Source organism: Balaenoptera acutorostrata, chromosome 17 (assembly GCF_949987535.1).
Source record: "Balaenoptera acutorostrata chromosome 17, mBalAcu1.1, whole genome shotgun sequence".
Taxonomy (NCBI): domain Eukaryota; kingdom Metazoa; phylum Chordata; class Mammalia; order Artiodactyla; family Balaenopteridae; genus Balaenoptera; species Balaenoptera acutorostrata.
The window spans coordinates 22,100,410-22,244,588 of record NC_080080.1 but is presented as its reverse complement, the minus strand read 5'-3'; the positions used below and the strand labels follow the sequence as shown (position 1 = coordinate 22,244,588).

At 39.1% G+C, this 144,179-nt stretch overlaps 2 protein-coding genes across 2 annotated transcripts in view; one reads left to right on the top strand and one right to left on the bottom strand.

Moving 5' to 3' along the window:
- Positions 1–41,053: 41,053 nt before the first annotated feature.
- EIF3H (eukaryotic translation initiation factor 3 subunit H) lies at positions 41,054–127,380 on the bottom strand. Its single transcript, XM_007188799.2, has 8 exons — positions 127,220–127,380; positions 107,361–107,517; positions 55,527–55,694; positions 53,899–53,998; positions 52,516–52,665; positions 45,166–45,286; positions 43,026–43,158; positions 41,054–41,277 (listed from the first exon to the last, which is right to left on the bottom strand). The coding sequence occupies exons 1-8, from the start codon at positions 127,349–127,351 to the stop codon at positions 41,180–41,182; spliced, it is 1,059 nt and encodes a 352-aa protein (XP_007188861.1). The 5' UTR covers positions 127,352–127,380; the 3' UTR covers positions 41,054–41,179.
- Positions 127,381–141,130: 13,750 nt separating this feature from the next.
- Positions 141,131–144,179, top strand: part of UTP23 (UTP23 small subunit processome component) — a 7,805-nt gene continuing 4,756 nt past the window's right edge. Inside the window, exon 1 of the mRNA XM_007188800.3 lies at positions 141,131–141,423. Within this exon, the coding sequence (XP_007188862.1) occupies positions 141,236–141,423 (188 nt within the window). The 5' untranslated portion in view covers positions 141,131–141,235. The remainder of the gene's footprint in view (positions 141,424–144,179) is intronic.

Genomic DNA, 144,179 nt, shown 5'->3' with positions numbered 1-144,179 from the left:
AACCCAGGCCTTCCACTTAACTAGCTATATGATCTTGACCGGGGTAATTTAACTTCTAGGATTCAGTTTCCCCAGCTACAAAATAAGAATGATGTTACCTAGCTTACTGAGTTGTAAAGATTCTGTAAGTTAACGACTAGAAAGTCCTCAACCCCATGCCTGACGGATGCTAAGTGTTCTGCAAATGACTAAATGTCTCTAAGACTTTCTCTCAGTACCGGAACCCTTTTATTTCTGAGTTTCTGTGATCTGTCCAATCCAGTTCCATATTCACCAATCGACTGTTAAGTGATTATTGAGTTCTAAGTGCCTCATACCACCCATACAAGGAATAAAAGAATAAGACCCTCGAGAAACTTCCAGCCTCATTATGGAGGCCAAATGGGTACCTATGAAACAATTCATGAACGATACAAGGCAGGGAAAATCAAGTACGCCAGACTATAAATGTCCCCTGGAACTTGAGCTGGGGGTTGTTTGGGTGAAGCGGGAAGGAAAGTGGTTTCAAACCGTCAAGGTGGGAATGAGTCCCCAGGTCGGCACTGCTAACGAGCTGTGGCCAGCCGCTCCATTGACTACAATACTCCATCCTCACCGACCACAAAGCAGGACTCGTTTCTCACAAAGAGAATCCAGGGCACCGAGGGGCAGTGTGGACTCAGGCCAGTTAGGTCCCCTTGAGTTTTCTTTTCCATGTGACCTGGGAGAGGGAGGGTGGACATTTCCTTTCCTCTGAAACGCTTCCTAGATGCCTTTCCCGTGGCATCACCATGTGCTGTCATTCCTTCTCCTTATGCACAGGTTCCCTGACCAGGGGCAAGGCTCACAGAGGCCGGGCAGGGGCTCCCTCTTCTTTGACTCCCCCCATTCGGGAGTCCTGGGCTCCCAGTAATTGTCACATCCATAAGCAGACACCTAAGTAAATACATGAATGAATGGAGTTCCTATGTTCCCATGTGTCTTATGTCAGAGTGGAACAGGTAGAAACAGGATAAAATGGGAAGTAAGGAGATACAGTTCCAAACCCTGCTTGTGGGAAAACTTGGACACCACTAACCAGTAGTCTATTCCAATGAGACTTGGTCACATCCTATGTTCTTTGTTTCCTCCATGGCTTGAGTTCCTGGCAATAAGGTTGCAGAAGCCAAAGAACATTCAGTTTGAAACATGGAGTTTTGTTTTCAGAGGAAGCGGCAGGAGGCGGGGAGAGTATTTTTGTTGTCATGGCAGCAAAATAAGCCCCCCCCCAAAACTTTAGTGGTTTAAAATGACCATGTCTTCTCTCACACAGTCCTGAGGCCGGCTTGACCGGCTGCAGCCAGGCAGGTGTGCCTTGGGGACTCTCGTGCGGGTACAGCCAGAGGACAGCTGGGGCTGGAGTCATCTGAAGGCTCTACTGGGCTGCCATTCTAAGACAGTTTCTCCACACAGGGGTCTGCACCTGCCTCCTGTGCCCCTTGGCCTCTCCCCAAACCCCACTCTCACATGACATCTCCTCCTCCAGGGTCCCCGCACACACACACATGGCTTGGGTTTCTCTCAACTTGGTGATCACACAGGAGTCTCACTCTCTCCACTGCAGCCGTCCTCCAAGAGGCTGAAAGTGGAGGCTGCCAGGCCAGGTAAGGGCTATCCTGGGAGTGTCAGTGTCACGTCCACCATATGCTATTGGTCAGAGCACTAGTAGGACCCCAGGGATAGAGCAATCGACTCCATCTTCTGATGAGGGAGTGGCCAGTGCACATTGAGAAGTGCACGCAGGATGAAGATGCTTCTGTAGCCAACTTTGGGAAATGCAAACTGCCACTGTTTGCTGTTGTCATTGTCACTGTTGATGCTGTAATCGTTCTTAAGGATCCCTGCTTAGTCAAACTAATGCAAGAGAAGGCAGAAAACACCTCAAGCCCAAATCCCACTGCCATCATGTTTGACGGCTGAATGACAGTGAGACAAAGATGCTCCTTGAAACAAAGATTCTCCCATTGGCCCCCAGTGCTCCTAACCAATGCCCTCCTCCAGCCGATGAAGCTGCTCTGTGTACATCTGACAAAGGTACCCCTTCCTCTAAGTCGAGGCACGGCTCGGGAGGGCAGTGCCTGCTGGGAGGCACACCTGAACATGCCGCAGCCCTCCTCCTAGCATGAGGCTCCCGATGCAGCAGAAATGGACAGTTGATAATTGAGTGCATGAAGGAGCAAGAAATAGCCACACTTTCCTTCCAACGCGGTGGCCCATGTAGTAGGAAGGGAAGAGCGACCAGGGAGCTGGATCAGAAGAGAGTATCCCCAAGCCCCTCAGCTCCCATGCGGGCACCTGAGAAGCACACCCCACAGCGTCCCCTTGAGGTGACACTAACGACAGTGCATTTACAGCGGAACAGAATGCAGTTCCATTACAGCCAGGAAACTGGAACTAGTGGCAACCGGCTAATCCAGGAAAATAAAAGTAAGAAGGACTGTGTTATTTATAACCTTAGTGAGGTGACAGGGCCAAAACAATACCAGTATTGGTACTGGTACTTTACCAGTAAAGTATTACCAAAGAACATAATTTTTCAGATGCATAGTTCCTTTTTCAGAAACACATAATTCACTAGGGTGATTTTAAAACACTGCCCTTTGCAGCTGTAATTACCATTTGTAGGTGTTTGACTTATCTGTCGGCTTATTAAATCAGACCGTCGTTTTCCCCTTCCCAAGCTACAGCTATCAGTGTATAACTAAACTTTGGCAGGGTGTTTGCTCTGTCTTCATCATGGCTCAGAAAACTAACCAGCTGCAAGTCGAAATTTCTAGAAGTTGCATGCCTTTAAAATTCCTTTTCATATAAACAGAAAAATTAATCTTTTATTTATATATAGGTATATCTACATATAAATTCTCCCCCTACTCCTGTTATCAAAAACTTGAGGGACTATTCACTCAAAGTGCCACAGCAGCCTCTATTCAAGCTCTCCCAGAGCCAATGGTGTCTCCTGCACACTCCCACCCCCAACTAAAAATAACCTAAGCAGTAAAATGTGCTTTCCATGCAATCTATGTAGTATCAGTTTGCATCAGGTAAAGCAAAACCAGAATCCCCAAAGCCTCGTGGATTTGGAAATCAACCAAATCACTTCACTCTACCCACCCAGTACTTCTAGGTATGTAAAAATGTAAATATTTTATTTTATAGTTTATATGGGGTGTTTTATAGAGCAGAGAAGTCAGAACACCCTTAACATGACACCATAAACCCACCAGGCTCTTATATTGCTCGGCTGTATTCCTCTCTTTCTTCCCCTTATCAGGGATTAAGGGCAGCTCCTACACGCATGAAAGCTTTTGACATTCCTCACAGAAGTTCCTGGAGAAAACTGGGTCATTAGAGTGAGTGTGTGGAAGGGAAAAGCAAGTCTGGAGCCCTCCCTCTCCTAAACTTGTAAACTTCACCTTAGGAAGCTCACCTAGAATTAAATGCAGCATCTCATATGCTAAGTTGAGCCAGTGTTTTACGGGTAAGAGCAGACGCTGAAATTCACCACACGCCAGCAACCTCTCTGTCTCCTTCATTCTCACACGGCCTACGAGGTGGGCACTAACGGTAATAACATCAACAGTAATAGCAAATATCCCTGCAGTGCTCATGCTGTGTCAGGCACCGTTCTAAGTGCTGCTTGTGTATCAACTTGTGTCATCCTTACAACAAGCCGATGATGTCGGTAGACCATTATGATCTTCCTTTGATGAGGAAACAGGTGCAGCAAAGTGAAAGAACTTACTCAAACTCACAGAGATAGTAAGTGACAGAGTCTGACTCTGAAGTCAGTGCTCTTCACTGTTATTCTACCCATTTCACAGATGAGGAAATCAAGGTACAGAGAGGCAATGAGACCTATGTTCACGAACCTGGTATGGGATCAGATGGGGTTCCACACCAAGTATGCCTGGTTCCAGAGCCCGAGTCTTGTTGTGACTGACAAATGGACACACAGATCAACCCAACCTCCTCTTAGTTTGAGAGTGACTCCCTGGGTTTTGCTTCCTGGCACAGCTGCTGCTGTGGGCCTCAGCTCTGCCTACCCCGGCAGTACCAAGCACAATATCACGAAGGAACAGCTATAAGCATGGGTGAAAGTGAGAGTTGCCTACGTTATATGAGTTCAAGAACATCTAAAAATATGTTCCTTCCTACACTTAAGGAGTCGTTCCCTCGACTTTCAGCTTTGCCTCTTGCAGATGTAAAACATTACGCTGCATCAGTAATCTGTACCTCAAATACCTTTACCAGACTTTTCCTCAGAGAGGGAAGAAAAAATAAAGGCTTTTGGGGTGCGGGGGAGGAAACAGAAAACAGCCTCGGACCTATTAGGCATCCCAGACAGAGCCTAAGCGGTCTCCACCTCTGGGATTCAGATACATCTAAACAGATTTAATGAGCTAGTGGGGTCGGGTGCCAGTAGGACATTTGCATAAGGGAGTGAGAGGCCTTCTGGGAAACCTCTCACCTTAACTGGGAAGAGGGTCAGCAGACAAGCTTGGCCCAGTGACAAAGCCATAGTCACAGGGAAACAGATTCAGTTTTGAGCACCGGGTTCTATCACTCACCAGCCTGTATCTGAGAGAGAGGTGCCTCGGGGAGGGGGCGGAATTAGGAAGTGCTCCATTTAAGTGGTGGCCAGACAATCCGAGGTGAAAGAGTGCTGATTCACTACCCGCGGAACAGAGCTTGACATAAGGTGGGGAGGGGTGTGCTCCCCAGGTGGCAGCTTGGATCCTTGAAGACCCCAGTTCATCAGTCCTGTGATTGGGTGAAAGAGACAGCCCAGATGGGCAGCTAGGTATTGAGAGGAAGTGGCAAGAGGGGTGTTACCCCGTGATGTGGTAACCGTGTCCTGTGGAAGCAAGCACCCAGCCCAGGGAACTGGGGTGCAGACGAGTAACGAGAACCAGCAGAACTCATCTGGGGGGTGATTGCCCAGCCTGTTAGAATAGGTCCATGTGCCACGGTCTGTTGACAAAACTGGGATGGGGGTAAGAAGACAAAGAAAAGTACCACAGGAAATTCTCTCTTACCCTGTCATAGTCCAACTCTTAGCTGAGGACCAGAACTGATGTCAACCTTCCAATTATGCATTCACTGTATCTATGACATGCGTGGCATAGACAAGAGGATACAGCAACTCACAAGACAGCTGTTTTCTCCAAACACACCTGTTCTCCCCACCCTTTAGCCATATTAGCTTTCCTTCAGCTCCTTCTTTCGCTCAGGTGCCACACCCCCTACTCCTGCTGCTTATAACACGTTATCCAACCTTCACCTTTGTCTTTGGTCTCAAAGTAGAAGTCACCTCCTTGCAGAGGCCTTCCTGGCCCACCTATTAATAGGGTCCCCTGTTATTCCCTTTCATATCACATATCACAGATTGTACATAGGAACATATTTGTGAGTTTCCCTGATCAAAGCTCCACTCCATCCTCAGCACCAGCTTCGTGCCCAGCATGAAGTAGGAACTCTATAAATATCTGTCAAATAAATGTTATTCACTGAACTCCATTTTATAGAGGGTCGCACAATAATAAACGATTGAACTCAGGATTCAAATGCAGACCTGATGGCATGTTATAACCAGATTCCACCTTATCTGGTTATAGCATCCCCTCAAGGCCCTCATAGTTTAGTTGTGAAAGAGACACATAAACAGTACGTAGAATCATGTGACTCGTGCTATCATAAAGCTCTGTCCAAAGTGCTGTGAAAACATGGAAGACAGTCTGATGAATTTGGCCAGGGAATGATGAAAAGTTTCTAGACAGCTGACACCTGGATGGAGCCTTGAAGGATGAGGTGGTGTGGAGGTGTAAAGGCATGGTGACATTCTCACTCTTATCCCCATCAGTAAGGGTTGCTTATTCTGGACAGCTGCACAAAGATTCTTCACTTATTCATCCAGTAAGAGTTGAATGGCACTTATCAAAACACACATAGTCCCTGCCCTCTGAGGGAAAAGGGACAAATAAAAATGGTTGACCCATAGGGTCCATGGACAAAGTATTGAGAAGGTAATTGGAGGCCGGATCATGGAGGAGCACACTGAGGAAAATCAAGGTGACCCTGTTTGCAGCCTGTCAACCCCCAGACAAGTGAGTGATGCTGTTCAAGATCAACCAGCCTCCAGTCTGCCTGCCTGCTATCCACAGACACTCAGAAGAGCCCAGCAAAGGCCATCTGCCCTTCAGCTCCTTGCCCAAACCAGAGGAGCCTCCCAGACAGTCCACAGAACCATGAGCTAAATTAAACATTTATTGTTTTTAGCCACTGAGTTTTGAGGATTATTTGTTGCTAATCAAAAGCAAAAGTATCAGTGTATGGTAGCACCATGCTAGATACTATTGGGGTGGCACACATACACAAATAGAGCCCTGCCTTTGCTCACTTTGCTCCATCCTACCTCATATTTACTTATGTACAGCTCTGTTTCATTATCAGCTCAAGAAGGGAACACAGTTGTACATAAATGAATATGAGATAGGATAGACCAAAATGAGTTCTCCAGAGAAGGACCAACATCTGCTAAAGGAGCATGGAGGATGAGATTAGCCCTGCCTGGGGGTGGGGGAGCACTTGTGAAGGAGACCATGTGATGGGGGTGCAGAAACACAGGTGTAAGATCATCAGGCAGAGGCTGAGGAAACAGGAGCCTCCAGGTGGTGAGAACATCCTGCTTAAAAACACAGGATGTGAGTAATCTGGGATGCTCAGTTGGAACATTTCTCATTTTCTGCCCCCATCTCTCCCCACACCAATCTACCCTTCCTAATATACTCCCTCAGGAGGTGTGAGCTTAGATTTCACTTCTTCCAGGAGGCCCCTGCTATGCACAGAATTGTGCACCTCCCCAAATTCATACTGAAGCCCTAAGCCCCAATGTGGTGATATTTGGAAATGGGGCCTTTGAGAGGTAATTAGGTTTAGATGAGGTCATGAGAGTGGGGCCATCACATGTGATTAGTGCCCTTATAAGAAGAGATTCCAGAGAGCTCTCTCTCTCTCTCATTCTCTCTCTCTCTTTGCACTGTGTGAGGACACAGTGAGAAGGCAGCCATCTACAAGCCAAGTACAAGGTTCTCACCAGGAACTTAATTGGCCAGCGCCTTGATCTGCAATTTCTAGCTTCCAGAACTGTGAGAAAATATATCTCTGTTGTTTAAGCCACCCAGCTCTGGTATTTTGGTATGGTAGCCCTTGCCAACTAAGAACCTTCCTTGATGTGGTCCCCTCCACATCTGAATTAGGCTCTCTCCTCTGTATTTCTTCTCTGGAAGTTCTTCCCACACTGCATTGTGACTCTTCCCTTGTCTGTATCTCCCACCAGACTGTTATCTCTATGAGGACAGGGACCTCATCTAGCTTCTTATGTTTGCTTTCTTATCTCTAGTGCCTAGCACAGAGGCACATAGTAAGGGGTCAATAAATGTGTGTTGAATATGTGCTCCAAATTTGTCTTTCTGTGTGTTATCCCAAAGAATTCATGAAAATAAAACATTGGTTAACTCTAGATATAGCTGCAGAAATAACTCACACTCCTGCCCTTTTGCAAAGTTTGCTACTTCTCTATTATTTCAATTAAGAGAATTGGTTTTGGGGCATCTAATTGGCTGTTTATAAAGACAATAAATAGTTCACAACCTAAGCCATCTCATGGATGGAATATTTTGTCTGATGACCCAGAACAGCATGATCTCTAAATGCTCCTGCTGGTTTTCTATATTCTTTATAAATACTCCCTATCGGGACTTCCCTGGTGGCACAGTGGTTAAGAATCTGCCTGCCAATGCAGGGGACACGGGTTCGAGCTCTGGTCTGGGAAGATCCCACAGATGCCACGGAGCAACTAAGCCCATGCGCCACAATTACTGAGCCCGTGTGCCACAACTACTGAAGCCCATGCACCTAGAGCCCGTGCTCCACAACAAGAGAAGCCACCACAATGAGAAGCCTGCGCACCACAACAAAGAGTAGCCCCTGCTGCCCTGCCGCAACTAGAGAAAGCCCTCATGCAGCAACGAAGACCCAATGCAGCCAAAAATTAATTAATTAATTAATTAATTAATTTTTAAAAATACTCCGTATCTATACAAATTTTACAGAACACTCACAAGGTTTCTGCTTCTGGAATACTGGTTAACCTTTACATCAAGCCTCATCAATCCCCCACTTTTTTTTTTTACTAGTTAAGAAATTTAAACTCAATAAGGCTAAATGACTTATCCAGGATCATCAGTAAGCAACAGAGAAAAGGGTAGAGCCCAGGTCTTCTACTTATGAGTCCAGAATTTATTGGAAGAAAGAAAAATGGAAACTATACAGAATTCAGAGAACCCCTGATCTAAAATATAGACCACATATATCTTCCTGTTAAAATGGTTAAAGGTATACAAATATAAATGTATAAGAAAAGAAGGGGTAGACAGGGGAACTCCAGTATTTATTACCAGCATTTAGGTATGTTCTTACAAGAGACAGAAACTGAGTGTCAATGTCCATTCTCTGACCTCTTACTGATGTCAGCACATGACAATTCTGGCTGTATCCAAAGGATGTCACCTGTATTTCACTTGCTGGAGTAATCACTGTGTAGGTCTCCTTATATGACACATTGTCAACTTCACTTCTAATCTGCACCCCCTTAGATTTCAAGATGATTTGCTCCATGATTTCTGATCTATGCAATTAGCTTGAGGGTGAAGTTATATATTTATATCCATAGGCGCCATCTTGATTTGGAAGTAGAAAGTGGAGGTAAGATAAGGAGAGCCAAAAATAAAAAAAACACAACCCTTCTTTTTGATCTGTCACACTCTAGTGTAGTGACCCATTCTCTCTGTACTGGTGTAAGGTCAGTGACTAAATTAGACAAAAATTTAGAACAAGGCAGCATGCCCCTAATATTTCCAGCAGCAGTAATGCTCCTGGGTTTCCTTTCTTCATGGGTTCATTGCCAAGCATTTCTATCAGATGAGGTGAGGAGGCTTCCCTTTAGTCAAATGCTTCCCTCTCTCCCCCAGCTGCCTGTCTGGTTTCTTTCTTCTCACAGTAAGTTCTAGGAAGCAACCCTCTTATTGTCAAAACTCAGTCATAAAAGGGTCATCCTTTATTTGATTTAGCCAACAGTTTAGAAATGCTTGAGCAGTGCGGATTAGATTACCCAGTTATGGTCAGATCTGAGAAGCAAAGCAGAGAGATGACTGTTGGTCTACTACGGAACACATGGAGACTAAGTGGCTGAATAAAATGATGTCTGCCAAGCACCAGCACATTGCCTGGCGTGTTCTCAACATGCCTCTCTGAACTCCAAATGTCAGCGCACCCAACTCTGTTACAGCCTTGCCTCTTGGTCTACACTATCTCTTCACTGGTGATTTCATGCAGGCCTGGGGCTCTAAATGGCCCCAATGTCTTCATGACCCCTGAATTTACCATGTAGTCCTGACCTCTGCTCTGAGCTAGAGTTATATATGCAATTGCCTATCTGACACTTCAGCTTGTATCTCTAGCAGGCCACATTCAGCATTTCCCAAAGAAAGCTCATGATTTCCTGCTCTGCTTCCAAAACCTGCCCCTCCTCCATCTCAGTAAAAGGGACCAGCATGTATCCAAAAACCTAGGAGTCATCGTCAATCACTCCCTTTCTTTCATCACCCCCTGCCCTTTCCATACACACATCCAATCTGTCATCTAGATCCATAGGCATGTCCTCCAAAATGTCATGAGCTGGATAACTTATATCCACCTCTCTGGTTACTCTCCTAATCCAGACCACCATTCTCTTTTCCCGTGACTATTATAAACTAGCAAAATGGGTCTCCCTGCTCCCATTCGTGCCTTCCCATGATCCATTCTCCACAGAGCAGCCAGTGCAAAATTCTAAAACAAAACTCAGACCATCTTACTCCCTTGTGTGACAAATGCCCACAGCTTCTCCTTGCACTTAAAATAAAATCTAAACTCCTTGTTCTGCCGCTGAGTCATGGAAGGCCCTGCACTGATTAGCCACCTACTTCTCTCTCTCAATCACCCTTCTGCTTTCTCACTAGTTCCAGCCACGTTCCCATCCTTAACTGGTGAACTTCTGTTTTTCCTTTAAGACTCAGATACTGCTTCTTCCAGAAAGACTCTCCTGAGACTTGCAGCCTGAGTTGGATGCTCTTCCTCTGATGTCTAGTAACACGTCTCTCTCTCTCTCTCTCATTCCACTCACACTGCCCACATCAAACTGGATTTACTTCTCTGTTTAGGAACCATCAACCCACCATATTGTGAGCTACCTGAGGATGAAAATCATGTTCTATTCATCTCCGTGGCCCCGCATAAGTGGTGTGCTATCAATGTTTATTGAATGTGAAGTAAATTCACCCCTCCTTCTGGCAATATGAGCACCAGCATGCAGGAGCAGAAAATAGGGAGTTAGGTAGGCAGTACCTGCTGTTGCAGACTTTGCTTCTATCCACGTGGCCAAGTCCCGATCGGAGACCCTTACCTCATCCACAGGGCACACGTGCTCCACCCACAGGAGTTCTGGGTCTGGAGAACGCTGCGTAGTCATTGAGCCGAGGAAATGTGGGCAGCCCCTATGCAGCTTGAGTTTCTGAGTTCCACCAGGTGCTCTGTCGTGCTCTGCAGATCACACGTGAGGCTCAGAATCCACAGTACACAACACGTGTTTCTGTCCCCCATCTGCCTTGCAGCAACCCTGACTTAAAGGAGCAAGCAGAGAAACATATGGAAATCCAACGATGAAGAAGTAGCCACGTGCCTGTATTTGGAATTTGCATTAAGTTCTCACTTAATACAACTTTCTAGAAAATGTCAGTGAGCTTAGCCAGCAATCCTGTTGACTTGCCCCCAAACAAATGTGGAAAAAACAGGTAATGCCATTGCTTTGATTCCATGGTTTACCTTTAGGGCCATGACTCTCAGGTTCAATGACTAGACCTCTCCCCATCAAAGGGTACCTCGATTGCTTTAGCTGCATGGCTCAAAATCCACTGCAAAATCATAAGAAATGGAAGATTCAGCCATGTCAGTCCCCATACAAAGAATGTACCTATCTCCCTACTTTCTATAACAACACAAACTGGATGCACACAAGTATAAATGATATTTAGGATAAAAAAGAGTTGGCAAAGGATCAATGCCAGGTGTGGCGGCCATGAGAATATATCTCATAGACCTCTAACTATTACAAGGAGCATAATTCACCAAGGGATGCAGCTCTGAAATCCACTGCTGCATTTGTGCTGAGGCCACAATTCCTGGGAGCTGCTGGCGCATTAGGGATACCAAGGCCAACCTATTTCTGGGAAACACGGGTCTCCTGTGATGGCTAACTGTGGTTCAGAGACTTACCAGCAGCCTTGCCGGGGCTTCCTTAGGCTAGACAGTAGGCTAGGACATTTCCGCCCAAACTTCCCTCCCTCTTTTCTTCACTTGGAGTCAGACTTGAATCACAGTCTGTCAACTCTCCCGAGCTTTTCCAGCTCCCTCCCCATTTTCTCTAATACAGGCATTTCTCCTAAGAAAATTCTTGCACATTTAATCCTGTCATGGCATCTACGTCTTGGGGAATCTGGACTAAAATACCAGGCAACATCAAATACCATGTTCGAGAAAAACACCAAACTAGAAAGTTGGAAACATGTCATTATCCCAGCTCTGTCCCTTTCTAGTGTGTCAGTCCACTTCTGAAAACCTCATTACCCCATCTGCCAAATAAATCAGCTAGAGTAGATGTCTCTAAGTTCTCTTTTGGCTTCCATATCTTGGATTCTATAGCTCCACATCCTGCCATTTATGACCACAGGATTACCAGCATCATAGGAGACAGTATCTCTCAGCATGAGGATGTCTCAGGTGAGGAGGTACATTTCCACACACTGCCTTTGTCAAGAGAAAGCTAAGAGTTAGCCAAGCCCTCAGCAGCTAATGTAAGGGTGTCCTTGGGCTGGGCCCCACTTGAGAACTGAGTGAATGGAACCTACATTTTGTAGCCCAAGTTGCTGTGTGAGAGCCTCAAAGCAACGAGCTCACCTTGAAACCAGAACACTGGTATGCTACTCAGCTCAAAGAGATTCTACCCACCTCCAGAAGAAATGAAATGTGCCCCCTTTTGACCCCCTACAACACTGTGTCAGACCCATCTCTATGCACTTAGCACTTGGACCTCACAAAGACCTTGGAGTCTGACAGATCCAGGCACACCTTGGAGATATTGCAGGTTCAGTTCCAGACCACCACAATAAAGCCAACATCACAATGAAAACAAGTCACAAGAATTTTTTGGTTTCCCAGGGCATAGAAAAGTATGTTTACACTACACTGTAGTTTATTAAGTTTGCAACAGCATTATGTCTAAAAAACAATGTCATAGGAGTAACGTCAAAGATCCCTGATCACAGATCACCATAGCAAATATATTACAATGAAAAGTTTGAAATATTGCAAGAATTACCAAAACGTGACACAGAGACACAAAGTGAGCAAATGCTGTTGGAAAAATGGCGTCTATAGACTTGCTTGATGCTGGGTTGCCACAAACCTTAGATTTGTAAAAAATGCACTGCCTGTGAAGCACAATAGTGAGGCACAATAAAACAAGGTTATGCCTGTATAAGTTAAAATCATTGGTGAGCCAGTGAGAGGTTACATCAGTTAGAATTAGGTATGGCCACCTGTGAGAGAAAATCCAAATTCACAGTAGCTTAAACATTCAAGATTTTACTCTCTCACAGAAAAAGAAGTCCAGAGGTAGACAGTCCAGGGCTGATAGAGTGATTCTCCAACTTCAGGACCTAGATTCCACTGGCCTTCTACTCTACTATCTGTTGATCCAAGGTGGCTGCTAGAGGTCCAGCCATCACATCTGAGTTTCAGACTACAGGGTAGAAAACAGAAGAAGGGACCACTTTCTCTCTTTAAGCACATTTTCTACAATTTTCACCATCACTTCCACTTGCATCTATCTTACTGGCCAAAACACAGTCATATAGCTACAAGGGAAGCTGGAGAATATAGTCTTTTAGCTGGTAGCAATGTGTTCAGCTGAAAATCAGGGTTCTTGTTACCAAGGGCAAAGAACTGGATATTAGGAGGTACCTAAGAGTTTCTATCACAAAGACTGATGGGAAAAACATACCTGGAGGAGTGGGAAGAAAAAGGGTTCACAGAGAAGGGGAATGAATCTAACATGGAAAAGAGGTATCACTCACCATTTGTGGGGGCCATAGATTGTGCCTGTCTTGAGTTTTTATCATAACCAAAAAAGAATTGGCAATATTTACTCTAAAAACAAATATGAACATGCCTTATATTGTACAATACATGGAGCTAATTCAAGTCCCATATTATTTTATGTTGTTATGATTCAGACATATTTTTATAGTGCTTTCTCTCAGAGTCAAGATGTAAAGTCACAACACAGGTGGGGCAGATCTGTGGTATTAGAAGTGGACAAGAGCTTCTCGGCACACACCCTACCACCCCCACCTCTCCCGCCAGTAAGTGAGATGCTCTTATGACTTAGATTCCCCAGTCCTCATGTTCTTCACCTGCAAAATGAAGATAGTAATGCCAGGATGGGCTAGCATGAGGATTAAAAGTCATGACTGTGGACTTCCCTGGGGGCGCAGTGGTTGAGAGTCTGCCTGCCAATGCAGGGGGCACGGGTTCGAGCCCTGGTCTGGGAAGATCCCACATGCCGCGGAGCAACTAGGCCTGTGAGCCACAATTACTGAGCCTGCACGTCTGGAGCTTGTGCTCCGCAAGAAGAGAGGCCACGACAGTGAGAGGCCCGCGCATCGCGATGAAGAGTGGCCCCCACTTGCCGTAACTAGAGAAAGCCCTCGCACAGAAACGAAGACCCAACATAGCCAAAAATAGATAAATAAATAAATGGATCATCACGTTTTTTAAAAAAAAAAGTCATGACTGAAGAGCAGCCACTGCAGGTCTGGCTCGTGGCTAAGTGCTCAGTAAAGGCTTTTGTTAGTTCTATATTGTTATTTCTGGTCTCCACTTCTAGGTGGAGGTTCTCAGAGAGGAAGAATCTGTCTTCTTTGTATCTCCTCCTTTTTCTGTTTTTTGAATCATAATATTGCAAAACAAAATTCTATTAAAAAGAACTTGTTGTGTCCCATTTAACATTTTTAAAGCTACATGCACGAAGAAACTATTTTCAACAAAACACAAACAGGCTTGGAAGGGAACTGTTGGGATAGTTACTCATTTGTTCATTTACTCAACATTTATTTGAGAACCAAGCATTGTGGACACAAAAATGAAAATGGCACAGCTGTGTATTCACAATGATTAACCTAAGAGAAGGCACAGGCAGAACCAATCATGAGATGCAATAATAACTACAAAGAAATGTAAATGGTGCTGTGGGAGCACAGAGGAGGGGCCAGTGATGCCCAGCAGACTCAGAGCTTCCCCCAAAAAGGTGAAATTTGCACTGGTGTTTTGAAGGATAAATAGGAGTTTACTAGATGGAAGAGGAGGGATTAGGAACTAACCTTAAGTATTAGATCTAGAAATCATGAATAATCAAGAGGGAAAATGTGGTTAATGCACTGAATCAGCAGATAAGGAGAAAGAAATCTCTTCTAGTTAGAACAGTATGGAAATGAAAATTGTGCTTATCAACATCATCAACATCATCATCGTCATTACCATCATCTCTCTCTCTTACCTCATGTTTTGGAAGCCAAGCTGGTAGTATGCAAGGCAGTTAGCCCCTCACTAGGAAACAGCACAGGGGCTGAGTTATTACATGTGTGGTCTGAGTGCTTGCTGGCAGACTGAGAAGAAAAGACTCTTGAAAAGAACTTTCAAGACCATGCCAGGAAAAGACTCACAGTTAAATCATCTTCCCACTGCAGGTTTCAGAGATCCATATAAAAGCTCCATCCCACCAACCACCTGGTAGCAAGAAAGAAGAGCACGGCAGTGATAGATGGCCTCCTCCATAGTGTGATCACTGGGTTCAGAAATGCGTTCCCACTTCCATAATCCCCACAATTCAGAACACTGCATTGGAGTAAGGAGTAAGGAAACAATCGGAGGAGACCAGTGTGAAAACTCCTACATCCTCTTTGAGAAGAAAGGCAGTCCAACCAATTAACACACATTCAGTGATTTGTCATATCAAACCATTGCAGCAACTTGTGAAAGTAGAGGAGCTTCTCAGGAACGAGGAGCCAAGACAGTGCCACCTTACAGAATCTAGAACTCCGTAGTGCAGAAACACCTTTCCAGGAGCGCCCCTATGCGGTGGGCATGGCACAGTTGGGCCAGCAACCCCTCTCACTCTAGCACAGGGTTTATCAACTCGAGACTACAATCCCTTAGGAAATCTAAAAGTCACTTATCACAACAAGCTTTTTTGAAATCATGAAATAGAATGGAATGGGGCGGAATGAAACATGATGAATGGCATGAAATAGAAGAACATAGAATTGGAGAGAGTAGAGTTGCATCGGGTTGGGTAGGGTGGAGCAGAGTTGAGCAGGATAGACTAGAAGAGAATAGAAAGTATAAAAGTGCATTGCATATAAAGTTAATACTGTTTTGTAAAATGTGAACCCATGGGTGCACATGCACACACACACACACACACATACACAATCTGAGTGCTGATGAAAACGTATTTTTAACTTTGGTTTCCAGGCAAAAAAGTTCTATACCCACTATCTTAGCATGTCTTCTAAAACTGCAAAGACTGAAAAAAACTAAAAACGGTATTTCCCATAATCCATTAGAGCTAAAATTTGAACATGATTCAGGTTGGCCAACCATATATAACTGCATGACATTTGTTCCATGTAATGAAGGTAAAGGTCTCATTTCAGATCCTTCTGACGTTGCTGCTGATCAACTTCATGGCGGCACTGGGTTTCCTGCAGTAGCAATGCCACAAGTCCCAATATCCAGTTGCTGACTTCACGGAAGTAAGAGAAGGAGTTTTAGGGTTCATGTTTTGCAGAGGTGGATCTGGAAGCTGTGGCATAGTTCTGAAGGCAGTTGTTGCTGTTGTAATCTATGCTTGGATTACAACCCAGAGAGTGTATTCCTGGACCCATCATTTGCTGCGTCAGCTTCCTGATTTTCTAGCTTCATGACTGCGGCTGAGGTGGTAGCTACCCAAGCAGGATGATTCTGGACATCACTCCTGAAGTCTCAGCCCACTCTCCCAACCATTCAAGGATTTTATGAGCACCTAATTACCTTTCTGATTAAAAATAGCTAGCTTGGTTTATGTTAGCTACAATTAAATCCTGTCTGATAATGGAAAACATTCAGAGGCATTAAATAATTCACCCAAAGTTTCATCTCCGAGTTGAATTCATGGCAAGGCTGGTACTAGAACCCAGTTCTTTCAACACTAAGTCCTCTGTGCTTGGTATCCACTCAACTACATTTTGTAGGGATGGAAAGGGGGAATGAAATTAAGCCTAAGGAAAGGGCTTAGGTTTGGGATCAGGTTTGGTACACAAATCTTACTCCCAACTGCCCCTCTCCTCTGGAGTTGTTGGCTAAGAAAGCATTCACACAGCAACAACTATCAAATAAAAACAAAACATTATTCTTTTAAAAACAGAACAAGCCTCTGACACTCCAATAAAGTGTCTTCTAAGGTCAATGGAGGAGGTGCATGAAGTTTAGGCTTCTTCCCATTCCAACAGAGATGGTGGGATCTGTGAGCAGACCCCAAGCTTCTGACCTGAGCAGCCAAATGAATGAGGATGGCCAACCTGTAACAGGGGTCCTTGGGTGTGGTTACTACCTGGGGGCAGGACCCATAGGAGAACTTATCATACACATGGGAATCAGACAGAGAGAGAATGAACAATGAGTTCCATCGATATCTCAGGACCTGACCACCCGGAGTCATAGCTCTTTCTCTTGTATTGCAGTGAGAAAAAGGCAGCTAGAAAATGGGTGGAGAGAACAATGGGAGGACAGGCAGAATTCTGCACCTTTATTGGGAAGAGGTGAGAATATGGGCAGAAGATCCTGAGCATCCTTCTCTCTCTACAGAAAGCAGACCTGATGGGGAAATCCAGGTCCTGGAGTCTAGGCTATCTTGACAACCAGGGGAAGCATGAGAGTACCATATTCTGGAAGAATTGGAGGAAAATTTGAGGAGAGAAAGGTTAACAGAAAGATACAGGGCATTGCAAAGATCCCTTGCCCTGTTTCACCATCATGCTCAAGAATCTTTCAGAATTTAGAATTCTTACATCACATGGCTGTAAGAACACATAAATGTGGAGATGATCATCTCCTCCAGATTGGTGTTGAGGAATACAAACCTCTTACATCTCTTGCTGGGCCAGCTTAGCTCCATCCCCTTCTAAGTGACATTTGTTAATAGGCTGGCATTCATCTCACTCAGGCGAGTTTATTTTATCACAGACGCACTGAGGGGAAAAAAAAATTTGCAACTTACCACAAGAAAGTAAATATCACAAGATAAATGACATTGTTGGAATGGAAACCACTTAGGGACTCAGAATGGTCAGATGCAAACAGTTTTTAGACTATTAGCTGCTAAAGGTTATGCCTTACGTCACCCAGAAGGGTTTTCCCCTAGATTTATAGCATAATCTCCTAGAAGATTTATTGCCTTCTTAATTTTTTCCCCCATTTTAACTGTATGAACCATCAGCCTGGAATTCCTCCTAAGTCATTTAGGAATGAGGAGTTGCTGGTTTTTAAGAAATGCTTGTGGTACATTTTCTGCAATGTTAATATTCTTACCATGAATCAGATCATGGTGCCCTTGAGTGAGAACCAAATCATCTTCCATTTGCTTCCCCAGATTTACTCTCTAATGTTTTCCACCCTGCTGTCTGTCCCAGGAAACTGACCAACAAAGATACAGAATAAACGTTCTTGCCTTTGGTCTCTAGTTGGGTACAGACACAGGAAGAACTGGCCAGAGATTGGAGGGAGGGAGGCATTTATTCCCCCATTTCCCTGTTCTGTGCTCCATGGCTGACTGTTCCCTCGATGCAGTCACCGCTCCTGTCAGGCAGCCGTCTCCTCATAGCTCTCTCTCTCTGTCTCCAGGTTCCAGTAATCACTCCCTCCCCGTGATCGACAGTATCATTTGTTCACAAATTTTCATTTTCACTCTCACGAGTATAACCCTCACCCTGCTGATTTTATTGGACTTGGCCACTTGCCTTGCTTTGGTCAATGGAACATAAGCAGGTATGACGTTCATCTCATCAGAGCAGAAGCATTATATGTGTTCTTGCATGGTTTGGCTCTGCCCTTCTTATTCTGCCTTCCATCATGAGAATAGTCTCAGTGAAAGACTACTGTCAGCCTGGGTTCTCAAATGAGAAGCTATATGGAGGTCACCCAAGCCTAGCTAAGCCCCGCTGAGCCCCAGTGAACCCAGCCGAGGCCAGCAGAGTCAAGCAGAATCCAACAGCCTACACCCTTCAGGTAACATGCACAAGGAATGAATGTTTGTTGCCATAAGCTACTGAGATACTGAGGTTGTCTATTACCACAGCAAAAATCAACTGATACACTCTCTTTGCCCCTCCAGACCTAGGGGTTTGACCAGTACCTACTGCTACTCGGTTCAGAGATTTGCAACACTCCTTGTGGTTGCCCTACATCCTTCCCAAGCCTTTATAAACAGTTTCTTTATTAAAGACTCCTCAATCTACACGATATGATTATGTGATCTGTTTCTTACTGAGACCCTGACTGGTACCTGTCATGTTTAGAGCTGAGAATATTAGAAGAAACCACAAAGAAGCTTGATATGGAGTAATGTTTACCAAACTCTAAAAATAAACAATAGTAAGGAGAAAAAGAAAAATGGGAGGAAAGAAGAAGAGGAAGAAGAACACAAGGAGAAGTAGGAGGAGAAGAAAAAGATGAAGGAGAAGGAGGAGGAAGGGGAGGAGGAGAGGGAGAAGAAGAAGGAGAAGAGGAGAAAGGCAGTGGCAGGGGAGGGGAAGGAGAAATAATAATAATGAAGGAGAAAGAAGAGGTGGAGGGAGGGAGGGAGGGGGAGAGGAAGTAGGGGGAGAGGGAGAAGAAAGCAGTTACTGAGGTTTTACTCTGTGCCAGACACTGCACTGAGAACTTAAAGATAACCTCATTCTGTTCCTACAACAATCCTAGGTACTACCAATTATGCCCACTTTATAATAAAAAAAATAAGATAAAAAGAGAGTAAGCAGCTTTTTCAAGGTCACCCCCAGAAAAGTCCAGACAAATTGCTCCACAGCCTCAAAAATAAAGGAGAACACATCTAGTAATGGGTGGTAGGAAGGCCTCCTGATGACAGCATCTTGAAGGATGGTGGAGTGAGGCTGGTTATCCAAAACTCTTGACCAATGGATGCCAGAAAATCTTGCCAGCCAAGGGAAAATACATCAACAACTTTGCAAAATAGCAACAGATAAGTAAGCCAGTTCTTGCCTTTATAAAATATGAGTCTCTGAGTAGCTTGATTCATTTGGGTTCTAAGAATTTTGTGAAAGAAGCTCCATGAAACTGCCAAATATATGCACAAGTGAGCCCCTTGTAATGCTGGGATCATCCACGGCGTTGCAAAAAATAGTGAATCCCAGGGCTCTCCTCTGAGTGAGGGGTTAACAAACAAGTTCCCATTGTCTCTTAGCATTTTATTTCTGCTTCAAGATTGTCCTCAAAGAGGTGACTGTTTGAAAGAAGGCTCCACCTTGCACGGATCTTCCAGTCATGTGCTGTCCATTCACCAGCCTTTCATGGAAGTCTGCCTCTAGAAATTCAGGCAGATGAGCCACTATTCAATTCTAACAAGCCTTTCGGAGGAAGCCACGCACAACCAGCTCTGCTGCATCAGCAATGACCGCTTACAATCAACACTTTATCCACTGGCTACCGATTCCACTGTTGGATCCTCTAATTTTTCATTCCTTTCAGTTTCATCTCCTTGCTTGTAAGGACTTTCAATCACCTGTGTATCTGCCAAACTCCTTCACCTTCAAAATGTGACCTCTTCCCTTGTTTAGTCCTTGCTGAGCCGGGATGAATGGCTGGTTGAGAAACATAATATTTATTGACCACTTGATACATGCAGCCCTGTATCTACAATCTCCCTTGATCCTCAACAACCCTGAGAGCACGATATTATTACCCCCACTTTACCAATGAAGAAACAGGATCAAGGGGTTAGGTAACGCCATGGTAACACAGCTCCTGGTCTTCAGACAGTCTTTCTGCCTCTCTTCCCATCTACCGTGCCTGTCCTGGTGTAGACCACCTGCAACCAGCCATGCACCAGCCACACCCAAGGCCAGATGGTCTCAGGGAATGGTGAAGTCCCACAGAAAACTCTTCGTTGCCTGTGTTCAGATATATTGATATTCAAAAGCATTTAATGCCCTCCCTGGGGGAAGCCTTTCATCCCTGTCCCATTGGCAGCAGCCTTGGCAGTGCCACTTGATTTTGCCAGAGAAACATGAGCAAAGGAGATGTGTTCCACTTCCAAGCAGAGACTTTAAGAGCCAGCTGAGGGTTTGCCATATTCTGTTTTTCTTTCACTACAAGCAACACGACTTTCAAGGTAGAGGTTGTTCCATCAGTCTGAGTCACGGACTGAAGCCACCCACAATGGACACGAAGCATGAGTGCAAGATAAACCATTGGCTTGTAGGTCACTAAGATGGTATCATTTGTCATTGCAGCATGAATTAGCCTATTCAGGGCTCTGAAACTCCAAGGGGCAGATCCACTGCCCAACGTTTGTTAGCTTTTTTTTTTTTTAATTGATTTATTTATTTATGGCTGTGTTGGGTCTTCGTTTCTGTGCGAGGGCGTTCTCTAGTTGTGGCAAGCGGGGGCCACTCTTCATCGCGGTGCGCGGTCCTCTCACCATCGCGGCCTCTCTTGTTAAGGAGCACAGGCTCCAGACGAGCAGGCTCAGTAATTGTGGCTCACGGGCCCAGTTGCTCCGCGGCATGTGCGATCTTCCCAGACCAGGTCTCGAACCCGTGTCCCCTGCATTGGCAGGCAGATTCTCAACCACTGCGCCACCAGGGAAGCCCCGTTTGTTAGCTTTTTAAATGTATGATAAATAGTCGAGTGGGCCACGGGTCTACACTCAGAAAGAGTTGGGTTTGAATCCTCACTTGCCGTTTACAACCTAGCCATGTGCCCTCTTGGTCAGTTGCTTAACCTTTCTGAGCCTTCATTTCCTCATCTGTAAAACTGAGAATAATGGGGACTTCCCTGGCGGTCCAGTGGTTAAGACTCCATGCTTCCACTGCAGAGGGCACAGGTTCGATCCCTGGTTGGGGAACTAAGATCCCACATGCCATGCGGCGCAGCCAAAAAAAAAATGAGAATAATGCCTGCCACATACACATTTGGAGTGAAATCTAAGAGATTACAAATGTAGAGGCCCTCACTCTGCTTCTGGTGCTCTATAAACATCCCCCCAGCCTTCCTCCATCTCTAAGTGCTGCCGCAACACACAAACCGATGTGTACACATATGCCCAGCACACCTTTGCCAAGTCCTCATTGCATTTCCCCACTCCCTGTGAGCCCTTTCTTCCTGCCCTGTCCCCATGACCAGTGTTCACACCATCCCCTGCCCTCCCCTACACTTCTGGACTTTCTCTCCTGTTCCCCTTCCCTCTTCCCAGCACCCTGCCGCCCCCTGCACCCACACCCAGACACTCATCTTCCTTCTGACGCCTTCCCTTCCTCTCCCTCCTCCAATAACAACTGTCTTACTTGAGAGCCTCACCTCCTTCCCTGCATCTGTAGTCATCACTGAAATGCTGAGCACAGCTTGATTTTCAAAGCCAATGGTTAACTGCAGGGAGCTAAGGGTGACCCTATGGCAGTTTCAAGTATTTAGAGTGTGAAGTAAGGAAGATGCTGGTGAACAGACAGCCTGAAGATCAGCATACAGTCCCCCTGAAGAGTTTCCAAGGGTTCTGATGAAAGTGCCTCTCCCCATCTGGTGAGGCTTGTGCTTGAGCTGGGAGGCAGACAAGAGCCAAAGACCACCCCAGGGAGATGCTCGGCGGGGAGGGTGCATCCTCAGACCTACAGGAGGATTTTGATAACTTCCCCAGTTACCATAGCAGCTGGGCTCAGAAAGGATTACACAGGAACTAAGCAGCAAAATCTTTAATGAGGTGATGACCTTCAGGGCCTAAGTCTCCCCTCACCAGACATAGTGGTCCCCTCCACCCCATCACCATTAATGAGTGACCCCATTAACACCCCTCACACAAAGAACAGGCCTACCCTCCCCCATGGATGAAGAGGGAACTGGATCAAATATGTCATATCCCAGCTGAGAGTTCTGAAAACCTTGAGAACAGTCAGTCTGTGACCCTATCATAACTTTCTTTGCCTAATCCACAAATATTCAGACCACAATGGGTAGATGATACCCAAGGAGTATTACCGTATTATTCTATGGGCCATCATATGGTCGTATGGGTTTATCTGAATGGAGGGAAGTTTCCTGAAGAGGCTTCAACTTTTAAAATGCAGCAGTTTTTTAAGTATTTACTCTATGTCAGCCCTGAGGACAAAGCAATGAAAAACTTAAGGCCCCTGCACTCAAGGAGTTTATCACCCAAGGAGGAGAAACAGAAACAAGCAATTTTAACAGTGAGGTAGGCCCAGGAAGTGTGGGGAGTGGGGAATGAAGAAAAGTGCTTACCTTCTGACAAGTGTTTGATAAAGGATTTAATGTAAGTGAAATTTTTTAACTGTGGAAATAATTAATAACTGGAACAACACACCAGGTACCTTCCTACGACAGGGCATTTTCACCTTCTGTTCCTCTGTTGGCAATACTCTTCCCCCAGTGACTACTGTATGAGTTTCCTGTTGCTGCTGTAACAAACTTCTATAGACTTAGGAGCTTAACACAACATAAATGCATTCTCTTACTGTTCTGGTGGCTGGAGATCTAAAATCAAGGAATCAGCAGGGCTTCATTCCTTCTGGAAGCTTCAGAAGAGAATCTGTCTCCTTATCTCTACCAGCTCCTGAAGGCCACCTGCATTCCTTCACTCCTGGTCCTTCCTCACATCACTCCAACTTCTTACTTTGGTTGTCATATCTCCTATGACTGATTGTGACCTTTTTGCTTCCCTTTTATAAAAATCCTTGTGATGACCTTGGGTCCACCAAAAAAACTCAAGATAATCTCCCCATCTCAAATCTTTAATGACATCTGCAAAGTCCCTTCCACCAGGTAAGGCAGCATAGTCCCAGGTTCTGGGGATTAGGGTGTGAATATAATTGGGGGGCCATTATTCAGCTTTCTGAAACCCTCATGACTCCTGTTCTTAACTTCTCTGCTTAGACACTACTTATTTCTGAGGTTTTCTTGGCCAATCTAGCATCAAATAAACATACTACCTGTACCTATGGCACTGCCTGTCTTCCTTACCCTGATTGATTTTTCCCGTTTATTCCCATCTGAAATACTATGTCTTTACTCATTTATTATGTATTGCTCCCCCCTGCCAATAGAATGTAAGCTGCATGAAGGCAGGAACCTTGTTGACTCTGATGTCACCAGAGCCTAGAACACTGCCTAGTACTTAATAAATATTTGTCAAATAAATGAAAACCTATAAGCTATAGAGGAGATGGCACTGAGGATGAGAACTTGGCCAGGCAAAGGGCTAGTAAAGAGAAAAGGGGGGTAGGGAAAGTTCCAGGCAAAAAGAAATCATGAACAAGGCAAGAAACATCATTAGTTCCAGAAGCATAAAGAGATTAAATATTACTCTGAGGTAGACACTGTTGGTTGCCCAACTGTAATCCATTCTCCCATTTCTCTTCAAATGGAACCCCAGTTCTGAGCATAAACCCACTACTCATGTACAACACCACACATACACTGATCTGATGCTTTGTCCTATATCACACAGCCCCTGGCCCCAATGGGCTGCATTTCCCAGGTTCCCACATCAGCCATTGACTTGGCCCATGGAGGTGCTGGTAGGAGATAGGAAATGTAATGGACTGTATTATGTCCCCTCAAAATTCATATGTTCAACCCTCACTCCCAATGTGACTGTACTTATAGGTGGGGCCTTTAAGGAGGTAATTATGGTGAAGTGAGATCAAAAGGGTAGGACCCTAATCTGATAGGACTGGAGTCCTTATAAGAAGGGGAAGGGACACCAGAGTGTGCTCTCTCTCTCTGCACACACAGAGGAAAGACCATGTGAACACACTGCAGGAAGGCAGCAGTTTGCAAGCCAGAAAGAGAGGCCTCATCAGGAACCAACCCTGACAGCACCTTGCTCTTGGACTTTTAGCCTCCAGGACTGTGAAAATAAATGTCTGTTGTTTCAGCCACCCAGGCTGTGGTATTTCCATTACGGCAGCCTGAGCAGACTAAGATAGGAAGGAAAGAGAAGGAAAAAGCCAGGATATTTCTCCCCCTTCTTCCCTGACGCAGACAGCTCTGTCTCATCAGTGGCTCCTGCTGGACAGGCCCATGTGGTCCCTGCTTCTGCCAGGTGACTGAGGCCCCATCTGTGGCCTTTGTCCCTACACCTATGACTCTCTGCTGGCTAATCTCTGGCTGGCCACATCATCCCTTGATGGCTTCTCAGCCCTTTTTTGCCTGTCTGATCAATTCCCTGCATTCAGTCCCCTCTGTTTTAAGAATTCACAAGGGTTTCTGTTTTCCTGGTGGGACCTTGCTTGACATCTCTTATGGCACATAAGGTGTGTGTGAAGGAAGCTGCACCAGAGGATGCTAGAGGGTATTGCGGGGGCTAGTTCACCAAACTCCTTGCCCATCAAATTGCCGGCGGCAATGTCAGAGCTCAAGGTGGGGTGTATCCAGGGAGCAATAAAGGCCAACACAGAAGCATTTGTAGCAGGGGGAGGACCATTTTCAGGGCTCCATTTTAGAAAGATCATGTCACAAAAGTCATCTACCTGTAGCACCTGTAGGATTATTATTCTCTGGGGCTTACATTTCCCACATGGGTTCTCAAACGCTGTATAGACACTACCTAAGATTTCTCTCCCAAAAGGAATGATAGTGGGAAGGAGAGGAGAGACAACACAATGATTAGAAGGCGAGAGCTGACCCTCCCACTGTCTCTGGACCTAGGCATTCTGACTTGTAAATTGTGTCTAACTCCTAAATCTTGACTAAACCACAGCTGACATGGTTGGGCATGCAATGGAAACAATGGTGTCCCCATATCCACACTTCCTCCCTTTACAAACCCTGAATTCTTGTGCTTAAAAGCCAAGAACAGTAGAGGCTGAAAAATGCAAGCAAGAAACTCCCCGATCGGCACTTTGAATACAGGATTTATCGGTTCCAAGTAAGGGTGTCATATGGGTGATACAGCAAATACCAGCTGGTAGCTGTAACTCAAAGGGCCAACATTTTGATCTGTACAATCAATCATATGAAGCAAGCAGAGGCCTATTTGTTCTTTGTCATCCTTCAGCAAAAGTTCTCCAGTTGATACACTTTTCTCCCTCTCTTTCCTCAGCTCTTTCTTTCTCATTCTCTTCGTTTGTTTGTTTGTTTTTTTTATATTCTTGGAAACGCTTTTCTGCCAATCACTGTCAGCAACTACTCAGGCCTTGGTAAAGCAACAGCAGATGCACATGAGACATACAGACTTGGAAATGAGCTACGGAGGGTGCGTGGGAGGGAGTCTTCCCCACAGAAAAGAGCAGATAAAACACTAGATGCTAATACAGCCTAAGACAAATTCTAATCTAATAAGAAACATTCTTCAGGTGCACAGACGGGCAGAAAACGGAATTGAACGCTTCACCAGGCAGAACTGATTTCTTTTAATACTAGAAATGTTATTTTCCTCCAGAGGAAAGCTGCTGAGATTTATAGGTATTGCTAATATATTTAAGGCAGAAGAGGACAAGACAACAGCCTTCAACAGGATCACGGGAACTAAATGGAAACAAACAACATCAGAGCTCAAGGTGGGTCCTCCTGTCCCGAGAGGCCAGGAATCATCTGAGATGCTCTAATGTCAGGTGCCCTTGATTATCAGGGTCAGAGGGTCCAGCTGGGGTGAATAGATGAAAGGAAACAGGTTTTAAGGACATTAGCCTATTTTAGAAATCAGCTAAGGTTTGAAGAGTTTAAGAAAAGCCATGGATTTCAGGAAAAGGCTCAAAAGAAATCTGGACGATCTCCTGGTCCCTCTCACTCAACACCGCTCTGCACGAACCTGTTGGTCAGTGTACACGAGCCATCCTCTGCCATCTACACAGAGTCACCCACACGCCGAGGACTCAACAGGGCCTGTGGCTAGGAGGTAGCCGGGTTGGGTGGATAAGATGCCATCGGCCTCACGCTTGGACTCTTGCTGTCAGTCTCCAAACATTAGCGTGTCATAGTGTGTCCTTGAGATACACTCGCAAGACTAATTTTACAACCTGTTTTGGCATTTCATCATTTTTTAATACAGTAGAGATGATTGGGGCTTCTCCTAACACCGAGAGGCCCTTGGTATCAAGGATTTCATAAAGTCTCATCAATAAGACCTGCATGTCTCAATGCCCCCTGAGAAGCAGATAAACCCAGACTTCTTTGATACTTTATGTACGAGGTCTGAGTTCGGTCTCCTTATAATGTATGCTTGGGGTGGGAGTGGGGGTCTTTTTCGTGGAAAAAAAATGGAACCATTGAATCCCAAAGGAGAGGACATGAGGAAGGAATAGGAATAATTCTTTTTTAAACCCCCAGAATTTCTATGACAATTTGTCAGACATCATCTCTGCTATCTCTACCCTTCTCTCTTTTCTATTCTCTCCCTCTCTCTCTCCCGCCCCCCCTGCCGAAGGTGCATAGCCCCAGCCTCTCACTCTCTCTGGAATACTCTTCTAGCCCCTCTTTACCTGGCCAACTACTGTTTGTCTTTCCACCCTCAGCCCCAGAAAATCCCTTCCTCCAGGAAGCCATCCCGACTTTCATAACAGCGGGCTCTCTGTGATACCACCCTGTGGTCTCCTATACTTCTCCTCCGTGGCTCTAATCACAATTGCAATTCACTGATTGCTTACGTGACTATTTGTTTAATGCCTGTCTCCCCCTCCAGACTGTCCATGCCAGGAAGGCAGTGCGGTAGCCCCTCAGGTCTCCTGCTGCAGGGAGGGTGAGTGACCGCTGGCCCCAGCTGCTGTGCTCATCTGCATCCACCATGATGTTGCACCAAGGCCTCACTTCCCATAGGCTGTTCCCAGCCACTGATCAAGGTCAGCACGAAATGCAGGTCGTTCCTGCCAGATGTGGGACTCCTCTGACAGACGACTTCACTTCAAGGGCTCCCTGTTCACCTGGCCAGAACTTTCTCAGAACCGGGCTGCAGTCTGAGACCCTTGCTACCCTGTGCTCCTCCCTGCCCTCTCTCCTTCACAAGCCCATTGGAAGTTTCTCCCCACCCCTCCAGCTCCCTCCTCTTTCTCTCTCGAAGGGCATCTGCTTCCTAAGGACCTGGAGGACTCGTACTGACACAGGCAGTAATTCCTGCTTATTCCCCACTGTTTCCCCAGGGCCTGGAACAAGGCCTGGTATATATATAACAGGTGCTCAAATATATGTGTAAAATGAATATATGCTCGCAGACATGGTGAAGATCAGTTGAGAGAGTGTAGATGAATCAGAGCATATCTACTCCATCCTCTGGGAAAACAACAACAGGAATGTGCCCTATAGAATTGATACCAGTACCGCATTCCTCAGAGCCTTTGTATTGTGAGAGTGACCATACCCATGGCTGCAGAAAAAAGCTGTTATCAACATCAGCACCAACACTACATTTTACTGAGCACCTTGTATGTGTTAGGCACCGACCACACAATTTCTAAGCATTAATTTATTGCCTTCTCACAATAGCAGTACAGGGTTGATCTTACTCCCATTTTACAGATGAGAACACTGAGGCTAATCAGGATAAAGTTTTGCTGTGGTGATAAAAACCCTCAAATCTTGATGGCTTAAAAGTATTGTATTCAATACAGAAATACAAGTTCTGTTCCTGACATCTTGTTCCTCCTTCTAGCCTTTCAAAGAAGGAGCTGATAAACCTTTTGAACCATGCCAGGGGCTGTCTGACCTCTGCATCCTGAGTTGTTGGGGTCCTGCTTAGCTTGGACCTCGCATCACCAGGGAATATCTGTGACTTACTTGCTGGAGTCGGGCTTCTGGGACCTGAGGTCATAGTGATAGACATGCTCTTGCACTGACACTCCCGGCTCTCACCAGTTCTGGCAAAACCAAATCAGTTGCCTTTCCACCCACAGTGCAAAGCCCACTTGCTAACCTTTCTTGTCCGTGATGAAAACTGGCATCAGCCCTTCCAAAGACGAGGCATTTTATTATTTTTAGTCTTCACATTATCGCTGTGACTGTGTCCAGAATCCCCTTACTCTGAGCTTGTTGTTTTAGCCAGGCAACTAGGAAAGAGTCTACTTTTATTTCAGCCTTCCTTTGATAAACATTAAAATCTCCGTTATCTCCCAACAATTTTTAGACTGACTAGTTATCCCAAGTGACCAAGAAAATTTGATTGAGCTTCCCTTTTGGCAAGTGCCAAGATGGGCAAGTTACAGAACCAACAGATTCCCTTTTTATTTTAATTTCCCCAAATACAAAATTAAACCATAACATTAAAAAGTGTATTCAAACTAAACCTAACACTCCCACTCCTCCAGCCCTGCTGGGGACACTTCTGGAGGTTCTGCTGTGCCCCCAGTTGGTTACTACTGTTCAGTAAGACTGCAAGAGACAAATGATATCACAACCATCTAGATGGGAATCTATTTGGTTCCAGGATACTTCTCCAGAGAGACAACCTCAATACAGGCCACTCAAGGGACGGAAGAAACCAGCTCATGAAAGAAAGAAAAGAGACCCTGTTTCCACATTGCGCCGCTTGTCTTTGACTGACTGCAGCCTTCCGACTCACAGCTCTGATGCTGCCAAACTTCTTTCGCCCTGAAGCAGCATCTGGTTTCCTGATTCAAGTCTCTCCTTTGTGAAAACGGGTTCTCTCCCAGCAGGGTCTCAGGTCCCTCTAATGCTTCTTAAGCCTAATTGGAGTCGGGGGTCTGAGAAGTCTCAGCCGCTTTGGAGAGTCAGGTAGTCCCCGGGAGAGAGACCTTGGTCCCATTCCTAGGACCCGCCAGTTGTGTTGGCCAGAGTCCTACGTCCGTGATCTGAGCCAATCCCATAACCAGTTTCAGTACCTCAGTTTCCCCACTCATAAAACTTAGCTCTGGGACTTGGGAGTCTTAATGAGCATTGGCCTTTCCTGGAGAAATTAACCAGGTGCCGGAAACATCTGTGGCTGGAAGTGGAGTCAGCTGTATAAACAGAATATAGTATTCTTATACACAGGACTGTAGCTAAAGCTCGAATACCAACGAAGCCTGACTTCATCCTAAGTCCTATTTAGTATGTCTCTTGGGAAAAGGCAATCTCTTCTCCTCTGGACTAGGTTATATTTGAAGAACTCACCTTCTCATTTAGCTCAATCTCTTCAACTCAGGACAAAGGGTCTTCTATAAAAAGTAGAGGAATCAATAATTTTTACATCACCACTTTCCATTTAAATCATGTAACAACACTCAAGAAATAAATACCCCCAAGGGAATGTGTTCCATATGGACATAGACAACATCTATCTTACTTACCACGATATCTCCAAAGTGCTGATTCACAGAGGATACTAAAAAAGGTTTTGAATAAATGCACAGATAATCCCCCTAGAAAACTAATACTATATGTTTGCATAGGTTTTAGACTGCCTTTATGGCTCTCCTTCCATGCTGTCCTCAGTTTATGAGCTTATTAGGGCAGAAAATACTTGATAAAGGCTCAACGAAGGCTCAGAGAAGTCAACTTGACACAGCCAGTAGCAGATCAGGTCTCCAAATACCCAATTCTGTCTTCTTGCTTTTACAACCCACTGCTTTTGTCTAAAGTAAGGGTCAGAAAACTACAGCCCTGGAGCAAAATCCAAGCCATCGCCTGATTTTTGTAAATAAAGTTTTATTGGGATACATCCACACCTATTCCTTTCCATATTGTCTGAGGCTGTTTTCCCACTACAACAGCCCCAGAGTTGAGTAGTTGCTGTAGAGACCACATGGTCCACAAAGCCTAAAATATCTACTATCTAGCCCTTTACAGACAAAAGCTTGCTGACCTCTGCTCTCTAGCAAACTTCGCCTGGAATCCCGTCAGTCCTGGAGCTCTGTGGCCACACTGATTCAGTCACATAGCCCATACAACCAACTGGCCCTTCAGGAATGCTTGCTCCTAGGAGTGCAGAGAGCTGCACCCATGCTAACCTAAAACAAAGAGACCGCCAGTTATTTGTCCAGCAAAAATGGGTTTATTTGGGATCAACAGAGAATTGCAATTCTGCAACCATAGTAAGCTGTGTGCAAGTCTCCACATAGGAGGGAGAGGAGAACACTTTTTAAAAAGGGAAAAGGAAGTTGGGAGGGCAGTAGTGAACAGAGTCCGTTGGGGCAATTGAGAGTTCAGAGTATAGCGGCTTTTCACTGGCTGAGCTGTAACAGTCTCTTATTGGCTGAGCTCTTGCCAGGCAAGAAGCCTTTCTTCCTTCTGTTGGGCTCTGCTATCTTAGGGCTTGGCTAAGAGCATAGGATGTGAGAGCGCCCTCTTCTGGCCTCCTGACTCTATTTTAAGTGAGGTTTCTACTAATTTTTATACCCACATTATCTTATTTAATTCTCCCAACAATCCTATGAGGTATGCATTACTGTACAAAGACATATTGTGCTAATAGCACTGGACTAAGCAATAAGAAATTGCTATTTTTTTGTAGGTCAAATACTGGCAATTTCAGGTAGGTCAAGCTAATACTATTATCTGCATTTTGAAAATGAGAACACAGGGGCAACTGGCCCATCCGCACTCAGTTAAGTGAAAGTGCTCAGATACTAACCAGCTCTCTGCCTAGGGCAGCCACTAGCTACACTGCCTCTTCTTAAAACTTTACACTTAGGGGAGGTGGAAGGGTAAGCTGTGGCAAAGTGAGAGAGAGGCATAGACATATATACACTACCAAACGTAAAATAGCTAGTGGGAAGCAGCCGCATAGCACAGGGAGATCAGCTCGGTGCTTTGTGACCACCTAGAGGGGTGAGATAGGGAGGGTGGGAGGGAGGGAGACGCAAGAGGGAAGAGATATGGGAACATATGTATATGTATAACTGATTCACTTTGTTATAAAGCAGAAACTAACACACCATTGTAAAGCAATTATACTCCAATAAAGATGTTAAAAAAAAAACTTTACACTTCACTTTGTGTATTAAAGGTTGTGCTAATATTGAAGTAAAAAACTAGTCTAAGGCTGTTTAAGCAAGCCTTTTTCAAATTTATTTGACCAGAAAAGTTCTGGGGTTCCCTGCCTCCCCCAAGTAGCACCTACGAATATCCCACAAAACTAGTCTTCCTTGGCAAAACACATTTTGGGAAACATCTCCACTCCCTCCATCCCCATCAAAGAGCCTGAGACACTTCACAGGCATTGTCATCCTCAGTCCCCTGGCTGCAGCCACCTCCTGCCTCCCCAGAATGCCCACACAACTGTTCTGGGCATGCGCAATTTGAGACACACTGCCCCTTGCTCTACTGGCAAATGGAACTCCAATTTCACTAAGATAACCTGAATAGTTCTTGCTGTTGCTGCTGGCTAATTCCATTTACAGGAATAATGAAACTCCATGCTTGTGTGGCGTTGGATGTTCATTTAATACACTTTAACATCCCATTCCTCCCATTTGTAATGCAAATAAACTGCATCTTCTATCAAAACTGCTTGCTCTCCCTCTAAATCCAAATTCTTCATAGAATTTATGTGCCGAATCAGTTGCAAGCTTTTTTCCAATGGCAGTACCCAAAATCTGAGATTGCCTTTTAGTCCAGGTCAATTAAACAACGTGGTATATACACGCTTAGTGGGTTTATTTTTTTCCCTCCTTTTTAAAACAAAATAATGGAGGGTATATATAAAGTTTACAGTCAGGGCCTCATTTATTACAAATTTTCTTTAGGAATAATGTAAGTCCATAATTGTCATATGCATCTTCCCCTGCCCCCTCCTAAAATATTAATTTGGTGGGGAGGTTAGAAATCTATCATAACCAATGACAGACATCAGGGCACAAAAATAGCAAGCCTCGAGTTTAATATTTTATTGCCATATTTTGAAACAACTGGTTAGGCAGATGCTACTGTTATCTTTCAATTACTTCTCATTTTTCCAGAGTTTTAAATGCAAGCTGTGACAAATTAAATCTAAATTTCTATATGCTTTTCTTTGAAAAAAAAAAGAGGCAATTTCAGAAAACACTGCAAAAAAAGAATTGAAACAGAGGGGAAGAAAGGGATACTGACAGCAAGCAAGATGAGAACTCTATTCTCAATGCCTCCAATGATTTGTTTCGATGGCCTCAGGTATGCAGATATGCCTTCCCCACGCAGGCCACGCAGTCTCCATCCCAAAAAGATTCTTTGCACCCGAGAATATGCGGTTGCTAAAAATGCACTCTCCCTGCCAATTTTATGAAGGTGCTGAAGAAGAAATCCCATCACCGAATGCTGAATCTCTCTCATACTCTCGTGTAACACTCTACCAATGGTGCCCAAATATACAAGAAAGCTCTCAAAAGATGTAATGGGTCATATTTGGGAGCTATCAGCTCAAACAGAATTGCGCATGATTTAGATTGACCACGGAGACAGCATACAGTGTGATTATCTTTTTTCTAACATCCACGTGCTTTTCACCATTAACTACGGGGATGGTGTTCAGCAATTACATTTCTGCTAGAAAAATAATATATGTTTGAATCGTCTCTGTTTTTTAAAACTCTGACTCCTTGACCCTGATTAGGGGGAGTTAAGGGTGAAGGTAGAAGGCAAAATGTCACAACTCCCTCTCCTTCCTGCTGCCGGGATTCAAAGAGATTTCAAAACAGAACTCACGTCACTCTGCCTTGGCTCGGTTCAAGGATGTTAAGTGGCACACGCCGGTTTCCTTTCTCTGCAGTGTTAACACCGCTGCCTCTAGGTGGCCGCTGCCATCAGCAGTCAGGTAAACAAAGCCCCGCTATAGCTATTGTCTGGGGCTCCCTGCGCACCTGCTTTGAAATGCTGGTGACTCTCAAGAGAAGCCTCCCTGGTGCCTGCATACAAGGCTCTCTGGATGCGTGGATCCCTCCACCCTTCGCCTTCTCCGTCCCTCTTCCTCTTCCTCCTCCCACTGCCTCCTTCCCCTTCTCTCCCACCTCTTCCTCTGTGCTGGTGTTGGCCAGGCATGCCTGCAGCCCTGGCTTTATGCTCTGTCTGGAATCCTTCTCCAGGACTTGACATGACTATTACTCTTAACCTCTAATAGAGGTGACTACTTTACAATAATTTATTGCATTCTGTCCTCTCAAAATCAGCTTAAGAAAAGAAAAAGATTCCCAGGCCTATTTCAGACCTGACTTTAAACTCCCCAGGCAATAATGACACACAGCCAGATTCAGGTGCCACTGTTCCAGAGCAATCTTTCACAAGCCTCTGAAACACCTGGGCACTTGTTAAAGCACCGGTTAGGCTCCACCCTCAAAGCTCCTGATTCTGTAAATCTGGGCGGAGGCCCAAGAATTTGCGTTTCTGACAAGCTCACAGGTGATGCTCCTCCAGGGGCCACACTTAAGAGAACCACTGCCCATGGGTAAGTCCCTTAGGGTCAGGACTGCCTGCAATTCCAGTCCCAGGGTTCAGCACCACGTGTGACACATCTGCCTGCTGAACGACCACCAGAAAGGGCTCCAACATTAATACGTATAGTACGGATGAAAACACACAACAGTTACCATTTAGAAAGTAAGTTTGTGATTCTACTTTCATCCCACAGCGATGCTCCATTTGCAAAGCTAAAACCCACTTGCCAAGTTAGACGTAAAGAGACTCAGAAGCACTGAACTGACAGAGTAAGCGACACTCAATTCTTTTTAAGGAAAAATGCTGCTCTTAATTGGTTGGTTGGTTGACTTTTCTTCCTAGAAGTAGTGAGAGACAAGCATCTACTACATAAGAGCATCAGGAGAAAAATCATCTTGTGGCCCAAGGGTGCTTAAACTGGGAGCAATGATTTACCGCTCACACTACATCTATTCAGAATCCAGGGAGGATTTACATGGCCAGCCTCTAATCACTTTCAGCAGAGCACCCCCCAGTCGCTACCGTCCATCCACACCAGACGGGAGATTGTCATCTGAGATTTGCCACATCAGGGCTTTGTCAAAACGCAAAATCAACACCTCCCCTTTCTCCTTCTCCTACCCCAGATGATTTCTGAATTTCTGTACATTTGTGAATTCACAGACGCATGAGCAGAATGACATGAACATCACAAATGCAAATGTCTTTGTTCCTTACAAACTGCTCCAGGTCCCCCCTCCCCTAAGTTTGGGAAGGACAGGGGACGCACTCCACAGGTCATTTCATCCTAAGTTTCGAAGGCAGAGGCGAAGGTGAGTCACAACATGCCAACATGTTTTGTCAGGAGGATCTTTTAAACACACACATACACACACACCCCATCAAGTATCCTTTTTTCCAATGCTGATTTGTACTTTGATAAAACTGACATCTGCATCTCTAAAGAAGTATTTCACTGTCAAAAGAATCTAACTTAATTTTGTTTGCTTGAAATGTTTTCATCTCAGACCGAATTTAGAATACCCGGCCACCTGTTTACACCACCAATCTCCAGCAAAGTAGCAAAAGCTCACCTCTTCCATCCTCTTCCTAGCTGGAACAGTCAGGGTGACGAGGAGATAAATTACAAAAGGTTTTTAATTAGCCCCTAACATCTTGTTCTTACTCGAGAGTGTGACCTTTGTGCTCCAAATGCTTCTGAGAACACACCTCAACTCCAGGGGGCATCGGAGAGCATCTCAAAAACAGAAAGGTTCAGCATGAAGGGGTAACACTCAAGCTCTTGAAGAAATGCTGAGACACAGAATAACACAAAAGAAGAGTGAATGATCTAGGCTATTTTGGAAACAGTATTTATAGCTCTTGAAGGCTGTTTCCTCATCGGTAAATAAGAGTGTGTATCGTGCCACTGCTATATTTAAATGGATAACCAACAAGGACCTACTGTATAGCACAGGGAACTTTGCTCAATATTCTGTAACAACCTAATTGGGCAAAGAATTTGAAAAAGAATAGATACATGTATATGTATAACTGAATCACTTTGTTGTACACCTGAAACTAACACAACATTGTTAATCAACTGTACTCCAATATAAAATAAAAAGTAAAAAAAATAAATTAAAAAAAAAAAGTGTGTATGGTGGCCAATAACTCAGGCTGGGTTCCCTCCTGCTCTAGAATGTCATTAATGTATTTGCAAAACAACTTTGATTCTTCTATTGCCTTGTAAGGCTGTACCTTCTCTAACCCATTCAGGCCTAATAGCAAATAAGCCTTAGTATATACATGAGTTGGATTAGGCATTTTTGAGGTTAAAAGCAACAGAAACCAACTCAAATTTGAAGGGGAAAAAAGGCAGTGTTATTAAGAAGATTCAAAAGTGTTTTTCTAAGACCCAAGGGCAGGAACACAAACAGGCCTCAGAAAGGGACTGGAAACAGAAAATCCAAGTGTTAAAGGAACTTGGAAGCATTCTTCCACCTTTGTACCTCTCTTGCTTCTTCCCCTAAGCTCTTCTCTGCTACTCAGCCCTATATTACAAAATGGTTAACAAGGTTAGATATTCTCTTGGCAAGAAATGAGCCCAAATGGACACTGGAATCCCTTAATCTCAATTCTTATTCATCAGAAAAGGGTCACTAATTGGGTGAGGTGTCCACCCTCCCTAATTATAAACATGGAGGTTGGGGGCTCACCACTGGGATCCTATGAATTTAGGGGGTGGGCTGAATTAGGGCGCCAACACAGTTCGCCAAAATTGGTGGGAGGAGGGGAAAGAGTGGCTCACCACAGAAGTGAAGCTTTCATACAAATGGGAAGCCGTGCTGAACTGAGAACTATTTTCCTAGAGTCGTGTTAAGGAGGGAGATTGTGCCAAGTACTCTTAAGAGAAATAAAGGCCTGAGCTCCAGTCTTGGTCCTGCCACCTAGCAGTGTGGGAGCTTTAGTTAATCACACCTTTTTGAAGTTTGGTTTCATCATCCCTGAGCAGGAATTACCAAGTACCAAACACACTGGCTTCAATAACACATCCATACTCCTTTCCAATCTCAAATGAGAAAATACACGAGCAAGTACTTGGTGAACTGTAGAACAACGTGTTAATGTAGGAAATCGTTCTTCAAAGAGCTGTTTCAAATGCAATGCAATTAGTCTATTCACTTTCTTTTCCAAGTATCTGGGTCTTTCGCCTCCGTAACAGGAGTCCCCTTCCGCAGGTATGGAATATCAGAGGGACTACAAGCCAAAATAATACCACCCATCAAGACCAGACTAGATATTGTATGTAGGCAGCACATGCATTTTATATTTCTTTGGCCCATTGCCTCCTGAGAGTGCATTTCTGTAATAGTACAGTGGGCTAGAAGTCATCAGCTGTAATTCCTCTCTGTATCTCATTAGAGGTCTAGTTTCCCACCTTTCATTAGTAGTAATGGTGGCTGCATGCATCAAAGAGAAAAATAATAGACCCTCACCATTTTGATCAGGAGATGAGGTTACTGGGACACTTGCCTGCTTGACTGGACAATTATGACATTCAGAGATTCGTGATTCCATCAGGGAAAAAATTAAAATCTTTGCAACTGTTTAAGAAGAATGAAATGCAATTTAAAAGCCTCAAAATGGAGAAGGGTAAGAATCAAAACTAAAGAATCATAAGCAGACTGAATCTAAGAATGAGTTAAGCAAGTGAAAGCCAAATGACAAGATAAACAAAGGCGGGGAAAGATTACCCAGGGGATCTGACAAAACAAGAACTGTTTCCAATACATACAAAGTAAAACATTGGCAAGAAGAGACTCCAGTCCAAGAAGAAAAGGCAAGGACCATTTACCGTCAGAAGCAGTAAACACTGCTGAAAGTTAAACAAATCCTTTGCCTCCAGGTCCACAAAGGAAGATGGAAGATGCCAGAAATGTCTGTGCCCTGGAGAAGGGTCAATGAAAAAAAATATGACTGAAGGAAATAGAAATGACACCTGGGTTTATGTCTTGAGGTTGACACAAATGCTAGAAGCAATATTTTCCTACTGCAATCAACTTGACTGTAAATAAGGACACTTGGAAATTGGCCACCCTGCATTAAGGGTCTTACGAAGTGCTAGAGTCCTTCACTTTTGTCCAAATGTAAAAACAGTAATTTTTGGATTAAAAGAAGAGAAAAATCATTTTTACATTTCTTTACAGTACAGCATCCGTCAATTACAATTCTCCTATACTTCTTTTTGGAGTAGGGAAGAATGCACATGGAAACTAAATGTGTATCTGCAACCTACTGAAAAGGACTTCCAACAAGTCCTAGGAGTGAGCATGGATTCAGCACCCCACCTACTATCCACTCAACACTTGAAGGTTCCACGGAATACTTTGTTAGTGAGACTCTGAGACTGCATCCAATCTTTGGTAGTCTGCTAGCCATTGATTCAATGAAAGGATTGAAAATGGGTTGCCTAACTTATAGTTTTAAGAAAATGCAATTGACCTCAAAATCAATCCCACCAAATCAAATTGTGATTCTAATAAACTGATCATATGACAATTCATATGAGAACTTAGCCTCTGAGAACAAGGAGGATATAGGTATTTAAAGAAATATCTAGGACAGACCAAGCCCCTACAGAATGACCCAAACTCCCCAAGCTGGGGGTGGTGGCTCTTGGAAACCATTCCGCATCCGGGAACTGTATTCCTAAAAATCACTACTGAGGCTTCAGTACAGCCATTCTGGGTTATGCTGCAGAGCCAAGCAGGCTTAAGGTGCATTATAGGGAGTGTGTATCTATGTAAAAAGGAAGCTGAAGGCAACGGGTATTAGGCCACAGCTGTTTGCTCCAGCAAACGGTAATTTCCCAATAGCCCTGGCTCCCCATTCCTCCTTCCCTATCTCAAGTAACTTGGAGTCAGATCAACCCCTGTTCCAATCCATTCAAAGAGGTTCAGACTCCAATTTGGGAGTCACTGCCCAACAAGCAGGTTTGAACTCCTCCACTGCACATTCTTAGGCTGTGGGATGCAGAAACCACCTACTGTTTTTCTCTCATCTTTGTCAACATTAACAGACTCAGATCTTCATCCTTCCCTTCATTACTTATCTACTAACCACTGTCCCCCCCACTTCCATACATGCCAAATAAAGAAGGAATCCTCTGTTGCCAATGACGACTTGATCGTGCTTTCTATAGATGGGCACATGAGTCATTTGCTAAAATAAGCCCTTACAGGCATTTGGTTTGACCCAATTTGAGTATTATCAGCCCATCTCTATGACAGAACTATCAAAGAAAAAGATGCCTAATGAAAAGAGAAAACTGATAAATGGTATATTATATATTTAATTTGAATGAGAAATGTTTACTATAAGATGGAATTTACAACTTAAATAAAAAATTCTTTCATAACATTCTGATATCCACACCAGAGCTCAATGCCAGCATTGTTTGAAAGTAAAGCTGACATAGGTTTTCCAAAGAATGTTGTAAAAACATACTGTGAACAGTGTAGTAACATTTTAGAAGACACTAAAACTTAAATATTTAGATGCTGTAAATGAGAAATTACACTGAGCTCCATTAATGACGTTAACATTAGATAACCACATCTCCATTTCCAAGCTTCAAAAAATGGAGAAAAAAGTTCCTTTAGTTTACCTCCATATTAAAAGAATAAGGTATTTTGGGGAGGCTAAGGATTCATTCTCTCAGGTATTTTCAATTAAAAATAATGTTACATTATCTAGAAACTTATAAAGTATTATCCATGATTATGGGGTTAAGTATCAATTAGGTTTTACTTTTCTTACTTTGTAACATTTAATTTTCCATTAGGTTAACATGCTAGTTTTTTCTGTTCTTTTTGTTCTTGGGTAAGTGAATGACTTATCAGACTTGGTACTCAGTTTATGAGCTTTTCTCATTTCAACTTGAAGAAACTGCAAATATTTATAGAAGATGAACCACAGGTATTTGTTCCTGAAGACTGTCAGAATATAGCACTCAAATCAAATGCCGAACAGAAGCTATTCCCTAACACTACATACTGTGGAGATTTAATTTCCATTGACATGTTTTCCTAAACAGTTTTTCCCACTACAGTAATTCCTAACTCAAAAACTACTGAAATCTTCTGTTAAGTGTGTACTCACATATTACTGAGTTATGAGGACCTAAACAGTCACACAGAATTCAGAAAGAGCCACATCTTTTAAAATACAATTGAATCCTGTTAAATTAAACATATACCATGAGGAAAACAATATATAAGATTATGTTTGAACTGACTTTCCTTCCTTCCTTTTAGTTTGCTCTTTCATACTTCAAGGGCGCTTTGTTTATCCACAACAATCCAAATCTAGGCAACTAGAATGCAGGGAAATGAACCAAGACTATACCATCCACAAAGGCAGGGACCATGACCAGCTTTGTTTATGAATATAGCCCCTCTGCCTAACACAATCACACTCAAATGTGTTCACTCTAATAAGGAATCACCATGGGTGGGAGTGCAAATCAGTATCACCTTTCTTGAAGGCAATATAGCAATTAAAAGCCTTAGAATTATATATACCCTTTGACCAGTAAGTCCGCTTCTAGGAATTTATCCTAGGAAAATTAATTACATGTGAGCAAAGACTTGAATTCTAGGATGTTCGAGGGCCAGATCTTTTTAAAAGCAAAAACCTGCTAACAACCCAATATCCTGAACGGAGGGCCCAGGGCGCACCCTTCGTCACAGCTCACTCTGAGGCTGCTCGACACCAACCACTGCTCCCCGTGGACCCTGTTAGCGCCCACAGCACCCTACACTGGTCTCCTTCTCTCACCTCCTCTGCACGAGGACAGGGAGGCACAACGTGTCTCGGGGCCCACTAAAGGGAAAAGAGCCGGGGTGCGATCCAGCTGACTGATCCCAGAGCCCCAGTCTTGCCTCGAAAACAATGTTACTGCAAAAAAAAGGATTTCTCAACTCTTCTTACCCCACCACCCATTCCTTTGATCATCTTCTTAGGAGCCGTGTCTTCAAAGGGAAAACCATCCATAAGAGTCTCATAGGCACACCTCCGCTGGCTGGTAAATCTCACTGATTTTGGTGTTACACAAATGGCAGGATTTTTTTTTCTTCCAAATACAAAATTATTAAAATAGTCTTTTCCCCCCAGTGTAGCACTTGTCTCCCAATTCTTCTTTCCCCACTCCTAAAACTTGTTATTAGCATAATTATATTTTATGGTATAAAAGAAATAAACGTGAAGTCCTCAATTAAAAAGAAAACACACACACACAGAATCAATTTCATTTTCATACAAAAACATGGTCCTTTGGCGAAATGATTTTTTTTTTTTTTTTTAATTCTTGTGCCCGATGAATGGCCTATGAGCATGGGGACTGGGCAACCACCACCTGAAGAAATGAAAAGGCGGACCCACGGGAAGCACGCCAAGCGGTTCTAGGCCTGGGGACCAGGGGTGCCAGGGCAAGCACAGAAAGCCTGGGGCTTCAGGGGCGCTCACCTGGGAGCGAAGAAGTACCAGAACTCACAGGAGGCACCAGGGCCTCTGGGCCAGGCACCGGGACAAGCGGCACTTGTCCGGATCCGGTGGCTGAAATGTGGCACCACAGAGGTGTGACAAAGGTAACGGAGCCTGTAGGTCTGAGCCTGGGGATGCTTCTGGTCAAGCCTGCTTTATCTTTGGAAATACAAAGGTATAAGCGAAACAAAAATAAGAAGCTAAATATGTCTAAAACCAAATGAGCAAGCAGTCGAGATTGTTTTATTATTATTTTATTATTTGCTAGAAAGACTTTTCAATATGCAAGTGTGTTTCTTCCGAGAACTGCCCCAATGTGATCTCAAGAGTCCATGTTAACTCCTTTTCTGGAAACTTCCTTTTCTTAGTTGTTGTATTCTTGAAGAGCCTGGGCCATGAAGAGTTTGCCTAAGTTTTGAGCAGTGAACTCCTTGATGTTCTGGCAGTAAGTGTTAATCTGGCCTGTGCATTTGGGAAAGTGAGAAAGAGAGTCATAATGTTCCACAAACTGTTAAAATGACCCAGAATACTAGTCAAACAAGAAAATCAGCATAATACAGCATCATCAGAGTTTTATTTTGTTATGTTTTGAATCAAAAACAAAAACGAAGCAGACACAGATATAGAGAACAAACTAGTGGTTACCAGTGGGGAGAGGGAAGGGGGGAGGGGTAATATGGGGGTAGGGAATAATAAGAGGCACGAACTATTAGGTATAAAATAAGCTACAAGGCTACATTGTACAACACAGGGAATATAGCCAGTATTTTATAATAGCTATAAATGGAGTATAACCTTAAAAAACTGTGATTCACTAAATTGTAACCCTGTAACATATAATATTGTATGGCAACTATACTTCAATAAAAATTTTTTTAAAAGAATTAAGAATTCTATTCGTTCATAAGGAATAATAAAGAATATAAGTTTTGTTGTTTTTTTTTTTTTTAAATAAGCTATCTTCCACTCTTGGTTACATGGATAATGAAGAAAAACGACAACTTTTAAAAAGATTACCAGCAGTTAAGCACATATTAGCTGTCAATCAAAACGTACTGACTGTGCAGACCAGACCAACACTGTAACTAAGACAAGTGAGAAAACAGCACTGGCTCTTCTTAGCCAGGTAGAAAGGAGACACCAAATCACAGAACTGTAAACTAACCAGACCCACCTGACCCGGACGTTAACTACAGTAGTTTTCAGTCTGTGCTCCAGAAATATCAATAGCCTCCTCCTGCACCCCCAGAGCCCAGACAGAGCATGAGCAAGGAGCCCATGTGAGGAAAGGGCTCCACCACTGCATTAGTCTTAAAACAAATGATCTAATCTGATGCAACAGTTACACATTTCTTGAGAGTATAAGAAATACAATTCTGCTTGAAGTGGCCCTTAAGTAAGTAATGTGTCTCAGTTTCCCGAATCTCATTTATACAGGTACCAGAAAGCTTTAAGGAATTTGGAATTTCCCCCACACTAAAAATATATCAACAGAATTGAGAAACTGCAGAAGACCAGCTTTTCTCTGAGTTGGATTTTCATTCTAACAAATCTCTCAGACAACTGGCTGACTGAATCAAACAGTATTCAACAACATTCATACAGAAATAAGGTGATTATAGCTAAATAAGGGCATGAATGTTATATATTCAAAATCAAGTCCTAGCACAGGACACAACGGCTCTACTACCTTAAGGCAGTGTTAAATGTTTATCCCCAGAGAAAGTCCATGGAGAGTTACATTCATGTTGCTACAATACAAGTCAAAGTAAGGGAAATACCTCTTTGAATCAAAAACTTCAGTTCAATTCAAACACCCACTTACACACTGGGCTCAAGGCTAGGCTAGAACATCAAAAGTAAGGGGTTTGAACTCAATGGCCTTTTGCATTATGAGATGATAAACACTTTTTCTTGGTTTCCATGAAAGATGACTCACACAAAACCTTCCCATTTTAGAAAGTTTATATAATCCCATCTCGAAAGTGTTTGTTTAGATAAACACAGAGTGAAGCACTGAAAGGACCTTAGAAATAACAAAGACTGACAAATTCTTAAATTTCAGAAATTACAGGTGCTAGATTCAAGTTCATCATTTAACCATTTAAAATACACTAACATTTAGATGTCTTACCCTGTGAATCTCTCACTGTCTTCTGCTTCCTAAAGAATAAAGAAAACCAGCCATGCTCTGCACTGGCTAACAATACCTGCAATGAGCAGAGAATCCATCCTGGCAGGGGGCTGATGTGGTTTGAAGAGTTTGGACAGGTCCTCCTCGGGGAGCGGGGGTTCTCCTCGACTCTGGCGCTGCATATTCTCCTGCTGGCGACGCTGCTGATACTAAAATTCAGAGAGGAAATGATTGGGTTACTTTTCTCTACCTGGGGAGAAAAAAGACCTCCCTCACTTATGTGATCAGCAAAATTCCACTGCTTTGAACTCCAATCTCGGTTTTATAAATGTAACCCTTCATAACTCTTTCTTCTAAGAGGCTAAATATGGTAACAGTCAAAGAAAACTTCCTTGTTGTAAACTCTAGTGTCCCTCTGAGCTCTAAGATTATATAATTAATGATTTAGAAAAACAAAACTGGTTATGTGAGAAACATGGGGCTTACAGGCAAAGAAGCTCAAGATTCATGAGCGAAAGGGAATAACTTGACCAATTATGACAACTGGGTAAACAACACTACAAGTATGATTCATCTTAACTTGAAGAACTAAGTAATGAAATACCGTATTGGGGAATTTTTTCAGCTTTATCCTTCTTGACCAAAGTAACAATAATACTGATGATGGTACTATTATAACGTCACCATTCCTGTTATTATTATAACAGTAAACACTATCAATTCCTAACAACAGATAATCATCTGTGCTTTAGCTCTACACCAAAGAATGAATATTAGCTCAGATAATGCTTCAAAAACTTTCAAACTCTGGATTCTTACGACTCAATGCAGAGAAAGTGGGGTTATATATAAAGGTATATATCAACTATAAACTTATAGTTCAAACTACAATCAAGACGCTAATAGCTGTGGATTGCTTACGATAGCAGAGGAAATAATATCCCACACACAGCCTTAAAAGGTCAGGTAATGGGAAACCAGGGTAGGCTAGCAAAAATTTTAAGCCCTTAGATAAGGGAAGTAACTTGCTTTGCAAAAATTTCTACTCATTATGGGGTATGAGAGTAGAAGTAAGACAAATCTAAAAAGGGTTATGAATGGTGCTAAGTAGAAATAAATGTCAAATGCAAAAATTTATGACATACTAGAATTCTAAAAAATATCTCCTAAGATTGGTTTCCAGAATCAACTGTTTCATTGGTGACAGATTTTCAATTTGATCCTCCAGTTGGGTCTTTTACCTATAGGAAGAACCAGCAGGGGAATGGAATCAAGCTGGTTTTATTCTCCCCATTTTATAAGAGATTTTCACCATCACCATCTTCACCACCATCTTTTATTTAAAAATAAGATACTTTATAGATTTATATGTGTTTTAAAAATTCTATGTGTGTAGAAACGCAGTATTTTAAATTTCACTAAACATATGAACATTGGTATTAAATTAATTTTTTAAATATGATATTCTCAGAACCACTTAGTTGTGCTTAAAATCCTACAGTTACCAACATCTAGTTTAAAGTACATTTTAATGAACAGAGTAATCAAACACTCACATGTATGTACATTCTGGAATCAACTTATCTATGAATCAAATGCTAAGAACACTTCAGAGCAATATAGTCCAAAACAGTATTCCAGGAACTGTGAAAATCATGTGGCCTTCAGGCAACACTAATAAAGATTAAGATTAAATGGCCAGAGCAGTGTGGATGTGCATATGAGAATATCCAGGTAATTCCAGGTAAATCTGTATTATACTATCTATTTCACAGCAGTTGGTCTATTATTTCCTATCAAAATTGCTTGCTCTTAATCACAACTGCTCAGTTTTTTAAATGAACTGAAGACTGATAACTGTACTGCAATGAGCCACTAGCAAACCAATTATAGTTAGTAAAGAAATGAGCTGTGACCCTCTAGAATCTCTCTGCCTCTGATTTTCTCAATAAATGTATCTCTTTTTTGCATAACCTTGGCATTACAATCTGAGCTTAATCTACCAGCTCTCTTCAAGATAGGTATTTTTAAGTACAACTTGTAAATCATATATTAGGAACATACTATATAAAGAATAATCTTTTAAAACATGAAAGAGTTACTAGCTAAGGGTCAATGTTTTATCAAAGATAATTTAGATCATTTTGAAGATGACTCTTGAAGCACCATACTTCGAAAGGAATTCTATGTTTGTTGAATTTTCCCATAATACCAACCTGATGTTTCTGCTGCTGCTGTTTACTCGTGTTCCTCATGTATGTGTTATATTTAACTATATCTTGGCTCATTTCATCCACTCTGTCCATCAGCAACTGGAGGGTCTTCCCCAAATGATTGCTGAAATATAAAGTAAGTATACTGACATGTCATACTTGAAAGTTATAGCTCTGCCACTGCTCTAAGTAGTTTTGAGATATTAAACTGATCTGCCATTTGCTAAAAAAAATGAAAGCACACACATACAGGAAAGCAAAGGCAGAGGAGAGAATGGTAGTCAGCTTGTTATTAAACTTTCCATATCGAACCCACAACTATTAACTACAAGGGTATCTGAAATAGCTCAATTTCTTAGTGTCAGAGCATACACATGTCAGAGTAGAAAGAGTTAAACATATCTAGCAGGGTATCTAAAATGGGTACTTTCTGAACAATCAAGTTTAACCTAGGCTCAGTACTCCTGAATCCGTTTCCTGAGCCCCACCTCCGCTCTCCCCAGTTGTGCTCCAGAGCATTCAAATCAGTAGCCACAGAAAGGAAGAACCGGCAAACAGACTGAGACTTCTGGCACATGATTTCTCTACCTAGCAGGTTCTGAAAGAGTAACAATAGTATTTATTCTGCAAGGCCAAAGGAAGAAAGAGGGTTCCTTCCCCTCTGCCCTTCCCAGAATCTGAAGTACAGTCATTCATCTTTCTTTTCCTCTCCATAAATTTCTACTGTAGCTTACTTACCAAAATCTTCTTACAAAGTGATGCTAATGGTTAGTACGACACCCACCATATTCACTGATTTCTGCCCACAACTATCTCCTACCATGTTAAGGCCCACTACACATATACGTACTCTAAAAATAACTAGCTGACAAATAGTACTCATTCATTCATTCCACACAGGTATCTACTAAACACCTATTATGTTCCAGCCTCAGTGTTAGCAAATAAGGAGACACTAGTGAATGAGACATTCCTGGTCTCGGTCTTCACTGAGCTTACAATTGATGGGGAGAGGGGAGGAGGGAAGAGGGGAGATAAGACACTTAGATAGTGTGGTCAGAATATCTCTTTTAAAAGGTGACAGGCTGAAAGCACAAGATTAGAAGGAATCAGCCATGCAGAAAGTATTCTAGGTGAAAGAAAGCCCAAGTGCTGAAGGCCTGAGGTGGGTAAGAACTAGGCAGGTAAAAAGAGGAGGCCTGGCATGGGAGGAGCACAGAGACAGGCTAGGGAGGCCAGACAAGCACGTACGAGGAGCCATTAGCTGCCTCACACAACACCCCAACCACACGGTCGCTTAGTGTGAATGAGAACCCGCGACTCTGACATGAACCCTGGTGACATGTTTTGCCTTAAATTTTAAAACGATTTAGCCTGGCTGTTATGCAGAGAATACACCGGAGGGTAGCAACTAGGAGACGGTTAAGAGTCCACTGTGGAGTGCTGGCAAGAATGTGGAGAAATTAGAATACTCGTACACTGTGGGGAGAATGTAAAATGGTGCGGCCACTGTGGAGAAGTTTGGTGGTTCCTCAAAAAGTTAAACATAGGGCCACCATATAACCCAGCAATTCTACTCCTAGGTATATACTCAAGAGAACTGAAAACTTATGCTTACACAAAAAAACTTGTACATGTATGTTAATAGCTGCGTTATTCAAAACAGACAGAAATTGGGGGAAAAACCCGAAAAGGATGAATGGATAAACAACAAACTGTGATTTGTCCATACAATGAAATACTATTGAGTTATAAAAAGAACAAAGTACTGATATATGAATGAAACTTAAAAGACATTATACTAAGTGAAAGAAGCCAGACACAAAAGGCCACTTACAACATGGTTCCATTTATAGGAAACGTCCAGAAGAGACAAATCCACAGAGACAGAAAGTAACTACTGGCTGCAAGGGGATGAGGGGGAGGAGAAGTGACTACTTAGAGGCATGGGGTTTCTGCTTGGGGTGATGAAAATGTTTCAAAATTAGTGGTAATGATTGCACAATATTGCAAATGTATTAAAAACCACTGAACTGTATTCTTTAAAAATGGTTAAAATGGTAGATTTTATTTTACATGAATTTTATTTTAAAACTGCACGCGCGCGCACAAACACACACACACACACGATCTACTGTGGCATTGCAGAGAGAAGCAGTGGCGGCTTGGAACAGCCCAGTGGCAGTGAACATGGAGAAAAGTGGGCAGAACTGAGACAGGAATCAAGGGCGACTCCCAGTTTCCTGGCTTGAGCAGCTGAACGGTTGGTTACGGCACTTACAGAGAAAGAAAAGGCTGAGGAAGAAACAGACTGGGAATATTGGGAATGACTAAAAGTAAATCCAGTTAAAACATGGATTCCATCTGTAACCTGAAGCTTTGGCTCTTTATCTTAAATAACAGAAAGAGCATAGATCTGGTGTGCGTGTGTGTGTGTGTGTGTGTGTGTGTGTGTGTGTGTGTGTGTAGATAAATTTATCTTTTAATCCCAGGTCTGGCACTATCTATCTTACCTCGATCCAGCAGCTTGGTCTAATGACTTAACTGAAGAATCAAGTGCTTTTTTCAAATTAAATTTTATTTCATATTTATCTTATTCCATTGTAATTTTGTGAACCATTTTTCACTTTTAAATATTTCTTCTTTGGACATCAGATTAAGTATTCACTTTTCTGTTCTTTTCCGATTTCTTAATAGTCTGATTTTAATTCATCCATAATTTGAGCTGATGGTGCAAGATCGGGAATTAAAATGATTTTTTTTTTCCCCAATAGCTAATCAAATGTCCAGATCCACTGATTATTTAGTTACAATGCTTTCCAAGTAACTTCAGGGCTGAAATTTAACAATACTGTGTCCTCTCACATGCATTCTTTCAACACACATTACTGAGTACATACTTACTTTTCCAGTCACTCTGTTATAAGATACTATATAAGACATTGTTGCACTCAAAGCATTCTAGTGAGAAGCAAGGAACACAAAAAGAAATGCAACACAGTGGTAGTAGATTCTATAACAGAACAGAAGCATAAAAGATAGTTTGGTAGGATCAGATGAGACTTTCCAGATTATGTGACAGTTGAATTTTGAGTTTCTGAAGGAGCTGAAGATGGGAGTTGGAGACAAGGAAGATGCAGAGGGACACTGCAGATACTGTGTGTAGGTAGCATGGTCAGAGATACTGGCATGAAAAGCATGATACATCTGAAGAACTGCAAGTAACTCAGTCCATCAGAAGCACGGGAGAAGGGCAAGACTGGGAAAAAAGAGAGCAATGAAACTGAAGAGGCAAACAGTCACAGTGCAAAGACTCTTGGAAGTTGGGCTATAAGTTTGGATGCTACTCCAAGGGCAATGGGGACTCAGCCAAAAATTTTAAGCAAAGGAGTAATATGATCATACAATTTGCATTTAGCAAGATCACTGCAATGAAAGAGGAAAAGGTTAGAAGCAGGAAGTTAGGAGACTGTGAAAGTAACCAGGAAAAGAAATAATGAGGCCCTGACCTAAGGTAGCAAAAGACAAGGAATAAGATGAAATCACCCCAGGAATCACACAGAGGAAGACAGACCCCAAGGAACACTGATATTTAGGGATGAGCAGAAGAAGGTTGACTGTGGAGAATGAGAAGTAACCCAGAAGTAACCCAGTGGTAGTATCCTAAACTACAAAGAAAGTATTTCAGGAAGAAGGTATTATCAACATATTAAATTTTCAACACTCTATAACATCCAGCAGTATCGTGATAAAGTCATCTTTTGCAACTTCAGCGAGAACTCTAACAACACAGAATAGATGGAATACTAAGTGTTCAGGATAAGTGGAAAGTGAGTAAATACAGAGAGCGACATATAGAAAATCCTATTAAGAAGTCTGACTGTAAAAAAAAAAAAAAAAGGGAGAAAATGAAGTAAAAGGTTAAAGGAGATGGATAATAACGGCACGAGGTCAGAAGGTGTTTTTTTTGTAACTTTGTTGTTTAAGATGACGGTGACTTTACACAAGTTTAAATGTCCTTACTTACTCTTAGGAGATGCATGTTCAAGTATTTAGGGGTTAAGTGCCACGTCTGCAATTTACTTTCAAATGGTTCAGGAAAGAAAGTACCCATTTACGTCTGGAGAGAGAACGAGAACAGGTGCAAATGTAGCAACACATACACCTGGTGAATACAGGTAAATGTTTATGGGTGTTCACTGTATTACTTACTATCCTTTCAATTTTTCTCAACTGTCGAGCATTAAAAAAAAAAAAAAATTAATGGGAAAATCCAGTCAATAAATGTAACAGAAAAGAACCAGTACAGAGAGGAACTGGAGATACCCAAGGAGAGAGGGTGCAGAAAAAGAGAGACCTGGATGAGGCCTCAGGGGAGACACTGATCCCTCGTTTTCACCAGTGAAAGAACTGAGGCCCAAAGAACTATATTAAATACAAGAAATACTGTAATTAACTACATGATTACTTGTTAAATAAGTCATTTATGTTCTTAAGTGCAAAAGAAATTCGCAGAAGGGAAAGATCACCACCAATCCTTGACTGGGTGATCGAGGAGAGAGCAGTGACACTGGAGAAAGCCATTAAGAAGAGTTAACTGCCATTGCAGAGAAAGATCTATTATTTTTTCCAGACCTTACATCTTGGAGACTGACTACACTGATTTTAGCAATGAGAAAGGTGCTACTAGAAGAGAACTTCCCTCTCTACTAAAAAGCGTCTTTAATGGAAAGTACTAACATTACGTGTTGTAGGTATATGTAATTATAGTGAAAGAGCACAAGCGCAGGTGTGCGGACTTTAAACATTTCATAACATTTCTGTTGCTACAGTGCTCTTCAGAAATCTAACCAATACGAAATACGTGAAAATCTGCACAGTACAGGTCTTGAAGGGCAAAAGGAATTAACAATAATACAGAACTATTTCACAGATAACACTCATAGGAAATCAGGTCCACTACCAAGAGCAACTTTATGGGGATCTTTTCAGTACCAGTTCAACGAGAATAGTGAAACAGGGAGTTATTGTTGGCAGTTTCAATAATATAGTCTTTTCTTTTATTGCCAAGGAAACAAAGAACTGAAAACAGATAACTTAAACAGATGTGAACCGAGAGGTGCAGTGATAAGTCTGCTCTGGCTACAGTATCAATTTGTCCTTATTTTCCTTCATGTATGATGCCCACCCTTAGTTTACTTTTTTAAAGAGGAAATAAGAACAGAATTGTTTTTGCATGTGTGAAAAGCCAAAGGCTTGTGTAACAGATTTTTAAAAATTAATAAAGGCTGTTATGAAATAACCATTACCAGAACTTCCATCTAATAAAATTAAAGTTAAGAATTAGAATTTTTTAAATGAAAGGGAATACAATATGTTTTATTCATAGCATAAAGCAAATTTATCAGGTAAATCAAAGAACTGGAACACGCATATGGGTTGTGATAAGCAAGACCAAGCGAAATGTTTAAGGAGCTACTTCAGAATGATTTCTGATGCGGTTTCTTAGAAAAAAATTTTATGGCAAATGATGATTAGCATCATCATGCTACTAATGTTAGAAATTAAAATTTGAGAGGTACAAAGGTTACACTTCAGTCTCTTAAATTAGTACTATCAATTTGTGCCAATGTAATAGTCCATTAGTATAAGCATGGCTTCAAGGTTGCTTCTTTTTTTTTTTTTTCCTCCCAACGGGAACACCAATTTACCCTTTTAAATAACTTCACATGGAAAGCAAACGTCTTCTCTTCCTATTTCACATAAAATACAGAAGATAAAAACTATAATAAAATATCTGTCCAGATCTTAGTTGCTATGGCAAACTGGGAACATTTTCTTGGCTATTCTAAATGCTGCTTTGGACAAACAGACATTACAGACCAGCTCATTGGTAATGGGAAAGCAGAGAAGGGCTGTATTTGTTTTGTATCCTCAATAAAGGAAGCTTGGGGAAAGGTGAAGACATAAATAATACGTAAGCAAAAGCTTTCACATAGTAAATTTAAAATAATTATATAACTATATACTTAATACATCAAATTGCATGCTGAAAAAGGTTCTTAGCTCAATGCTTTAAATACAGGTGTGCCGAGTGTGTTTGTGAAAGCAATGAAGAAAAATATGACCTTCTAAAAGAGACAAATTAAAGGACTATTGTGAACATACGTTTGCAGTCAAACAGTACACTCACTCTTTAGTGCCAAATGACCCTTGCAACCTGGCTGTATTACTGAGCACTCCATTTACCATCCAGTTTCCATCTCCTTCCCCTGTTAAGACTTTCTAGTGGCCGCTGTGATGAATTCATGCAATGAAGGTGGCACTTCAACCAAAGTCCCACCCATCCCAGTGCATGGAGAAGAACACTGGGTACACTGGTCCTTCTGGGTTTACCCCTACTTGTCTTATATTGAAGAAGTACAAAGCCTGCGTATTCTTTTGTACTAGCTTCTATCTGGGATAACTAGAAACCTGATAAATAACTGAGCTTCTGTTCCAAACTGGTTGCTTTATGAAAACACACCTTGTTTTTCTAAGCCATTCAGCAAATGCATACTGATAGATTACCTACTTGCTATCAGCCTTCTCCTGCCACAAAACAATCACTAACATCAAGCTTAAAGGGAATTTAAGAGGAGCTATACACATGACTCTCTTCATATTTCTGTTAAAAGCAATAAATGAGGGGAAATGAAACATTAATTCCATAAAGGAAATAATCTGTTTTAGAACACCTCAGTCAGCATTTTATCAATATAATAAATAATATCTTAGCAACTAGATAGCTAAAGCAGTCACGATGAAGCAAATGATGTCACCACTGTCTAAGACAGCAAAAGCCAGTGTCAGGTTCAGAAAATTCTAATTTTGGTTGAAAATTCAAATGGAAAGTTTACTGCTAAAAGAGTCTACATCTGAACAAGGGCAAATGCCACAGTAAAACAGAGAAGCATTTTTGGTTTTCTCCCAAGCATTATTAAACATCCAGACATAATACCATAGCCTCTAAGGACACTGTACAATAAATAAAGCTGAGCCAAATCAAAACACCCCTCCCCTGTGGGCATGTACCATCTCAAAGCAAAAATGACACAGAAAAGGCAGCAGAGCGTTCCTACAATAACAGGAGCTATTAGTATTCAAACACCATCTCACTTTATCAATAACCACGGTGTTTTTCCTGGGATTTTGGCAGAGCTGGACAAGTTCTACATGTTGTTACTATGTCTTAAGAACCTCAAAATGTGCTTAAGTAATTTTCTTCTTGTTTCACAGGTTAAAGTCTAAGTAAAAGACTCTTTTGCAGAAAGTGATTAAAAAAGGGACTTTTCATTAGACAGGGCCGCTTACCTGCTAGCAAGACTGAGCAATTCATGTTTATCTGCTACAGCTGACTTCTTCTCAAGCTCCCACATTAGGACGTTGATCAGATGTGAATTTTTAATTACAATCGGCACTTCTTCAAACATGTGCTCAAAGGTGATATTTCCCTTTTTCAATCTGTGAAGCATGTTAAAAATACGTTACTCTGGTGGTCAGAAGTAAGTGTTAAAGTGATTATTTCATACATTTTCCCTAATTACAGGCCCTCTTCAGGATTTTTGTTTGTCTCATTAGCACTCTTTTAAAAAGGGAGAGAAACTAGAGTTTTACCGAGTCAAGCATAAGTCGAGTGATTTGAACAACTCTGAAAATGATCCGAGTTGGAGCTCTAAGACTAGAAAATAAGACTCTTAGCAAAAGAAACTATTGTTTCTTCACAATCAGGTTATCTTCAAAATTTCAGATACGAAAATGTAAATGCCATAGGAAATCATGCTATATAATCTACATCTAAAACATTTAAAATAGCTAGAAATGAGAAATACTCTAGTTTTTGGAAAGTTCACTTCAAAAGCCAACTGAACTCGAGAGATTAACAAGTAGCAGGACACTCACACGTTACTCCACACGCAGTGGCTGAGAACACAGCAAGAACGCAACTCCTCATAGTTTAGTTATAACTACCATGCCCAGGAATTGTTCATGAGTTAGCTTTTCTTTTTAAATTCTTTGCATGTTAACTTCTTTAGGAGCCAAATGGTAAACTAGTAATGAACCGTCTGTCCTACATGAAGTCAAAAGCACTAACTTTAATAAGAAATAAAAATTCCTATAATTAACAGAAAATGAAAGAATTCTGAATTTTTTAAATTTTAATGTAAATATTCCAATGCCATTATGTAGGATCACAAAACAGCTTTTTCAATTAATTCTTTGCATACCTGTCACCCATAAAATATCCAAAAAATCCACATTCCTTACTGAACCCTAAAAAATATTTGTATCTTTCCACACACCGCCCCCCCCAATGAAACAGGAGGTCAGAAAATAAGACAAACAGCTCACAACTGTTCTGACACAGAACTTACAATCTGACAGCCACTGAACACTCACTCATCCCATCTCCCTTTTATTTAATCATATATTTCTTCAAATCCAGTAGCTAATTAATCCCCACTCTAACTGAATTCACCCATGCTGAGAACAACAGATGAGACATTCCATAAAGAATAGTTTAAACATGGAAAGGGAGAAATCAAGTGGCACTCAGCCATGCAGAAACTTCTACCGTCCACATGGCAAAAGCATTACCACACCACCACCGAGGATTCAATACATGTGGCAAACTAATATCTTAAAAGAAAAACACCCGATCCTTAACACATGCCTTATAGGCCCCCAAACACTTACGCTTCGGGAGAAAAATCCTTCTCTTTACAAACTTCCATCAGTTTAGGAGTCAGTCTGTATGCCTTTAGTGAGAGAGACCCTTGGGCAGTTTTTATGGGATCTCAAATAAGGAAAAGAAAAAGAAATTACTAAGAATTCTGTCACTACCAGTGCCCAAATGACACTGGTTCTGGGCACATTCTGTTAATTATCATAGTCTTTGCAAAACGAAGATCAAAATAAATAATCAGAACACAGTTTGAAGCAGATTCAAACCAGCATAGCAAACAGTAAGTGAAAATGCAGGAACCTATCATCCTACTTATAATAGGCAGAATAACTTCCTCCCGAAAGTATAAACAGAAGATACAAAACACAGTTATTTTCAAATCTATTCCTCAGCTAGAACCAGCAATCTTGACAAGAATTAAATACAGCATATGTTCTATACATCTTACATACATCTTGTATAATTAGAAGGAAAATACTAATGAATATTAAACATGAAAATTCACTGGATGCATTGTGTAGTTCTTAGTCCACTAATTTAAATGAACAGCCCTTCCAAAATTTAGCCATCCTAACAATCACTGTTCAAATTTTTTAGTTAAAGCAGATTCTAAAAACAAAACCACTAAAGTCAAAGTGCAATCACAAGTGTCTCTTTAGTTTTAGAGAAACTAATTTTGTCAAAGCTAACTGCTTAAACACTCCGTGAGTAAGGGAGCTTAGCACTTGCTGCATGATAACGGCTCCGGCATGCCAATATTCGCCTAAAACCTGTGTTAACATTCATGTTGCCTGAAACTTAACACAGTGAAACTTTTAGCAATAGGTGATAAAATGAAAACCAAAATAGATTGAAACAAGTGGAAAATTCATCAAGGTCTGATGATGCAATGTTTCCAGCCAGTATAAGTACACTTTAACAACTTGTTCTTTACTGTAATCCAATTGTTAACATACTGAAACAATTTGGGGGCAGCTCATAAGATTGATCGTATTCATTAGTATTTTTTCTGACAGATACTCAGGACGTTACATTTACTTCTCAGCTGGAAACTATATGCAAGTCTGCCAGATATGGCAAACTGTGAGTGTTTGGGGAGGGGGAAGGCTATAAAGCTGTTAAATTGCCTACAGTTCTGATACAGCACAGAACATCTGGTCTGGAGAGCTTGAGGAAACACCATTAAATAGGCCGAAAAGAAAAAAATCTTTGTGCTAAGAAACAGTCCAGGTTTTGTACGCTGCTGTCAGAGGTATAAAAAAAACTTGGCACACTGTGTTACGATTGGTCAGTCACGTACAGAGCCAGACACTCTAGCAATCGGGGTTTGTTAGACATCTGGTCTAGTTCCACCAGCCCCTTCAAATGAGGGAGGGGAGATGGAGGAATAAAAATGAAGCAGCTACTCCAGCATTCCAAAATGTACACATCAGGGCTCTGATAGCAAGAAAAATAAACAGAAAGAAGGAAACCCTGTCTAGACTTAGCTGCTGCCGAGGCTGCTGCAGAAACAGGCTTGGTATTGACTTGAGAAGGCCTGCCAGGCTGCTCTGAGAGGCGAAAAGACAGAAAGCAAAAATAGTAGTAGTAGTGATAATATTAAGGGAAGAAAAGAATAATAAAGGAAACACCTACTAACCGTAAATGAGAACGACAGATTCTTCAATGGCATGCTGGTAACTGAACTGAGAATCCAGAAGCGCCCGGGTGACGAACGAGCCGTAGTATGTGGACTGGTACCAGCCCACGTGGAGATGGTCGATGTTTACGTGGCGAAGGCTCCGCATCATTTCCATCTGATATTGGACTAGAGGATGGGGACGAGGGGGACAAAAGAAAAACTATGTAATGACATTACCCAGATTAAAAACAAGCCCTTCTGGAAACAAATTTCTACACAACTATTTATTAGCTAAAGGGAACAGGTTTCCAGATTTTAAATTCATTCGCTTCACATGTAAAGAAAACAAATTAAGCTTTCAAATCATTAGGGCATTCCTTTTCTCATCAACAAAAGCACATTTTGTAGAAACAGTATTAAAAATGTAATAATAATGCCTTATTCCAAACAAGTAATTATTTATTAAATGTGTCTCCACTTTTAAGGAAAAAATTTGTGTGATTACTAAATTGGCTGGTTTTAAGAAGTTATGTTTGAATTAATAATTTGAGAGTAGTTATCGATGTCTTCAACACAGCTTTTAGAACTGAGAAGTTAAAACCATCAAGAAAACCAACAGGAAAACAATTAACTACCACATTATTTAAGTATGAACAGGATACAAGCTGTAGCTGATTAAAAATATAAGAATTCATTTTTGCCTTCAACTGGTGCCCCCTGCTGCATGTGCTAAATTTAGAAAAGAATTCTTTTTTCTTGTCTGTGTGTTCCTTTGTGTTAAGTAATCACCAGTATTTTTTTTCATTAGAATAGTTATATTTTAATCGCCATGTATAGAATGAAACAGTTGGATGATTTTTACATGTCAAATTAATGACTATAATGTATATTATTAACTCAAAGCCGTATTACTAGAAAAATGGGTGCAGACACTATAATAAATAATGTATTCTAAAAAGCAATATAGGCCAATAATGAGTAGCAAATATGTAAAACAGGAGAAAATTTTATAGTTAACATAATATTCAAGCTATTTCTATTATAATAAAAATGCATGACTGTGTTGAGTAAACATATTTGCTTAACTCAAAATCTAACCATTTCATTTTCAAAACTCTTAATCAGGTTTTAGCAAAAGTAAAGTTAAATGTCTGTCATTTCCTTGGTTATATAGCACTACGGTTTTACAAAGCAAACAAAATTCAGGATCATAAAGTATAAAAGAAACTTCCCCAGATGGACACGGTCTTTTCAACACGTGTTACTAGGTAAAGAAAGTATAAATCTGCTTATTCCAAGGAAGGTTATATTTCTTATGATAAAAGATGGCAGCCAACTCATCAACTACTCAAGAATTATGTGTTTTTTGAAGTTTTCTTTTTATATACAATATGATGGCCTCAAGAAGAAGCGGTATAAAATTAACACGGTAATCTTGAATCAATTATCTTTTATCTTAATTTTTTCGCTCTCTAGCATATAAGATACCCCTCTTCCTAGCCAGTTTAACAGATTCCTATCAACCACATAAAACTGGGATAGAACCATCGCTATTGTCTCTTTCTGCTTTAAAATTTCATAACTCTTTTAAAGTAAAATCACTGATTTGGCTAGTAAAATTTAATCAAATGTAACTTATGAATGAAAAATTCTAATATCACCAGTAAAACAGGAGCCAGAACTAAATTTAATATTTATTTTAAAGGGATAGGAAAGAGGAGACGGGGAGCAATTACCAAGCAACTGACAGTACAAACACAATTTTATAGGATGAGTTTTTTAAAATTGGTACTTCTAAAACATCTGTCAATGTACAATTTAGCTGTAATATAAGCAGAAGACAGATTCTACCAACTGGCAATAGTAGAAAAGAAGAAAAGACCCGGAATCCTAGACCCGGATCTAGGTTCTCATGTCGGCTCTGAGATTTCTGCCGTGGGGAATCTTGCTGTCCTTCTCTGATGCTCAGTTTTCCCATCTCCAAAAAGATCTGAGAGCTCATCCCAGTCAAAATGCTACGATTCCACACTGTTCACTGGATATGCTAATTACAAGTAATGATTTTTCTATAAACTAAAGCAGGTAGCATGCATTAATAATTAAAATAAAAGTGCTTTCCTATGAAAAATATTCTGTAATCTTACTAAGTCAAACAGCCTGAATACAACAGATTTTATAATAGCATTTTCAGGATGCATGAAGTAGAAAACTTTACAATCAGTAGCAAACCTCCAGATTCCTTCTTCATCCAGAGTCTTACCTATGTTACAGCCCCCTGGTTAACGATAAGGAGGAAAATGAAGTGTTTCTCTCAGCTAGAGAAGAGACTAAATACTAAGCCTATGAATGAAGCCTGTCGCCCTCGGAGTTACCATTGTAATAAGTGCCAATGTATTTATTTCTGGGGATTGAGGGATGAAGAAATAAACCTCTATATTATGGGCGAGGTTGGAGGTGGGGGGAGCACTTCTATTTTCCTCTTCCACAGCTTAGAAAATCATGACATACAAGATTTTACGAGGCTTTAATAAAAATTTATTTTTAAGGTCATAAGAGTTTTCATAGGATGAAAATACAAATTTAAGGGTTAAGAGCAATTACAGGTGAGTTAATAAAATTGCTTTTGAAAATCTACAATGAACTGGAATTTCACTATTACACACAAAAAACATATGTGAAATTTCAGGTCATTCTTCATCTAGGTTTAGACTTACCACCCCAAATTTTTAAATTAAGAAACACAACTTTTTTTTTTTTTTTTAAATGAATGTCCTCTTGGAGGTATCAGAGCAAGAAAGGATCTAAAAAGACTACAAGTGATCCTTGAAAAGGTGAGGGTAAGGGTGCTAGAGCTCCAAAGTGAAGTTGGGGTGCACTGAGGTCCAGTCCTCGCTGGAACTACACATATGAGGCTCCAATAAATGCACAGTTTAAAGAGGTTACTTCGATTTAATAAAAAAAAATTTTTTTAAAGAAGTCATATTTGTTCTATTATATGCAAGCAAGAGACAACTCAGAAACAGCCAAGTGAATTTTGATCTCTGCAGTCTTTTAGGTCTATGTCCTTGTTCTTATGTTAACACAGACATGTGACCCTTGTCTCCTTTCACAGTTTTTCCTCCTCCTCCAATCCAAGTTCTCAGAAAGTACAAAATCAAACCCTACAAAAGCTTCCCGGTAAACCTAAGTGGGGATAAGAAATGCACAGCAGACTGTCCCACTAAACTGTCTCAAAACTGTGCTCCCAACACACCCATTAATCAACTGAGCTGAGCTGCCACACCAGCTGACACCCATTTACCCTATGACAAGGAAAAAAAAGTCGTGATACAGTGACATGCCAGTAAACTTTACACAGGAAATAAGGAACGATCATTCCAGATTCTAATCTCCCAGGCAAATGCCACTGCTTTAGTGGCTCTGCTAGTCTAGTCCCTCTCAGGAGTTATGCTGGAGGTGGAGGGGAGGGATACCGGGGGTGGGCAGGTGAGGCACAAACAAGAGACCCAGTTTAGCTAGGACACTGGGTAAACAGAAAGGGGAAGGGCTCGTGCTATCTGGAAAGGACTGTGAGGACGTGTGTCCCAGCCCGCAGGCTCTGGTGAGTAGGGGCTGGTGCTATTTCCTTCTCATTCCCAGCCATCCTCACTTACCCTCTCCCCGCCACCACAGGCCACTGGAGTTTTAAAAAGAAGGGTAGAAAAGATGTGGCTAGACAGATAAGGTTCACTCCTATCTCTCACGGTAGAAAAGATGTGGCTAGACAGATAAGGTTCACTCCTATCTCTCAGGAGGAAGAGAATTACAGCAAAACAAACAAAAGAGAAAGGAGAAGGAAAAGAAAACCAAAGTTCCTTGAGATAAAGTGCCACACCTCCCTACAGTTGAGTTAATGCAGATCAATGAAATAAGAGACAAGCATTTATTGGCAACTCTGCCGAGTTGGCTCAGGGTTAGAGACACTTTCATTTTTGTTCTAAAGTTCTCGTATTTAACAGAAGCCCAAGTGGCAATTTCAACCAACGATATTAACTTCTGAGTTAATGGCTAAATATTTCTGGAGAACTTTCCAAAGATGAATAGCAAGGGAAAACTTTTGGGGAGAGGGGGATTACTTTAAAATATGATAATATTCAATAGAAAGGCTCAGAATTGTGTAGTGAGAAGTTTAGGAAAGAACATTTTAAACGTTGTTAGTTTAAAAAGCAAACCCCCTGCCGACTGACTGAGGAGAAACAGTGCACAGCAAATGAATTTCAAAGACAAATTGGTAGTTACTACCAAGCCAACTCAAATTACTAATACAAAAGCTACACTTAGATGCAATTGAGGTGGTGCTACAAAATTTGGAAGGATTATAAAAATGAGGTGAAGTTTTATAAATCTCTTCAACCTCTACAATTGCCTTCATTGCTTAAGCCGCTCGCAAGCAAAGGAGAGCCTGGTTTACAGCACCGAGTAACTGCCCGCAATCTGGCACCAGTGTATTCACATTCACTTTTTCCAGATACCCTCTTTGCAAAACAGTCAATTTTAAACTGCCTAGAGCTAAACAGTATTAACTGAGGCAGGCTGCCCAATAACTATTCCTTACAAAAATCCACCACATTTGTTGGGCTTTCTCTCGTTTTATCTCCAAATATGAAAACACTGAAAATAATCTGCTGCCTTATATTTAAATGCTGTATCTGGACTCACACACTGGCAAACAACCGAACAAGAGTTTGAGATATGAGTTCCCCTTAAGATCACCGGGAAGGACAATGAATTCGAAGCTTTTCAGTTCAGCACAATAATTAATCAGCATTCTTTTCACCTCCAATTCCTCACCTTCATTTTAAAAACCACCTTTATTTTATTATTTTAAGTGAGCCCTCATGAAATGCAATTTATTGCCAAAAAACAGGAACAAAGAATTACCACAGTTGGCCAGGCTGGGATGAGCTGAAAGTAGAAAACTGAAGCTGAAGCATACTCTAAAACTATCTGTCTGGCAGACTGTTGGGCGGGGTCGGTGGGGGTGGGGGCGGTGGTTATAGATGTCTTATTGGGGAACAATTAAAGGACCAAGTAATAAACTAATTTAAATTTTAAAAATTAAAAACAATTCAATGGATCTATTGTCTTATTTGACTACTTAATATTGTATCAAATAAATCCAGATCATTTAAAAATATATTATAATAAAATCTTATTAAAAATATACATAGATATAGCCTGGAGGAAAAGGACAAGACTAAGCACCAGGAAAGAAACTAGCACTTAGTGAGCACTTATTATGTCACACTTCCTGCTAAGTGGTCTACATATGTTATCTGACTTTATTCCTCACAATAACTCTAATGAGCTAATCACGATTACTGAAATCCTTTTAGAAAAGCTGTTTACCACAGCTTGTAAGGTGGCAGGACTCAACTGGACTTTAGACTTTCTGACTCCGAAGCCCAGGCAACCATCCATTTACAGAATCTCATCTCTTCTTTATTAGTAAAGTGTAGAGTGAATTATTTCTGAATCAATAAAGCATAATAGAGATACACCAGAAATACACAATTTCTAGGTTTTCAGAAACCACAGCTTGTGCATGTTTTATCACTAAATTAACTAGTAATTTAGCACTACCAGTAAGATTTTAAGTGATAAAACCACCTTCAAAGATTTTTAAATGTCAAAGTTGAAATTATCACAAACATGTAATCAAACTCCTAAAACACTGCATTCTATGTTACTATTTGAAACTAAGCACTGGACCAGATCAAAGATGACCTGCACAAACAGATCAAGAAAAGGAACAAAGAGAGACCAGATGTGTAGTTGTACATGCTCTTTGAAACAAAGAAACAAACTAAGCTCAACCAAGAGATGCAAACGGCTTTAAAAGCAAACAAACAAACAAAACCCCACAACTCTGAAACAAATCAATGATAACAACAAACATGACAGGAAAGTGGAATACATCAAAATATATCTGTTCTAGCATTAGGGCTAATCTAAGGAGGGCTTTTAAGAAAATAATCACAACCCTCTTTCCCAGCAGCACCATGAGACACGGTGAGCACGGACAGGGTATGAACTGTGAAGACTCTGCCTCATCATTTAATAAGACAAACTATTCTGTACTTTCCTCTTCATATCAGATTTTCTGCCAAGCCACACATACGTTTCAGGCAATGCTCAAAGCTAGGAGCAGATGTAGATTTAAGCAAACAGAATGTGCATTTGAAAAAAGAATTAAATAAGAGTCTACTTTGGGTAGAGAGAACTACAGAGTACGTACTTCTTAAAACTTCCATATTCTCTTCACCCAGTCTGCATTACGTATTCATCCTTTCCGCCCCCCCTGCAATTAATACACCTGTTATTAAGGCCACGCTGGAACTGCTTAAGAACTATGGTAAGAGTTCAATTTCTCACAATATAGAGAAATATAGAGTCCAATATAAATTCTACTCTACCTAGATATTAACCTGTTCTATTTAAAAAGAAATAACAAAAATACTGCCTTTCTTAATCTTACCAGAAATATTTTTTAAAGTGTTCATTTGTCCTGGGTGGTTTAATTTCTTCTTTAAAGTGTTTATGAATTCTGACAAGTAATTTCTTCTGTATGCCAAGCTGGGAATAAAGGAAGAGGATGTGTGTGCTACCTTATCTTTTAAAACTAGTAAGAGCTTTGAAAATTATTGGAAATCAGGGTTTTTTAGAGGTTTTAATGTATCTCAAGAAGTCTCCTATGAAATAAACTGGATTCTTCACAGAAAATACTGTGTATATCCTGCAACAAATTCATATTGTATCTTCTTAACCAAATCATGAAACACAGCCAAGAAATCCTATTTCTCTGAGGTTACGAGAATTTTTAAAATATATATACATTTATGTCCTTGGTCATGAAAACAGATGCACGTAAGTGAATGACACAGAACAGCAACTAAGTTAATTGTATGTCATTTGAGATCTGTTTACACAAACAAAGTAAATTCACTTTGATGGGAGCAAGGGGATACAGACCCCCTTTCCTTACCTATCACCATGAAGAAGTCTCACTTAAAGAATAACCTACTGACCACTGCTACCACTTGCTACAATTAGGAGCACAGTATGTTAGAAGACCAAATGAGAATCTCTGGGTTTAGAAAAATATGTATTTCATGCACTTTCATGAGGACAGGTAACGCCCCTGCCATATTTACAGCTATATATCAAGTACTTGTTTAATGCTGGCACAAAGTTAGGTACTAAAAGAAATATTTCAAAAACCTAATTGTCGTTAATGTACTAGAGAAGGGTCGCAATTATTAGGAAATTATAGATAGATAAATCAATCCATCTCCATCTTACCATGCTCACAAAGGACATGAAGTAGCTTGCATTAAAAAGCATAACCAGTAAAATCACATCTAGGGAAATTACAAATTAGATTAAAGAAGGTGGAAACTGAAGGTGAGGCAGAGACCTGAACAAAGTGAAGCAAGCCATAGATATTTTGGTTAAAACACACAAATTTAGTTCTGGGCTCTGGCAGTCAAATCAAAAAGGGAAACATGGTAATTTATATTATCCAAAGGGAGAAAAACATAAGATCCCAAAGTAGGTAAGACTTTTATCTCGTTCTTAAGCCTAAAATGAAATTTTCATGTGGGGTTTCAAAGGAAAACTATTGTACAGTTTTTTGAGAAGCAAAAGGATTTCTCTAATAGAACAATCACAACTGATTTACCTTTTTTATAAATCTAGGTTTTTAAAGTAAAACAAGGAGAGAATGGCTCATGAGTCATAACACAGAAAACAGTTTGTACAAGTTACAAGCAGCAGCAGAAGCAGCAGCAGGGGAATAAAAGAAGAAAGGGCTACGAAAATGAATTAATAGCTTCATCCTGTAAGAAACTACCTATCAAACTCAGGCTGTTCAAAACACAGAATGGGATGCATCAGTAGTGAGCACTAAATATTCAAAATACAGAACAAATGATCATTTTTTGGAAGTACTGTTTGCAGTATACAAGCAATACTGTTCATTCTGAAACCATTTACTGAGTATCACCTGTGCTGGGAGCCTGATAAAAGTTACAGTGACATGAGCTTTAAAGGTACCCCCTCTTCAATAGGAGCTGGTGGTCAATTAACGCATTTACTTCTCTCTCTGAACCTTAACTTCCCCACCCAGAAAATGGTGGTTTCAACTTCCAACCATATGATGATGGCAACTTAAAAAACTTACCTCCAGTCCAGATGGCTGTTTGCTTAACGAGCATTTTTCGGTAAAAGTATACACTGACTTTATCAATCCCACCCTCCATGCCTACTAATTCTATGTTTTCTCCCTCAGTGAGAGGCCCTGAGTCATCAATCTTGTCCACCTTCTCCCACACTCAGCTCATATAGTCCTCTACTTTCTTAATAGCTCTCAAATCTGTTTTCTCCAAGGCAAAAATCATTTAGAATGTTTCTAAAAATTTTAACTGGGAAAATGCTCGTGAGATGCCAAGAGGAGGAAAAAAAGCAGAATATATGAGTAACCTAGGTTGCGCCCTCCTCCGAAAGAGAAAAACTAGAAAGAAATATGCTAAAATGGTAATGGCAACAGTTCTCCGGGGAGTGGGATCATAGATGATTTTTGTTTTCTTATTTATTCTTACCTTTATTTTCCATGGTTTTCGGCAAAAGAAGTGTGCAATACATACAATATTAAAGGAGTACGTACACAAGTATCAACAGCATTTTCTTTTGCTGGCCAACTTATTACATTTAACATGGTCACCAAATAATCTGGATACCAGAGCTCCTAAACTGTGGGAGCAGAGAACAGAATATGGTACCAGACTATTCAGAATCTGAAGTAGCCAACCCGGTCTGAATACCATCTGCTATGGACTGAACTGTGACCCACCCCAAATTCATAGGTTAAAAGCTTGACCCCCAATGTGATGGCATCTGGGGACAGGGTCTTTGGGAAGTAATTAGTTTTAGTTGAGGTCATGAGAGTAGGGCCCTCACAATGGAGTATGTGCCTTTATAAGTAGAGACACCTCAGAGCTTGCTTCCTCTCTCCATCCATAGGCAGTACTGAGTAATCAGGCTGTGTGAAGACACAGTGAGAAGGTAGCCACAACCCAAGGAGACGGCCTTCACTAGACATCAACCCTGCTGGCACCTTGATCTTGAACTTCCAGTCTCCAAAACTGAAAAATAAATTCCTGTTGTTTAAACCATCCAGTTGTTTAAACCATCCAGTCTATGGTATTTTGTCAGGGCAGCCCAAGCTGACTAAGACACCATCTTTAACATATATTAGTTGTGTGACCTATGACAAATTGTCTCAGCCTAGGTGTCTGCCATTGTAAGATGGGAATAAAAACAGTATCGACTTCATGAAGTAGTAAAGAGGATAAATGAAAGCCTTAGCAACAAGAGCTTGGTGCACTGAATGACCTCAAGAAGAGCTCAGTGGGTTTCCACCATCACCTATCATTCAGAAATGCTATTTATAATCTAGAGGTTATGGTATTTATCTGAGTCAAAGGAAAGTTTATGTACAAATATGAATATGATCAAAAAACAGTCTACCATGAAAAAGGAAAAAATACTTCTTAGATACTAAAACTATAAACTAATTATTTTCAGTACAATAAAGAACAGAGTCAATAAAGAGACAAGCTACAGAAATTAGATTTCGAGAAAAGGTAATCTTGGGTGTTCTATTATTACTGGGTATATAACAATATAATTGCATTGTGCTATATAAGTTTCTATCTCCTGATTGCATTTGTAACTCTTCCAAATAAAGGAAATAAGCTCCCTGCCCCCTCCCCAACAGGTGACTTTAGAAACCGTGCTGAGAATACGGGGGGGAAATGGGAAGGAAGAGTGAGCAGCAGTGCCACCTTACACAAGGCACTGACTGAGTAAAGGTTACTGGAAATACTGCCCACGCAAGTGACGGAGCTCAGCTCAGTTCAATACAGCAAACAGCTTTCTAACGTGCCACCTATCACTTGGTAGGGTGATCCACTCCTGCAGCCTCAACTGTCCGAAGACAGTGCCCTTTACCTTCAAACATCAGGACAATTTGGATTAGAAAATCAGCATTAAAGATGCTATAAGAAGAAAGCTTGAAGGACACGAATAAGAGTATCCTTAACTGCAACGCAAAGAAGGGAAAGCTGGCAAGAATGGAAAGTGACAGGAGTTAAAGAAAAGAAAAGGTGAGGAAGAGCAAATAATTTCCCATGGATTATTTATATCATAGAAACAGAAGTACTTGTAACCACACTCTCCATCCAACCCTTTTTTGCCCCCATCTCTTCCCCTACACACTCAGCTTCACGCAAACTTATTTTTATGGGGTAAGGAATAAAGAGGTCTATGCTGAGAAAATGGACAAGCAGAAACCCTCACAGCCACCACAATAAATCTGAGGCTTGATCCTTGTGGCTTGTTTTTAATGAGGCCGTGTTACTTTTCCTGTTACAATCTCTTTTTCCCAAAACCATACAAATGTGCACTTTTGTGGAGAGAGGGTGTAAAGCTTTCACTAAATTCTCAAAGGGGCTAAGATCCAAAAAAGAGTAACAAGCACTGAGATGCAATGGAGAACAAGCCAAATGTGGTCTTGGCTCTCAGGGAACTTCCACTCCTCTGTGCACATGTAGGGGGAAGGTGGAAAGGAGGCAAGATGCGAAGCAGTAATCAATTCAGTTCAGGGGCAGCCAAACAGTAGCACAGACAGCACTGAGATCACCAAAGACACACCATTCAGGGAGAGTAAAAATGACAGGCCGAAGGTCCCAAGGAAACCCCAGCAGGACACCCAACAGATTGTCACTTTTACCCTTGTCCTACCAAGACCAGGAAGTCCATCATGTGGGAAGCTGGATGGAGGCTTCATCTAAACAACTCTGTGATTTAGATTAGTAATTCCCAAGAGAAAATACACTCCTTTACCCACCAGATGATATGACCGGAGCTAGTAAGCTAAGACTGTTCTAAAGGCAAGGAGTGGTGATCCCAACAGAGAGGTAACCTTTCTCCATTTGAGAAGAATACACATTTGGGGGGAAAGCTCTAGCAAAAATGTTATGTTATAAAAATACACTTAGCACAAATTTTATCCTGCTATGTTACAAACGTTCCTTGAAATACAGTTCTACAGTCACACACTAAAAACCATCTTCAAGCAACTCAGTAAGCCTGTTATCTTTTGGAGTTTTTACACAGAGATCTCTAGAAGCCATTACTGAGACTTGTCTAATCAGTTGTCATTATGTAATCTGAGGTTCCTAAGGATGCTTTTCTATGGCGGACCTCTTGGATTAGAGAGGAAGATGAAACAGCATACAGGCAAGAAGTAAAAATCATTGAAAGGCAAGAAAAGTATTACAGAAAGATGCTGGAAGGCTACAAAACAGACCAAATAATTCTCTTCCGCAACTGGCAGGCAGGATCCTGCCAGATGTTTGAAATAGAATTAACCTCTATGGGCTGCACTGACAGAAATACACTGCACAACTATAAATAAATAAATATCTAGGGAAGCATAAATAACTATCTAGGAAAAGGCTATCTTTGTTTTACTTTCCCTGAACTTGTTTCAGATTGTTCACCCCCCACTCAAACCGCCAAAAAAAACTGTCCCTCAATGCAGTGTCCAGATACAGAGCGAGCTGGGTATGCCGAGCCTTGAAAAAAGGTGCCATTTGCAATCTTCCAAAGCATTTTCAAACCAGGTAATATCACCTTAACAACAACAAAAAGCCCTCTTTTATCCCCAAAGGATATATATCTCTTCCTTGCAGAATAGATTTTGATGGTCAGATAAAGGCAATACAGCTTACAGAGGCTTCCTCCTTATATTCTGGGGAAGAAAAATCTTGAACAGCAAATTCATACATTCATCCCTTCATACATTCACCCCTTCATACATTCACACAGCAAGTATTTATTTCAAGCTATAATGTGCTGGACTTTTAGGTGCTGTCCAGCAACAGGGCAAAGACAGAAAAGGTTCCTGCAGCTGACATTCTAGTAGAGAGGAGCAGGGTGACAGCCAGCATTCCTGGGTCTACTCAAATGCTTAATGTTCCCTAAAGAAAATATCTGGATAATCACATATAGTTCTCTGGGCCTTTAAAATGAACAAACTATCTCTGTTAATAACAACCAGGAAATCAAGCTTGGGAATCAAAGGCCTGGCTTCTTACTTTGCAAAATAATACAGCACAGAAGAATAGTTGCAGGCTGAGAAAACAGCAGACCTGAATGGCATGTTTGGCTTTGCCATTAAATACAATAAAATAAAGCAGAGGAAAACCTCCAAATAACCAAACTGCCCTTAAAAATACAGTTTTAAAATCATCTAATTTTTAATGTATCTCAAATGAAAAAATGATTTGGATTAATGCTTATCACATGGTCATGGTGATCATAATAAACAGTAGTAAAATGGCAATGATTACCATTGTGAGAAAACTGACATTTTTTAAAAGAGTTAAGGCAGGACAACTACTGAGCCTGCGCGTCTGGAGCCTGTGCTCCGCAACAAGAGAGGCCGCGATAGTGAGAGGCCCGCGCACCGCGATGAAGAGTGGCCCCCGCTCACCGCAACTAGAGAAAGCCCTCGCACAGAAACGAAGACCCAACACAGTCATAAATAAAAAATAAATAAATAAATTTATTTAAAAAAAAAAAAGAGTTAAGGCAGGGACCAGATAAAAATCCCCCACGAATAAAACTTCACGTGTTTCTTTGCTAGGTTTTGAAATTGGAATCAACTATCTCTATTGTGCCTTCAGGTGCTAATATTCCAGAGATAAATGGGGGACAAAGTCAGTTTCACTAAAAACTATGATCTAGAAACCCTAACAATAAGAATGGTCAGAAGAAGGGGAGAAGTATAACAAGGATCACAGTTTAAGAAGTGACAAGAGTTCTAGACTATGGAGCATAAGTGGGTTCCTCACACAGCAAACAGGCCTGAGGCTAATCCCTGAAGGAGAGGGGGCAGAGGTTCAAAAAACATCACTAGATTTTCCTCCCAACACAACCTTAGTTCAGACAAACAAGCAACTGGGACAACCTCTCTCACACTTGAATCATCTGCAGAACGTTTAATGGACATCTGCACTCATGAAAACCACTGATTTCAAGTTTTTAAAAAGCTATTCTAATTTTAATTATATAAATAAAAGTTTTAATAAAATTAAAAACGAAACAAAACTGCTGTGTATCAGTGACAGAGATGATTTGCATTTACCTCCAGGGTTTAAATATACAGCCTGGAGATGGGTGACTTGGATTACAGGTTATATATCTGAGAAGGTTCTTTTCTCGTTCTATTTCTACTAAATCAGCAGCTCCTTACTCAGACTTGTAGGTCTCATCAGGAGAAGCAGCCAGCATTTCGTTCCTGTCAGATGATGCTACATATATGAATGAAGCAGACTAGATTCTAATCCTTGATTTCATTAAGCTCTGGAGCTATTCATATCCTGCTGCACTATTGAGATGTAGTTTAATATGCCTAGCAATCTCATCAATTTCTTCCTCTAATAAATTAAAATTATCCAGGCTTAGTAAAGCGGGGACACTTTCCTCATCCCAGTATCATCATCTCAATGTTAAAAACTGTGGTATTTTTACTCAAAATTAATACTATAAAGCTACTCAAGATACTACATGTTTAGCTAAAACATGCCACTTTAGCAAATTATTTGAAGGAAGGAATGAAAATAGCTTTTACTGTCATTGACTGTGTTATAAAGAAGGTATAAAAATGTAACCTCTACTCTCACGTCAAAGATTCATACAGGTATCTTTCTCCTCACAGGCAGGTTAGAAAAGCAGGGTCAGATTTAATCTCTTCCCACACATTTTTCATTGAACATATGCTAAAGATAAGTATTGAAAGATTGAAATTTCAATTTTATTATCTTCACTATTTTCTTCCATACTAAATTAAGATTGAAAAGCATAATAGCATTATTTCATCAAGTCTAAAACTCCACTAAAGCGTAAGAAAGGAAAGAGAGCTAGCAACTTTAATCATAAAACACCATGGATTAAAAAGTACATCCCAATTTCACAGATGTTCAGGTGCAAAAAAAAGGAGAGGAGGGGAGGAGAATTCTAGAGCCAATGAAGCTGTTCCCTGTAAATAAAGTAGTGTGTGGGCAGGCACTGTGGCAGCAATGCTTTTTTCTTGCCAGAAATACAACTGTACTCTATCAGTACTTTTTCTAGTCTATATAACTCACAAAACAGTTGTTAAATAAAAACTCTTCTCTTGAATCATGGATTTTCCATGATGAACAAAAAACCGCCTGGCACTTTTCCTTCATACAAGAATCACATATATGCTAAGGATGACTGCTTTTGTGCACATCAACAGTGAAGCTGAGTTGGCTAGTAACATGCACATTTAATAGGAAGTGCTTTTGCATCTTCTATGTGATTGAAACTACAAAATATTAACTAACAGTAGTTTTGTAAAGGAAAGGATATAGGTACTCTGCTTTCTCTCCAAACAAAGCATTTGTCACTAACTTTACAGCTGCTTTTACAAGGTTATCTGCAATAGTGCAACTTCTACTTGTGTTATTTAAAAAAAAAAAAAAAAAAAAAAGGTGCTACTTTGAATGATGCTCTGGTAGTTGGGACTCTTGTCCATCTTTAGCGACAAGATACATTATTTTTGGAAATAGTTCTTTGGAAAGTATTACATTTGTCCTGGAAAAACTTTATGGATTTATAAAAATTGTCATTGTACTTTTAAATCACACAAATGTTTTGGTGGCACTGTGCCACCACTTGACAAAGTTTCTTAAATAACCAAAAACTTTGGGGACTAGGGGCAAATTATTCAAGAAGTCCATAAAACCTACTTTCGAGGCATGTGCCACAGTGATTCTTATTCACTTTTCTTTTATTGCTTGTATAAATCATCACATTCTTAGATTCTCATTCCTAGCATATACAGATCCACATTCCACTGAGGCCAGAGTTTCTGCGGACATTCTGGGCCAGATAGTTCTTCGTCGTGTGGCTATCCTGTGTGTTGTAGCGTACTGCACAGTACCTCTGGCTTCCACACACTGGATGCCAGCGGCGCTCCCCAAAGCGATAACAGACAGAATGTCTCCAAACACCGCCAATGTTCCCTGAGGAGCAAGCCCCAGCTCTCCTCAGAACACTGACATAGGCACGGGAACCCTGTTCCATTATCACATATTATTCTGAGACACAGTGATTTTGTTACTGTTTTTACGATTGAATGAACCATTCCCCCCCCCTCATTTTTGAGATGGAATTACAATACAATAATAAGAATGAAAAATCCAAATTCGACAAACAAAAATATGTAAATGATGTAAAAGTGGTAACCAAAACAAACTACCATATTAACTATCATCCGAGACACACTGACCAACTCACTATCCTTTAGAGCACACATACAAGCTTTAAGAACTTAACAATTATTAGGAATGTAGAGAAGTCTTCCAGGAAAGTCATAATCAAGCTTACACTTCAATATGTAAAATGTATATGAACACAATTGTTTCAATGCCTTTTCCTCTGAAAACACCAAAATTTGAAGGCAGAAAGTGAAGGATAAATTTTTTTAATGTTCATATTTTAAGTGTTTCAATATAAAATTCACTACTATCAAACTCTGATGTAGGCCAGGGACATGAAGGACTTTCAATTGGTTTAGAAAAACTATTAACAAATACATGTGCAGTTGAGATCTGCAAGTTGGGGGCCAATTATGGCGATCATGCTTTCTTATAACTTGTCTCCTGATACGATACTATTTACTAACACTAATTATAGAAAGACCGGAGGGTGGGTAGACCACAAGCCTGAATTAATACAGCAGTACTAATATACATGGCAGACAAGGGAAAGGCTAGACATGTATTACTCATCTTTCAGGTCTTAGCTCAGAAACCCCTTCTTTCTGGAAACTTTCCAGGTTCCCTAGTCCAGGCTAAGTGCCCTTACTTTGTGTACCGTGCTCCTGCTTTTATAAGATTATTCCACTACACTATAATCACCTTGTTGTGTTTACATTTTCACAATAAAACCACTGTGTCCTCAGCACCAAGTACACTGCCTGGTACAAGTGGTGCTTCAGTAAGTCCTTCTTAAAAAAAAAAAAAAAACAACTCAGATGAATCCTATGATAGCTTTCCTTATGATATACAAAAGGAATAATAATAAATGCAAGTTTATCCAGAGTAATTAATATCAAGGAGTGAGAAAAAAAAATCCTGAAAGCAATCTGGAACACTGCAAACACTGGATTAGAAACCTCAATGAGCACTGTAGAAGACTGTCTCTATATTTAGAAAGAATGAATCGACATTATGTAGCTAATTTACTTATGTCTTTTTCAGAAGAACATACTGTGGGAAAATAAAGATAATATTTAAGATTATGTTTAAATGGAGAATTTTACTCCATTGGGCAGACTGTAATTCAACATTATTTGTAATCAAATAAATTTGAACCAAAATATGTCAATTTTCACCTGAGAAATATGTAACTTTAAAAAAATATGCACAATGATGGTGAAGATGTGGTTTAATTGCAGGGTGACATATGTTCCAAGTGTGGCTGGGCTCCAGTTTATATTTGTCCAAAGCCCACATTACTTGGCATTGGTTTGGATCTAAAGTTTCCCAATTTGTGTGGTAAAGTATATGGTCACACTTAAATGATACTCTCATATACTACTGAGAGCAACAACCTTTAAGGAAAAATGCTGGCTCTAAGAAAAGCTTCTACTTACTGAGCACCTATATTTCAATCAATAAATCAGATACTCCCTATACTTCATATGTAAGGAAGATATTACTTTTTCCATTTGTTACATGAGTAAATTGCCCACATAATAGGTAAGTGACCACCATGGCTCAAAGCTAGATGTTCCCAGCTACCAAGCCCACATTCTTTTCAATATACCATAAAAACATTTATGTCCTTTAACTCTGATTCCTCTGCTGGAAATCAGCAAAAAGGTTATAATTCATAACTGGAGGGAGGGGTATGTTTTTAAGTGATCATCAAAAACTGTTTATAACAAAAAACTAGAAATTGTCTAATACGTCTGACAACAGGAAGAAGTCAATTGTGATACATTTATGCCTTCAAAAGTTCACAATACAGCTTTAACAATGGTGAAAAGCATTCAAAAACACAATAATATGCAACATAATATGAAACAGATACAAAAGGTAAAAGCACTCTAAAATTTAAAATGTTAAAGCATACTTAGAAGGAAATATACCAAATTATTAACCATCATTATGTTAAAGATACAAGATGGATAATTTTTCTTCTTTTCCAAATTCTCTGAAATATTGTTCTATTAAATTTTTATAATTCAAAAAGCTTACTTAAAAAAGAAAAACTTAACAAGGGCTAAAAGTTCAAACAGAGTACATTCTGTTCTCTAATTCATAACAAAATTTACATGCTCTCAAAAATGATAGTTAAGTTTAAAGATATAGATAAGATAGGAAGAGAAAAAGCAAAAAAGAGATGCAAGAAATTGAGAAGTTCAGTAACAGAAGCATTTCAAGAGGTAAACCAGATGCTCCTATGGAAGTGCAGCAGAAGGTCCAGGAGACAAATTCATAATGTCAAAGGCTATATTCAGATCAAAGAGCATAAAAGTAGGGTCCATTTGCTACAGAACTGTCCATTACACTGAAGAGATCAAGCCACACTAAGCTCTCAGCAAAACTCACAATTAAAATCAGTTGAAAGCTGTTGAGTAAGAAAGCAATGGAAGATGAGAAGACTGCTTCCTCAAGCATTTCACTGGGAAAAGGAAGCTTGGCAATCGGGTCAAAACAAAGAGGTCAAAAGCATAAGTTAAGTGAACAGTGTCTCTTGTGAGGCCATAAAAAGTTAAGTGACCAACAGTAATTAGCAAATATCCATGATATTTGCTTTCAGTGCCACAATGCCTCTCTCTCTAAGCATCTCTCTTCTGTTTTACTTTTCTTTAGATTAGGCAATGTTACTGTCCTTTCTCCAGGACTTCTCAAAACCAAATGAAAAAGTCTTTAAAAAGATATTCCTGTCTTCAGAGGCAGCATGGTTCAAATGCCCTCACAAAACATTTTACAGGTCACATTTCAAGAGGGTAGAAGATGCATACTCTGGTGAAATTACTCACAACAGGTAAAAAGTAAAAATTATTCTAAGTGCTTGGTCTGTACCTAATAAATTTACCTTTCCTACAAAATTAAAATGGAATTTTATTAAGGACATGTAGGATGGTATGAAGCCAATTGAGCAGGAAGTATTTGATTTCTTGGAGGTAAAAGTCTTAGCTTCCAATTGCCTGTTACTTCTATTCAACAACCTAATCAAGAGAATATATAAAAATGAAATGTTGTGATATGTTGTTTGCTATGGTTGTGGTGCATGAACTTTTCCTGAGACCTCTGCTTAGATGATAATCATCTGATGCTGAATTATGACTACTACATTAAGTGCCTGTCCAGAGAAAATCAACTAAACTCACATGATTGTTTAAGGTCAAAACATCTCAGAATACCTACCATCCACAAACAATAACATTTTACAGATGGTGTCATAAAACAAAAATTTCAATAGACATCTGCTGTATCAGGAATAAGAACAGACAGAGCCATACCCCAGACATTAAACAGAATGCCTTTTCATTGTCACAGTGCCCTATATGATGAATGTATCCCTTCAGTAAGAGAGAGATCAGCCTACTTCCTACCTAACTACTCCAATTTTGAGTTTCCCTTGGGCTGCCATAACAAAATACCAGAGAAGTTTACTTCCTCATAGTTCTGCAGGCTGGGAAGTCCAAGATCAAAGTGCCGGCTCATTCAGTTCCTGGTGAGAGCTCTCTTCCTGGCTTGCCAGCCTTCTCCCTGATGCCTTCACATAGTGAAGAAAGAAGGCGAGCAAGCTCTTGGTATCTCTTCCTAGAAGGACTCTAATCCTATCAGACCGAAGCCCCATCATCCTCATGGTTTCATCTAACGCTGGTTACCTCCCAAAGACCCCATCTCTAAGTACCATCACATTGGGGGTTAGGGTTTCAACATACGGACTTTGGAGGGACACAAACATTCAGTCTATAACAACTTCTATTTAAATTTCTCAATTTGGCAATGGTGTGTGTGCATAGGGATGGATGACATAAGCTAAAACTGTTTATTTAAATCATAACAATTTTTGAATAAAAAAGGTTGATATTAATATTCATAAAAAGGACTATAAGAAAACAATACCAAAATTGGGCAGAAGCAAAAAATAAAAAATCTGGTTATCATGAAGATGCTGTTTTGTAAATGCTCTGGTCATAGCAGTATTCAGTGATTTATATAACCCAGGCAGGTTATATACATTGAATTCTTTTTAATTTTAGCCAGCTTTATTTTTTTAAGCCACAAGATGAATAATAATAGCCTACATTGATTATTAGCCTACACACCTCACATGTATTTATGATAATCCTCCCAACAGTTCTATGGTGTAGGTACTATTATCCCCATTTTACAGACAAGGAAAGTGTAAGAACTGTCCATTATAGTAGTACAATTTTAGAATACAGAGTTTAAAAGAAGAAAATAAGACCTGTCTCTAATAATTCTCTATCTGGAGAAAGGACTATTCACAAATCTGCAGCCTTTCATTTGACTATTAATAAAAAGAGCCTGTCTTTGTTCTGTGTTTTAATCTCAAAGAGAAGCTATTATGCTACAACCACTGGAGAGAGCCAAGATGAAACTGGGCAGAAAGGATCAAGTTCTCACCAGATGGGAGTCCTGCAGACATGAGGGCTTTTACCAAAATATTTGATTGAAAGTAGGAAGAAGGGAGAGTGTATCTTCTGAAACGCACTATAAAACTGTTCTTGCTGGATCCCCCCCCTACAGTGAAGATGCAGAATGAACACGAAAAAAGCAGTTTCCAAAAGAAAAGATGCCAGGATTCCTCCCTTTCTTCAATTAATACACATTTTTCAATTACATTGCAGCTATTATATTCATATTATTCAAAAGAAACAAGATGATGCATTCCTCGATACTGCTACTTTTACAAAGTAATGCTTCTAATGTTACATAAAACTGCTAAACCATCATTGATGGGAAGGAAAAACACAGAAATTTGGAATATCGTGAAATCTTTTCCAGACTCAGAATTATGACTAGTGCTAAAACTCAAAGATTGAAGGAAACAGATAAGAAAATAATTCTTTTGAACTGTAAGCATACACTACAGGAAGTATGCATAGCATGAAAACATTTTATTGTTTTTATAAATCAACATCCTGCAGATGTTATGATTAAGAATATCCACAATTTGTTCAATTATAAAATGTTTTAAATTGTCAAATTAGCAAGAAACTCATATCTGCTTCAAATGCTTTTTGGGAAGGAGTATGTAAATCATAAATAGTTGTTGCACAATCAACAAAGACTACTACTTTACTGTTTATTTCATAAGAAATAAGTATATTGTTGAAATACATATTTCCCAAACCTTTTCAAACAGAATATACAGGCAATATCAATTACAAAATGTAAAATGTAGCTGCAGCACAATTTATTTGATATTATGCAAATCACTCAGTCTTTCAGGTTATAAAAGACTGTGCCTTTTCTCTTATTTATAAACAACCATAGATTGCCTAAAATAAACTTCAAATTCTGATTTCTTATAGTGGTTGATACAAGAAACTAACCAGAAGTTTGCCCTAAAGAGAAATGGAACATCTGGTGAAATGAGTAACATGCTTCAGGATCACATCTGTTGCTAAGGTTAGTATTCCAATGTGATGGCTGTAATCTCCATGCTAAGTGGTAAAAGCCTAATGGAGACTAAAAAGGTACTAGAGGCATCTTCTCCAACCACAGAGTGCTTTCTTTTTCTCAGCAATGTTCTAACAACTGGGCCTCACAGAGTACTTGGAGAACTAGTTCTGTAATAAGTAAATCCTTCAGTTCAAAACACGGACCTATTCAATAGACTGCTTCTACCATGGGATGGCTGATTGAGTCCCTTCCCCCAAGTATATTAACCTAGGACATTAATCAAGACAAAATGTACGCTATTTCTTGTCTGTGATTCATCAATCTATTCTGCTTTTATTTTTCAATTCACCAATAAGAGAATCTGGAGTAGAAGAAATAGGAGAGGAAAACTGAGAGAAAGCCCAGGTGACCAGGAGAGATGGCATTATTAATTCAAAAAAGGCTGCTTTCACAAGCACACCATGCTCAGCAACCTTTCTCCTCCATTTGCTTTTAACTTTCAATTTTCTGCCATAAACAGCAACAACAAAATTCTATGCTTACTACAGTATAAACTGCCTTACATTTGTGACACTTTTAGAAGCCCCTACTGTGCCATCAAAGGTTCCCAAACAAGGAAAGATCTGTACAGCAGGAGAGGAACCCACTTACATTTTCTAACAGCTGTGAAGGATCAGTCCCCTCGAGTAACAGAAATCAAATGCAAACGGAAAAGTGTTTAGAAATCAAATGCTTCCATCACCTCACACTATCAGCTACTTCCATTAGCATCCATGAAAGAGACACGGATTTTATACAGCATTTCAATACAATAAACTTTACTGACAGTAGAAAAGAGAACACAATTACAGACTAATCCTACTATTAAACACAGGAAGTCATCAATGAAGAAAATGAATACTCGACTTCCCATTTCTGCCGCTTCTCTACTGGACTAAACAACTAATCACAAATGCCTTAGGGAAGAGTTCACAAGTGCTATTTATGAAGCTTATCTGGGGTTCCATATTCTGAATTAAAACCGTGTTACTTAAAATATAAAACATTTAGCATCACATCAGGAATTGATTTTACACCAAGTTCAAAGTCAATGATAAGCCCTATGGAGGGAATTTTATATAATCTGTGATGGTTCTGTAAATATCTTGACTACCTACTAATCAGAAAGGATAATACAGTCTACATATCCTGGAAAATAAAAGATGAGTGACCAAATGGGCTCAAATCATCCATATTATGCTAAAAATAGGAAGATGTGAAAAGATTTTCAAATGTCATTACAGAGTGAGTCTCAACTCCAGTTCCAGATGACTTCTGCCAGCATGTCCTGAGCACCTATCTCTTTTTCTAGGCACTAAGGTAAAAGTTGACAGCCAGCCTTGAATCAAGACATAATCCTTGCCTTCAAGCAGTTCAGAGTAGGTAAGAAAGCCACATTAGCAATACCATGCGATAAATTCAAGGTATATGGGTTGCAGAGTTAACACAAAGGGGACTATGGGGATAGGGGCATTAGGAAAGGCTTTACAGAGGTTCAAAACCTGCGCTAAGTTTTGAAGGATGGGTAAGAGCTTGCCAGACAGAAAAAGTAAGAGCCGGAGTCGAGCCTGAGGAAACCACCATGCAAGGCACAGAAGTGTAAGAGACTCCAAATTTTTAGGGAACTCTATAAAACAATCTCATACTATATAACGTGCACAGGAAAAAGAATAAGAAAGAAGGTGGAAACCATCTGCATGAGCCAAATCTCAAAGCATCATAGGCCAGGGAGACGTGGACTTTACTGTGCAGGTACAGAGGTGCCAGAAAAGGGTTTTAAGTAGGAAAGTGACACTCTGAGACTTCTGTTTTTTTTTTAAGGCATCACTTTGGAGGGGAGAATGGACTAAAAAGGAAAAGACTTGGGCAAGGAAACCTGTTAAAAGGCTACCACAATAATTCAGGCAAGAGATGATAATGAAAGCCTGAAGTTAGGTAATGTAGACAGACTGAGCAGTTAACATGAAAAATGGAATATGCTCAGCAAGTTTACACGGTAACTTTAAAATTAGCTCGTGCAAAAAGCTTAAATGAGCCACCAAGAAAACATCAAAATTCCAAAAGGCATTTTAGGTTGTGTACCACATTAAAGGAATACTGCAACACAATTTCAATTAGTAGGAATCAACAAAGTTTACACATTCAAGAAAAGGACTAGAAATCCACATCGTGCCTGCCCCAACCTTGGTGCTCCAGCAAAAGAAACACACATCACAAAGTGGTATAACAGAATTCACAAATCAAAAGTGCAACCTGAAAGTTTCCAAATAAATAACTGCGATAATTTATGATTACATAATTTGTTACTATATTATCTAAAGAAAAATAGATGTAGGACTTCAAGAGAAACTGATTCAGCCATTTGATAGGCTTACGAAGTATTTTCTACTTGGCTCTTAATTTTTTCTTTTTTTCCTTTTAAGAGAAGGGCCAAGAGACATTTGTTTAATCTGGGGGCATTTTTACAGGGTTTTAAAACAGCATCATTTCCAAACTGCTTTTCCCATGACTGCTTTCATTTCTGGAATAATTTTCGAATATACTGAAAACCACCTAAATTTACAAAAACCTCTAACAATGATGGCTGCTAAGTTATTTATATACTTCATGATTCCTTTTAAAGATACTTGTAATAAAAACTTGGTCACAAAAGCAATCATTCATTCAAGTAAGAAACCTAAAATGCCCAAGACACTAAGCTAGAATGAATCAGGTCCGACTACTGCCTACGTATACTTATAAAATACAAGCTAAGGTTAGTTAAAAATATAGTACTTCAGAAGGTCAAGAGACACATTCCGACCACAGCTTAAATGCAACACAACAAAATGTTACTGTCAATGCAAAGCAATAAAAAATAAAGATAAATACCATATTTAGTCAGCCCAATTTAACTCATAATTTCCCTCACTTTTATCTATAAGATATGCATATAATGCAGAAAAACTAAAGAAACATTTGAATACCAAGGGAAAAGTTCCAAAAACTTTGCAACAAGCACCTACTGTCAAACTCACCACAAATATATTAGACAGTAGTGAAATGCCTTCTTCTGAATATGCTCAAGTACGAGCACTAAACACAGAATGGTGTCTAATCTCTCTGGTATTCATAACTTAAGGAGGAGTCATAAATGGCCAACTTTTTAGCATACAAAATGTTTTGACATATACAGCACTTTTAAAAACCTAGAAATTTCACATAAAAATTGGAAACAATTCAAATGTCCATTAAGGACAGAATGAATAAATAAAATGTGATATATTCAAATAGAATACAGCAATAAAAAAATGAATGCACTACAGAGGATGAACCTCAGAAATATAATGCTGAGTAAAACAAGCAAGACATAAAGAAAACATATACTGTCATTACATTTATAAAGTTCAAAAACAGATAAAATTAAATTCATAATGCATAAAAACATACCTGGTAAAACTATAAAAGATAAAGCTTCAGAAAAGTCAGAATACTAGTTACTTCTAGGGGGAATGCAGGGGAGTTATGATCAGGGAGATTCTGTGGTGCTATCCATGTTCTATTTCTTGACTAAAGTAGCAGTTATGTGGATGCTTGCTTTATAATTATTCAACAAATTGTGTTTGTTTTATTTACTTCTCCTGTAAATAGATGTAGGAATTCAAGAGAAACTGACTCAGCCATTTGATAAGGTTGATGAAGTATTTTCTACTCGGCTCTTAATTTTTTTTTTTTTTTTAAGTTAGAAGGGGCAGGAGACATTTGTTTAATCTGGGGCATTTTTACAGGGTTTTAAAACTGTATATATTCTTAAAAACTCAAATGTAGTCAGAGGCCCTATCACATTGAAAAGTCAAATTTTCTGTATTTTAATTAAACTATTACAGGTGAAATGAATCTCACCAATAGGAAAGTGTATATATTTCCTGGTGATGCAGTGGTTAAGAATCCGCCTGCCAATGCAGGGGACACGGGTTCGAGCCCTGGTCCGGGAAGATCCCACATGCCACGGAGCAACTAAGCCCCTGCACCACAACTACTGAGCCTGCGCTCTAGAGCCCGCGAGCCACGACTACTGAAGCCTGCATGCCACAACTACTGAAGCCCGTGCGCCTAGAGCCCGTGCTCCGCAACAAGAGAAGCCACCACATTGAGAAGCCCGCACACTGCAGCAAAGAGTGGCCCCTGCTCGCCGCAACTAGAGAAAGCCCGCGCACAGCAAAGAGGACCCAAAACAGCCAAAAATAAATAAATAAAATAAATTTATTTTAAAAAAAAACATGAACATATCCCAGAAAATCGAAGGGGTCTGATATCTTAATGCCATATCTACTCCTCCCACAAATGAGAATATATTTCTACCCAAAATAATCACTATCACTTTAATAACTGCTGAAAATCACTTCTACTTTCACAATTATTACTAAAAGTCAGTCATACTTGTTCTTAGAAGATACCAAGCCCAGGACCTTCATCTCACTGGCCCTGCTTCTTTATGGTTTTTTTTCCCTACTATTTGGCCTTAAGCAAAAGCAAAGAGCTGGCCTATGACTTGGAGCTGACAGTTCTCTGATGGACCACTAACACTAACTACCGAAGTCACTTGTCTATTTCTGAAAATCCAGCAACCTGAAACAATCAGATGGAGGGCAATAAAATTAAAAAGAAAAATAGCTCCTCTCCTCCTTTCTCTCTCAACCCCAGCACAATAGCACTTGTTGGAAATGCGGGGTGGGAGGGGGGCTAAGAAATTTGAAAATAAGTTCTAGCTGAGCTAAGGCAACTCACTGAAAGGTTGCAGACACTGAAGCCCAGGAAAGGGTATACTGGATTTATTAATCCTTCAGACTGCTGTTAACATCACTTTTTGATCCCAACTACCATTTCTAGGTTGACTTACACTGGGATCTAATTATAACCTACTTTGCTTATCATTCTCAGCATGTAAAATAAAAATGTCTAATATAATTGATACAGCAAATACTCAAAGATTAGTTCTGCTCTGTGTATTCATTTTAAATAAAGAGAAAACTTAAAACACAGGTAGAAAATGCTTTAAGTATATTTGCTAAATTAAGCAAGTGACTAAGAAGAAAGTCATTATACTCAACATATGAAAGGCTCTGACAATCAAATAAAATGTGAGAGCAACATGAACACGTATCATGGCTAATCCATAGAATTTTCACCAAAATTAGTGACAGTGTTGTATCTCTGAGAATACACTCAACCCCAATGCTCACTGTTCTGGTAAACATTGTTTCCTAGTGTTCTTAGATCAAAGGTGCATTTAATAAACAGCCTTAGTGCAAACATAGTTTATTACATTACTAAGCCTGACGGCAGCTCCTAATGACAGCAAGCACTGCTTAAACTATTAAGAAATGCAAGAAAAACCTTCATTTTCCATTTATAAATAACAACCCATGTGTCCACTGCATCCACGATACACATACATACTCTACACTTTGAAAATAATGCTGCTAACAGTGCTAAGAGCCGACTCCAGTTCAAGGCCAAATGGCACCTTTTGGGTTTGACCATCACTCCCCCACCCCCCACAAACCTAGCATTTGGGGGGAGGGGGGAGGGGTGCGTTTACAAAGCCCCAAGGACACTCCAAATAATGTACTCAAGTGTTCTTTGTCTTGGTTGTTTAACATGTACTAAATAATCTTGCAATTCTTGCCTGTCACTCTATATGTACTCTTCAGTCATTTAAATTTTAACTTTGTTTCAAAACACCACCACAGGAACCCCTATTAAAAAGAAATAAATTTTTTAAAGCCTACAAAAGAAATGCCTTTCTATTTAAAAAAAAATGAGGAGGGGGATGTATGTACAAAGTCCCTATTTTCAATTTTAAGGTTTGGTAGATTAGACAAAATTACTTTTTGTAGTATTCCTCTTGGAAAAGAGGTTTCTCTCATAGCTAGTGAAATCACAAATATGAAATTCCCGCTTCCCAATGCTCACTTTTTTACACTGGCAGATAAGGTCTTGTGTTCCAAGTTAACAACCTCCTAAGAAATACTCCCTAGCGTCCCACGGCGGCACCACCCTCTTTACTGACTGGACTGAACTAAATCTAATAGACTACAGGGGTAAGCACAGAAGGATATACACATAATTTCGCAAGCACTCTGAAAGGCTCTCAAAATCCAGTAAAAGTTTACCACGACGTCAATAATATGAAACAAACTGAAAGAAACTAGAGGAAAGAACCACTCGCTTTATAAAACTCACCCAAGATTCCTCTTAATGGCAAATTCTCAGTGCATTTGAAAAGACTGTTAGATTTACAAACATATAAACTATGCATTTTTTCAGGACCTCGATTATACCAAAAAAAAAAAAAAATCATCAATGCAGTAAAGACCAATTAAATTTTGGTTTACAGAAAAGACCACCTTGCTTATTATCTTCTACTAAAAGTATTGCCTTAAAATCAAACCTAAGTGGAACTTAAGCAAAACATTTAGAGAATGTATTGGCGTAATAAATGACTAAGAATCAAGACAGGATTCCACACCACAATTAAGGAAGACTCAGGAAAAGTATTATGTCTTTCAAAAAAGAAATCCTTTTCCTGCTACCCTCACTGTATATTCATCTTATATAGTGGCACTGAGATGTTTATTTACAAACACTCTTCATAATAATATGCTTAATGAGTTGAAAAGAAGGTCTCCCTCTCACTCCTACGCCCTCTGACATCACCACTCTTTCTGGTTTATAGATGTATCCTTAAAGAGGTAGTCTTAGCGTATACAAGTCTGTTACACATAAAAATACATAAATTCACATATTTTCAACAAAATAGTAGCATGCTCAAAAAATAAACAACTGAAAAATGTACTCCCTTAAAAATATATCTGAGGGGTTCTCCACACTTGTTCATAAAGCTTTTCATATTTTTGTACAAACGTGTGGCATCCCACTGAATGGATGCACCATATTTTAATCATTCCCTTACTGGCGGGCATTAAGTTATTTCAATCTTTTGATATGAAACATCCTGTAATAAATATCCTTGTACATACATCACTTCACATACATGGTAAGGAGATGTGCAAATCAAATTCCTGAAAGTGAAACTGCAAGGTAAAGAACTGTGAGCAAACATTTCCATTTTTGATACCGCCAAACTTCTCTTCGTACAGTTTGTGCCAGGTTAAACTCTCCTCAGTAATACATGAGTGTATCTGCTTCCCTACACAGTGTCTATCAAATTCAGTGCAGTGTGCGATAAAATTTTTTAATCTTTCCAAATCTGAAGGCTGAAAACTAGTATTTTCTTATACATTTTAAATTGCCTTTCTTTCATTATGAAAGGTTGATTTGTTTATCTTTTCCTATGAACTGTCTGGCACCTTTGGTCCACTTTTTCTAGTGGTCTGTTGTTTTCTTTTCTCCTCCCATTTGATCTGTAAAAACAGTTTTTATATAATTAAGAAATTAGCCTTTTGTCAGTGCTGAATTGCAAATACTTTCTTTCGCTTTGCCATATATATGTTTGTATTTTTATTCTTTGAATTATCAACCATTCATTTTATGCCTTCTGGGTTCTGTAACATACACAGAAAGGTCTTACCTAATCTAAGACTGCATATTAAATAATTCACTTACATTTTCTTTTAGTTCTTTCATGATTTCATTTTTTTGTTTTGTTGAAATCTTTGACCTATATATAAATTATTCTTGAGAAGTAGTTCTACAACCTCTCCTTAAAAATTCCCCTAAAACTAAATCACGTTCAGATCAGACAGAGATACTATGTGATGCTGATAGTTAGTTTAACCCTTCAAAGAAGGAAGCATGAGATAAAACTGACTCATGAAGGTGTATTGCAACACAGTAACAGGGAATAAGAAAACAAAAGTTTGTGTCCATGCATCCTCTATTTATCCCATATCCATGCCCATACTGTCTTTAAATACAAAACAGCAATAAGAAAATCCCATCTAATGCAAAGGTCTTAAAAACTAGGGTCAACCTTACTGTGCACAGGTAATTAATTAAAAAAAAAAAAGTTCACAGCCTGGAGGGGCAGCAGGGGGCGGGGGGTGGGGGGGATGCAACGGTCCAGAGCAGAGTGTCACAGCCCAAGCAGGTGAGCAGGTGTCCAATACTAAACAGAGTAAGAAAGGCGACCTCACAAGGCAGTAGGTGGCATGGGGAGTCAGAGACTCAGTAAAGTTGGGGGCGTGGGGAGCAAAGTAAAGAGGGTCAGCATCTAAGCAGGGTGAGGAATGCAGGGCAACCCAGGGACACGTGGTCTGGCATAGGGTATCAGAGCCCTAGCGGGGTGAAGAAGGTCACATGGGAGAAGGGGATGGAAGGTGGAGTCAGAGCCTGAGCAAGGTAAGGAGGACATGGGCATGGGAAAAGGTGTGACAGCAGAGATAGCTGAGTTACACGAGGGAGAAATTAACCAAATAAGTAAACATATTAAGAATAGCAAAGGCCAGTGTTTTTACTGTCAGAGAAGGGAGTTATAAATATGGAAAGGGAGAAACCTAAAATAAACTCTGTTGCAGTACACTGGAGTTGGCCATTTCAGTGTGAACTCATGGTTTTCAATATAGATAAATATAGAAGTACAGATGTGAATGTGTTTTCTGTGTGTTATTTGTGTACTTAAATACATACATTCCCTAGATCTGTCAGCCTCAAAAGGCCCATTGCTATACTCCAATAGCAATGAGTACACTCAATGCCCAGTTCTCTCTTCTAGATACCATTCTTCTCTACGAGGATATGGGGCTCCTTTGAGAAATGACTGATTCCAGACCTGTGACAGGGAAAGTACAAAATGAGCCTCGAACATCATATTATGCCACAAAGCAATAAAATGCTCAACTAATTGATGGAGACATTGCTGAAGGACACAGCTACCTTGAATGATAACCTACTGATCAAACGGGATAAAATGAACATCAAAATAAAGTGATAGCAACATATAGTAACCCGTTGAATAAAACAGGAAACCATGGAATATATAGACATGTAAGGATATATGAATAAACTGAAAATTTTTTTAAATAGCATACTTTCAAAGTATCCCTAAATACTTGGAAAATCCCCCAAAATACTTGGAAATAAGATTTTTCCTCATACTACTCATATTTTTCTAGCCCTAAAATTAATAATCACGAATAATAATTAAGGCTTGATAAAAGATAAGCATATTTCATGACTACATCAAGAATCAGATCCCAAAGCACTACACAAATTGTTTCTGAAATAATTTGTAATTTCTGCCTAAAACACAGGGTTCAATGACTAGGGCTTCAGAATACTTAAAATACGGGTGAGGGGGGAGGTGCTGTTAGCATGATATTGAACTTCTACTACATACTCATATATTTAATCCTTGTATCATGCTTAGTCTCCTTGAGAAAAAACAATCAAAATAATTCGAGGGTAAAATTGATGAAGTGTTAAGTCTGACTACAAAATATGTAAGGCAGAACACCCTTGCTCCAAAAACAGAATGAAAAGCACAAAAACAAAAACAAAATTTTTTTTAAGAAAACAAAATAAAATGAAAACAGTTAAGGCAGTACATGCAGTCAAATAAAAAAGGCTAGGACACCAAGCCTGCCGGTATTACACTACGATCATTACAATAAGGGCACAGACATAATAGTCTCACTGTGGCTTTTCCAAGGGGTTCCAGATCACCCCTAAGGAAATACTGGGCCTGGATGAAATTTTTTTAAAAGAAAAAATGAAAAAAGGATTGAGTTTTAGGATTTTAGAAAAGCTTTTTTTTTTTTTTTTTTTAATGCATGCCTATTTACATACATATGGACACTGAAGACCTATGGTTGCCTTCACCAACCCAAAGGCTGGCAAATTTGCTCACTTTCCTCCTCTGTTCTGCTACAGACTGGGAACAAAGTGGAGTTCACTCCACCAGTGAGCTTGTGAATTAAAATGGAATTAGGATGGCCACAGCCCTCTGAGTCTGTCCTCGAGCCACTTTCCCTACTGCTTAAAGCCACTACCAAGAGGTGAGGCTGCCTCTGCATTATGTTACAACATTTTTTTACCCACTTTACCAGGAACCTCTAGCTGAGCCTGTCCTCCTCACACTGACTTAGTACTAAAGGTTTATGTTTCTTCCCTCAGGGCCTAAACCTTTATTTGTTCCTATTAAATATCACACTGTTTAAAAATCTTCTAAATTTCAACTTGCCCTGATTAGTTTGAATTATACAATGCAAATTAGACTACTCAATAAGGCTTGATCTTGAAATGTGATAAACATAATCTCAACTGATTAAGTTAAATTATGCTCCAGTAGAAGACAGACCCTACATATTTCATATGCCTCCAAGCTACAATGAACTCAAAATTTTACCCCAAATGTACCCAAAGTTATGCTTTTGTGAAAAATAACAATACCTAACACTCGTTAAGTGTTTACCGTGAGTCAGGTACTGTTTTAATGTTTTACATGCATTCTTACTTAATCCCCAGAACAACCCTACAGGTAGATGCTATCACCATGGTACAGATCAGATCACATTCAATCGCAGCAAGAGCCCACCCCTGGACCACTACACTAGAGAGCTATTATCATGGCTTGGCTGTTAGGTAGCTATTGTTTCACATGCAAAATAATTATAACTGCAGGAATTTTTACATTTAGCGTTAACAAGTTGATCAATGTGACATAAAATAAATTTGACATGGCTGAATATTCAAAAACGTAAACCTATACATTTCTTATACATTTAATGCAAAACAGAATTTAAGCTGCAATTTTCTAGATCATCATATTAAGTCTAGTCTACAAGTCAAGTTAGCTGTCACTCACTAATGCGAATCACTCCTTTACTCAGAAGACATCAAATTTCTCGTATCTACCCCTTCTCTCATTCCCACCACCAGTGCTCAGACTGGTCTTAAAACAGATCTGAACACTGTCATAATACAAAAAGCTTTCATAGTTGCCCACTGTCAATGGTACAAAGGCCAAACTCTTGAACAGAATGATCAAAACTAATATAAATCTATGTTGTAGGTATTGACTGTCTCCATTTTACAGACGAAGAAACTGAAGCTGAAGGACTTTTACCATACTCCGCATCTATCTATCAGTACCTTGCTCGTGTAACAGCCTCTATTTTAAAACCTCTCCCCGCAATCAACCTCTTTCTCCATTCTTAGAAATCCTAATCTCTCATGTGAACGCCAATTCTTTAACCCCTAAATTTCATTGTTTATGATTTTTTTCTACTGAGATGCAAGACATTGTTAGTATCAGTGGCTCATCTTAACAAGGGACAGCAATGGGGCTGTTAGGAATTTATACATATAAATTTTACACACAGACATATATACATTTATTTGCACATGTATGCCAAAACTCACTGAGTTATAGGTCCCATTTTATTAATTAAAATTGATTTGATAGGGCTTCCCTGGTGGCGCAGTGGTTGAGAATCTGCCTGCCAATACAGGGGACACGGGTTCGAGACCTGGTCTGGGAAGATCCCACATGCCTCTGGAGCAACTGGGCCCGTGAGCCACAACTACTGAGCCTGTGCGTCTGGAGCCTGTGCTCGGCAACAAGAGAGGCCGCGATAGTGAGTGGCCCGCGCACCGCGATAAAGAGTGGCCCCCACTTGCCGCAACTAGAGAAAGCCCTCACACAGAAACGAAGACCCAACACAGCCAAAAATAAATAAGTTAATTTAAAAAAAAAAGAAAAAAAATTGATTTGATAACATTTGCTTACATTTCCATCCATTTCATAATTCAATTTCCCAACAATTTTCGTCATCAGTAAAACACTTGACATTTGACTCCTCTAAGCTCAACAAACTTTTTCCTTAACAGTTTATTTAAATGAACACATAGGTGCTCTGATTATTCTCTTCGAATGGCAAGGGCCCTTAAGATCAATGGCAAATGACAGTGTAGTTTTTTCTTAATGGAAATAATGAAAGAGAAGACAGTATTTTAACAGTCTCAAGTAGCCAACGATAATCTGGCATTGGAGCAAGACTGCTTAACCATCTACGGAAAAAAGCAGGTAACAAAACTCATCCTTAGTGGGATGGTGGCAACAGCAGCTGAAACAAAAGATTATCCAACTGATTAACCGATCATCAATCTCCTGAAGTCTTCAACATCTTCTTAAAGAAAACTCCTCTTCGCTTTTTAGTCACTACTTAGCAAAAACACCAATGGTCAAATGCAAGTATGGTTTATTGTTCCTGTTTTTAGTGGATCAACTGACACTCTTTAAAAAAAAAAAAAAGCTTTATACAGTTTGAAGGGAAGCCAGAAGCATCCATAAGTAAAACCGGCATCCAATATGGAAGTTAAATTTAGCATGCTTGGGGTTCAGAGAGTCCATTTATATTGCAAAAGCTAGGTTAAACATAACATTTGTAACTTTTAAACACCTTTTTTGAGAAATGGGATGGGATTTTTCTATCACTGCTAATTTACTTAGAAATTATATGCTTTCCCAAGTTAAATCCACCCTTCTAAATATAGAGTATGCTCAAAACATTCAACCAACTATCATATAATAAGACTTCTGGCCTAAATTTATTTTGTTAAATTTCTTTATTCTAATCAGTTCTCCTTCAAAGCTAAGAAAAAAAAATACTTTTTCTAAATATGTTAAAATTAGGGAAGAATCTATTCTTCAATCACAAACAAAATTAAAACGAAGGAAACTAAAACAGTAAAATTTTTTGTCACATTATTCAAACACTGTTAATACTATTCCGCTACCTAAAGCATCAAGTTTAACTAATTTAGCTTTGTGTGCAATTTACAATCTCCTTTTTTTGGTTCTACCCATTCAACAAATATTTTATTGAGCATTTACCATATGCCACTGTTCTACATGCAAGAGAAACAATACATCAGTCTTAGTTCCTGAGCTCAATAAACATCCAGTCTAATAAAAGTGAATAATTGAAAAAGATAATTAAGATTAATCCTGATAGTCTTCATAATATTTATTAATTACTGGGGTGTTTTTCACCTACCTCCAAAAATTCTTTGCTACTTGTCCCACCAGGAGGTGGAACTTAACTCCCCTCCTCTTGAGTAGTAACTCACTTCTAGGGAAAAATAGTAAATATTCAGTGGAGAAACCTGGCAGTCACCCCCTAAACTGAGCGGCCAAGGTTAGTATCACCAGTACTAAAACATGTTGAGATGATGTACCCCCTGATATGATGTGATGAGAAAGGCACTTCTTTTGTATTCTTCCCCAAATTCCACAACCTCAATCTAACCACGAGAAAGCATCAGACAAACCCAAACTGACAGACAGTGGACAAAAGACCTGATACTAGTACTTTTCAAAATGTCACAGTCAGGAAAAACAAGGAAAAGGCACAGACTGCAGGAGACTAAAGAAACATGACAACTAAATGCAACATGGTATCCTGGATTGAACCTTGGAACAGAAAAAGAACATAAGTAGGAAAACTGGAGAAATCTAGATAAAATCTGTACTTTAGTTAATGGCCCCAATTCTTAGTTTTGACAACATCATGGTTATGTAAGATGTTATGGTTATATAAGATGTTAACAGTAAGGGAAACCTGGTGAAGGGTATACCAGAACTCTCTGCAATTTCTGTAAATCTAAAATTATTTCAAATTAAGAGAACAGAATAATCCACTAACCAGGAACAAGACAGATCTTGGTTTGGGTAGAAAACAAGTGGTTTAGCACAGCTGGCATATTAGGGGGAAAACTGAGGGTAATGTCGAAGGACATGTCAGAGAGAGAAGCAAGAACCACACATCTTCAAGATCTAGTGCAAATTCCACTAGTTCCAACCCAGTGCTGAAGTGACTTCCTCTGCTGAAATCATTTCCTATACGAGCCATTTGTATATAACCAAGTATTGCCTGGAAATAGTACAGTACTGACTTCATTAAGTAGCCATGGGGATTATATTTAATGCATACCAAATGCTCAACACAATTTTTGGCACTTGATAGGTGCTCAATAAATGTTAGCCATTACAACTGAGGTTGTAATGTTATCATTACCAATACAACAATAATGATGATGGTGATGATGACGACAACATTCAAACACTACTGCCTCCCCATGGCTAACTTTTCAAGATTTTTACTTTTTAGTGATCTTTCCCAGTTAAAAAGAGAAAAGAGACAATTTCTTCCTACTAATAGCTAGGGGAAATACCTATTTTACTAATAATAGTAAAATCTTGATGTACAATTGTTTTTTCTCCCCATACACAGAAGAGTAATAAGGTTAGTCAACAAATATGAAGAGATACTTGGAGTCAATAATCAAACAAAAGTTTAAGAACTGCAGAAAACGGAAATCAAAGGAATGTCCCTAAAATTTCAATACAGGCAGGCTTCCATATCCCCCGTGTTCCACATCTGTGGATTCGATCAACTACAGATTGACAGTATTCAGGGAAGGGGGAAAAAAATTCCAGAAGGTTCCAAAATAAGAATATATAAGATAAAAAACTTGAGCATCCGTGGATTTTGGTATTCACTGTGGAGGCCCTAGCACCAATCCCCCGTGGATACCAAGGGATGGCTGTACATCCTTTCTTATTTTCTTAACTGGAAAGCTCAAAATTTAGTAGTTTAAAAGCGGAAATGTTTCAAACATCCCAAAGAAAACACAAGCTATTTAAGGCTGGTTTTTAATTATTTCAAGCCTTTTTTCTTCCTCTCTCAAATAATTTCATAGACTGTATAACACTGTGTAGCTCTCACAGTGGTAGTATATTCTATGTCAGCTCTCATGACATCTCTCTATGTCAGTGGACAAAGTTGTGTTCACACCAAATGTAAAAGTTTGGCGAGTTCCTTTGTACAAAAGGCATTTTGAAGTGGATACAAACTATTGCCAATAACACTGCGTAGGATCACACAGGGGAAATGTTAATTCCTGCATCAAATATTCCTGATATTGAAGTGCTGATGAGCTACAATGAATGTTCTCCAACATCTAATTCATATTCTGTCAATCCCAACTGGCCTGAATGAATTTAGATACCCAATAGTATGTCTGAGATGGTATAGCATAAAAGTAAAAAAAAAAAGTTCATCTAAACTGTGAAAAGTTACATATTAAGGCACAGAAGACATAACTCTACCCATGTTGTTTAGCTATTACACTATTAGGAATAGACAGTATAAGGAGAAAAGTTGAGTTGTTTCTTCCAAAAGAGAAACTCTACTTTTTCAACCAAAACATCAATGTCCTAATGTTTCCGTAAATTATAAAGACTTCCAAGACAGAGTGATAATTCAAAAAGGATATCAGACGCCACCTTACCCATGTGACCAAAGTTAGCATCACTAGTGATGTCATGTGGATAACATTCTACCCTCCAACAGGATGTAATAAGAAGAGCACTCACCGTTGTGGGTTTACCCTTCAAAACTCCAGTCTAATCATGAAAAAATATCTGACAAACCCAAACTGAGGGACAGTCTACAAAACACTTAATCAGTACTCCTCAAAACTACCCATATCATGAAAAACAAGGAAAGACTGAGAAATGGCCACAGACCAGAGGGGACTAGGGGGACACAACAACTAAAAGCAATGTGATGTGGTATCCTGGACTGGATCCCAGAAAAGCAAAGGACATTAATGGAAAAACTGGTGAAATCTGGATAAAGTCTGGAGTTTAGTTAACAGTAATGTACCAAGGTTGGTTTCTTAGTTACACTTATGTACCACAGGAATGTAAGATGATAACATTAGAGGAAGCCGGGTTGAGGGCTATAGGAAAACTCTCTGAACTATCTTCGCAACTTTTCAGTACACCCCAAATTTTTCCAAAATAAAAAAGTTAATAAAAAATAAAAACTCCAGACAAATTTGTTTATAAAAGTTATCTAGTAGCCACAGATAAACTTCCTTGGAATAAACACTATCACCAATGCATTCAATCACCAAGCTGAGTTTTCATAAATATTTCAAATACACCACCAAGAAGAAAAATAAGTCTTAGATTAAGTCACAGAATTATAAAGAACATGACAGCCATTAACTCAACCATTTAACTTAAAACCCTTCAGTTCAGTAGCCTCTTGCTGCTTACTAAACAAAACCTAAATTCCTATAAGGCTCGGAATGACACAGCCCCTTGTTTCTCACTCAGAAGGATTTATTCAGACGGCCTGGCTTTCTAAAAGTTGCTGAACAATGGCAAGCTCATTCCCACCTCAGGGAGGGCCTTCACACTTCGTTTTCCTCTACTCCTGGCTCTCACACAGCTGAATACACCTCAGTATCAGGGACGCTGAAGGGACCCATTTAAGGTGGGGCACCACCCGCTAAAGCATCTGTTTATTTCTTCCACACTACTCAACACAATTTGTAATTATTTTATCTGGTTAGCTGTCTTATGTCTCTCTCCTCAACGTGTTCATTATGTTATCCCTCAATATCTGGCAAAGTTCCTGCGGTAGCTGGCACTCAGTAAATATCTTTTAAATGAATGAATGAATTCACCAACTTGTAAAAACTATTCTCAAGACAGGACACAACTGTCTAAAGAATTCCATCCCATGAATGGACAGTTCTGTTGGAAGAGTGAAGTAAATCTACTTTACTCTTTATTTCTATTTTTAGAAGATCTTAGTTCTGCCCTTTGGAGCTTTATAATAAAGATCAATCCTCTCTCCTTAAGACAGCCCTAAAAATATCAATCCACATCTATATCATATTGACTATTCCAAACAATGCATGTACTTTTCAAAATGGCCCCGAAAGCTCCCTGAATTGAAAAATCTTAAATATTTAATATTTTAGTAAAGCTCGTATTGCCCTGCCGTTTATCAATAGCTCACATTTACTGTACCCACCTGCTCTGTCATACATACCATTATCACAGAACGGGGGTGCTTTTAACAAATTATTCAAGAGGAAAAGGGATGACAAACAGGATTTAATTCTTCTAGAATATGTCAGGTATTAAAGCTATTTGATACATGAAGTCAAGCCCTCAAAATATGTGTATAACCTTGAGCTCAACCTTTTACAGTTTCTTCCATCTCTCTAGTATTCACCTTTTCATTCTTAATGCTACTGCTCACATTTCATTCAAACCTTCATTATCCATCTGTTTTTCCTGCCTCTAGACAAAAAAATATTGATTTTATACCCTTACACCTCTGCTGGGGAACCCAGAATGAAACACAACTGTTTCAAGTCTAAGCCTCGTTTTCAAGCACTCTGTCTTCCATAATCTGACCCTATCTATTATTATTTCAGACCATTTCCCCAAACTAAGTCTTTGCTCTAAGTGACAGACCTCACTTTCCTATGTTTGTATCACATGCTTGTCCCTAAATCTATGCCTCTTCATTTTGTATGAGTTCACCTTTCCTCAATGAGTCACAAACCTCTAAAACTTAAAAGTACTACCCTACTTTCTAAAAACAGAAAGTTACAAACTCTTGGTAAGCAATCTTTCCAATGCTCAAATCTCTTCCTATTTTTAACACTTTTCTCCTTTGTCTTATCAGGGAAAACAAAAAGGCTGTTGATTATCACTTCCATACGTCTTTCAGTACCAAGGGCAAATCAGGTATATTAAAAGAAGACCATTATATTTTTTTAAGTGCCCTTCACCAGGCTTAAAAGTTACACTGGGACATGGAAACTTCAAGCCAAACTACAGTAGTTGTAAGAGTGCTCAAAAATCAAGACAGTGAAAATTAATCAGCACATCAATAAATGTACAAAGCATTTTACATGTAAATTTTCAAAACAGCACTTTTAATAATGATTATTATTACTATCATGCTAAGGACAACAATATCTTAAGTTATTAAAATCTTCCCTGTCCTCCATTTACTAGTCCAAATGAATATTTATTTTCCTAAGCCGAAACATTTGCTTAACTCCACAACAAAGATACTATTAAATACCTGTGAAAGACTATTTCTAAAATTAGTGGAAGGAAAGTCTGTTGATTTTGATGACTAAAAATTTCATTGATCTATATTAATAGACTAGCTAAAGTTTAAAATTTCAAGTTCAAAGACAAAGCACGACAATTTATCAAACAAATTAAATTCTGTGATTAGTATAATTCATTCATTATGGGTGAAGTAGTTAAAAATCTTTCCATAAATTCTCAAAGATGCTCATCAGAACCACTTAATACCAACTGAAGGGAAACCGATAGCAGTTAGTTACTACATTCTCAAGACATGAAATATATATTTTAAATGGATGTATTTATATCAAACAATAATTAATTGAATTACACCAAACAGCATTATAGTGCTCCACTACCACAGGATAAACAAAAGCGTAATTATGATCCAAGCAAAAAACTAAAGAGAAGCAAGGTCGGATGAACTTGATACTCAACTGCTGCACTTTCAAGCTTTTAATTTTGTTTAAAAGGTTTTCTCGTTCTAAGGTTCGCTTAGCTGTTGAACTTGCACCTCCCCAGAATCTCAGCTTGGCCAGAGCCTTTCTTTTAAAAAAATCTCTTTGCAGTGAAAGAAATTATGGTCTAAATCACAAAGATGACAAGAAACCTTAGCAATTTAAATAGACAAGCCTTGAAATAATATTGTGATCAAAGTATCAAGCAGCCTAATAAAACCCAGGTGGCTCAAGCTTATCATATACGGTACTCATTACCACAATTGCACTATTTAATCTACTTCCTGGTGTCAACAAAAACTTTCTGTTATTAATTCCCTCCAGTTATGGATCTGCTTAAGTTACTGCAGTTTTCTGATAAGACATCTCTTTGTCCAAAAAAATTTTTAAAGAGGGAGCAAGTCTCATTTTAAATGTTTTAGAACTAGAGCCATGGTTGGTAAAACCACAGAAACCACAGTGGCTTTGTATTATTAGTCATCTATATAAGGTTATGTTAATTCCTAAGGAGGTACCAGATGACTCATGATTAACAGTTTCATAAGAGCGCATATGTTTACATCAAAAAGGTAACCATATGCACACACAAAGAACTGTTTTACAAGTTATAAGCCTCAAAGTCAAATAAGAGATTTACTCACTGACAAAGGTATACAGGATAGATTCTGCCAGTCAACTCCTCTTACCCATACACAACTTCTCCATCATTCATATGGTTGGTTCCCTGTTGGTTACAACTTTTAAGATTTTGAAGCAATTTTCCCATCTATAGGTCTTACTGACCTTTTTTAAAGTACTTAATTGTTTCTCAGGAAACTTGTTTTATGGCATAATTTGTTTCCAAAAAGATTCCATTTAGGCAACATAAAAATGCTAGCTAGCATTATTAAATCTACCTCAACAATGGTGTCAAACACTGAAGCAGCAAAAAGATTTTATCAAAAAAAAAAAATAGAGAAAAATAATAAGAGGCTGGCATGATCACGGTTGCTATCCCTGGATTTTCTAGTTGGTCTCAAGCATAGGTACCACAACATCCAAAAGGGGAAGTTGAGAGCTGAATGCATCACAAGCCTCCAGTTTACAGACAGCTGGTTATACTGGTTACAAAGGAAAATCACTCACTGCTTCGTGTTTCATGAGTGGCACCCAGTGTTCACACAGATTCCTTACAACTTACTAACTGATCCATTTCCTTTCCACGTTCCCTTCTCTCTCACTCTGCTTGCACAGATGGCAGTCACAGCAGATTGGAAGCATTGCACAACATATCACTTAAGCATACTGTGTACTCAGTAAAGAAGGAAATTCACATGACAAGCTTTATCAGTATTGTCTAAGTCATCTGCAAAGCAATGTATTCTAGAAAGTCTTCCTGTGTCATCAGTCAGAGGCTGATCTCCTAAGTCAAATTAAACCATCTATTCAACCTATTGTTTGTAATTGCATTCAACAGCATTTAATAAGAACGTGTTTCTCCTCCCTTAACCCACCCAGATCAATTTATACTTTCAATTAGTTTCTCCATTCTTTCAGCACTGAAATGGTCTTAGAGTGCCGGAGGTGACTGTATATATTCAACTACCACTAATTTTCTGTTGACCTAAAGGTTAGAATTCCCCTTCATTTTAATTTAATACCCAGTATACAGGCAGAAACTTAAGAAACTTTCTGAATCTAGTGTTTAATTGAACAAACATTTGATTCCAGCTGTGCTGACAGTAAATGATAACAACAAGAAGTCACTTTTAAGTAAATACATCATGCCTACAAGTCACAATTGCACGCATCTATATCACTCACAGTGCTTTCAACAAAATACTGGCATTACTGACAACCCTCCTAAATTGTGGTGAATTACATATTAGATGGGCACGTTGGAATTTCTAGTTCTGGATTAGCCACTCATTTTAAACTTGGGCCTCTTTGGGCTTCAGTTTCCCACGTGCAAAAAGAATCACAAAAGTTCCTACTGTGATCCACTCTGCAAATGTGAAAATTGAGGCTAGAGACAAATGATTACAATCAGTAATAAACCAGAACTTTACCAGAACTCAATTTAAATTCCCTTCCTTTTATGCCTTTCAGAAAGTTTGCAAGAGCTATATAAAAATGATTTAAAATTTTTTCTCAACTAACAGCTATAATGGTAAATGTGTACACACACCATTTCCATATATATGGAATTGGCTACTACTTATTTTTTTATCAGGCTGCCCATAGGATGAGGAGACAAGAACGAAATACAAATCTGGATTATAGCAAAACATCATTCTCACGGTTCATCATGTAAAACATCTCCTAAAGGAGCAGGGAAGTAACCCAGACATGCTTACCGTGATTTTAACATTTCACAGTATGTCTATACCATCCCATTCCTCATTCATTCACCAGGGAAAATGGCTAATACCCATAAAGGTGTTATATCACCACTCTTCATACAACCCTTCACTCTCTTCTAGTAATGAATCTTTTTAATGTTTTGTTTTATCTGTGTTTTCAAGGTAGGAGTGGTGATAAGAGTGTTATGAAGAGGAAAACAAGAAATTTCAAAATTAAGAAGAAATAATTCACCTCACCAAAAAAGTCTTGCTAATAGACTTTTAAAACTGAGTACATTTGATTACAGATTAAATTACTGACAGAGAAATTTTCATCTAAAGGTTCGGGAGTCCCCACCAAGTGAGATCAAAAATAAAAATAAAATATTTCTAATATGAAAATGAAAAACATGATGAGTTTACAAATCTTTAGGAACCAAATTAAGTTACGAAATAATGGAATCACTCTGAATCGCAAACTTGGAGATGTGTAGGCTTGCAGACACATGTTTATAAACCCAAGTCATTCTCCAACTACACAAAAATTTTTCTAGACACTTGCACCTGAATAGCAACATAATCTTCACTTTAAACAATAATCTGGTTTCACTAACGTAATGTGCTAACAAATCTCCCCATGCTTCAAGTCAAACACATTGCTCAGAACAGCTAAGTTCTTCAACGAACACTTTAGAAAATATCCTTAGCAGATACAGGCACAAAATGGCCAGTGGAAATGCCTGGCACAAAGTTCCCACTGAAATACTGACTTGATGAATGAATAACAAAGGAATAAAGAAAGAAAAGAAAAGGAGAAGGTAAAGCGAGAACAGAGGAGCCTGGAAGCTACAGTAGCGTGAGGACAGCTGTTATTTGTGGAGCGACTGCTGCCTTTGCTGCCTGCTGGGGTTGCTGACACGTGCCCCAAGTCCAAAGCTCCCTAACTAGGACTCTGCTGCCTGACTCTTAACAACCACTGTTGCTGCTTGTGGGACTAGTAGCCTGCCGCCAAAAACCATGTCCACAAGGTCCTCACCTATCCAATTCTACAAAACAGCAACAAGACAGATACATTTCTGCAAAGACCACTGGAGTAATTTTGTGATCCTCTCACCGATCAAGGAGGGAAGAAAGGCTGTCTGTATATTAAAATGTCTGTAGGTTACATATTAGAGAAAACAATGTACGGGGTGAAGAAGGGGGGAGATGTAGGGTTGCATTATAAACCTATGCCGTTATATTGTTACTTAAGTCAAAATAAATATTGTCTTTGTTCTCAAATGTATCAGAAAGCATCCAAAATGTACTGAGTAAAAATTACCAATTTTAAAAAAAGGCAGCAAATAATCCTCATGTTGAAAAGGGATAAAAGTATGAAAACACCTGTCTGAAACTGATAATAGGTAAGCCTTGAAGAGTAACCTCAAACAGATAAAAGTTTCAAGAGCTATGAAAATTTCACCTAGAGAGATGAAAACAAAACAAACAGAACGCTTCACTGGCATGACTAAGATATCACTCTATATTAAAGGGCAGTTTGCAAAACTCAGTATTAGCACCAAAACGTCAAATCTAACTGTAAGTAATCTATCAATCTATAAAACTTGCAGATCAGGTAATGTATTTAATTGGGGGGGGTGAAGCCAGGTAGCATTTCTCCAGGGCAAGACAGGAAGCTAGCTTGAACTGTGATGGTTAGGACCATTTTTGGAAAAACAGAAATAGCAAGGATCTTTGATTACACACTGTAGCTGTGGCTTTCTGACATTTTAATTAGTGCCAAAACAGTTCATTTCTAATGGTTATTACCTTAAACTTTAGTAATAAATTCAAATATCTATACCTAATGTCGCTGTGGTTCAAAAGTAAGGCAATTTTTATTTAATTAAAATTTAAACCACTGGGAATAGTAATTTAAGGATTACATTTTTAGACCTGGGAAACTTAGGAATTTTAAATACTATTTAAGTATTGTATCCACCTGTAATTTTCAAATCTTAAAGTATTACTTTAAGTCTGGACAAAATTTGAGCAGGTTTTACTTGGCTTCTTTCCAAACCATAGCACTTACGCTTTAGGGACCAAGGGAGGGTACAGTGGTGTAAAGCACTTTAATTTCTTAAAGCAGAAAAATCTTTTACCTTGACCACATTTTCAATAGTATATCCTTCCATGCACAGGAGTTTCTCATTTAAAAGGGGGGAAAAAACCCTAAATTTTAAAACATGCAATGAACACAAAAATATTTTTCAAGCTTTTAAAATGAAGTCAGACTTTGTTCCTACTCTTGTATTTAAAATCTTGAGACGCCCAAACTGAGAGAACAAAAAAGGCATAAAAATAATCAGGACTGATGCTTTATATCTGGATTCTACTTCTCATATTCTAATCACCCTAATAAGCCAAAAACTAAACATATAAAGTAAGGTTAAGGTTTTTAAGTTAGTTTCAAATCTCAAACTATAGCTTTCTGAGTGAGCAAAATAATTTAAGCAATAAGTTAAAGTTCATTACCCTGAATATTCAGTGATAACTCACTCAATGTGAATGGTTTAACATTTTCAAAATACCACCATGAAAACCAACAAAGACATCAGTACCCTGGAGAACTGTGCCATAATTCAGTGCACAGATTCTCTCTAGTTACCTGACTATACAATGTCTCATTTAAAATGAAACATGTATGAAATAGGTTAATAAATATTTAAAATTTATTAAGTATCCTATTTCAATATTTATTAAATATTTTAAATAGAGCTAACTGCAGCATGGGTCCTGAGTTTCTATAAACAAGGCACTCAATTATTATTGTCACGCATCTTTTTACGTATCGAAACAGCCTAGATGTCAAAAACAACTTCTCCACCTAATATAAAATCAGCAACAAAATCTGAAAAATATTATCAAGGCACATAATTGGCTCTGAACAAGAAATATGCCAAAATGAATATATATTAAATTCTAGAGATGCTTGTGTTATTTATGAGGGCCCAGAAATGTGAATAATTGGAACAAACTCACAAGACATAACTGCCTTAAAAATTACTTAAAATGCAACTAATAACCACCTACAAACTCAAACTTTACCTCCCCTGTGACGTCATCCTCCAAAAGGAATTAGTAGCTCATATCTGAGTGTTGCCATCATTTTTTCCCTTCCTCACATTAGACTTAGATTAATTCTGTTTCACAATTCCTTATTTACACACTTGTCTCTCCCACTTAAAATCTTTCAAAGCAGTAACTAGGATTTCATATCTGTATCTTTTTCACCACCCACTCAATGTAATTTTTTTTCACCACCTACTCAATGCAATTTGCTGGATAAAAGCTGAAAAGGAATTTTTTTTCTGATATCTGAAACATTATCATACCTCCACTTGATGATCTGAGGTCACAAAGTATACATGCTCCTACTTCTCCAGTAAGTTTCAAAACACACTTCAAAACTATCTATATATAATATTTCCAATATTTCCACCAAGAAAAGCTCTTTGGGGGGGGAAAAGCAATTAAAACAGGATTTTAAAAAAAACGAAATCTGTCGAACAGACCACAGTGATCAATGACTGTTCATACAGATGGAAGATAATACAAAATAATAAGTAAACATCATGTCTTTTTACAAAATGTCCCCATCTGTCTGAAAAAACATGAAAAGCTTTCTCCATTCTGACTCAACCCTTCCCTGAACTCAAAAGCAATACAAAGCCGAAATAGTGATCATCAGCTAGGGTTAAAGCAGTTTTGGACTCGGTGTGGGCTGCAAGCAAACTAAGGAGAAGGAAGGCGAGACTTCAGGAAGCAAGTAATTAAGCAGAGACTTTCTCCAGTGTAAAATATAGCTTACCTATGCAGAAAGTATTGCAAGTAATATGACTATACAAACCCACTCTCTCCGAACCCAGTGACAGAAAAATAACACCTATGCCATGAAAAATTACTGTGATTACATTTATTTTAATTACATTTTTGCCAATTCTTATCTTAGCCTTTGAAGAGTCTGTTTAAGACGATACTACTTACTGCTCTTCTGTTGGTAGCTTAATGATAAAATGATAGCGTATAACACAGTCTTTAGTAGTGTTTCCTGCTCTAACACTAAACTTGAGTTTAAGAAAATAATTTTCAAGTACCTGAAAATAAACAGAGAGGTTAAGAGCTATGTGTGTGTACATATCACTTCACTGTGTGGAATTACTTCAGTAATTACACATGCTGCACACGTCAATACTGTCTCAGTTAGGCATCACTTCATTCCCCTAACTGCATTTTAGTAGCACAATACAGTCTTCATGCTTCATTTCTGAAAGAAACTTATTTGAAGGCCAAGGATCATCCTTTGTGACTGACTTAAAGGAGCAAAATTTAAAAAATTGTCTATTCCAAATATGAAAATTATGGATTTGGCTCTGATGCAGAATAAAGTAAGCTTCTTGTATCACCTACAATATTATATTGATTTAGTCTGCTGAAAAACAAGACAGTGAGTTATTGGATCTGTGTTTAATTCACTGCACTTTATAACATATTTAAGGAATTCAGTTGTATAAAACAGTATCTGAATCTTATCGGATGAAAATATTTTTCCCTTTCAGCAAGCCTCGGGTTGCATGTCTGAGAAAACAAATTAGTCTCCAGTTCTCCTAAGCTTGATAATAGTGCCCCCTAATGGGAATTTTAATATGAGTTTTTCTACTTAATTTTTTAAATATCATATATTCTCTAATATGAGCATATTATCTCTCTAGAAAGTAAATTCTGTAACATAAAAGTTTATCGAGATTTAAACCACTCAAAGGAGAAGTTATCACATATGCAAAAAAAAAAATGTGAATTCATGGAAAGAAACAAGAGAAACTTCATGCCACAACTGTTTCTTGTTTTCTGTATCAGCTTATTGTAACATCATCCATGGTAGCACTACTCAGAAAGTTAATCTCATAAGGAAATTATCCTTCAGCTATGTTCCCAATGTTCAGTAATATAAGCAATTAATACGTGCTTGATGAAAAACATTAGCGAGTCAGATAAAAACAGGTTCAGAAGTGAATTATTCGGCATCACACAGATCCTAAGGATAGAGCTGAAATTTCCACCCGGGTTTTCAGGCCTCATACCACTACCTTTCCACAATACCTGGTCACAAGTCTACAACCATTAATTGAAATCCTTTCTTCCCTGTTATCCACAGACAGTTCCCACAAATATCAATAATATGTGGGATTTTTTTGAAAAGAAAAATGCATTAAAATTAAAGTGAATACCATTCTGATACCTTCCAGGTGCACCAGAGAAACAAACACCTGATAATACCAGCATTTTCATTACAGTGCCCATAATACATTCTGGATGAGAGTCAATGTCAAGGGCAACATCTAGAAGAAATAAGTAACAAACAAAAAGCCATCAATTTATGATGGAAAAAAGGAGCTATCTTTAACGTTTGAGAGCAGGAAAATAACAAGAAAAAGTTATATATAAAAAAGAAGTAGTCAAACTTTCTTAAAGAACCAGACAGTAAAAAAAAAAAAAAAAATTCAGGCTCAGTGCCCATATGGTCTCTGTCACAACTACTCAACTAAGCCACTGTAGCAGGAACACAGCCACAGAAAATACATAAGTGAATGGGCATGAGAGTGTTTCAATAAAACTTTATATGCAAAAGCAGGCCCACAGATCAAAATTTGCCAGGCCCTAATTTAAAACATCTCTCTTTTGGACCACAGATTAGAAATCTCAACTTTACACGAGGCACAAAAACACACAAACCAAAAAAAACCAACCTAACACAACTCGAAATACATAATCACTAAACTTATTAAATGTTCGGTGAGTATTTTACTTCCATAGGGTGAAAAGCAGGGGAAAAGATCCTTCCCTGAATAAATACTAGTTTTAGCAAGCATATAATACCAGAATAGCAGTAAGCAAAACAACAGGCCTTTACTTTAGCATGATTTAAAATAATCAACATGCAGGACTATAATGGGAAAATTTAGCTTTTATCAAGGTTTGATAAACATCTAATGGTGACTGCATACCAATGCCCATTAAGATAAATAAATGGGGACTTCCCTGGCGGTCCAGAGGTTAAGACTTCGCCTTCCAATACAGGGGGTGCGGGTTCAATCCCTGGTCGGGGAGCTAAGATCCCAAATGCCTCTCCACCAAAAAACCGAAACATAGAACAGAAGCAGTATTGTAACAAATTCAATAAAGACTTTAAAAAATGGTTCACATCGAAAAAACTTAAATAAATGGATTAAGTGAGAGAACCTAAAATTTAAGACTACTACAGGAGGCTATGAAGAAATACAGAGCATTGTCTTAGATTATTCACATACATAAGAAAAATGGCAAAACCTACTAGCTTCCAAAGGCAAACCAAGAAAATCTAATTCAAATTCAGTTGTTTTTCCCAAAAACAAATTTATGATATAGAATAATGATGCTCTGCACTCAACACCCTTTAATCACTGGCTTCTACTTCATTAAATTTCTAAAATCAACACCATTTTAGTGGGAAAATCATGGGATTTGGGACCAGGAACCCAAAGATCTCAATCCCTATTCTACCAATTGCCAGTTAAATGATTCTGGACAAGTTGGCCTCAGTTTCCTAATCTGGAAAATGGGACTGATAAAACCTTCAACTATGTAGAGTAAATGATTATAGGAAATGCACATATAATATACAGCAAACAATGCCCTGTAATTTTTTTTTATTATTTAACATTAAATTGAAGTCTGTTCTAATCTTGGTGTTATTAGACCATTTTTTAATGAGCTTCTTAAAGCACATGTTAATGAAAAGGTACAAAGGCCAATTATCTCAAGTCCATAAAAGAAGTCAGCTTCCATGGAGAACAGTATGGAGGTTCCTTAAAAAACTAAAAATAGAATTACCATATGACCCAGCAATCCCACTACTGGGCATATACCCAGAGAAAACCATAATCCCAAAAGACACATGCACCCCAATGTTCATTGCAGCACTATTTACAATAGCCAGGTCATGGAAGCAACCAAAATGCCCATCGACAGACGAATGGATAAAGAAGATGTGGTACATATACACAATGGAATATTACTCAGCCATAAAAAGGAACGAAATTGCGTCATTTGTAGAGATGTGGATGGATCTAGAGACTATCAAACAGAGTAAACTAAGTCAGAAAGAGAAAAACAAATATTGTATATTAACGCATATATGTGGAACCTAGAAAAATGGTATAGATGAACCGGTTTGCAGGGCAGAAATTGAGACACAGATGTAGAGAACAAACATATGGACACCAAGGGGGGAAAGCGGCGGGGGGGGGGGGGGGGTGGTGCTGTGATGAATTGGGCGATTGGGATTGACATGTATACACTGATATGTATAAAATGGATGACTAATAATAAAAAAAATTTTTTTTAAAAAGCAGGAAAAAAAAGTTAGCTTCCAATGATCAAGATCTAAAATTAGTCAGATATTTTGCTTTGTTCATCTACCATATTTGCACTGAACAGCTATTTCTTGCTCATATTCTAAATTGAGAATTTTATAAAACAAAATTAATTACCCGAGAAAGCCACGTGACAACGCAAACTGTTCAGGAATGGATTCTGCTCCCAACTGTGCCACTAACAAGGAAACTGAGTAAGTCACTTCAAATGAACCTCTCAGGCTCCTAACTTGTAAATCAAAGAAATTGTGCTAACAATCCCTGGTCTTCTCCCTTGTCTTCCAGATCTAAAATAGTTATTACTGAATTATAATTAAGTATCTCCAGATAGGCTGGTGAATATGTGAATAGAGGTAACTTAATACTGCCAAAACGGACTGAAGAGAAATCCCAACCATAATCCTATGTGAGTATTACACACATTTAATATTAATATTACAGTAGTTCAAATGAAACAAGGAGACCCTGACTGGCTTAAAATAAAACAAAATAAAATGCATATCGCACGAAAACTTTTTAATAATGCAAATACTTAAGTGCCTAAAATAAAACAGCCTTGGTTAGTTTCTAGAAGTATTATCTTAACGCAAAAAAGATGTGCAGACCAAACTGAAATATCAAGGTATTAACCTCAGTAAGAATATACTTTGTGTTATTAAATGTTCAAGGTACTATAAGGATGTGAAGTCAAATGAGATAACATTTTATCTAAGTTAAAGTTGATCAATTAAAAGTTATATAGAAAATGAATGATAAAAAGAAACTTAAAAGACAATCACATTTACAATAGCACCAAAAAGAATGAAATACTTAGGAACAAACTCAACCAATGCGGCACAACACTTGTACACTGAAAACTACAAAACACTGCTGAAAGAAAGTAAAGACGACACACATAAATGGAAAGACATCCAGCCTGTATTCATGGACTAGAAGATTTAATATTGTTAAAATGTCCATACTACCCAATGTGATCTACAGACTCAATGCAATCCCTATCAAAATCCCAATGGCATTTTTTTTTTTGCAGAAATAGGAAAAAACCATCTAAAATTCGTATGGAATCCCAAAGGACCCTAAATAGCCAAAATAATCTTGAGAAAGAAAAGTAAAGCTGGAGACCTCACACTTCTTGATTCCAAAACATATTACAAAGCAACAATAATCAAAAGAGTACGGCACTGGCATAAAACTCCTAGAAGAAAATACAGGGAAGAACCTTCATAACATTGGTCTTGGCAATGGTTTCTTGGATGTTACACCAAAAGCAAAGGCAACAAAACCAAAAATAGATAAGTCAAATTATATTAAAGCTTCTGCGCAACAAAGGAAACAAAAGAGTGAAAGGAACAAAACATCTACAAACCATATATACGAGAAGGAGTTAATATCCAGAATATATAAAGAACTCCTTCGGCTGAGCAACAGCAACAAAAGAAATCCTAAAACATTAGCAAAGGACTTGAATAGATATTTCTCCTTCTAAAGAAAACATAAAAATGGCCAACTTGCATATGAAGAGATGCTCAACATCACTAATATCAAGGAAATGTAAATCAAAACCACAATGAAAGATCGCCTCACACCTGTCGGAATGGCTATCATCAATAAGACAACAAATAACAAGTGTTAGCAAGAAGATCGAGAAAAAGGACCCCTCACGCACTGTTGGTGAGAATGTCAACTGGTGTAGTCACTGTGGAAAACACTATGAAAGTTCTACAAAAAAAATTACATACAGAATTATCACACGATCCAGCAAATCCCACTTCTGACAAGATTATATATCCAAGAGAACTGAAAATAAGATCTTGAAGAGACATTTGCAGCATTATTCACAGTAGCCAAGAGGTAAAAACCATCTAAATATCCATCAATGAATGAATGGAAAAAGAAAGTATAGTATATACATACAAGGGAGTATTATTCAGCCTTAAAAATGAAGGAAATCCTGCCATATGCTACAACATGAATGAGCTTTAAGGACCTTAAGCTAAGTGAAATAAGCCAGTCACAAAAAGACAAATACTGCACGATTCCACTTATAAGTGGTATCTAAAGCAGTCAACCTCTTAGAAACAGAAAGTAGAATGGTGGCTGCTAGGGGTTCGGGAAGGGCAAAAAGGGGAGGAGTGGTCAATGGATATGGAGTTTAAGTTTTTGCAAAATGGAAGTTCTAGAGATCTGCTGCACAACAAGTGGCATAAAGTTAACACTATTGTACACTTAAAAATAATTAAGCTGATAAATGTTATTTGTCTTAACTGCCATTAAAAAAAAAAGGTATGTACAAAATGAGTTCTGAGAGTTCAGACAAGTGCGAAATTATTCTCAACTACATTTTTTTTTAAATCCTTTAGGATGCTGACCTTGGCGTTTGGGGTGAGCTTTTAACTACTATTAGCCTTTGCTAACAAAGCAATTATACCTGTAGCACAAAAATAAAATGCTCCTGAAATGCTTAAGGAGTGCCGTCTTTCTGAAGTAGATAGCTCAACTCATCTTTTCTTAAACAGTAAGCCAAATACTATAGCAGGAAATGGGTGTTGGACACAGTGACAATCCCTGTCCTTCACAATGTATTTGGCAAGCTGATTTCATAATGGGAAAGTTAACACCAGCACAGCTCCTATCCAAATTATCAGAATCACAAATTCCAAATAAGTAAAGGCCAAACTAGTGAAGTTTTTGATAATAAATCTTCATTTCAGAGAATTTGTATAATTTTTTTTTTCAAGAAACTCAGAACTAGGCTACCCTGATAGACTCCCAATAACAGATTATCCAAGGTTATGGTGAACATTGGATTAATAACCATTTGTGCGCACTGCAAAGACACAGTAAGACGAGAACCCTTACCTTCATCAAAGTCAGCATCATCTTCAGTGTGCTGGGGGAAAGGAAAGCAGTTGGTAATTTCAAGCCGATCTTCTACAACAAGGCCCAAAAGCACTCCTTGAACCACCTCAGTTCCCTGTCCTTCTTCTTGGTAATGTTTGATAATCTTTAATACCACCTAAAAGAAAAAAAACAGAAAGAAGCTTAAATACCATCTTATAGTCTACACTTCCTTTATTTCAAAGAAAAAATAAAACTTGCCTAACCAAATTCCTTACAAATCATTTCCTTTACCCTTACATAAATAATAGAGTCTTACATAGTCTAAATGTACATCTGAAACTCTTGGAATTTGAAGACATGTCAAAGATGTCCATGTATAGCAATCACAACCTTCAAGTCAAGGGTCCCTAAAGGTCTGGCATCCAAGAGTTCCTTCAGTCAAATCAAACAACATCACCTCAACCTGAGATCATTACAAAGTGATCCTGTTAACCTTTGTTAATAGTAAGATAATTTCCTGCCACAGATGATAAAAGTATCATTAAAACACAGAGATAAAGACCTCAATTATCTGAACACCTAAAAGCAGAACCCTCTGACAAATTCTCAACACCTCAAGATGGTTCCTGAACAGAGCATCTAATTAATCAGAGGAAGCAACAATGGGAACATGTATCTAAGAAGAATCTGCTTGGTAACAGAGAACACAAAGAGAACCCAGTCTCTAGCACTACCTAATTTTTCTCAACCAGAAGGATACACCAAATAATCTCTAATGGATTAGTCAGCTCTTACTATTACTCTCTCCTTTAATATTTCCATAAAGATAAAGAGGTAACATCATTGAACAGGCAATTAATTTAAAAGTTCACAGTAACAGTAATGATTAATAATAATTCCTACAACATGAGATTGGTAATACATTAATGGGCTTTGAATAGTGCTTGGCACATAGTATTTATTAATAGTAGTCTATTATTCAGTACAAGCCCATGGCCTGAAGACTAAAGGGCAATACAGTCTAAAATATAACGGAAAGTCCTCCGAGGGAAAAAATAAGTCTAACAACAAAATGATAATGAGTATCTTACTGATTAGCGTTTCATTTAAAACAAGTATATTATTGACAGAAATAAATCATTGGTAACCAGTTAGTAACACAGGTTACAATTACTGAACATCATGTGCCAGGCAGTATTCTAATTATTTTACATGTATTATCAATCACGTAATTCTCACAACTACCTTAGGGAAAAGGCATTATTATACTCATTTTACAAATAAGAAAACTGAAGCAGAGAGGAGCAAATGACTAAAGATCACACATCTAGGAAATGGTAGAACCAAGATTTAAACCAAGTCAAACTCCAAAACTCATGTGCATACTTTAACAAGGAGATGACTTTCATATCAGTAACTTAATAATTAAAACCATGAGTTAGGAACAGATATGAAGCAAAGACTCTGTGATGAACAGACCCAAAAAGACTTTACACCAGTGTAAGATCCAGACCTCCTAAGAACAGCAAGCTGTCAGCAGGGAAAAGAGCTTAATGTAGGACTGGCAGTACTAGCTGGTGTACTACTTCAATGCTGTGAAGTGGCTAGAGTGTACAAACCTTACACATTCCTGTATAAAAGACCTCTCCACTTCTTGAAAGGCACAAAATGGGCTTAAGGGGTCATGCAGGAATAGGAATGATTTACAGCTCTAGCACTTATTAGCTGTGACCTTGGGAAAGCTATTTAATCTTCCTAAGTCTTAGACTTCTGACTTGCAAAATGGAGCTACTTCATAGCGTTATTGACACTATTAAAAATGACAAAATGTACAGTAAATACTTCACACAGGGTCTGCCATTTAATAAATGCTCAATAAATCATCAATATTACTGACTTTATCAATAAAAAGAAAACAGAACTGTTTAATTCCTATTCAACTTGACTCTGCCAAGATCAATCATTTCACACACTTAAAGAACAGAAGAAACATGAATGACTAAGAAGGGATAAATAAAACTGATAAAGAGTTATCACAAATACACCTACCAACTTGTGTAGTTTACCTAGTTTCCTGGATACTTAACCCTATTAATGAGATCACTGAACCACAGTTGAAATCAAAGTAAATGAGAGATGCTAGAAGGTATCTGAACTTAACGTAGATCTTTGCACAAATCCTAGAACTGATTCCTAACAGCTGGTTCCTGTGTGTGCAAAAAGGAGTATTGATGACTAGGGCCCAGCATAGTTTCACAAAAAGCCAGGCCAAAATAACCTTATTTCCTTTTATAAAGAAAACAGAGGTGAGAAAAAATAATTATGTTTAAAAACAAATTAGCATAGTTTAAAAATATCTTATATTGAAACACCGTCTTCACTCTTACCAAAGTGAACTGTAAAGGGGTTGGGAACAATGTAACCAAACAGCATAGCAGCCTGATATGCTTGCCCCAAGAATCAACGCAATTCATACAGCTCCACAGAAGCACAGCGCTCCAAGCAAAAGAAATGATTATCTCACTCTTTCTAGCATGCTGACCTGTTACAGCCAGTTCTCTATGACAATCAAGAGAAAATTTACCAGTAACAGTATTCAACCGAGCAACGGGAAAAGCACAGCGGTTTAACCATCGGCTAAACACAATCAACATGAATAAGTATACCCCAAAAGGGCTAATTATAAGAGAGAGAGAGTTTAAAACTCTGTGATGAGAACCAGTTCAATGAATTCAGATCTCTCTCCACGCTAGGGACACTCACAAAGAGCTTCACTTTGCAAATAGTGAAGCACTAGAGGATGCATCCTACTTTGAAAGGCAAACTAAGGACCACAGGTGACAGTTTCAGGAAAGAGTATTTCAATTTTAAAGATGAAAAAAGAATTCTCTCTAGCAATTATGGCTGTCCAAAATAGAAGCCTTTAGAAAAGGCCTGGTGATCACTAAAATGATCTTGCCAATTTAATAAAATCTGATGAAATAAAACATTCAGAAAAAAAAAACTTTATCAAAACTAAGCAAACTCATTCTTCACTTTGATATTTTATAGCCTTCCTATTTCCTATATACACATTAAAATCTCAATTCTTTAGTTCAAAAAATAATGTACTGGAATTGCATTACGAACTTCAGAGTAGGCTCATTTAGATGTCAAAAGGAAACTCCTGAGCAGAGGGAACCTACTGACATACAGGCTTCTGATATTCCACCCAAATAACCAAGAACTTACTGTACATAGAAAAATATTCCACATATTATTGGTATTTATAAGTAAGAATCCATGTACTGCTCATGGCCTCCCCTCTTAAATGTCCTCGTAAAAATGAAGGGATGCTTTTACTCACCGCATCTTCAACACCCAACACAGGTACTAGCACATAAAAAATACTCAAAATATATTTGCTAAAGGAATGAATGGTAAACATTTATCAATCACTTATGTCAAGCACTCCACCAAGTGCCTCACATGCAATTACTCATTTAATCCTCACAATCACTCTACAAAGTCAGTAATATTATTTTCCCATTTTACAGAGGAGGAAACAGATAATCTGACATAGATTTATTAAATCAGGAAAGTGAGATTGACTTCTGACACCAAAGTACGTTTACTTACTTACTTCACAGTAACTGAGTAACTTTAGGCTCCAAATATGTTTTTCATAACAAGGCTGAAACAGAATGCAGGGGCAACAGCTCTGGAAGAAGTCTCTGTAACTAAGTTGTAGACGCAGGGTTTCTGCATGGAGTAAGAAAAGTTCAGTGAAGGATTTACAGGGACCTGCAGCAAAAAGACTGAGGGAATGGTACTGGTGGTCACATTTTTTGTGCCCTGACAACAAGAAGTAGCATGAACAGGAAACTGCCACTGATTGTAAGAATGCGATTCAGCTCTTTATCTTTAGTAGCACTATCCTCACAAGCCACAAGATGGGAACGTTCCACCACACATGTCCTGTTTCAGTCATGCTCACTGGCCTTTCATTTTTCTCTCCCTCCAACCAATCATATGCTTCTGTCCATAAAACAGTGCTGATATACTCTTAATTAATCCTGTTTATTGATGTCATGCTACCTGTCCTGACTCTTGAAAGCAAGGTACATGGAAAGCTTCATAGCTCCCCAAAACAAAAACATACCCCTCTATTATATTTTGTTTATAAGCATCACAAATGTTCTTAGCGTATCAAAATGACCTGGGGAGCTTTTTTAAATAAATGAAGAGAGGTCTTCACCCTGGCTACATATGACAGCCATCAATATTTTTAAAATACTGATGCCTGAAACCCAATCCCTGAAAATCAGAGTTAGTTAACCTGGGTTGGGGTTCCTATACTGGTTTTTTGGGTTTGGGGTTTTGTGGGCTTTTTTTTGGGGGGGGTTGGGTTTCTATTTTTGTTTTTAGATTCTCCAGGTGATTCTAACATCCTACTTCATTCTAACTTTTAATGAGGTGGTATGGACCAGCCTTCCTTTTTTGTTCTGTTTTTTTTTAATGAGGTGGGTTTTTTTGTTTTTGTTTTTTTGGCTGTGTTGGGTCTTCGTTGCTGTGCGCAGGCTTTCTCTAGTTGCGGGGAGCAGGGGCTACTCTTTGTTGCAGTGCACGGGCTTCTCATTGAGGTGGCTTCTCTTGTCACGGAGCATGGGCTCTAGGCACACGGGCTCAGTAGTTGTGGAATAAGGGCTCAGTGGTTGTGGTACATGGGCTTAGTTGCTCCGCGGCATGTGGGACCGTCCCAGACCAGGGCTTGAACCCGTGTCCCCTGCACTGGCAGGCGGACTCTCAACCACTGCGCCACCAGGGAAGTCCTTTTGTTCTAACTTCTCAGGTGATTGCAATGCACTCAACTGGTTAAACCACAAGTTTTCTTTCCTGTTTTAAGACTCCCTGTGTTGCTAAAAAGTGAGTACACTGAGAAATACAGACCCAAGAATGAACCTTTTATTTATAAAAGCATAAAGAGAAGCTCAAGCCCTACTTGGAAGGATCCCTACAATAAAAAAATGAGAGGAAAGGTAATGTGAGCAGTTCATCTGAGAAGTGTTCACGTGTCTACAGCAGAGTAAAACTTACTCTTTATAGTTTGACCCCATATTTATGACTACTTATGAACTAGTGCCGACCAGGTTCCTTTATCCTATAAATTAGCAGGTAAGTGAAGATTCTTCTACAAATTATGCCTTACGGGACAGAAACAAACTGGCCAGCAGAATCTGAAATTACCATATTCTTCTACACCTCCCTAACATTGTCATATTCTGAGTCTAAATGCTTATTAACCTCCTTGATATGCCCTGCACAGTAAGTACTGCTCTTGGACTAGGTCAGCAGTCTCTAGAACCATCTCCTAGTTTTCTGAAGTTTGCATGTTCTCAGGATGGGCAAATCTTGCCAAAGAATCCCAACCTGCAAGACAGTAAACAGACTTCCTGTCTGCTGAAAGTACCCTAGAGGAACCATTTTTTCCTACTATTGTTTACTATTCAGTGCAGACAATTTGAAAAAGCAAAGCAGACTGTTTCTAATCTCTAATGAACAAAATACTATTTCTTTAAGTGTCTGGCATTTAAAAAAAAAAAATGAAAACCTAACTTTGCCCAAAAGGCTAAAAGCAACAAAGAATTTAACTTCCAAGACAGAAAGTATTCTCAATACTACAGGATAAAATATGAATAATAATCTAAAATATCTAAATAAATTAATTATACCAGAAGTCAATCAACCTAAACTTTGAGTTAATTAATAAGCATGATGGGTTAAATCTTCCATCCTTCCTGGAAAGGAACACTTAGCAGAATCTCTAATCAAAATCACATCAGAAACTTCCAGTTCCATACCAGGGAACAATTTAAATCTGACCAAAATAAAGATTATGCTTTCTGATGAATTGGAGTAATTTTCTATCAAATATGATGTCTACAAAGACCTGTTACTACCGAAAAACTTGGAAGTCCTGCCCAGAATCACCAGAATTCTGTTATTTTCAGCTTCTTTCATTCACTCATTAATCCATTCACCCAGATATTTGCTGAGTGACTTCTACAGGCCAGTTATAGCAATGCCAGGCCCTGTGAATATGAAACTAAATCAAATACATAAGGCCTTTACTTTCATGGGGCTTATATTTTAGAACATCAGTTCTCACATATTTTAATCAAAGGACCCTTTTAACACTCTTAAAAACTACTGTGGGGCTTCCCTGGTGGCGCAGTGGTTGAGAATCTGCCTGCTAATGCAGGGGACACAGGTTCGAGCCCTGGTCTGGGAAGATCCCACATGCCACAGAGCAACTGGGCCCATGAGCCACAATTACCGAGCCTGCGCGTCTGGAGCCTGTGCTCCGCAACAAGAGAGGCCGCGATAGTGAGAGGCCCGCGCACCGCAATGAAGAGTGGCCCCCGCTTGCCGCAACTAGAGAAAGCCCTCGCACAGAAACGAAGACCCAACACAGACAAACATAAATAAATTAAATTAAATTAAATTAAAAAAAAAAAGCATCATGTAATGGCAATTCTATAAATCTGGGTTTAAAAAAAAAAAAAAACTACTGTGGACCTCAAAGAACTTTTATATTGATATTTACATATGAAAATTCAAACCAAAAAATGTTCAAAATACCTTATTCACTTAAAACAATAAATGCATCACAAACTAACTTAAGTTACATTTTTATGAAAAATAACTACTTTCCAAAACAAAAAACTTAATCAGGATACAAAAATGACATTGTTTCACATTTCTGTAAAACATTTACCTTTTCAAAAATAAATTTTAACCAGGATAGGAGAATGACACTGTTTTATAGTTTTGTAAATCCTATTAATGTCTAGCTTAATAAAAGACAACTGGATTCCCCTATCTGCTTCTGCATTCAGTCTTTTACATAACACATCATGTAGCATCTGAAAACCTCCATTAAACACTCATGAAAGAATGAGGGTGAAAGTGACAAATAATGTTTATAGTTATTATTACGAAAATAGTTTAGATCTCGGACACCCTCTAAAAGAGTGCTGGGGATTCTCACAGTTTAAGAACCACTATTCTAGAATGACAATTAAGAAATTAATATGCTTATACATTGTTAAAAGCACTATGAAGAAAATAGAGAAATGTGCTGTTAGCTAGGTTGATCTGGAAAAGGCCTCTCTCTGAGATGACCCCTGAGCAGAGAGCTGAAGAACAAGCAGTCAGCCCTACGAAGAGCTGAGTGAAGTGAATATTTGCCAACTATGGGTTTTAAACACTAGTTCAAAAAAATACTAATATTTGCTTTTCATAAAATATACAAGTTGTATTTTAAGGGAACAAAAAGGCCTAAAGAGAGATGAACAGTAGGGTGGAAGTAGTAGTACACTCTCATGTTTTTACCAAAAGCTCTGGTATATAAATAATAAACCCAATCTCCTAGCAGACTCAGTTACATCCTAAGATACTATTACATAATTCAAAACTAACAATTTCATATCATTTTTGTTGATGAATTATGAAACAATATGTTAATAAAATCCTTTCAGGAAAGGTTTGCCATGGCTTTTATAATCAGCAATATTTCTAATACCACTGTCAAGGTTAATCTTTACCTGGTAAACATACATCTACGAAGTTACCACCCAAAATTCTTCTAATCAAGGTAGCAACTCTAATGAAGTTCAAAGTTAAAAAGTAATTTAAGAACTGAATCTAGAACTTTCAGGCCTTGCAATATACGAATACGAAGTACCTCAACCCCCTCTACTCCTGTGTGCATGTAGAAATGATGAATAAGCTGCATTTCTGAAAAGCTTAACTAGACAGTCAACCAAGCTATAAGAGAAAACTCACAGACCAGAGCATTAACCCTGTGAGTTAACACAGCAGTATCCAAAGGTACGTCAGACCTAGATACAATCCCCAAGGGCAAGGAACTGGTCTGCAGCCCAATCTCTGTCCTGGGTCAGCAGATGGGGTCTTGACTTGTTTGACTCAAGGAAGTGGAAACTAAGACCTTTCCAAAAAGCTAGAGCTCCATGAAAATTGTTGGTGGAAAGATAGAAAACAGTAATTGCAATATTGTATAGTTAAATATAAACTTACTACATGATCCAAATTCCTACTCCTCAGAATTTACCCAAGAAGAATAAAAACATATTCACACAAAGATATGTTCACAAATGTTCACAGTAGCACTATTCATAATAGCCAAAACCTGGAAGCAACCCAAAAGTCTACCAAACACAGGTGGATAAACAACTGCAATAGGCTATCCATTCTATGGAATACTATCCAGCACTAAAAAGGAACAAAGTATCAATACAACAACAGGGAATCTCAAAAACATTATACTGAGTGAAAGAAGTCAACAAAATGCTATGTACTATATGACTTCCTTTATATGGAATTCTAGAAAAGGCAAAACCACAGCTGATAAGTGGTTGCCTTGGGGCCAAGGTGAGGGGGAGGATACCAAGAGCAGAAGGTCACAAATAACTGTATAATTGTGGTTCCCATTATATAATTATTTACAACTACTAAAGTTCATCAAACTGTACATTTAAAGTGAGTGGGGTTTTTTGTGTATAAATAATACCTTAACTTTAAAAAACTGTATGTACTTTTTTTTTTTAAAGATTTATTGATTGATTGATTGATTGACTGATTGTTGCTATGTTGGGTCTTCGTTTCTGTGCTAGGGCTTTCTCTAGCTGCGGCAAGCGGGGGCCACTCTTCATCGCGGTGCGCGGGCCTTTCTCTATCGCGGCCTCTCCCGTTGCGGAGCACAGGCTCCAGACGCGCAGGCTCAGTAATTGTGGCTCACGGGCCCAGCTGCTCCGCGGCATGTGGGATCCTCCCAGACCAGGGCTCGAACCCGTGTCCCCTGCATTGGCAGGCAGACTCTCAACCACTGCGCCACCAGGGAAGCCCCCCAAAACTGTATGTACTTTTAAAATGTCTATATGATGAAGAAACAATTCATATGTACCCACTCCAAATTTTATCCCCAATTTCAGAGTTCAAAGATCCCCTGAAATGCTATAAGGCCCAAGGAACTAGATTAAGAACCACTGCTATATTCTGACATTATTTATATTTTGTATGTGTATATATAAACTCAAGTTTAAAATAACTCAAGTTTATAATAAACCTAAGTAATCAAAAATAAATCAAAATAAATCAAAAATAAATCTGTATTATTTTAGAAGTCAAAGTATAACATTCAGAATTTTTCTTTTAAAGTATTTTAGAATTTAATGAGATTAATTAGGTAATTAATAGACAATTTCAGTTACCTAGAAAAATCTGTTTACGTAAAACTAATTCACCAGAAATTGGATGTTTACATGTTTACAAACAAACACACACCCCCAAAAAAAAGACATGGCTAAAAAAAAAATCCACACTACCCAAAATTCTACATTAACAAGTATACTTCTCCAAGTCTATAAACCCTAAAAGCAAACATTCAAACCTGAAGGTCACAAATGAACTTAAAGAGATCTAAGAACCTCTTAAAATCAAATGCAATATTTTGTGTCTACATACTAAGGGCATTTTCTTGGAAAAAAGGTCCATGGCATTTGCCAGATTCCCAGAGGCCCATGACACACAAAGGGTTAGAAAGAGTTTTAAAAAATAGTAATAAAAATGTATTATATACGTGCAGTTATGCATTTATGTTTGTATGAACAAGAATGGTGTGGAAGGACATACCTTTTCTTCTATGAATCTTCGTATTATTTACTTAGTCTTAATAAGCATGTATTTGTTTTTAATTCAAAAAACATCAAATAAAGAAACAATTAAGGGAAATGATTTTAAAATACAGCAATCGCTGCAATTTACTGTATGGAGTTGCACAAAGAAGAACAAACTAATTTAAATTCCTTTTTTTGACAGTGCTCCTGAGTTGACAGAATGGTGTGGACATAATATATCTTGATTTTAGCATGTTCTTTGGGGTACATTAAAAAAAAATATGGACTGAATGAAGCATGGTTAAGTGGCTCTGAAAGGAAAAGAAAAAGAAAAAATCCACACACTATAAGCCTGAGCACCTGCTGACTTTAAATTTTAATCTCTTGTTGATACGGTTACTCTTCAACTCAATTCACAGATGTCACTGCACACATACAAAAATTACCAGAAAATATGCCTATGTACACACCATCAAGGTGAAAGAGGTAACTTCTAGATACATAGACTGGTTTTCAACAAGCGGAGAGATCTGTTTAAGAGAAGCCTAACCTAAGCCAATTATAAATCAGCAAAATATCAATTCAAACTTTGTGCAAACTTATGGCAATAAATCTTCACCAGGAAAAGCAGCAGGTTTCCCACTGTCTCTGTACTACACATAAAAAGGATCTGCTGAAAGCCCAGTTCAAATGATTTGGGACCTAAGTAGTTCCAAATTGTTAGAACTATACCATCTATCATTTTTAACCTTCTTTTATAAAGCTGAGCTCGTAAGGACTGCTCTGAGGTTGCAACCTGCACTGTGCACCTGGGGTAAACAAACACTGAATCTATTTGTTCATCTGTTAGAGTTCACAGATAAGAAATGTTGACATTATTAAAATGTTTTACCATTAAACCTGATAATAAAAAAAGTAAAAGTAGTGGTATTTAGTGACCACAATATTATTTTAGGTAGGTTCTACTAAATATTATTAGACTCTGGTTATAGGAAGACGCTATTATCTAAAATAGGCATAAAAATCATTTATAACAGTGCTTCTCAAACTACAAGCAGCAAAGAACTCATTTTCCTCCCGTCCACCACAGACCAATATTTTAGTCAAAGAATAAAAATTACTTACTAGAAAGTGAAAACATATTTTTAAAGACATAGAGAACACAAGCCCAGAGGTCACACGCTTGGCTACCAAGCAATATTAAACTGCTGTCAAAGTTTCTAAAGACTCAGTCTGAATCCTGTGCTTGTCTCAGGCAGACCAGTAACAGTTCACACTTAATCAGCACTGGTTTATAGAACCTGTAACGTTAGGCAGGTACCGTTCTCTCCCAACTCCAGGAGTGGAACATTGAGAGTTTATAATCAAACACTTCCTAATTTATGTCACTGATAACGAAGTCTCTCAAAATATAACATTATCTCAATAGATGTGAACTCTAAACTGTGTGGCTATCAAACCCATAGCTTCCCCCCAACCCCCACTTGCTACAGGAGAGGACAGGCACTTGCTGGGCTCAGACCACTATTCTCTTAGTTTTGATTCTATTCTGAACTCTGTATTTTTAAGAAGGGTAAAAACAAACTCATTCCAGCAGCAGAACTCCACTTTGAATCACATGCTCTGTAAGACAGAGGTAAGACAGTAAATCATGTATCGAATGAGCGAGCCCAGCTGAAGCCCCAACATGCAAACCTTGATTTGCTGTCTTCCATTTGTTGTCTAGTACACAGTAACTCTAGAATTAATCTTTATCTTTGTGGAAAAAAAATAACGTTCAAGTGAGAGAGAAAACTTTAGTAAAAGCTTAAAATTAATTCTTACAAGTACACACAAATGTGAACCTCTGGTCTGTACAAACAGGAAAACCATATAGCATAGTTTGGTCTGGGCACTAGAATTCAAAATTAAGCTTGAGCGCCGGCTTAAGCAGGTTACCTTACCACCTACCTCCTATGGAGATAAATCAGTCAGTACCTATTCTCGCAGCATAGTTAACAAGGATTAAAAAATAACCCACCCAAAGTACCTATCATACTGTGCCTAGTAAAGCCTCAATAAACGTTAGCTACTATTACAACTACTATTTTACAATAAATATTTTACCTGATCTCTTTCATTCATCCATCCATCTATCTATCCCACAAAAGTTTTTTTTAGTGAGTGACTAGACTATGCCAGATACCCTCATGGCACTTACCCTTGTCTCCTCAGAATGTTCAGAGTCTATTCCTCAGAGATTTTTTTCAGTCTTATAAGCTATAAATATGACTTATTAAAAATCAGCCACCTAACGCCAAATTTCCATTTCTGTTAAGACTTATCAGGCATCTGTACCTAGAGCTATCTCTTAGAACAACCAGTACCACAGGGTTTCAGGACAAGATTTTTTTAATCTGCATTAAAAAGTCAAGAGTGTGAGTAAATTGATTAACTGATTTATTCAAAATATTGTGTATATGTGTATGGATGGATGGATGTAAGTTTCCTTAAAAACATCATTATCCTTGCTAAAAATAAAGACTAGATCCACTACAAGAGTTTCTTAAAAGTCTGAAATAAAAAGGTAAAGCCCAAACTGCACCAGTTGCTAGCCAGACAGAAGAGGTCAGACAGGATGCATGATTCCTAGCTGGCTTTGTTCCAGTTTTGTAGATTCTGGGAAGTAAGGTCCACAGCCTGAACTTCTCACAATTCTCAATCACCGTCAAAGAACAGCTATTACTGTAGAAGAATTTTAGTCTCAAAGAACCTGTAATGCCACAGAATCTCCCCTTAGCGTATTCTGTAAAGTCAATATCTAGACTTTCGTTTAATTCCGGCTTCTCTCACGGACTGATCTGTGAACTTGGCAGTTTTCTTATTTGCTTAAGCCTGGATCATTTTTTTCTAACACTGAACAAAGAAGGTAGTTACTGCCAAAATGTAAATTCAAGAAACAGAAAGCAGGGCTTCCCTGGTGGCGCAGTGGTTGAGAATCTGCCTGCTAATGCAGGGAACACGGGTTCGAGCCCTGGTCTGGGAAGATCCCACATGCCGCGGAGCGGCTGGGCCCGTGAGCCACAATTGCTGAGCCTGCGCGTCTGGAGCCTGTGCCCCGCGACGGGAGGGGCCGCGATGGAGAGAGGCCCGCGCACCGCGATGAAGAGCGGTCCCCGCACCGCGATGAAGAGTGGCCCCCGCTTGCCGCAACTGGAGAAAGCCCTCGCACGAACCGAGGACCCAACACAGCCAAAAATAAATAAATAAATAAAATAAATAAATAAGAAAATCCTTTAAAAAAAAAAAAAAAAAGAAACAGAAAGCAGCATCAGCCTTAAGTTTAACACATTTTATGGCTCAAGTGGGATGGGGTTCCATTTCATAACTGGCTGAGTCACATAATAAGTAGGATTTCCATCACTGCTGTTAAGTTTTGATGTGAAAGAAATTCAAGTAACTTCAATAAAAAAAAAAAAAAAAAGATATCTTGCTCCTGACACATATGGGATTAGTTACAATGTTCCAATACACTTAACCAATATTGCTTCTATAATATTGCAGTTGAAAGACCGTATTTCGTAATTATTCTCTTGAATCTAATGCTCACTGATGGTCCACAGTTTTAAAGTTAAATCAACTATTAATTGTTGGGGAAAGGGGAAGAAGGACAACGCAGCCTCAAGAAATTCAACAGAATAGCTCTGCTCTCATCATAAAAATTAGTCACCAGAAAGTACAATGATGCAATCAAACATACAAATGTATAATTTCAATTAAATGTTAACTGAGAAGGATATTTAACTTATAATATTAAATTTTTACGTTACCAACTCAATATACATAACCAATAAGCAAATTTTCCCACATATAGCTAGAAGATAATTTTCCTAAAGTAAAAGGCTTAGCTGGAACAAAATTCATTTCCCCTCTAACACAAAACAAACAAAATTTCAAAGCTGTTATGAGCTGTCTGCTTCCCAACACAGTTTAAGTTTATTATATTCAGGAGCATGAACCACTGCTTAATTAGAAGGCCTTAAGGTGATTTTTAGGTGCTTCGATTACAGTTTGTTTCTGCTTCCTTAACAGGAGGCAATACTTGCCAAAATAGGTCCAGAAGGAAACATTCAAAAAGAGTAACTGTGACTGACTGCCCCTGAGAAGAGGGTGGTTGAAGATCGGAATGAAAGTGACAGTTTCTTTTCACTACCTACTCTTTTTTGCGTTTTGATTTGTGTACCATGCGTACCCAGAGAAATGGCTGTGTTTAATTAAACAGGTTTAATAAATTAAAAGCACTTCAACTTTCCAGCATAAAAACTATACCATAATAATCCCAGGGGGAGGTGATTATTCACCTTCTTTATCAAGAGGTCCTTCAGAACAAAACTGAAGGTTATGCATTTCTGTACAAAATCTAAAATGGGTTTTCTTCTACCCAAAAGAAAAAGATTTTGGTTTTGATTTAAAGGCTACCCTTAAACCAAACTTGAAAACAGTATATCTACAAGCTCTCATTTGGAGGCTACAAACAAAAGGTAAAGAGGATCTTAAAAGTCAGGCTGTAAAGTTTGATTTCATTTTGTGTAATGAGGATTTTTCCAAGGAGTTTCTGCATTCTAGGACCACAGCTACTAAGTAAGTGACTTTAAGAGAATCCAAGGGAAACCCTAAGGAACAATCAAAGATAATACCAGAAGACTGGGTGACTTGGGCAGATCTGTGAGTGTTATCACTATCAGACAGGAAATATTTACTGAATTGATGAATCACTGTAACAAGCATACTAACATGCATACTTAATTTTAAAAATAAAGACTAAGATTTTTAGAAACCATAACTTTCAGGTGGCAATGGTGTCAAGAAACAGCACTCTATACTCTGTAAGTGGGAAAGCACACTGAACTATACAACTGTTCTGGAGAGCAGTTTGGCAACATGCTTAATATGCTTAAAAATGTGCACAACCACCTTTAACCCATTAACTTCAACTATAGATATTTATTAAAGCACTGGAGAAACGCTAGAAGAGAAAATTCCGAACTCTTAATAGTGTACCCACCCTCAAGTTATGAGCTTATAAACTAATTTCCTTTGTGTTTTTTATATTTCTCCAAATTTTTCTTACTATGAATGTATACCATTTTTTGTTCTCTAAAACATCCAATTTTAGCACATTACTGCTATCCCATAGATAAACATTTGCTACTCATATCAAATGAAACTAGTTGGGGACAGGGATAGAAGGTAAAGGTATTGAGAAAAAAAAATGTTTCGTATTAATCATCAAGATACAATGAATACCTGTGGCATTTAGGTACTATTTGGGAGGAAAATAAATCCTTAAAATTTTATGCCAAAATACAGTTGATATTCAGACTCAAAGAGTAAAAAAGTTTTATATTTTGAGTAAGTTAATACTGAGTTACCACTATTTTGCTAAATCCATTTTTTTTTTCTTGTATGCTTGGGCTTGGTACCAACATCAATAAAACTCCAGAATACGGCTCTGGTATATACCAGTACGCACTTCAGCCCTTCGGTTTTGATGAAACAAGTACAGTTTGTCATCAAATAGATGGATATGTAAATTATACTATACTTTGCTATCAAGTCTAATCTTTACAGGAGATAACCATAGAACAATCTTCTACAAACAGTAGTTTGCAGGAGGAAAAGATAAAGTTATTTTCTCTTTAAGTGTATTTTCCCATATCCTGCCAAATGAAATAATATCCAAGTACCGTAATTTAAGTATTTTACAAAAACAAAATTATGAACTAATTTCCCAGAGAAAAGCAAATGCAACCAAGTTTTCATGTAGTGCTGAAATCAGGAAATTTTATCTAAAAAACTATCTAAAGGAGACTTGGTAAAAGTAAAAGTGAGAGTATCTGACCACAAAAATAAGAACTGGCAAACACCCTCTTCAAAGCCTAATGATTTATAGAGGCTTTTCTCCCCAATACCGGTGCTAAAGGCCCAGAAAAACGTTGCCAAGGCTTAAAATATCTGGATAAACTTATGAAATCCTGGATAATAAGATCAGAACTTCTAATTATACAGGAGCTAGTTGAAGCCAAAGGTGACAAGAAAGCAAAAGATAAAAAACCAGTAGTCTGATGTAAAAGACTTACTGGGCCTACACCTTTCAATGTCAAAGCAGGCATTTGGGAAGTGATATATGCCATTTCATCTACACTGCAACAACTACAGTTTAAATTTCTCATTATATTCCATTTACTTGGTCAGGCATCCAGTTTGGAATCCCACTGTAACTAATACCAACTTAAAATCAATCCCAGCTACTAAAACTGTTATTGACAATGATTAAACATCAGTAGGAAATTTTACATGTTAAGCTTTTATTTATTACAGTAGGAAGGCCACGCCTTATCCTCACATTAAAGCAGAAGAAACTAAGGTCCAGAAATGCTATTTATTAAATCATCTCCATGTGAAATACCATGTATGCTAAGCTCCTTCAATCATCCCCACAAAGCTACAAGGAACAACACTAATATAGCTCATCACCAGTGGTGTATATGCCATAAACACAGGAAGCAAGCACTGTCATGAAGTTTTTTTAAAAAAGGAAATGGATTTCAACAAGCTTTCTCGCCTTAAGGGAAAGAAACAATGCCCAGGATGTCTGCAGGGTTAACCAAACCTTGGAAGCAACCTGAGATGAAAAAGTCAGATGGACTTAGGTTTGCCTACCTAAGGCAGGTAAACTACCTTACTTAGGGATACCTACTAGTACTCCTCCTGACTCTCCTTAATATACAGTAAACCTTTCATTCGCAGCATATGATTACACACCAAGATGAGCAACACAAGCTGTCACCACAAGAAGTTCAGAGAAAGGAAGAGATCAATGTGGCCCAGAGCAGTACTACTCAAACGTTAATATGCTATAAATTACCTGCAACAGTAGATCAGGAAAAATTCCGAAATACTGTATTTCTTCATTTCTAACAAGCTACCAGGCGAGGCCAATTCTGCTTGTCTTGCTGGTCCTTGGACCATACTTTGAGTATCAGAAGTATAATGTACATAAGAAAGGTAAGATTCAGCCTGGTTTGGGGGGAACAAGGTGGGTTTTACATGAAAAGTCCAATAGGAAGAATTACCTTGATCTTCTCTAGGAACAATGAGACCACTTGACTACAATGAAGACTCACTCATCCATTTTACAAGGATATACTGAGCACTGACTGCACAATGTACAACTAAAGACACACTGACAAGCCTACTGAAATGCACAATTAAGATAATTGAGAGATATCATTTCACACAACGAAAACAAGCCATCTAACTGTCCATTAACATTTAGATGAGGAAAATTACGTTCTAGTCATACAATGAAATGCTATATAGTAATGAAAATGAATGAATTATAGCTCCACACTCTAGAACAGAATAATCTCAAAATCATGGTATGAGATACGCATACATATGATTCAAGACACAGGCGAACATATACTATGATTTAATTAGTATTTCATTTTTTATTAATACAAACAGAACAAACTAAACAAACTGGGAATACTCTGTGTGGTGAAGCTATAGAGAAAATGAAGAAATCACTGAAACAAAGCTCACAACAGTGATTATAGGTTTCGAAGAAGGGATGGGAGAAAAGGATGAAACAGGGGAAGGGGCTTCAAAGATACTCATAATGTTCTATTTCTCAAGTTAAATGCCAGGTAAGTGGATGTTTACTTTGTGATTATTTAAATTATGTACTACAGACACTATTTTGCATGTATAATATATCCTGATTTTTTTTTTTTTTTACAGTTCTTTGATAATGTTATCAATGACCTTTTTAAAAACTAAGTCAGGGACTTGGTGATGGCAGATTCTAGTAGCAGTGAGTTAAAAAAAGAATGGAAGACCACGAATATATACAAATTCTTTAACCACTGACTTCAAGGAAAAAAGTGGGGACTAAAAAATGAACACAAAGTACTAAGCAAAAGGAGACAGGGCTGAACATTTTAATATGGGAAAGTCTGACAATGGTCACATGTTAAGAGAAAGGTAACATTAAAGATACAGAAAAAATTGATGAAACAGGACTAAAGCTGAGAAAGGAAAGGCTCAAGAAAAAAAGAAGAAAAATTGGCCTTGGCCATTACCAAGACACTGGAAACAAATGTGATTAATCATGAGGCTAACCAAATTTGTCCTGTGTGGCTGGAATGAACCGTTCCTACGTAGAAGCTTAGAAATAGTAGCAAATAAATGTGAACACAAAAGCAAGGACAACATCTTGGTGGGCCTTGAATTCATTGCAAAGTCACTAAAAACATTTCAAGGGACTTCCCTGGCAGTCCAGTGGTTAAGACTCTGAGCTCCCACTGCAGGGGGCACAGGTTCAATCCCTGGTTGGGGGAACTAAGATCCCACATGCTGTGCAATGCGGCCAGGAGGGAAAAAAAAAAAACATTTCAAGAGGAAAGTTAACAAGGTCTGAACGTTCACATTAAGTGAATGTTTTAATAAAAGTATGCAGGCTAAGAAAACAAGTCAAGATGCCGTTAATATAATCTTTATAAAAGAAGATATCGGGACATGAAACAGGAACAGTACAAAATTCATCAGTTTATCCTATCTATGTCAATTAACCTATTCAGTTTGGGAACAGGTGTAAAACCATAATCCCTGCCTGCCCTCAGTAGCTTACATTCTAGTTGGGGAGACAAACAAGAAAGCAAACAAGACAATTACAGGCAGTAGAAAATACTACGAAGGAAATAAAGGTGATGTATGAAGAGTGATGGGGATGGGGCTATTTTTTACCGGGTTGTTAGGCAAGGCCTTTCTTGAGATGCTGACATTTAAGCCAATACCTAAAGGCTCAAAAGAAGCCACGGAGAAGGAAAAATATTTGAGAGAGTATTTCAGGCCGAGAAAACAAAACTCTGAAAGCTCATTGTGACTGAAGCCTAGAAGAAAGTATGAGGTGAGTTTGAAGAAAGAAACAAGAGTAGCAGGACCCTGAAGTCTGTATAAGAAGTCTGTATTTTATTGTAAGTAGATGTGGTTGGAGGCATAGAGATGAGAAGCAGATGAATTTGATATATTTTGAAGGTGAAACAAATAGAATTTGCTGAGGGACTGTATGCTGAGGGTAAAAAAAAGAACATGCATACATTAATCCCTAGGTTTTGACTTTTTCAAATGGAGAGATAGTAGTTCCATTTATTAAGATGGGAGAGACTGAGGTAAGATTAATGAGTGGGAGAGAAGAAGGAGAGGGAGAGTCAATAATTTTATTTTGGACACGTTAAACTTGAAGTACCTATGAGATATCCAAACAGTGATAGCAAGCAGGCAGTTGGATATATAAGAGTGGCATTCAAGAACCAAGTCTGGCAAGAAATATAAATCTAGGAGTTATCAAAATACAAATAATATTTAAAGCTTTGAAAAGGGGCCTTAAAGAAAGTCTACCACTGTAACTTCTACAAATCATAACAGCAGCAGCTAAAATTAAATGGTAACACGTTTTACCATTTAATTTACCAAGCACAAAGAGATTAAGTAACATGCCCAATGTCATTCAGGTAATTTTAGAGCTGGATGCCAACCCAAGCAGTCTGACTCCAGAGTTGTGCTTTCATCTACTTTGTCAAGCAGAGACCAGGTGGAAGGAAGCCTAAACCCAAATCCTGAGGCACTCCAATGTTCACAGATAGGGAAAGGAGAAGCCAACATAAAAGATATTTATTCCAACTACGCGGTTTCAGGTAAGCGCTGAACCACAGGCTCAAAAGTGGCTACAAAGTAAATCTCCACTTGTGAAGTTGCAGGTGTCAGATCCCAGCAGGGAAGCAATAAAGTTTACTCTCCCCTTCCAAAAGCCCTAGAGTCCTAGATCCTTTTCGACATCTCCGTCACCTACTTGTCTCCCAGAAGAGTCATTCTCCAAATACCCTCTCCCAGGCATCTCAAAACAATACCCCAAGAATCTGTCACACACACACCCTAGCCTAGGTCCCCTTTCTCAGCCCTCACTTCCCCCATCAGATGGCAGAGAAGGCGGCCGCGTCTCCCGAGCAGAAAGTGAAGATAAAGAAAGGTTTTAGGGAAAAACCTTGGCCCAGCCTCAGCAAGCCCAGAGGGGAGGCTGCCGGAAAGCACGTCTGGCGGAACCGGGCTGGGAACTGAGCTCCCCACGTGGGCCTGGGGAGACGGAACCCCACTCACCAAGCCATCTATCTGCACTTGCTTCACGGCTGAATCTCCGGACCCCCCTTTGCCTTTGCCTTTCCCTGCAGCGCCGGTGGTGGAGCTGGAAGAGGTGGCAGCAGAGCCGGTGCCTTCTTTGCGGGACGCCATCTTTCCAGCCGGACAGGAAAAGAAAGAAACGTGAATAGCCGGAAGCGGAAGTACAAGCTTCACGTAACGTGAGACGCAGTCTGGCGTTCGAGAGGCGGAGCTCTTAGGAAAGGCCGGGGGAGGCCCCGCCTCCTTTCTCACGCCCAGTCACCTTCGGCAATAGAATTCTCTGCACATGCGCGTTGTGCGTTTGCGACTTACAGAAAGCTTTCAGAAAGGCAAAAATGGACTTTTTTTTTAGCTGTGTTGGGTCTAAGTTTCTGTGCGAGGGCTTTCTCTAGTTGCGGCAAGCGGGGGCCACTCTTCATTGCGGTGCGCGGGCCTCTCACTATCGCGGCCTCTCTTGTTGCGGAGCACAGGCTCCAGACGCGCAGGCTCGGTAATTGTGGCTCATGGGCCCAGTTGCTCTGTGGCATGTGGGATCTTCCCAGACCAGGGCTCGAACCCGTGTCCCCTGCATTGGCAGGCAGATTCTCAACCACTGCGCCACCAGGGAAGCCCCAAAAATGGACTTTTTAAAATGTTTTGCACTTTATGTTTAGTCCGTCTCCACAAGGCAGTTGATCATAACTGCATTATAGCTCGCATTTATGTAGCGTCCCATTCGTAAAAATTGCTTTCACTTATAATTTTTAAAATTAATCCCCATTTCCAATCTTGGAAACTATGAAGAGCTATACAAACTCCCATGTTAGGAAATTGAGACGTGATTTGTCTAACGTCATTCTGTTAATTAGTGGTGAGCCATATTGCAGTTTGTTTAAAATTTCTTTGCAATTTTTGTCCTTTTAAATATCCCACTAAGATTTTCCAGTCATGTATGCTAAACACACTACATGGGTTCTTGTAATCTGAACAAAGACAGTGTATGTGGGCCCTCTGCATGAAATAGCCCAGAGCCAAAAGATACAAATACAGAGAGAGAGAAAGAGAGCGAGAATGAAGTAGAATTTTAAATAGGAAATCAATATGATCACCCTAACTAGAAAGGGTCTAGAAGCAATGACATTCCTTCACTTGGATTCCTAGTTTCCTTCCTATCTCACTGACTGATCCTTTCTTCTCAGTCACCATTGCTGATTTCTTTACCCTTCCCTAATTTTAAAATTAAAATTAAATTTTAATTTATTTTAATTAATTTAATTTAAGAACAGCAGCAGTGTTCAGTCCTTGTACATCTTCATTCCCTTATCTTTACTCCCTATCTCAAGGCTCATCATGCAATGCTGATGATTCCCAAATTTATATTTCCCCAGACCTCTCCACTGAACTCCACACCAGCATATCCATCTGTCTATTCAACATCTCCACTTAAATGTCCCACAAGCACCTCCAACTTAACCTTTCAAAAATTGAGCTCCAAATACCACCTCCCCTCGAAAAAAATGTTCTTCCCACAGTCTTCCCCCTGTCATTTGATGACAGTGTTATTCTTCTAGTTGATAAGAACAAAGCCTTTGGGGCCACCTTTGACTCCTCTGTTTCCTTCACACCCTACCCCTGATTCATTGGAAACTTCTGTAAGCTCCATATTAAAAATGTATTCAAAATCCAGACTTCTTTTGGGAAGATGAAGTAGAAATATTTTTTCCTATTCCTCCCTATAAGTACAACAAAATCCCAGGCTATTATATATAAAAGAAACATAAGAAGACTCTGCAAGGTGAAGAGAAGGAGAAAGACTGGTTAGGGACATGGGGACCCAAGGAGCAACACAGTGGTGATTTCCCAGTTTCTATTTGCCACATATATCCCAGACTTGGAGCTGAAATCCAGTCACCTGAAAATATCAACAGGCACAGATTTAAAAACTCCAACAAAAGTCTGTTCTCTGCACACTGCCAGTAGAGACCATGTGGGGAGCTTGAACTTTCACCCCCACCAGGCAGTAATAAGGCACCCACTCCATCCCCCAATGGAGTGATGTCAAAGAAGGCCTAGTGGAGACTAAGGATTTCACCACAGCTGGTAATGAGGCCACCCACTCCTAATGCCAGTGAAGGAAACAAGAAGAGCAGTAATGAAGAATTACTACCCCTCCCATCCAGGAGGTATAAGTTCGCGTGTAGTGGGAGCTGGAACTCCCATCCTCCAGCAGTAGCAAGGAACTAGTCCTACCCCCAAGGGAATCAATGGAGGCTGAACGTGAAACTTCTATTTGTACCCTCCTAGGGCAGTGATAAGAAGGACTCCCTCCTCCTTCCATTGCCAGAGCTGTGTCAGAGGAAACCAGCTAAAACATATGTCTCAAGATCCATTGTTCTGCACAAATAACAAATGTTGGCGAGAATGTGGAGAAAAGGGAACCCGCACACACTGTTGGTGGGAATGTAAATTGGTGCAGCCACTGTGGAAAACAGTATGAAGACTTCTCAAAAAACTAAAGATAGAGCTACCATATGATGCAGCAATTCCACTCCTGGGTATATACCCGAAAAAAACAAAAACACTAATTCAAAAAGATACATGCAACCCAATGTTCACAGCAGCATTATTTACCACTGCCAAGATATGGAAGCAGCCTAAGTGTCCAAGAACAGATGAATGGATAAGGAAGAGTGGTATGTATGTATAATGGAGTACTACTTGACCATAAAAAAGAGTGAAATTTTGCCATTTGCAGCAAAATGGATGGACTTGGAGGGCAAATGGTTACCAGTGTGGAGAGGGAAGGGGAAAGGAGCAATAGGGGTGGGGGAATTAGAGGTACAAACTATTAGTTATTAAATAAGCTACAAGGATATATTGTACAACATGGGGAATACAGCTAATATTTTATAATACTATATATGGAGTATAGCCTTTAAAAATTGTGAATCACTATATACCTGTAACCTATATAATATTGTACAGCAACTATACTTCAACTTTTTTAAAGTTTAAAAAATAAAAAAAGAAGATCCAGAGTTCTGTAACAAAATACCCAAAAGTCTATGTCTCAATTAAAAAAAATCACTCATCATCACATCAAGAACCAGGAAGATCTCAAACTGAATGAAAAAAGACAAATAGATGCCAGCACTGGAATTACAGAGATGTTAGAATTATCCAACAAGGATTTTAAAGTAGTCACCATATAATGTTTCAACAAACAATTACGAACACACTTGAAACAAATGAAAAGTGTCAGAAAAGAAATTCAAAGTCTCAGCCAAGATATAAAAGATATAAATAAGAATGAAACATAAATTTAGAACTTAAAAAATACAATAACCAAAAATTTAAAAACTCAATGGATGGGCTTAACAGCAGAAAAGAAAGGACAATGGAAAAAATCAGAGGACTGGAGATAGAATGATAAAAATCACCCAGTCTGTACATAACAGAATATAAAATGGTACAGCCACTGTGAGAAAGAGTACGGCAGTTCCTCGAACAATTATCATAGAATTACCAATTTCACTTCTAGGAATACACCCAAAAGTATTGAAAGTAAGGACTCAGACAGATATTTGTACACCAGTGTCATAGCAGCATTATTCATAATAGCCAAAAGGTGGAAGCAACTCAAATGTTCTTCAACAGATGAATGAATAAATAAAATGTGGTATTTACATACAAGGGTATATAATTCAGCCTTAAAAAGAAATGAAAGTCAGAGACATGCTGAACCTTTTCAACAAGGATGAACCCTGAAAACAGTATGCTAAATGAAATAAGCCAGACACAAAAGAACAAATATTGTATGATTCCATTTATATCAGGCACCTAGAATAGTGAAATCTGTAGAGAAAAAAAGTAGAATAGCAATTACCAGGACTTGGAAAGAGGGAGGAATAGGGTGTTACTGTTTAATGGATGCAGGGTTTCAATTTGGGATAATGGAACAGTTCTGGAGATGGACAGTGGTAATTGTTGCACAACAATGTGAACATACTTAATGGCACTGAATTGTTCACTCAAAAAAGGGTTTTAAATATAAATTTTTATGTTATGTATATTTTACCACAACTTAAAAAAAGGAGACTGGAACAAAAAATGAACAGAGACTCAGAGGTCTTTGGAACTATAAAAAATACATATCTAACAATCCTGTCATTGACGTCTCACAAATACGAAAGAGAGCAGGGGTTAAAAGGTATTCGAAGAAATAATGAATAAAAACTTCCCAAATAGGGGAAAAGTCATAACCTACAGTTTCAAGAAGCTTGAGTGAATGCCAAACAGGATACATCCAAAGAAATTCACACCAAGACATATTACAGTCAAACTTCTGAAAACCAAAGAAAAATCTTGAAAGCAAAAAAAAAAAAAAAAAAGCACCTTATATTGATATAAGAGAAAAACAATTAGATTAGAGTGGATTTCTCATCAGAAACCACAGAGACCAGAGGAAGTTGCTTAATATTTTCAAACTGGTAAAAGAAAGAATTACCAACCCAGAAACCTATATCCAGCCAAAATATCCTTCAGGAATAAAAAGGAAATCAAAACATTCTTGGATGAAGAGAAACTAAAACAATTTGTTACTAGCAGACCTACCGTAAAAGAATGACTGAAAGAAGTTCTCTAAAAAGAAAAGAAGCAATAAAAGAATAAACCTTGGAACATCATAAGGAAGAAAGAACACAGTAAACAAAAATATGAGTAATTACAATAGACTCTCCTTCTCCTCTTGAATTTTCTACATTATTTTTGAGAGTTAAAGCAAAAATTATAGCATTACCCAGTGTGGCTCTAAATATACGTAGAAGAAACACTTAAAGCAAGTAAGGGCTGCTTAAGGGACATATAGGAAGGTCAGGTTTCTACAAGTCACTTGAACTGGTTAAATGACTTAACAGTAAACTGTGATGTTATTTTTATCTAATATAATACCTAGAGGAACCACTAAAAATGCTTTACAAAGGGAGACACTCAAAAACACCATAGATAAATCAATATGAAATTCTAAAGAATGTTCAAATAACCCACAAGAATGCAATAAAAAGAAAACAGAAATAAAAACAGAATTATAGGGGAAAAAATGAAATGGCAGTCTTAAGCCTAAATATATCAATAACTAGATTAATATAACTGTTCTAAATACACCTATTAAAATACAACTATTGGAAGAATGGATTAAAACAACCTAACCATAGGCTGTCTAAAAGAAACTGATTTCAAATATAATGATATAGGCACATTGATGTAAAATGATGGAAAAATGTATCATGCAAACATCAAACAAAAGAAGAAGGACTGGCTGTATTAATATCAGATAAAAGAGAATTCAGAGCTAAGATAATCACCAGAGACAGTGGGAAATATATAATGATAAAATGGTCTATCACCAAAAACACACAGCAATTCTAAATGTGTATGTCCTAGCAACAAAGCTGAACTTATGTTGAGAAAAAACTCATAGAGCTCAAAGGACAAATAGACACACCCACAGTCATAATTAGAGATGTCAACTCTCCTCTCTTAACAATTGATAGAACAACTAGAGAGAAAATCAGCAAGGATATAAAGGAATTTAGCAATGCCATCAATCAACAGGATCTAATCAATATTTATAAAACATTCCACCCAACAGCAACAAAATACACATTCTTGTCCAATCCCCATGGAACACAGAGATCATATCCTGAGTCATAAACCAACCTTGACAAATTTAAAGTAACTAAAATCATTCAGAGTATGTTCACCAACCACAATGGATTCAAACTAGAAATCAAAATATAAAAGTAACAGAAAATTTTCCAAATACTTGGAAACTATACAACATGCTTCCAATAGCCCGTGGATCAAACAGGAAGTCTTAAGAGAAATTTTAAAACACACACAGTAAACTGAATGAATATGAAAATATAAAATGTCAAAATTTGTGGGGCACAGCTGCGTTAGTACTGAGAGGAAAGTTTATAGCTGAATGTATACATTATAAAAGAGGATATATCTCAAATCAATAAACTAAACTTCCTCTTCAAGATCCTAGAGCAAAGTAAGCATGCAAACATGCAGAAGAAATTAAATAACAGAATACTGAATACATTTGATCACCCAAAGAAGATTGCTCACAACCATTATATTGTACTTTAGTCGCCCTCCAAAAGGCAGTTTTGATGTTGTGGTTATTAATTTCACTGTGGATATTCATATACTGGATAAAATAAATTTATCCTGTATTCCCAATAATATGTTCTTCATTCTCTCTGTCACTGGAACTAAAGATTTTAGCATACTTCTATATTTGCTGGAAATATTTCAAATTTAGTCAGAGGCAAAAAGAGAGAGGATGGTAAGTCCTTCCAAAGCAAGCTGTGGGCCCTGTCCACGGTGATTACCGCATAAGGACAGGAAGCAAAGGATAGCCTGCCATGCCTGAGCGAAAAAATGAAAAAATAAACAGTCTGACTAGTTCTGCTTTTGTGGCATCGTAACTCAACCCATTCGGAAAACACAGCCCAGTGAATGTCAGACTGTGACCAGTCCATGCCTTAGACCCAGCCAGTACTAGAGCTGTTTTCCCTCACTTGGCTAAGATTTACCTAAATCCCTTTCAATGCAATAAAATAGAAGAGTCAAGACACCGAAGACGAGCCAAAGGATTTCTTAAAATGTCACTTTATTCCTATTCAGTATTCAGATGAGCCAAAGGATTTTTTTTTTTTAATGTCAGTTTATTCCTATTCAGTTGTTGCCTTCTTCCAGACCTCTATGGAAGGCAAGGTTCCTTTGGACATCTTGACAGTCTGAGTTGAGCTCAGGGTTGGCAGGCAACCTCTATAGGACCAACTTAGCATCGGTTCTAGCCTTGGTATGAAGGAAGAGGGTAGAAAGTCATCTGACCTTTCTATTTACTGTCCATCTGGAAAGTAACCACACATTCATGACATACAACCGAGGAATGGTTCTGCTTTAGTACCCATTAGAAACAAAGGAATCAAGGAAGCACCATTTTCAATCAAATTTTCAATGAAAGCCTGTAAGGGGTGTATGTTCTTATCTCTTCTTTGTAGATCATTTTCTAGGAAAGGAACACAAAGATGTTTTTTTCCCCGTGAGAAGGAGATACCATTATGGCATGGTGACAGGATCTCCCCAAACATCAGATTAGTCACTCCATTTCTAGGGAGTCATAAGTAACCAGGTATAGAGAGAAACAGGAAGCCTACCTTCCAATACTATTCACTCATAAGGAGGGGATCAGAAACTCCCTACTCTATAGAAACGGGAGGAAAGGGCAAAAGCCGTCCTATCCCCTCCCCTCCAAAAGAATATGCTGTGCCACCGCAATTCATGAACAAGGCCTGGGACACAAAAATTAGACAGAAGCAAAGCCAGAAGAAACAACATATAAATAGGGCAAAACTCAAGTTCTGAATTAAGTTCATAAACTCTTCAGGAGTCCACGAATATTCATTTGGCCAAAAGAAATCATTTGGCTTAAAACACTAAACGCTTTCCTTAATATTTAACTAGAATGGAAAAGATGCCTTTGGGAGATAGCTGAAAGCAGCTAACAGCCAACACTTAACTTTGCATCCCAGCCTCTTCACAGTGGTGTCTAGGATAAAACAAGAACATATGCAGAACATCTTAAACTTCTATAAGGCAAAATATTATACAGGTAATATTATCATTTTCCCTTTAAAAGTACATTTTGTTGCATAGATTTAACAAATATTCCATCAGTTAGGATGATTTGGGCTACAAGCAACCAAAAAAAAAAGTAAACAAAGAACAATTTAAGTTATTTTAAACAAGAAGGAAATGTATCTATCACATAACTAAATGTCTAGAAGGGGGCAGACTCCAAATGAAGCAGCATAAAGACTCCGGTTCTTGACTCTGTCTTTTACCGTGTTTTGGTTCTGTCCACAAACTGACTGGCTACCCCTATAACGTCAAAATAGCTGCCAGTAGCAAAGAACACAATGTGCTTCTTTTTTCATGTTTATTGTAAGAAAAAGAAAACCTCTCCCCCTAACCATGGGGAAAAAGTCTTTCTCTTTAGTCTGGGATCAATTTAAGTCATATGTCTTCTTCTGTGTACGTACATACTATGTGAGGTTATACTTTGAAGAACTAAGTGATTTGTTCAAAATTATGAAAAGTCACAATAGAGAGGGTAAAGAGAGAGCCAATAAAAAGAAAATAATATTCATTTATACCTATGACTCAGCATGTGGGTATTTTCTATATGTTTGCTAAAATAATAATAATTTTTAAAATGACATTTGATCTTCTCATCCCAGTATTTTGATGTATGACTTACCAACTAATATTAAAAGAAAGTGATCTCACATTGAAAACATTTGCACAGATTCTAAGAGAGACTTTTATTTGGTATAATATCATGTAACTAATACCTTGTATTGGTGTAATTCAATTATAAATACAAGACTTTGAAATAATATTCTACTGAATTATTGAAAGCCTGTTTAATTTCTTGCCACCAGAAGTTCAGTTTCTGCCCTGAAGTCCTCCTGCTGCTTAAAAATATATACGAAACCATGAGTGAAAGGATTGTCTTCAACATTTTGTTCAATATAAATAAATAGTGTTTTTAGGAACTCGTTTAATGCCATAATCTGACATAATTCTCAATCTTTAAACTCCTTTAAGCAACAGTAATAATATTTGCTTACTTAGAGTAATTTTATAAGGATTCATTAATCTTCTAAAAATGCTTTGATAGGTTAAAAATGAATGACCCCATACAGTATGAACTTCTCTACCCGTTTTAGTTATGATTTAATTAAATTTCAAAGGGCAGTTTGTTATGTACGTATCAAAGTAAAACATTTTGCACATTGCTACCACTTCTTAACTTTTCTTTTTTCTCTACCATTGTATGTTTTTACTACTTCAATGAATGCCACTGAACATTTTGTAGTAAAATCCCAATGGAGAGCACTATTCAGATCTATTGTGAAATAATGAATTCCTTTCAACTTACCTCACATGGCAGTATTTGTTCTCTGTGTCATTTCATTCAAATAAACTATTTAGCAAGCAAATTTGCTAGTCTCATTTTACAGCCATCTGACAACAGTCATCTGATGACCAATGGTGAATTACTTCCTGATCACTGTCTTGTTTAGAAATATCCTTGACAAAGAGCAATCCCTTGAAATTTTTTTCCGGGAGACAGTTTCTCCTTTGTCATTTAAGGAAGAGCCCACTGGTACTAACTAGCTGGGCCGACAGACAGAAATTCTGCTCGCTTTCTTTGATTGACAACTGGGTGACACTAACATTTCCTTGATGTTTCTTGCCCAAGCAGCTGGGGTTCTTCATATTTAACTAACTTTTCCAAACAGGAGATATATCCCACTGACATTCTCCGTTCAAATCAAATTGTTTATACGTTCAAAAGAAACAAATGTCAAGATAACTTCTATAGTATGTAAAAAGGATTTAGTTTATTTTACTTTGAAAAAGTCTTTTACCTTTCACAGAAAACTTATAAACTAGGATTTTGAACCTGTTCAAAGAAAGGGTAATTGTATTGGCAAACACTAACCAACATCAAACTTTTATCAAAAACCTCTGCCAATATAAAATTCTCTAATTCTGGCAAGTAGTTTTAACAAACTCTGTCAATTAAGATTGGGTTTGGCTGCGTATAAAAGAAACAATTTATCAATGTAGGTTCCTTCTTGTTTGAAAAAAATGTACCATTCGGGTGAGTGATTTTTTTTTTTTATAAATTTATTTATTTATGGCTGCATTGGGTCTTCGTTGCTGCACACGGGCTTACTCTAGTTGCAGAGAGCGGGGGGCTACTCTTCATTGCGGTGCGCGGGCTTCTCATTGCGGTGGCTTCTCTTGTTGCAGAGCGTGGGCTCTAGGCACACGGGCTTCAGTAATTGTGGCATGTGGGCTCAGTAGCTCCAGGGCATATGGGATCTTCCCGGACCAGGGCTCGGACCCACGTCCCCTGCATTGGCAGGCGGATTCTTAACCACTGCACCACCAGGGAAGTCCTGAGTGATGTTGATAATGGGGGAGGCTATGCATGTGTGGAGTCAGGGGCTACATGGGGAGTCTCATATCTTCTCTTCAATTTTGTTGTAAACCTAATACTGCTCTAAAAAAAATACAGTCTCAAAAAATGAAAAGAAAAAAAAAGAAAAGAATTTTTTTAAACTAAAATAGAAGTTTATTTTTCTTCTCATGTAAAACAAGGCCAGAGGTAGAAAGTCTAGATTTGGAAAGGTAGTTTCATAGTCATTGATGGCCCAGGCTGCTTCTCTTATCTACTTTGCTAGCTTAGCACATGGCCTCCATCCTCAAGTTTACTTCTTGGTCTAAAATACGTTGCTAGGGTTCCCTTCGTCACATCCAAATTCCAGGGAGTGGTTAGAAAGGCAATGGAAAAAAACAAAAGTGCCCGTCACCAAATTAAGTCAAGTTCCTTTAAGCAGCTTTCCCAGAAGTCCCTTGTAACACTTATGCTTACATACACTTGGCTAAAACTTAATCGTATGACTGTACTTCACTGCATAGAAGGCTGGGAAATGGATTCTCTTTTCTGGGCACACTATTGTCCAGAATAAAATTAGGATCGTATTACTAAAGAGAAGAGATATTGAGCGTCAATTTACAGTCTGTGTCACAGTCATTATGTTAAATGTGGTGATTTTGTGGGAAATTTCATGCAGCCATTAAAAATAATGAATAAGAACTATGCCAATTGACTTGGAGTATGTGTGGAGAGGATTTCCACAAGGATTGTTGGGTAAGAAAAGCAAAATGTACAGACGTGATAAAATATGATTCTATCTTTGAATAACATAGAGTGACAAAAATCTCTACATATGTATGCATATATGTAGGCAAATAAGTATATGAATATTAAAAAAATTACAGAAGTTACACAGTAGATTAACATGTGTTATTTGGGCAAGGAAGAAGGGATGAATGTCCTGTGTTGTTCCACTGTTCCTCTTGTTATAACAGGCATGTGTTATTTTTGTAATTTGAAAACCGTAAGGATGTTTTTTAAAAATGTGGCAGCCTCCAGAACCAACCTTCATAACACCTTCCCCTATATATAAAAACTCACAGTAAGCAAGTCCCAGATGGAGTTTATCCTAGGGGATCTTAGTGAAGGACTAATAAGCCCTCAATACAAACCAGTTTACCTAAGTTGTTTTAAATTATTTATTTAAGGAAATTATTTATTTAAAGAATATGTTAGCTGGATAACGTTAAGGAAAACGTTGTATTCCTTTGGAGCTAATGGATGTTAACAAACATAAATATTTAAATATGAATATAAGGCAGAATAATATCACAATAGTTATCTTTGCTGAATTATTTGGTATACTAGTATTTATGAAATTAAACAAAATAACCTTTATGAATTGTATTTAATATTTACCTATTTAATTCCATTTAGGACATGAATCTTTCATGAAAATTCTTGTTTGGGAATTAGTCATACCTTGCAGGAATAAATCATTTTCAGGTCAACTTGGCTTCATCAAAATTTCATGAAGAAAGAACTTCAAAATCATGTACAACAACATCATATTATAAATTATATTTGATCCAGATGTAATAAAGAATATGAAGAGTATGAAAAAATAAAGAAAAATAAATTAATCCCCTACCTCAACTGAATGTCTATTTGGCCTGGAAAATATCCAGTGTACTGACCTGAGGAAAAAAATAGCAGCTAGCAATACTGAGACATTACTGTTCCTGTACTCTAAGGTCAAAAAAATTTTCAATGACTATTAAAAATTTTTAATAATATTATAATAATTTTCAAAGTAAAATTTCAGATTTAAACTTATATCCAAATAGTTTCTCCAATAATGGCAATATTTGGCTCCTGCCTTTGTTGTGGCCAAATATTGATTTTCCAATACTAGGTCATTTGGCATCAGGCCAAAACGTATTCAGTGGACCATTTAATGAAAATGTCCCATTGGGTAAACAGTGATGCTTTACTGCAGACAGTCCTTCTGGAACACCAATATGCATAATAAATGACTTGGGGATATTGTAATAAATGTCACTTCCTCTCTGATTAGTATTCCTCTCCCTCAGTACTTGTTTTGCATCAGAAATGGGCATATTAAACAAGCACACTAAGAACTTTTCTGCATGTCCCAGGATCATGTTTTGAGAAACACTACTGTAACAGAAAATTCTGTTTTAAACTTGATAATCAGCAGTATAGACTGTCTTCTTATTGGTGAAATAAGGGTCAGTTGTGTAAATAGCACTGTCATATACATAGAGTTTGAAAAAAATGCTACAGTCTAGTAAATTAAAAAAAAAAAAAAAAACTAGAGTATGACTCAAATCCCTAGTCCTGAACCTCATTTTTCTTAGTAGTGAAACGTGGCTAACAGGATGGAGCTGGTAGATAAATCTGTGAGCCTGTTTTTAAAACTGTTTTGCAAGGCTGGGATAGTATATTTTCTGTCTTTGGTGGGATTACAGTCAGAGTGGGGTGTTGGCACACAGGGATAAAGAGAGTATTCAGATTGGAAGGTCATGAGCAATTATACTCAAGAACCATGAATCCAATCCTACAATAACTCTTCATGGCTTCCACTTCCTAAATTTATTTTCAGTTAAATGAAAGCAGTCATCTAAGTGATGTTGTGCTGTGAATCAAGACAGGGTTAACATTATAGAAGATTTTGGTTCCAATTTCATAAACCTATATCTTCAAATAAAACCCCAAATGCAAATAACACACCTCGATCACTTTGTAAGTTATTTTTCTGCATTGGTTCTTTCTCTCAATCTTTAGCTAAAACAAGATCTGGGACAGATTCCAGGCCAGAAGAAAAAATGCAAAATTCCATACTCCCCATTCTTTGATTATTTTGCCTAGAATTGAAGTGGATATGTGGCAGTTAGCCACGGGTGAACTCAAAATTTTCAGATTTACTCTCTTCATTAATCAAGTTGACCAGGTAATTTCTAAACTTTCGGTCAGCTTTGTACCTCCCTGTTAAGTAGCCCAGTATGTCATTCTCCTACCTCAGAGACTATAGACATAAAAAGCGTTCTTAAAAGTCATCTAGTCCTGCCAACCTATTTGACAGTGAGGAAGCTGAACCCAGGTTTCTTGGGGAGTTGCTCAAGGTCAAATGGCTTGGGTGAGGGGCAGAATTAGCACTCTAATTTAGGGACACTGACTCTTGGAAAACGAAACTCTTGAATAAGTCCTCCGGAAACACTCCTTGCGAGTGATTTAGGATGGTCTGCAGGAGAAGAGGAAATGCAAAACGATGGGGACTTTTTGCCCTGACATTTGGCTTTTCGGTGGGAGGGGTCCTATGGCGGGAATGTTTGCGGGAGGTGAGGGGGAGTGCAAGAATATTTGAACTTCAGGCAGGGGACCTGAGTTCCGGTGATAGTTCTGACACTAAAGAACCACGGGCCCTTAGTAAACGTACTTAACTTCTTTATAGGAAGGCAATCACTACAAACCTGCCCAATCATAGTCGCCCAATATACTTTGGTCGCTTTCTTCCCTCATTTGAGAATTATTAACATTAAAGGGAAAAATATAAGGTATATTACCTAGAACAGTGCCTGGGACATATTAAGGCTCAATATTTTCACTATTATTATACCGCGGATTTTTCAGATACCGTGCCAGGTAACGTGCAAGAGGCAGTGTGTATTTCTTTTAACCTGGCCCATGACTGCGCATGTGCGCCTCTAATCGCCCACTTAGTCGTTTTCCCACTTACGCGCAAGCTCCGCCCCCGACGGCGTGCCCCTTAAAGCGCGGGCACCGGGTAAAGCGCGCTCTCGTTTGGGAGTGACGTAAACCAGGCCCACAGATGGGGGCGTTTGCTTCCGGGGCCAAGGGGTCTTCATTTCCGGGAGAAGCACGTCTTGCGGGTAGCGGGTTGTGTAGGGGGCGGAGTTCGCTGCTGCTTTCTGGTCCGGTGGCTCGCTCCGGGAAAGCCAGGCATGAAGATCACGAGGCAGAAACACGCCAAGAAGCATCTTGGCTTCTTCCGCAACAATTTTGGGGTCCGCGAGCCGTACCAGATCCTGCTGGACGGCACCTTCTGTCAGGCGGCTTTGCGGGGCCGCATCCAGCTGCGGGAGCAGCTGCCCCGCTACCTCATGGGGGAGACTCAGCTGTGCACCACCAGGTGGGCTTGGCTGGTCCGGGTGGAGGCGCGGGGGCCCCGCGGGTGCGGTAGCGGGGAGGCCGCTGCTCGCAGGCATCCATTGGGAGCCCTCGAGGGGCAAAGCGTGCCGCCCACGAGGAGTTGACAGTTAAGCGGGGCCGCTAAGGAGGGTGGGCGAGTATCTACCAAGTGGATAGATATAAGGTCCGGCGAGTATTCATCTTATCCTGGAGGATAAGAACACGTGCTTTGCCGTTCGACCTGGTTTCCAGTATTGGGCCCGGTTCTACCAGCTTTGTGATTTCGGGCAAGTTACTTAACCTCTCTGAGCCTTGGATTACTCATTTGTAGAAAAAAGCTCGTAACTACTTACAAACTTGCTAGAAGTCGGACGAGGTGTAGTATATGTAGAGCATTTATTGGTATCTCAGACCTATATCCTCTAAGTGATTGCTTGTTGTTTGCATAGTTTTTCCCAGTTTAAGAATTTTTCAAGCTTCACAACTGCCCCATGATGTAATATCTTCGATTCCCAGAAAGATAAGTCAGGACTCGATGTTTCAAGAACTTTGTGCAAGGTCATTTGTTGATTCAACTGTGTTTATTGAGCACCAGCCATACGCCGAGCACTGCTCTAGCCAGAGGATAACTTGGTGAACAGGATGATCTCCCAGCCCGTATGGCCAGCAAAGTGTGTAAATCAACCTCTAATTGGTGTGTTTTGACCCCTAGTTTCCTCACTTCTTCAAAGTGTGGGAACACCTAAGATGGAATCTTGGGGGGTTGATTGGAGGAAGGATGGAATCAAGGAAGGTTCCACAGAGGAGATAACTTCTGAGCCCAGTCACGGTTCAGTTCTGAGGGGAAGGACATTTTTTGAGTGAAAGAAAAGGGAAGTGACTTGTAGGGACCTCTTGAACAAAGGAGTGGAGTGGAGTTGTGAAATGCCAGGGAAAGAGATTAGAGCACAGCGTATATTTGGGAAATAAGCTGGGAAGAAGATAAGTTGAGGCTGCATAATGAAGAACTACTATTCATAAACTTAGTTTTGTTTTGTTTTTTCCTTTGTAGAATATTTCCTTTAAAAAGTGAACAGAGAAGATTTAAATGACCCATAATACCACACCAGTGACTTACCACTGTTAGCATGTGGTGTATCATCCAGTTCTTTACACACACACACACACACACACACACACACGAATGGGCTGTTACTCTGCATGTGATATTAATGGCCTGCATTTCTCACATAACACTACTCCATGAACAGCTTTCTATCTTCAGAACTTCGTGTGGGTTTCATTCAAGCAGAGCCTCAAATGGGTCATAGATGCCCCCTAAGTTTTTTTTTTTTTTTTTTTAATCCTTCATGGGTTAGGTTTTTTTTTAAAGAGCTCCTGACTTATTTATTTATTTATTTATTTTATTTTATTTTTTTGGCTGTGTTGGGTCTTCGTTTCTGTGCGAGGGCTTTCTCTAGTTGCGGCAAGCGGGGGCCACTCTTCATCGCGGTGCGCCGGCCTCTCACTATCGCGGCCTCTCTTGTTGCGGAGCACAGGCTCCAGATGCGCAGGCTCAATAATTGTGGCTCACGGGCTTAGTTGCTCCGCGTCATGTGAGATCATCCCAGACCAGGGCTTGAACCCGTGTCCCCTGCATTGGCAGGCAGATTCTCAACCACCGTGCCACCAGGGAAGCCCACCCCCTAAGTTTTGATCCCCATCTCCTTCAGAGCCACCAGACAAGTCCTCAGATCGTCTGTGCCCCAGAGTTGATTGCTTCTGGCTACAAGCCTTGTCCACTTACCCCTGTCTGCCATAGAAATACTAACATTTTTAATACAGGGCTGTAATATAAAGAAGGTTGAGAAGTACTGCATGAAATTATATTCTGCAGCATTTTTCCGTCTGGAGAATTTATTTTAACTTCTGGAATATTTCATACATACACAAAAATAGAATAGTATAACGAAATGTCTATCACCCAGTTTTTGCAATTATTGACATGGCCATTCTTTTTTTTTTTTTTTTTTGGCTCCCTCGGGTGGGTCTTAGTTGCGGCATGTGGGATCTTTCGTTGAAGCGCGCAGGCTTCTCTCTAGTTGTGGCTCGTGGGCTTAGCTGCTCCGCGGCATGTGGGATCTTAGTTCCCTGACCAGGGATCGAACCTGCATCCCCTGCATTGTAAGTGATTCTTAACCACTGGACCGCCAGGGAAGTCCCGACATGGCCATTCTTATTCATTTAAGAATAAGTTACTGCTAGTTTATTTTAAAGCATATGATTGTCAATTCTTGGTGTGTTTCAAGAGATAAATGCTATCAGACCTGATAAGTATCTTCTAGAAAAGATAACTGCAGCTATGTGAGGGGTAAGTTGGAGAAGCAAGAGAATGAAGACAGGCAAACCCGTTCTGTGGTTGTCTAGTCAAGAAATAATGGGAGCCTGAACCTAAGAGAGGAGAGGTGGGAACTTCCACAAGGAGACGTTACAGAGGTAGATACCAACAGCTGAGATAGGACTACCACTGATGGGGTAGGGGGAGGGGTAGGAGTGAGGAAGCAAAGGTTAAATAGGATTTCTGATTTCGAAACAGTATCTGAGAAGATAATAAATTCAAAAAGATAGCAAGCCCTGGAGAAGTCTGGAGGCAGGAAAGTAGTTTGATTTTAGACATCGTGAATTTGACGAAGAGCTGATGGCTGGCCATCCACAGGAAATATTCAATAAGTAGTTGGCAATTTAGGCCTGAAACTCAAAATGGAGTTCAAAATGGAT

Excerpts from the sequence above, each read along its gene's own strand:
- EIF3H (XM_007188799.2), bottom strand. The coding sequence starts at position 127,351 with ATGGCGTCCCGCAAAGAAGGCACCGGCTCTGCTGCCACCTCTTCCAGC. Across the intron at positions 55,695-107,360 it reads TGATGCTGACTTTGATGAAG|TCCAATATCAGATGGAAATG; the intron begins GTAAGGGTTCTC and ends CCCATCCTCTAG. Across the intron at positions 52,666-53,898 it reads AAGGATTTTTCTCCCGAAGC|ATTGAAAAAGGGAAATATCA; the intron begins GTAAGTGTTTGG and ends CATGCTTCACAG.